The sequence below is a fragment of the Aquarana catesbeiana genome, linkage group LG05 (genome assembly GCF_042186555.1).
Source record: "Aquarana catesbeiana isolate 2022-GZ linkage group LG05, ASM4218655v1, whole genome shotgun sequence".
NCBI classification, from domain to species: domain Eukaryota; kingdom Metazoa; phylum Chordata; class Amphibia; order Anura; family Ranidae; genus Aquarana; species Aquarana catesbeiana.
The window spans coordinates 445,540,046-445,684,224 of record NC_133328.1 but is presented as its reverse complement, the minus strand read 5'-3'; positions in this window follow the sequence as shown (position 1 = coordinate 445,684,224).

Below are 144,179 nucleotides of genomic sequence, written 5' to 3'. Positions count from 1 at the left end.
CAAGTTAGTTTAGTGTGACCTCTGCACAGTGTTCAGCTAAAACTACAAGTTAGGGTAGTGCATCCTCCTCACAGTGTTCAGCTAAAGCTAAAAGTTAGTGTAGTGCGACCTTTGCACAGTGTTCAACTAAAGCTACAAGTTAGTGTAGTGTGTCCTCTGAACAGTGTTCAGCTAAAACTACAAGTTAGTGTAGTGCGACCTCTGCACAGTGTTCAGCTAAAACTACAAGTTAGGGTAGTGCATCCTCCTCACAGTGTTCAGCTAATGCTAAAAGTTAGTGTAGTGCGACCTCTGCATAGTGTTCAGCTAAAGCTACAAGTTAGTGTGGTTTTTCCTCTGAACAGTGTTCAGCTAAAACTACAAGTTAGTGTAGTGCGACCTCTGCACAGTGTTCAGCTAAAGCTACAAGTTAGTGTGGTGCGTCCTCCTCACAGTGTTCTTGTAAGTATTCATTTTTTATATGTCATTAAATCTTTATATTAATACTACACTCAGGTGGCGCTTCCTTTTCTCCACCCCCTCTTGCAATACCACAGAGCCAGCTCTCTGAGGACAGCAGCCACCTTTTCTTCTTAGTCGTATAAACTGTCCTTTTGGGATATTAATTAGCCATGGCTCATAATGACAGCTATCCACTGGTATATAGCTATTCCTTTCAACTGGTTTGAAGAAAGTTTTGGTATTAATAGAATTTTCCTTCAGCTCTATTTCTAGATCTAAGAAATGAGCTTTATCCTCACTGATTTCATATTCAAGTTTGATATTTTTCTGGTTTAGATTGGCTAATTAATATCCCAAAAGGACAGTTTATACGACTAAGAAGAAATTGTTCGGACAACAAAGAGTATCTAAAACAAGCTCAATGGATGGGAAAAAAGTTTGAAGATAAAGGTTACAGCAAAGAATTCATCGAGAATAAAATTCTAGAAGTGAATCAGGCCTCAAGAGAGATATTGATCCAAGATAAAACTAAGGAAAATAAAACCAACAATGATATACCTTTAATAATGAACTTTAGTGTCCAACATAAAAAAATGGAAAAAATTGTTAATAAATACTGGCCTCTTCTGAAAACAGACAAAACTCTGGGTAACATCTTACCAGAGAAACCTCGATTCATATATAGGCGAGTCCCAACATTAAGGGACCTAATAGCCAAAAATGTTCCGGATCCTCCCAAAAGAATAACTGATTTGTCCTTTTTTCAAGGAAAAGGCTTTTTTCCCTGCAAGAGGTGTTATGCCTGCAGAAACACCCAACAAAACGGGTTTAAGTGCCATAAGTTTACATCAACCAGCACCGGAAAAGAATTTGAGATTGAGGACTTCATATCATGCAGAACTGAAGGCGTAGTATATGTCCTACAATGTTCTTGCTCACTCCAATATATAGGCAGAACTAAAAGACCTATGTGGAAGCGAATAAGGGAACACATTTAAAATATTAAAAATGCTTACCCAAAGCATAGTGTCTCCAAACATTTTGCTATGTACCATAATAGAGATCCCAAAGACTTAAAATTCTGAGCAATACAGAGATATAAACCACACTGGAGTGGCTCTAATAAGATCAGGGAACTCAGTAAAAATTAATCAAAATGGATATTTCAGATGTGTACTCTTGTGCCTAATGGCTTGAATATTGAATTCGATCTTAATTGTTTTATATCAGATTATTAATCTTTTTATGCATATAATTTTTGAATTTTTCAATTTTTTATATATATAATTTTTTATATATATTTTTATAATTTTAATATTAATCTTTTCTCTGTGGCACACATATGCATTTTTTTATTAATCGGAATTATTAATTAATGTTATATAATGCTATAATTTTACCTATGTATATGGACCTATGATTATAATATGTAACAAGCACCTTATTAATTGATTTTATCTTGTTTCATTTCACCCCTAGCGGGGGCGTTATGTAGTGGTATAATAATGGGGGCGTAATGTGGTATTCTGATAAAGTATGTGGAATTAATCGGGCCACCGTATGATAGGTCTAAGTATTGTGTTTTGTGCTGGAGATGGTCCTTCGTGTCCGTCTCAAAGTAATTGCTAATGTGTAATACTAGTTCATACCATTGGAGGGTGTATAACAATGCTCGGACTACCCAGTGTGTATTTTTAATTTGTTGTTACTTTTTTGTAGCTTTTTTTGTAGTTTTTATAAATATTTTGTATCTTGTTACCATTAAATATTTTTAGTTATGTATGTACAACAAGTTGTGTCTAAAACAAACATATGATTACATGCAGTAAGCAGGATGATGACTCGATTGAACAACGCTGTACCCATGGTAACCGTTATGCCATTGTACTTACCCTGTTTCCCTGAAAATAAGACCTAGCATGATTGTCAGTGATGGCTGCAATATAAGCCCTACCCCCCAAATAAGCCCTACCCTGTTTCCCCGAAAATAAGCCCTACCCTGAAAATAAGACCTACAAGGACTTTAACTAGGGCTTATTTGGGGGGTAGGTCTTATATTGCAGCCATCACCGACAATCATGCTAGGTCTTATTTTTGGGGAAACAGGGTAAATACTGAGACCGTGGTATCTCGAGTTTATCCTTGAGAAAGTCACGTGACGTGGCGCAACGCATGGGAGGAGCCTAGGACGCTCTCTGCAGTCTGTCATTTGGCTTTGAACTGCAGCGATCCTTTTCTCGTCCACAGCAGCTGACTGCAACTTGCATATCCATATGTTTTCTCACAACGGGGCGCACGTGAGTGTATCTCTGAGTGCTTTGCTGGTGTCCTATATCTAGTTCATTGCGCAATGAAGTTTTTTCCTTGTTTGTCTTACATATAATTATCGGTGTTGAGAACCAGATGACCAACTGTTATAAGGCTAAAGCTGGATGGTACAATCGTTCAGGAATGACAAGTGAATACTTCAATTAAGTAATTAAGAAACTAAACTACTAGGACTGTTTTTAAACTTTCACTGGAATTATCTTCCTTTGTAAACTCTCTCCTTAATTGAACCTAGTAGTAGCATCAGAGTGGTTGTCTATTGAACTTATTTTATTTTATTTTTATCCGCATTTATATTTAGCTTATGGTATTTATATTCACTAATCAATTATAACACATTTTTTTACAACTTTTTGGTGGACGGCGGTCCCGGTTTTATATTTCACTTAATATTAATTTATTATATCCACGTATGTGCATTATTATCTCACATTGGCATAGTTATTTTAATGGATTGGAGCTTTTTGAACACTTTATTTCATTTTTAGTGTATTTTATCACAGTCTTCACACTGGTTTTGGTAATGACTTGTGGTATGCACAAATCTGCACAATAATTTCAAGTTGACTGGTCATTTAGTAAAGCGCTTAAATTTTTCTATATGTTGATTTATGTTTAAGGGATTCTGAATACCTCGTATTGATAGCAGCTCTACTTATATTTGATTAGTTTATTTGGATTGTGAGTTTTTTTATCATAATATCCATCACAGCGCTTGGTTTTTTACATTCACTATACTCAGCAAACCTATGCTGTATGGCCTCCCTGATCCTGCAAAGCCTGTGTAAGGATCCTCGTATTCGTGGTATCAAGGAGAAGGACCAATACTGGCTAGCAACCCTCCTTGATCCACGTTACAAGGGTAAGGTTGCGGACCTTATCTTGCCATCGCAGAGGGAGCAAAGGCTGAAACATCTTCGGGAGGCCTTGCAGAAAGGTCTGTGCAACGCGTTCCCAGAGACTGGGAGGTTACAAACTCCTGTTTCTGGACGTGTTGCTGAGGCTTCGGTCAGTCAAAGAAGGAGCGGTGGAGAAGGTGGCCGTTTGACTGATGCGTTCAGACAATTTTTTAGTCCGCAGCCCCAAGGTATGATCGGTTCCAGCAACCATCACCAGCGTCTGTTTTACATGGTGCAGGAATACCTAGGGCAAGATCTGACTTGGACACCTTTCCCACCGAAAATCCTCTGGGTTACTGGGTCTTGAGGATGGATCACTAGCCAGAGCTTGCACAGTATGCAATTGAGCTACTGGCCTGTCCTGCATCCAGCGTTCTTTCAGAACGCACATTCAGTGCTGCTGGAGGCTTTGTAACCGATCACAGGGTGCGTCTGTCCACCGACTCAGTCGATCGACTGACCTTCATAAAAATGTTTAACAGGGGCATGTAATTACAATTTTTGATGCAATACTTTGCAGCAGGGCTCGTTCCTGTGTTCCAACTAGAGTATCTGTGAGGGGTTGCAGTGTTGTGGCACCAGCACCAGTGCCTAAGGCCTAATTTTGCAGCCCCTGTTTAACAGGGGCGTGTAATTACAATTTTTGATGCAATATTTTGCAGCAGGGCTCGTTCCTGCGTTCCAACTAGAGTATTTGTGAGGGGTTGCAGTGTTGTGGCACCAGCACCAGTGCCTAAGGCCTAATTTTTCAGCCCCTGTTTAACAGGGGCGTGTAATTACAATTTTTGATGCAATATTTTGCAGCAGGGCTCGTTCCTGCTTTCCAACTAGAGTATCTGTGAGGGGTTTCAGTGTTGTGGCACCAGCACCAAGGCCTAAGGCCCAATTTTTCAGCCCCTGTTCAACAGGGGCATGTAATTACAATTCTTGATCTAATATTTCACAGCAGGGCCCCTTTTCTGCACCCACCAATAGCGAGTGAGGACTTACAGTGTTGTGGCACCAGCACCACTACCACCACCACCACCACCAAAGGCCCAATTTTCTGCCCCTGTTCAACAGGGGTATGTAATTACAATTCTTGATCTAATATTTCACAGCAGGGCCCTGTGAGGGCTTACAGTGTTGTGGCCACAACAACACCTAAGGCCCACATTTCTGCTGAGTATATAGGGCGGGCCCCTACTTTCAAACATCCAACTTACAAACGTCTCCTACTTGCAAATGGAAGGAGACAACAGGAAGTAAGATGAAATCTACCCCTAGGAAGGGAAATTCTCTCCTGTAAGAGTTAATATGGGAAAAACATTTCTCCTTTCCACTGATGCTTTATCACCAATCCTTGTTTCACAAAAAAACCCAAATTTTCAAAAAACATTTGTCATTGGGACAAAAAGTGAGGTGAAATCTTCTGAAGAGGAGCACAGACAGCAAAACAAATGTCACAGGGGTGATAACCCTTCCCTATGTTTTCCGAAAAGCTTAAAATAGATTTTTTGGCTGGAGCTAAACACGTTAAATATGTAGCAGTTCAAAATTACAGATTCTACTTAACAACAAACCTACAGTCCCTGTCTTGTTTGCACCACCTGTATACTGCTGTTCAGAGTACAGAGCCTGTATACTGCTGTTTCCTTTTTTAATTTGGGTGCGGGGTTCCCCTTAATATCCATACAAGACCCAAAGGGCCTGGTAATGGACTGGGGGGTACCCATGCCGTTTGTCTCCCTGATTTTCATCCATATTGCCAGGACCCGACATTATATTAAAGCCGCAAGCATTTTTAAATGACTTTTTTTACTTTAAAAATGACATTTTGTGCAGGCACTGTTCTAAGCACGGGAAACATGCAACACTTTACAGGCATACTATAGACACCCCCCAGGTACGATATATAAAGGAATATTTCACTTTTTTTTTTTTTTTTTACTTTGAGCATCATTAAAATCACTGCTTCCGAAAAAACGGTCATTTTTAAAAGGTTTTTTTGCATTGATACATGTCCCCTGGGGCAGGACCCAGGTCCCCAAACCCTTTTTAGGACAATACCATGCAAATTAGCCTTTCAAAATGAGCACTTTTGATTTTGAACGTTCGAGTCCCATAGATGTCAATGGGGTTCTAATGTTCGTGCAAATTTTTGGTCCGTTCGCAGGTTCTTGTGCGAACCGAACCGGGGGGTGTTCGGCTCATCCCTAATCCTAAATCCTTCAAGGAATGGATATCTTGAGATGTAATATACATGTACAAATTTGTAGATTCATCATCATTTATCCCTTTTCCGACTTTAAGCAAAACATACAATATACCACAATCGGAGTTGTTTAGATACCTCCAAATTAAAAAAAATTTCACACCTTAATTAACTACTGTGACCCCACTAACCCAACTGACCCCTTTTGAAACAATTTGTAGGAATAACCCACATTCTAGAGGTATAATTTCCATTTTATATTGACACTCATTGGTTCAAACCAGTACAAATGAACCACAATACATCCAGAAATGGGAAAAAGACTTGAATCGTAAATTAGATAATACTGAATGGAACCAAATATGGATTACAACAAAAACAGCATCCGCTAACATATTAGTGATTGAGACGAGTTATAAGGTGTTAACAAGATGGTACCTTCTACCAGCCAGGATAGCAAAATATGTACCGAATTATTCTGCACAGTGTTTTAGGGAATGCTCTGAATTGGGAACGTTGTTTCATATTTGGTGGTTGTGTCCAAAAGCACAAATTTTTTGGGAGGAAGTTTTTAAAATTGCTTCCAAACTATTCAATATAATAATTCCCTTCAATCCTGCAATAGTGTTAATAAATTTAAAACCTGGAAATATAACGCATGCTCATTTCAAATTGTTAGTGCAACTCTTTACAGCAGCTAAACAAACAAGCAAGAGCTTGAATATCCTCTAATTTGATCATAAATGAAGTGTTAGTTAAAATGAATAACACCATGTCCCATGCCAAAATGATAGTTATTGAAATGGGCACGATCCCCAAATTTGAGAAAACGTGGCAACCCTGGATTGACTATACTGTACCACAAACCTTTTACAACCAAGTACTACTGTCATGGTAGCTTGAATGTAGAATTATATAACATATATTAGTAAAGGTTCATGGCCTCACTTCGTGGACTTTTCCTTTCTTCCTTCCCTATTCCCTCTTTCTCCTTTCTCCTTTCCTGTATTTTTCTTAAGATTTAAATTATGATTTTGAAGCCCTCAGTTTTTCCTACTTAATAGTCCTTCTGTACTGTCAAGATTCTGATAATGTATGTTGCTTTTATTTAATACACAGATCCTTAAACCGTATTAATATATTATCATCAAGGTCTTTATTTTGTTCTTGACATTGTTTTATTATTTTTTAGGATAAGCTATTAGATTCTTTATAAAATATACTTGAGCTTCTTCTTTATGATTGTATTATTACTACAATGGGGGTCATTTACCATAGCGCCAGGAGGTACTGCTCACAATGGCAAATAATAGCCCCCATTTTAGCCAAATAAAATTTCAACAGGCGAATGTGCAAATGAAAATTAGCGCTACTAGTGAGGAACACAAATTAGTAAATTCTAAGTTGGCGCTAATCAGCGCTTCCGCGTATATGCAAATGCCAATTCCTACCAAGTTGTTATATAGTACTGCACTGTAACCATGATCCATGTATGTGAAAGAAACATTTTTATATGAGATGTGCTCTACCTCATGTGCATCTATTGATGTACCGTATGTTGCAATTAGTGTTCCTAGTTTTTTTCCTTCTTTTGCTAACGAATGCAGTTATGAACGATTATTACATAGTAATGTCTGCTATTCTGTAAAGTTACATGTTTTAAACATTTAGGTTACCTATTTTTTGTATGTTGTTTTTTATTTTTTAACCACTTCGATACCAGGCACTTAGACACCTTCCCGCCCAGAGCAATTTTCAGCTTTCAACGCTGTTGCAATTTGAATGACAATTGCGCGGTCATACAACACTGTACCTAAACAATTTTTTTTATAATTTTGTTCCCACAAATAGAGCTTTCTTTTGGTGGTATTTGATCACCTCTGCGTTTTTATTCTTTGCGCAACAAATAAAAAAAGACTGAAAATTTTGAAAAAAAACACGTTTTTCTTTGTTTCTGTTAAAAATTTTTGTAAATAAGTACGTTTTCTTCTTCAATGAGGGGCACTGATATGGCTGCACTGATGGGCACTGATACAGCGGCACTGATGGCCACCGATGAGGTGGCATCAATGAGGTGGCACTGATGAGGTGGCACTGATGGGCACTGATGATGGGCACTCATAGGTGGCACCGATGGGCACTCATAGGCGGCACCGATGGGCACTCATAGGCGGCACTGATGGGCACTCATAGGTGGCATTGATGGGTACTTATGGGTGGCACTGATGGGTACTTATGGGTGGCACTGATGGGTGGCACAGATGGGCACTGATAAGTGGGCACTGATGGGCATGGATGGTCACTGACAGGTGGCACTGATGGACACTGATGGGTGGCACTGATGACACTGATTGGTGGCACTGATGCCCCTAAGGGTGGCATTGCTGGGCATCGCTGCAATATACTGGTGCCAATCAGTGCCCATTTGTGGGCACTGATTGGCACAGATTGGGCACATTGGGCTCATGTGGATGGCCATGGGGTACATACCTGGCCATCCACATGTTGCCCCTCTCCCTGGTGATCCTAGTGGCGATCCCTGGTGGTCCAGTGTGGTCATCTGAGGGGGGCTGCACTGATAAACAATCAGCACAGACTCCCCCTGTCAGGAGAGCTGCCGATCGGCTCTCCACTACTCGCGTCTGTCAGACGCGAGTGAGGAAAAGCCGATCAATGGCTCTTCCTATTGACATTGTGATCAGCCTTGATTGGACACGGCTGATCACGTGGTAAAGAGCCTCCGCCGGACAATGGCTTAGTGGTCTGCTCAGATGTCTCCACAGCACTCATGGTACAAGTTCAAATACCATCCACCAGCTGTGTTTATTTTTTCAGTGCACAAGCGAATTAAAATAAACAAACAAAAAAATGTAATCTGCCCGTTAGCTAGTGTGTGTTGTTTGGAATTTCACACCATAATATTATTGAATGCTTACATATCATTGCATGCATTTGAAGAGTTAATAGAATAGAATCAGGCAAATTTAAAGTGCATTGGCTAAGTGGCATTCACCTATTTTCAGCATATGCTGCTTTGGCTAATTGACTAATTGGCTAATAGTCATTTGCCTTTTTTTCACCAATTCAATCTTTTAGTATCTCTCTGCGGGATTTGAACCCATGAGTTCTTCAAGGTAGAAGTGCTGACCACTAGCCTATTGGGCATAGCACAGTCATACATAGAAAATACATTCACTAGTGTTTGATGTTTCTTCTCCCCGAGCTGTCTCTCCTGCCGCCGCCATCTTCTCCCGCTGATGTGTTCTTCCGCGCAGCCAGTTAGCCACTAATAAAAAAAAAGCTGCTCTTCTTGTGGCGGTCTTCTGTGGCCATCCGATAATGTCACCCGGAGAGTCTGCTCAATGGCTATGTAAGAGACCCCACACAGCGGGTGACAACACAGCGGAGGAAGACCGCCACGCAAGAAGAGCAGCTTATTTTTATTAGCGGGTAACCAGCGGTGCGGAAGAACACAGCAGATGGAGAAGATGGCGGCAGCAGGAGAGACGGCTCTGGGAGAATACAGCTCAGGGAGAAGATGGAGGAGGGAGAGACAGTGTCTGGAGAAGATGGCTCAGGGAAAAGACAGCTCGGAGCTATTTTACAATAAAGGACTTGTCAAAACCGGCTATTGATTTTTTTTACATTTCACTGCTTTTTTTGGTGAATGGGTAGGGGTCCTACCTATTCACATAGGGGGGCAGGATCTGGGAGCCCCCTTGTTAAAGGGGGCTTCCAGATTCTGATAAACCCCCTGCCTGCAGATCGACAACCACTGACCAGGGTTGTCGGGAAGAGGCCCTTGTCCCCATCAACATGGGGAAAGGGTGCTTTGGGGCATGTGGCCTGGTAAGGTTCAGAAGGGGAGGGTGCTCACTCGTCCCCCCCATCCTGTCCTCCAGGCTGCATGCTCGGATAAGGGCATACCGCTATGCTACAGAGCTGAGCACATACCTACAGAGAAAATACATTTACTAATGTTTGATTCTATACAAAAATGTTTTGCATTTCAAGCATTAATATTATAGTAACAACCATGCTCGTGCTGATGTGGCATTGGCTAATAGGCATTGTGATTTTCAGCAATTTGAGCACAATTATAGTGAGAACATACATTTACTAGTGTTTGATGGTGGGACTACTTTATATTCTAGGTATAATAGTACTAAGCACAGTGACTTAGGCCCCTTTCACACTTGTGCAACCTGAAAGTTGCGAGATTTTGATGCGACTTTAAGCAATGCCTGTGTAATCTTGAGATCTATGGACGCAGGATTCGCAGGGAAAGGCACGCAACTTTCCAGTGATTTTGCATCAGCAATTTTGCCGCAATTCCAGGGAATGCCTGTGTAAACTTGAGGGCTATGGACCTCAACTCGCATCAAAGTCAGACCAAAGTAGTACAGGGACTACGTTGAAGTCAGTGTACTTGAAGCCGCACAGATATGAATGGTACACATTGAAAATCATGGGGTATGACTTGTCATGCGACTCTTATGTCCAAAGTCGTGTGACTTTGTGACTTTGTGAGCGATTTCAGAGACATCAGTGCACTTTCCTGCACAGATTTCTAGTGAAATCACATAGGTCCCAACTGTTTTCCTTTAAGAAGGTGTCCTATGCCTACCTACTTTTGCTAATAGGTGTCCCTTATACCCATCTCAAAAAGTTGGAAGGTAAGTAATCGCCCCTGAAGTCGCCCAAAGTAGTGCAGGAACTACTTTTGGGAATCATTGGGAATCATTGTGGTGTCACACCAATTCGGACAGTTCCATTGCCGTCATAGGTGATGATTTTTCCTGCAATTTGACATGTCAATTCAGAGCTATGTGAACATGGGTAAAGTTGCATAGATATTAGAGTTGCATGGTTCTGGCCAAAATGAGAATCACAATTCTTTTGCTTAGAATAAAAAGATCACGATTCTCGTGACGTAAAATCTTTCACATTATCCCCAAAAAATTGGGCTAACTTTTTTTTTTTTTAATTCATTAAAGTAATTTTTTCCCAAAAAAATTGCATTTGAAAGCCTGCTGCGCAAATACAGTGTGACATAAAATATTGTAACAACCACCATTTTATTCTCTAGAGTCTCTACAAAAAAATATATATATAATGTTTGGGGGTTCTAAGTAATTTACTAGCAAAAAAAATGTATTTTAACCTGAAACCAACAAATGTCAGAAAAAGGTTTAGAGCCCATTCACACAGAGACGACTTGTCAGGCGACCTAGTCGCCTGACAAGTCGCCTCCCGTTCTGTACAATGGAACCATTCTAATCGGAGCGACGCAAGTCGCTCCGACTTAGAAAAAGGTTCCTGTACGACTTTGGGGGCGACTTGGGGCGACTTGCATAGACTTCTATACAGAAGTCGTTTTGCAAGTCGCTGCGGAAGTCGTTTGCAGGTCGCCTCGCTGAGGCGACCTGCAAGCCGTGTTGCCCCTGTGTGAATGGGCTCTCAGTGTTTAAGTGGTTAAACTTTCCTCACTTACACAGAAGTCTATTTCATTGACAAATTGTTACAATGTTTCTAGTTAAGTCCACTGATAAAGAATGTTCTAATTCTTGGCAGACTGCCCGGTTTTTCTATTCCTTTCTTTTGAAGGCTGTGGCTTCAGAAGAGCAGATAGAATTCTTTGCATAGCAAGAATCGTGAAATGCTTTTTTCAAGATCGCAAAGGGGAAAAAATCACAATGACGATTAATCATGCAGCTCTAATAAATATGAATGGAAATCATGGGGGACAACTTTTCATCTGACTCTGAGGTCCAAAGCTGCATGAAAAGTCACCTAATGAAATTATTCGATAACACCTTTGAATAAGGCCCCATTTGCACTTGTGCGACCTTAAAATTGCATAGCTTTACCATGAGTTGAAGCAATGCCTGTGTAATCTTGTGGTGTATGGACCTCAAATCGCATCAAAGTCAAACCAAGGTAGTGCAGGGACGAATTTGATACACTTTCAGAATGCACAAGTGACAATAGGGCCAAATTCAAAGGTGTTATCCTTGAATCTCATTCACACTGCTGCGACCTGAAAGTCACACTATTTTGCTGCCACTTTGCCGCTGCAACTTGGCCCCAACTTCTGGGAATGCCTGTGTAATATTGTACCCAATATACCTCAAGCACATGAAAGTCACACCAAAGTAGTACAGGGACTACTTTGAAATTGATGCAAATTAAAGTAGCACAGATATGAATGGTTATCATTGAGAATTATGGGGTACAACTTGTCATGCAACTCAGAGGTCCAAATTTGCAGGAAAATTCGCCTAACTGTAAAACAAGTCATATATATATTAATAAGAGGAGCTCTCATTTATACTTGCATAGTCCTTACTGATTTACATCAGCAGAACAAATGTAGGAAGTGATGTGTGCACATGGAACGGACGCAAATGTGTGGTGATGCCAAACAAATCAATGAACCCCACTCACACCAAATCTAATTACCAGATCCACCCCCACATTGAGTAAGCACAAGTACATATCCTACACTAGGGATGAGCCGAACACCTCCCCGGGTCGCACAAACGTTAGAACCCCATTGACGTCTATGGGACTCGAACGTTCAAAATCAAAAGTGCTCATTTTAACCAGTTCCCGACCAGTGTACGTCGGCAGAATGGCACGGCTGGGCAAATGGGCGTACCTATACGTCCATTTGAATTCCCCGTCGTGCCACTGCGTGCGCGCCGGCCGGGAGCTCCATGAGTCGGTGCTCGGGTCCCGCAGACTCAATCGCCGCGGGGATACCCATGATCGCCTCACAGAGAGGACGAACGGAGAGATGCTGATGTAAACAGCATCTCCCCGTTCTGCCTAGTGACAAGTGTCACTGATCACAGCTCCCTGTCTTCGGGAGCATTGATCAGAGTAATGACACTGCTGCCCATCCCCCTACAGTTAGTAATCACTCCCCTAGGACACACTTAACCCCTCCCCGCCCCCTAGTGGTTAACCCCTTCACTGCCAGTGTCATTTACACAGTAATTAGTGCATTTTTAATTGCACTGATCGCTGTATAAATGACAATGGTCCCAAAAATGTGTCAAAAATGTCCGAAATGTCCGCCATAACATCGCAGTCAAAATAAAAATTGCTGATCGCCGCCATTACTAGTAAAAAAAAAAATTAATAAAAATGCCATAAAACTATCCCCTATTTAGTAAACGCTATAACTTTTGCGCAAACCAATCAATAAACGCTTATTGCGATTTTTTTAAACCAAAAATATGTAGAAGAATACGATCGGTCTAAACTGAGGAAAAAAAATGTTTCTTTTTATATATTTTTGGGGGATATCTATTATAGCAAAATGTAAAAAATAATGCGTTTTTTTCAAAATTGTCGCTCTTATTTTGTTTATAGCACAAAAAATAAGAATTGCAGAGGCGATCAAATACCACAAAAAGAAAGCTCTATTTGTGGGAAAAAAAGGACGTCAATTTTGTTTGGGAGCCACGTCGTACGACCGCACAATTGTCAGTTAAAGCTACGCAGTGCCGAATCGCAAAAAATGCTCTGGTCAGGAAGGGGGTAAAATCTTCCGGGGCTGAAACGGTTAAAGGCTAATTTTCATGGTATTGTCCTAAAAAGCATTTGGGGACCCGGGTCCTGCCCCAGGGGACATGTATCAATGCAAAAAAAATTTTTAAATGGACGTTTTTTCCGGAATAGTGTTTTTAATGATGCTTAAAGTAAAAAAAAAGTGAAATATTCCTTTAAATATTGTGCCTGGGGGTGTCTAAAGTATGCCTGTAAAGTGGCACGTGTTTCCCTTGCTTAGGACAGTCCCTGCACAAAATTACATTTTTAAAGGAAAAAAAGTCATTTAAAACTGCTTGCGGCTTTAATGTAATGTCGGGTCCTGGCAATATGGATGAAAATCTGTGAGACAAACGGCATGGGTACCCTCCAGTCCATTAGCAGGCCCTTTGGGTCTTGTATGGATATTAAGGTGAACCCCGCACCCAAATTAAAAAAGGAAACAGCAGTATACAGGCTCTGTACTCTGAACAGCAGTATACAGGCGATGCAAACAAGACAGGGACTGTAGGTTTGTTGTTAAGTAGAATCTGTTTGTAATTTTGAACTGGTACATTTTTAACGTGTTTAGCTCCAGCCAAAAAATCTATTTTAAGCTTTTCGGAAAACATAGGGAAGGGTTATCACCCCTGTGACATTTGTTTTGCTGTCTGTGCCCCTCTTCAGAAGATTTCACTTCACTTTTTGTCCCAATGAAAAATGTTTTTTGAAAATATACGAGGATCCTTATGCATTCTTTGCAGGATCAGGAAGGCCATGCAGCGTAGGTTTGCTGAGGCATTCGGTCCGGAGTCCTCTGGGTCACTAAGGACGACATAGTCCGCAGCCACCTCCTCCCAGCCACATACAAGTCCATGTGTTTCTTGGGACTGATCCCTTAAAGACTGATGCTGATGCTGAGTGCCAGGCTCCACCTCCATACTGACACAATCCTCCTCCTCTTCCTCCTCCTCCTCCTCCTCATCCTCTTCCTGTGTGATCGGTGGGCACGCAGGAACACTGTCTGGATAAAGGGGGCCTTGAGAGCTAAGGAAGTCCTCCTCTTCCTGCCTCTGTTCTGCCTCAAGTGCCCTGTCCATTATTCCACGCAGTGTGTGCTCCAACAGGTGGACAAGGGGGACAGTGTCACTGATGCATGCACTGTCACTGCTCACAATCCTCGTGGCCTCCTCAAATGGTGACAGGACAGTGCATGCATCCCTGATCGTGGCCCACTTGCGTGGGGAAAAAAAAACAAGCTCCCCTCACTCTGTCCTGGTGCCATAGTTGCACAGGTACTCATTGATGGCCCTCTGCTGTGTGTACAGCCGCTGTAGCATGGCCAACAGTGAGTTCCACCTGGTGGGCATGTCACAGATTAGGCGGTTCTTGGGCAGGTTAAACTCCTTTTGGAGGTCTGCCAGCCGAGCACTGGCATTATATGACCGGCGGAAATGCACACAGACTTTCCTGGCCTGCCTCAGGACATCCTGTAAGCCCGGGTACCTGCCCAAGAACCACCGCTGTTAAGGACGTGAGCCAAATAGGGCACATGGGTCAGTTGTCCCTGTCAGAGGGCGGAGAGGATGTTGGTGCCATTCTCGCAAACCACCATTCTTGCCTTAAGTTGGCGTGGTGTCAACCACCTCTGAACCTGCCCCTGCAGAGCTGACAGAACCTCTGCCCCAGTGTGGCAAGCACACCAGCTCAAGCACCGCATCGCATCTTTTGGCCTGCGTACTTGAGTAGCCCCTTGAATGCCTATGGAGCACTGCTGGTTCCGAGGACAAAGCACAGGAAGAGGCCATGGAGGAAGAAGAAGAGGAGGGGGTGGAGGAGAGAGGTGTGTCATAATCATTAGTAGTGGCATTTTGGAGGTGTGGTGACAGAACAACCTCCAGCACCTTGTCCTGCATCCTTCCCAGATGCCAGCAGAGTGACCCAATGCGCCGTGAAACTTAGGTAACGTCCCTGTCCATGCCTGCTGGACCATGAGTCAGCGGTAATATGCACCTTACCGCAGACCGCCCTTTCCAGCGAGGTCAAGACATTGCCTTCTACATGCCGGTAGAGAGCCGGAATCGCCTTCCATGAGAAAAAGTGGCGTTTGGGTACCTGCCACTGAGGAACCGCACATTCCACAAACTCACAGAAGGGGGCAGAGTCTACCAACTGAATAGGTAGCAGTTGAAGTGCTATCTATTTTGCCAAGCTAGCATTCAACCGCTGGGCATGTGGATGGCTGGGAGCGAACTTCTTTCGGCGGTGCAGCAGCTGGGGCAGGGAAATTTGCCTGGTACAATCTGATGTCGGTGTACCGAAAGCAGATTGCCCACAAGAACTTGGCTGTGACACACCTAATTCTACACCTTCATTCCTCTCAGTGCAGGTCTCAGAGAGGACTGAAGGTATAGTGGGGTTGGAGATCTCAGCTGATGAGGAGCAAGGAGAGGTCCTCTTTGTTCTTTGGTGTGGGTCTTTTAGATACGCTTGCCAACAAACTGCATGGCAGGTCAATATATGTCTGGTCAAGCATGTGGTGACCAAGCGGGAGATGTTTTGGCCACGCGAGATACGCTTGACACATATGTTGCAAATAGCAGCGGTGCGATCTGATGCACTCGTCTCAAAAAAGGCCCACACCAAAGAACTTTTTGAATAACGTGCAGAGACAGCAGCGCCCTGCACATGCGGAGCTTTGTGGTGTGATGCAGTCAGTGTGCTGCCCTTAGGCTGGCCCCTGGAGAGCATCCTGCCTCATTGGTGATGTGCCTCCTCCTCTTCCTTGTCCTTTTCCTCTCTCCTATCAGGCGCCCACGTTGAGTTAGTGACCTCATCATCCCCTCCCTCCTCATCACTGGAGCAAACTTGGCAGTATGCTGCAGCAGGGGGAGCATGACTGCCTGATTGCTGTCCTTCTTGGGCACCCCCTCTGTCCGTGCTCACGTTACTGCCTTCATCTAGCTCAGTATCATCATCAGAGCCTTCTAAATGCTGGGCATCCTCCTGGAGCATGTACCCAACACTGCAGTCAAACAGTTCAAGGGACTCCTCAGGAGGACATGGTGGGGCTAGGGAAGGAGTCACTGATGCCATTGAGCCGGGTGAAGAGGTTAGCGTTGGCAGCTGCTTTGCCAGACAAAGTACCCTGAGCATTAGTGAGAGAGGATGAGGAGGATGAGGGCGGCTTGGTCATCCACTCGACCATCTCCACGACCAGCACTGTTGCCTATAGACACAGAGCCTGCTTGCCCACTTTTATTGGCTTGTGACTGTCTGCCTCTTCTTGTTGGCCTTCCAGACATACTAATGGCCTGTAGCTGCACTAAGCTGGGATATATATATATATATATATATATATATATATATATATATATATATATATATAAAATGATACTGCAGCTAGCAAAATCAACTGCCTGCCTGTAGTATGAGAACACCACCAACCTTCTACAGGTAGCTTTAGCTGAACACTGTGCAGAGTTCGCAAAAAACTAACTTGTAGCTTATTTAGCTGCCTGCGGTAGTGATAGGATCAGGATAACACCACCAACCTTCTACAGGTAGCTTCAGCTGAACACTGTGCAGAGTTTGCAAAAAACTAACTTGTAGCTTATTTAGCTGCCTGCGGTAGTGATAGGATCAGGAAAACACCACCAACCTTCTGCAGGTAGCTTTAGCTGAATACTGTGCAGAGCTCACAAAAAACTAACTTGTAGCTTATTTAGCTGCCTGCAATGGTGATAGGATCAGGAAAACACCACCAACCTTCTACAGGTAGCTTTAGCTGAACACTGTGCAGAGCTCGCAAAAAAAATAACTTGTAGCTTATTTAGCTGCCTGCGGTAGTGATAGGGTCAGGAAAACACCACCAACCTTCTACATGTAGCTTTAGCTGAACACTGTGCAGAGCTCGCAAAAAACTAACTTGTAGCTTATTTAGCTGCCTGCGGTGGTGATAGGATCAGGAAAACACCACAAACCTTCTACAGGTAGCTTTAGCTGAACACTGTGCAGAGGCCGCACTACACTAACTTGTAGTTTTAGCTGAACACTGTGAGGAGGACGCACTACACTAACTTGTAGCTTTAGCTGGACACTGTGCAGAGGTCACACTACACTAACTTGTAGTTTTAGCTGAACACTGTGAGGAGGACGCACTACACTAACTTGTAGCTTTAGCTGAATACTGTGCAGAGCTCACAAAAAACTAACTTGTAGCTTATTTAGCTGCCTGCAGTGGTGATAGGATCAGGAAAACACCACCAACCTTCTACAGGTAGCTTTAGCTGAACACTGTGCAGAGCTCGCAAAAAAATAACTTGTAGCTTATTTAGCTGCCTGCGGTAGTGATAGGGTCAGGAAAACACCACCAACCTTCTACAGGTAGCTTTAGCTGAACACTGTGCAGAGCTCGCAAAAAACTAACTTGTAGCTTATTTAGCTGCCTGCAGTGGTGATAGGATCAGGAAAACACCACCAACCTTCTACAGGTAGCTTTAGCTGAACACTGTGCAGAGGTCGCACTACACTAACTTGTAGTTTTAGCTGAACACTGTGAGGAGGACGCACTACACTAACTTGTAGCTTTAGCTGGACACTGTGCAGAGGTCGCACTACACTAACTTGTAGTTTTAGCTGAACACTCTGAGGAGGACGCACTACACTAACTTGTAGCTTTAGCTGAACACTGTGAGGAGGACGCACTACACTAACTTGTAGCTTTAGCTGGACACTGTGAGGAGGACGCACTACACTAACTTGTAGCTTTAGCTGAATACTGTGCAGAGCTCACAAAAAACTAACTTGTAGCTTATTTAGCTGCCTGCGGTAGTGATAGGGTCAGGAAAACACCACCAACCTTCTACAGGTAGCTTTAGCTGAACACTGTGCAGAGCTCGCAAAAAACTAACTTGTAGCTTATTTAGCTGCCTGCGGTGGTGATAGGATCAGGAAAACACCACAAACCTTCTACAGGTAGCTTTAGCTGAACACTGTGCAGAGGCCGCACTACACTAACTTGTAGTTTTAGCTGAACACTGTGAGGAGGACGCACTACACTAACTTGTAGCTTTAGCTGGACACTGTGCAGAGGTCGCACTACACTAACTTGTAGTTTTAGCTGAACACTGTGAGGAGGACGCACTACACTAACTTGTAGCTTTAGCTGAATACTGTGCAGAGCTCACAAAAAACTAACTTGTAGCTTATTTAGCTGCCTGCAGTGGTGATAGGATCAGGAAAACACCACCAACCTTCTACAGGTAGCTTTAGCTGAACACTGTGCAGAGCTCGCAAAAAAATAACTTGTAGCTTATTTAGCTGCCTGCGGTAGTGATAGGGTCAGGAAAACACCACCAACCTTCTACAGGTAGCTTTAGCTGAACACTGTGCAGAGCTCACAAAAAACTAACTTGTAGCTTATTTAGCTGCCTGCAGTGGTGATAGGATCAGGAAAACACCACCAACCTTCTACAGGTAGCTTTAGCTGAACACTGTGCAGAGGTCGCACTACACTAACTTGTAGTTTTAGCTGAACACTGTGAGGAGGACGCACTACACTAACTTGTAGCTTTAGCTGGACACTGTGCAGAGGTCGCACTACACTAACTTGTAGTTTTAGCTGAACACTCTGAGGAGGATGCACTACACTAACTTGTAGCTTTAGCTGAACACTGTGAGGAGGACTCTGTCACGGAACATCCCACACTCCGCTTGAGTGCTTCCGTCAGTATACCGCTTCCTAAGTTCTGGAACATGAGTCCAATGGATCTGGCTAAGAACACCAGCAATTTTCTTCAGGTAGCTGTAAATACTGTAACAACACAAGCCTGCCTGTCAGTAGCAAGATAACAGGAATGGATCTAGCTAAACTGAATACAGTATATATATATATATATATATATATATATATATATACACACACAACACCTGGGATGCATATATATGCACAATACATTGTAAGTGCAGCTAACTCACTGACTGTCCTGTCTAATCTATCTAACTTAAATCAAATGATACTGTCTCTCTGTCCATCTATCTCTCTCTCAAGGCCGGAACACACACTACACAGGGCCGCCGTGCAGACAGCCTTATATAGTGTGGGGCATGTACTAAATCCCTGAGGCATAATTGGCCAAAGCCTCCTTGGGTTTGGCCAATTACGGCTCTCTGTTCAGACGGCGCTGTGATTGGCCAAGCATGCGGGTCATAGTGCATGCTTGGCCAATCAGCCAGCAATGCACTGCGATGCCGCAGTGAATTATGGGACATGACGAGCCACACAAATTTGCCGCGAACGGCCCATATTGTTAGCAATTCGGCGAACGGGTGAACAGACGATGTTCAAGTCAAAAATGGGTTAGACTCTAACACGAAGCTCATCCCTATCCTACACTTACCCGGCAAATGAGCAGCACCTCCTCTTTGCTAAAGAGACCTCACCGTGTCCACCTAGATGGAGATCCTGACCAGCTCAGGAACTTCTGGGCGCATACAATGAATAATTTCCGGGTCAGAAGGTGAAACCACACTCTTGATTGCAGCTGTGAATATTTGATCGCAACCACGATTAGTATTTTTTATTTTCGTTCATTTGCAGATATGCAAATCTGTATTTCTACATATATTTGAAGGTAAACTTAAGGGAGTTTGATAAGAAATGGTATCCCTGGGTTAGCAGCAGGTGAATTACAAAGACAAAAGGCCCAGTTTGAGCCCTGGTTCACACTGACAGCGAGAGGAAATCGTTCAGCTGAACTCACACAATTTCATTCCCGCATGTCAGTCCCGACTGTAGGAGCAACATCAGAGACATTGGTGCAGGTTTCTGACTGATATCAATACAAATCGCACCAATTAGAACAGTGAAATTGCCACTGATTGGACATGTCAAATCTCACTAATGTGAACCAGAGCTGACACATTCAAACACTGCCTATCCACCAGATGAATTAATTACCTGCAATTCTCCACAGCTGTTAGATATAAAGATTCCACCTCTATCACTTACTTGCAGGTTTGCTGAAGCCTAGGTTTACATTGGAGTGATTTGAGAGATCAAGTCACAGCCCATTAGCGGCAATGGCACTGTTCCAATCGATGAGACACCGATTTTGCAGCGCCGCACCAATTTGAAAAAGTAGTTCCTGCACTACTTTTGCTGATTTCAGGTGTGACTTCAATAGAAATCTGTATGAAGCCACACAGATGTCTATCAAGTAGCACCTGAAATCGCACTGACCTTGCTACTTTGAAATCGGGCTACTTCAAGTGAAATAAAACAAATTTAAAAGTAGCATCAATGTGAACCAGGGCAAAGAGACTAGCTTTTTTGGTGCACAAATACATATAGAAATTATAAGATATAAAAAGATATTGCACTACCCCAAAACCACCACCCCAAAACTAATTAAAAGAAAGAAAAAAAACACCCCAAACAAGCTCAATAATGTACTTTTATTTTGCCAGCAGAAACAAAATTATGTACATTCATTTACTAGCAAAAAAAAAAAAACAATTCTACAGGATATATGGTGCTACATTTAGCAAAACATTTAGCAATTGGATTTTAAGGGCCCTGCTCATAGGAGCTTACAATCTAAAATTTGTCTAAACCTTAGAGTGGACACAGCTTTACTTTCAGTGTATAACGGACAACACATCATTTTTATCTGCAAGATTATAGAAACATACTTAACAGTCATTCTTACAAAGCATTCCAATATAATATTAAAAAAGGCACGTATTCAATATATAACACCCACCACCAGCCCACAAGCCACACACGTACATTGGTGACCATGTTCTGCTGGAAGCTGCATTTTTGTGTACATGATTAAGTAATGAGCTCAAAGAGTAGAATGTCAGCACATACTCCCAAACCATGTTTGCATGGTCAGACAGGAACAATACACACATAACAGTGACAGCATGGCCACAAAAAGCCACTTTTGATGGAAAAAAAGCACAAGAATTTCAGCAAACAACCCTAGTTGGGCGTTTATCAATCTGCACACTATCATTCCTTCTCCCCCACAAATCACAGCAAAAAAACTGACCTTCTCAGGCCAAATGAAACCCCCCTACTGCAGCCCTTTATATAAGAGAGCTTGTATTGTTACCATACTGACACACGCCCAATAGAAGTAATCGCTCACCAGTATCTTTCAATCTGTCTCTACATGTATGTCTAAAGTGATTGCACCTGATGAGCAGGAACACATAATACTATTTGCAACTGTGTTAGCTCTTGGCTACGTGCATCAAATCTCCAACTACAGGCCAAAGATCAAAGCCTATTTGCATCCACAAAGCAACAGTTTTCTAAGCATATGTACCTGTGCAGTGTAAACCTTACAATTTTAAATGTCCAAGTCCCTGGGCATGATTAGTGCTAACAAACAATGGGGGTTATTTACGAAAGGCAAATCCACTTTGCACTACAAGTGCAAACTACAAGTGAAAAGTGCACTTGAAAATGCACTGAAAGTGCATTTGGAAGTTCTGTCGCTGTAGATGCGAGGGGGACATGGAGAAAAATAAGGAAAATAAAAAACAGCATTTTAGCTTGCACATGATTGGATGATAAAATCAGCAGAGATTTTCCCTCATTTCAGATCTTCCCCTCAGATCTACAGTGATTGCACTTCCAAGTGCACTTTCAGTGCAATTTCAAGTGCACTTTACACTTGTAGTTTGCACTTGTAGTGCAAAGTGGATTTGCCTTTCATAAATAACCCTCATTAACATCAATCCCTGGCTGCAATGAGCTTCCAATCTACAGTCCAAAATTAACTTTCTTACATTATAGACTATTTCGACAGGAGCCAAATAAAATGCCAGCATGTCTTTGGCTTGTAGTGAGAAACCCAAACAGGGAGAACATATAAACTTCAACACAAGCATTAGCGTGTTGGGGAATTGAATCGGCAAACCCAGTGCTGCTAGACAGAATTGCTACCCACTTAGACAGCAGGCAGCCTCACACTTGTTCTCTGCATCTCTGTGGTGTGAACAAGCCCTAAGTCCATAGCCATGCTCAGTGTCACAAGCAATATACAATATATTGGCCTAAGTATTGAAACGCCTGCCTTTAAATGCACATGAACTGTAATGGCATCTCAGTCTTAGTCCGTAGGGTTCAATATTGAGTTGGCCCACCCTTTGCAGCTACAACAGCTTCAACTCTTCTGGGAAGGCTGTCCACAAGGTTTAGAAGTGTGTCTATAGGAATGTTTGACAATTCTTCCAAGTGCATTTGTGAGGTCAGGCACTGATGTTGGACGAGAAGGCCTGGCTTACAGTCTCCACTCTAATTCATCCCCAAGGTGTTCTGTTGTGTTGAGGTCAGGACTTTGTCCAGGCCAGTCAAGTTCCTTCACCCCAAACTCACTCGTCCATGTCTTTATGGACCTTGGTTTGTGCACTGGTCCAAATCATTTGGTGGAGGGGGGATTATGGTGTGGGGTTGTTTTTCAAGGGTTGGGATTGGCCCCTTAGATCCAGTGAAGGGAACTCTTAAGGCATCATCATACCAAGACATTTTGGACAATTTCATGCTCCCAACTTTGTGGGAACAGCTTGGGGATGGCCCTTTCCTGTTCCAACTTGACTGCACACCAGTGCACAAAGCAAGGTCCATAAAGACATGGATCAGCAAGTTTTGGGTGGAGGAACTTGACTGGCCTGCACAGAGTCCTGACCTCAACCCGATAGAACACCTTTTGGCTGAATTAGAGTAGAGACTGCGAGCCAGGCCTTCTCATCCAACATCAGTGCCTGGCCTCACAAATGCACTTCTTTAAGAATGGTCAAACATTCCCATAGACACACTAAACCTTGTGGACAGCCTTCCCTGAAGCTGTTCTAGCTGCAAAGGGTGGGCCAAATCAAATTTTAACCCTACAGACTAAGACTGGGCTGCCATTAAAGTTCATGTTTGTGTAAAGGCAGGCGTCCCAAAATTTTTGGCTAAATAGTGTATTTGGAAAAGATTTATAATGGTGGTGGAACCCTCCTACACATAAATACTACATTTAAACATAGTTATAGGACCTGGGAGATGAGACTACTCTACATGAAGCAGCATGTTTGGGTTTTGAACCCAGATGCTCAGGGATACTGAGTAGAAGTTCTAACCTCTAAACCATGGAGCTGCCACATATGAGAACCTCCTACACATAACTACACATAAAAACACATAAATACTGCATGTCTTTGGACATACAGGTGATGGAATTACATTACTCAAGAGCGATTCTTCTTGATTTATTCTTTGATATTTGGTGTTTTTTTGTGGGTGAGAGTAGAATATTACCCTCAAATTTTGGGGAATTACATTTTGATTTCTGATGTTGGTACACATATCACATTTTTGGGGCTCAAATTATGATTTTTTGGAAATAATAAAAAGCACAACAAATTGTGATTCATTTTAAATTTGCATTAGCAATGGTATTGTTTGTGGATTGTAAAGACACCTGTGTGAGTTTGGGTAAAGATTGTTGTGAGATGGAGAGTAACAAGTGAAAGTGACAGAGAAAAATATATTTTACCAAAAAATCAAAACATTCCACATTCTAGCATTCTTAAGAACAAAATATTTTAAGCAGAAGCAACAATGTTGCAAAGGAAAATTTATTTCAGAGAAAGATACATTTCATCTCAACATTAAAAGGTTTTTTTTTGTGAAAGTTACAGTTGTTTCATTAGAATCAATGGCTGAAACTTGATTTGGACTAGAATAGAGCAAATTTTCACTTCCAAAAAAATGCTCTCTAATTAGCTCTCATTTTGGTATTTACTATAGGGCCGGATAAAAAAGACACTTGAGTTAAAATGAGACCTATTTTCAGGTCTGAGCATGCTCAGTTGTGTTGGCACCTAGTTGTCCAAAACGGGGAATTTTTCACTTTTCAGACTTTTAAAGATATTTCAGTGTAGAAATCACTTTTTTACACAGTTTAAAAGCAAATTATCTTTAAATAATATACAGCATATTTCAGTACTATTTAGGCAATTATATCATGCTCTAAACATTATTTCCATGTGCACTACTCCAGGTTGTAGCAGAGTAAGGGTTTGGGCGCTATTTGGTTTCAGGGAACTCCAGTATAGTAAATTCAATTTTGGGAGTATTTTCTCACCAGCGCTATAGCGAATACAGTTTTAGCGCTAATTAGCACTAATTAGCGCTAATTAGCGCCGCAGCTCTATAGTAAATGACCCCCAATATGTAACTTGTGCATTCTTACTACTTTACTGAACTTTGAAATAAAATATTTTGACAAGGAAAAGTTGGAACGACCATATTGCACATCTTCCTCATAATCATTCTTATCTCTTAAAGGGGCAAATCTTTTAGTTAAGGGAATTGGATTAGGATTCCCAGACCAAACTGGGATTTCCTCCATTTCAAACATTTTTCTCTGAATATATTTTGGGGTTCCACCATACCTATCAGGAAAATTGTTCACTCTTTTTGGAAAAAATTTTGCGAGCCCCCCGTCGTGCGTGTTTTTTTCTTTTTGTTCACAATTTTAACTATTTGTCACATTGGCATGTTTACTTTGGACAATGAAGTAGCTGCTAAAAGGCTACAGTGGATATGAATTTGTTTTGCATAAATTATTTATGAATCAGTCGTAGACAGGGCCGGACTGGCCTACCGGGATACTGGGAAATTTCCCGGTAGGCTGCCTGCCCTGGGGCTGCTTTGAGCGGCGATTGCAATGCTCTCCTCCCTCTGTCCTCCGGTGCTCATATATCACGGAGCTGGGTCTGTGTGCAAAGTCCCACCCCCCTACACCGGCTCATGTGATAGTTGATTGAATCAGTGTTCTGCCTATCACATTAGCCAGTCTAGGGGGCGGGACCTTGCAGACAGACCCAGCTCCATGATATATGAGTGCCAGAGGACAGAGGGAGGAGAGGAGAGCACTGTGTTATCCAGAAAAAGGTGAGGCTGAGCACAAAAGGTGAGGCTGAGCACAGAGGCTGCAAATGGTGGACAGAGGGGCTGCAATTGGTGGGCACAGAGGCTGCAGTTGGTGGGCAGAGAGGCTGCAAGTGGTGGACACAGAGGCTGCAATTGGTGGACACAGAGGCTGCTATTAGTGGGCAGAGGCACTGCAATTGGTGGGTAGAGAGGCTGCAGTTGGTGGGTAGAGAGGCTGCAATTGGTGGACACAGAGGCTGCAATTAGTGGGCACAGAGGCTGCAATTGGGGGACACAGAGGCTGCAATTGGTGGGCAGAGAGGCTGCAATTAGTGGGCAGAAAGGCTGCAATTGGTGGGCAGAGGCGCTGCAATTGGTGGGCACAGAGGCTGCAGTTGGTGTTCAGAGAGGCTGCAAATGGTGGACACAGAGACTGCAATTAGTGGGCACAGAGGCTGCAATTGGTGGGCACAGAGGCTGCAGAGAGGCTGCAATTGGTGGACACAGAGGCTGCAATTGGTGGGCACAGAGGCTGCAATTGGTGGGCAGAGAGGCTGCAATTAGTGGGCACAGAGGCTGCAATTGGTGGGCAGAGAGGCTGCAGTTGGTGGGCAGAGAGGCTGCAGTTGGTGGGCAGAGAGGCTGCAATTGGTGGGCACAGAGGCTGCAATTGGTGGGCAGAGGCACTGCAATTGGTGGGCACAGAGGCTGCAGTTGTTGGGCAGAGAGGCTGCTATTGGTGGACACAGTGACTGCAATTGGTGGGCACAGAGGCTGCAATTGGTGGGCACAGAGAGGCTGCAATTGGTGGGCACAGAGAGGCTGCATTTATGGGCACAGGGAGGCTGCATTGGTTGGCACAGAGAGACTGCATTGGTGGGCACAGTGAGACTGCATTCATGGGCACTGTAAAGCTGCATTTGATGGGCACAGTGAGGCTGCAATGGTTGGCACAGTGAGGCTGCAATGATGGGCACAGTGAGGCTACATTGGTGGGCACAGTGAAGCTGCATTGATGGGCATGGCGATGCTGCATTGCTGGGCACGGCGAGACTGCATTGATGGTCACCGCAAAGCTACATTGATGGGCAAGGCGAGGCTGCATTGATGGGAACAGTGAGGCTGCATTTGATGGGAAAGGAAGAGAATAATGACATTATGATGTTTGGCTGGTATAATAATGCTATGGGGCTGGTACGATATTTTTTCCAGGGCTGGTATTTACAATACAGCAACAGGGCATATTTTCTGCCACGGATATCAACAGTGGGGCACTATATTTCCCACTGACACTAACAATGGGGCATTATTCCTCACCCTAATATCAAAGATAGAGCGCTGTTTACTCCCACTGATGTCAGACAAAATGTATATTCCCGCTGGCCACAGTCTGACCCACTAAGGTCTGAAGCACAGTAAACTGGCCCTTTGTTTAGAAGGTTTGGAGACCTCTTCTCTATAGTGTATACTAGAATGAATCCAAAGCACCAAGTCTGGTTCTTCTGTGATCTGTGATCTCTTTGCTATCTGCATGAGTCACTGATTGAACTATAAGCCGACATCTCAGTCATCCAGAAAATGGTTCACCATCCCCCCAGCACCAGAAGGTGACCCATAGACTCAGCTATATTTTTTTTCTATGAACATGTTAGAGGGGGGTGTGTCCCTTTCCTCCAATCAGCTAACAGATTTCATGGAGCTCTGTGCTCTAGCTCTGCAATGTGTTTGACATCCCCTGCTATCTACTGCTGAGAGGTGCTGTGAAAAATATGTGTTTTAGAAGACGATAGAGAGCTACAGATAAGAAGGTACAACTTATGTAGAATGATTTGCTACATCTCTGTGTATCACCTGAGACTAGTCACTTCACTATGTATATGTAAGGGTTTAAAATCATTTTACCTGTAACTGCATTGACTTTTTTTGAGTTGTCAAAAAGGAATTGAGATGTTTACCAAACTCCTGAAAACCTGCTATTCACATATTGAAACAAGCTTGTTCCATACTTTGTAAAAATATTCATGGGGATGGCCTAAAAAAACATGAAGATCAATGCAAGAACTGACACACCTAGAGAAAGACATCTTGAAGATACAGAAAAAGGAAAACCTTACTGCACATGATATGAATTCTAACTACAACCCCTGGCAAAAACTATGGAATCACCAGTCCCTGAGGATGTTCCTTCAGTTGTTTATTTTTGTAGAAAAAAAGCAGATCACAGACATGGCCAAAAACTAAAGGTATTTCAAATGGCAACTTTCTGGCTTTAAGAAACACTAAAAGAAGTCAAGAAAAATAATTGTGGTGGCCAGTAACAGTTACATTTATAGAACAAGCACAGGGAATAAATTATGGAATCACTCAATTCTGAGGAAAAAATTATGGAATCACCCTGTAAATTTTCATTGCAAACACTAATACCTGCATCAGATTAAATCTGCTTGTTAGTATGTAGGTAAAAATGAGTGATCACACTGTGGAGAGCTGTTGCAACAAGAGGACTGACATGAAGCATGGCTCCAACACCAGAGATGTCAATTGAAAAAAAGGAGAGGATTATCAAACTCCTTAAAGAGGGTAAATCATCACGCAGTGTTGCACAAGATGTTGGTTGTTCACAGTCGGCTGTGTCTAAAACATGGACCAAATACAAACAACATGGGAAGGTGGTTAAAGGCAAGCATACTGGTAGACCAAGGAAGACATCAAAGCGTCAAGACAGAAAACTTAGACAAAAAAGAAAAAAGTTTGGGACTTTATATGAGGTGCACATAGACATGCACCTCCATCCCTGTAGCATTGCCAAAAATAGAGAAAAAGGTTTGGGACTTTAAATGAGGTGTGTTTCCAAAAATTGATACAGTGTGCAAGACCTAAGTGTGAATACATTGATCCATATACCAAAGGTGAATGCACATTTCAAAACACTTTGTTAAAACATCGTTTTACAATTGTAACCTTGTTGCAAGATATAGAAGGAATCAAAATGTTACATTAAGATCATAGCTACAGCAAATTTGCAGCAATAAAAATACAGCAATCAAATCAACAATAGTGGGTATATTAGATTGGTCATTTATTGGTCGATCAATAGAGTTGTCGCACAGTATGCTCGACGCGTTTTGTGAACCATCACTCATCAGGAGCAAGCGACAACCATCCATCTATAAGTAACATATAAGTATGTATAAGTACCAATGTATTCAAAATAGTCATAAAATAAGAATATAGCCAAAATGAGGGCAAAGATCGAAATTTGGTTGGAATTACTCACAGAATCCGCTACCCCCATGGGCGCTAGGTGCCGACACCAAAAGCGCCATCCAAAAAGTGTCCACCATGGGAGCTGAGGGGGCCACATCAATGCACACTGGATTGCAGTAATGGACCAGGAAGGGGAAACAAAGTATCCATGAAGAGTTCACTGGTGGTCCACTGATCATCCGGGAAGTTCTGTGAGTAGGTATAATATAGTAAATTTTAATTTCAAATAATTTTTATTTTGAAAAATGGATGATTTATACAAAGATATCTTAACAGTAAGTTCCAGGCATGGATCTCATACAGTTTCAAAGGTTATAATCAATGGAGTGACAAACATCTGCTTTCCCTTCCCGAAATCATTAAAGCACAAATGTGAGGTTGCGAGGCCCTTTATTCTGCGTGAGAACAAAGGGCCAGATGAGTAAACTACAAAACAGGAGAGAGGAAACAAGGCTAAAAGAAAAAATAAACGGAGATGAACCTGGGGGACTACCGCAGGACCGATAGGTTCCTACTCAGACCTCTGCCCGATGGACAGACCACCCCCATTGGAACTCGCTGTGGCCTGTCCCGAGTTCCAGGTTCCTGCGACTTTGCCCAAAAACAAAAATTGTACCATGCTAAGTTAATCGTGTTTTGCAAACAGTCTAAGGATTGTCTCTGTTCTCTGCACAAGGCGTTGTGAATGAAAACCTGCCTTGCCGCCCAATGACTTCGGGAAAGGCAACTGGGATAACAGAAAAAACATGAGATAAAGAAAATTAAAAAGTGTAACAATACCGCCCGTTCTCGGGCTTCACCTGAGAGAGCTTAGTCTTTGTTAGCCAACAAAGGAGACAAGAGAGTCTTCAGAGAAGAGAGGGAAGGAAGAAAGAGGGAGGAGGGGTAGAAAGAGAGGGGGGAGTACTCTGTAAACGGTTCTTTCTTACTCTGTATCTTGTGGTATGCCCGGAAATAGGGGTACCTTACAGTATTTGGCCCATGGTTCCCAGATAGCGAAAAATGTTTCGTTTTTGTCAATAATTTTAGCAACGATTTGTTCTTGTGCCATTATCCACGACACCTTCCTTTTAAAAACTTTTATTGAAACGCTGGGTTTCTTCCAGGACTTTGCTAGAGAAGCTTTAGCTCCTAAGAGTATAAAGAAAGTTAGCTTCTGTGAAAATTTGGAAAAAGTCCTGATCTTCCCATTAAGCAAAGCGATGGAAGGATCAGGGGAGACTTTTTGTTGTAAAACAGAGCTGATCGTGCGGAAGACCTTACCCCAGAACGATCTGATTCTGGGGCACGTCCACCATATGTGTATCATTGTTCCCTCCATCTTGCAGCCCCTGAAACACAGAGGGGAAGATCCTGGAAAGATGTTAGCTAAACGAGCCGGTACGTAGTACCATCTTGTTATGACTTTAATACTGGCTTCTATCAATGATATGTTTAGAATACCTTTGAATGATCGTTCAAACCTGGAGTACCAGTCCTCTAAAGTCCAGGAGTTGTCCAAATCCTCCTCCCAGGCCCATGCATATCTCGGTTTCTCCGCTGAAGATTTTAAGGCGGAATAGACTATGGAGATTCCTCCCCTCTGGACTTCTGAAGTGGAGCACCATTGTTCAAATGGAGTCAAAGATGACCTACCTTGATTTTGCTTCCATATGGAGTGGATGTAGTGGTGTATCTGTGAGAATCTGAAAAACTCTGATTGGGGCATGTCTAGCTCATTTCGACAGTGGTTCAGTGTGATTGGTCCCCTAGGGGAGAGGAAATGGCCTATCCTATAGAGGCCCTTGTCCGTCCACCACTTGAAGGCCCTGATTGCCATCCCCGGTGGAAAAGCTGGGTTATGGAATAAGTGTGCTAAAGGTTTGAGAGGTGAAACCAGGTTATTATGTGAAAAGAGTTTTGTGCACAAGGCCAACGAGTGGGATAGGGTAGGAGATAGTATAGCCGGTCTATCATTAGGGGAACACCAGAGAAGATAGTTGATCGTGTTCCGAGGTGCTGCTTGTCTTTCCATGGCCAGCCAACTTGGTTTCGGGCCTCGAGCAAACGCAGACGAAATTTGGGAGAGCTGAGCTGCTCGATAGTAGCCCCACAGGTCAGGGAGACCGAGGCCTCCCTGACTTTTAGGACGGGTCAACATACTGGAGGGGCATCTATACCCTTTACGGCCCCAAATAAAGCAGACGATTTCGGATTGAAATTTGAGGAGGGTTGATTTCTTAATAGGAATAGGAAGAGAGCGAAAAAGGTATAAGAGATGGGGAAGTAACGTCATCTTGACGGCGTGTATTCTGCCCAGCCAGGATAGCCCACATCTAGCCCACCTGTCGAGGTCATCCTTACATTTACAGATCATGGGGGGGAAATTAGCGTCAAACAATTTTTGGATGTCTGGAGTTAAGTGGATACCTAAATATGGGATATCTGTGGGTGCCCAGGAGAAGTTAAAGTTAGAAGAAAGCTGTTTTAGGGTATCCTGAGGGACTGTAATGTTCAGCGCGATAGACTTGGACATGTTAACCTTTAGGCCAGAAACGATGCTGAAGTCTTGGAGGATCTTATAAATCATAGGAGTGGAAATGAGAGGGGAGGTGATGTAGAGAAGCAGGTCATCCGCATATAGAGCACATTTATGCTCCTGGTCTCCACATTGGACCCCTTTGACATCTGGGTTGGTTCTAAGCGCTATAGCTAGTGATTCAATTGCTATAGCAAAGAGGAGGGGGGAGAGCGGGCATCCCTGCCTGGTTCCTCTGTTAATAGGGAATGATTCTGAATACCTTCCTAGGAGGCGGACCTGAGCAGACGGGGTCGAGTATAGGGATCTAATGTAGTTCAGAAAGAAGGGACCGAATCCCCAGCGCTGTAAGATGTCAGTTAAATAATCCCAGTTAACGGAGTCAAATGCCTTGTGTAGATCGATGGAGAGGAGGAAGCCCCGCTGCGGTGGGCCTCCATCCCAGCCCGACTTTAGAAGGGATATAATGTCTATCGTCCTACGTATTTGGTACGGCCCCTGTCTACCAGGGATGAAGCCCACCTGATCATTGTGAATATAATTGGCAATGAAGCTCGCCATTCTATTCGCTAGAATTTTTGTCAGGAGTTTGATATCGTTGTTAATTAGCGAAATGGGCCTATAGTTCCCCAATTCACTTGGGTCCTTCCCCGGCTTCGGTATCACCGAGATATATGCCGAGTTAAGGTCAGGTCCCAGGAGGGCTCCATCCCTGAGGGAATTAAAGAATTTAGCTAGGTGGGGGGCAAGGGTAGTGGCAAATTTTTTGTAATACCCAGTGGATAGGCCATCTGGACCTGGGACAGAACCCGTTTTAAGCGAGGCAATCGTATCCAATACTTCTTCCTCTGTGATCTTGTCCTCAAGCATCTCCCTATGGTCTTTGGTTAAGGCTGGTAGGGGTAAGTCCCTGAGGAAGCGGTCCCTTTGTTGCAGTGATGGAGGCTTAGAGGATTTATATAGATTAGTATAAAATATGGAGAAGGCTTCCATAATTTTAGAAGGGTTCTGCGTCAGGTCTCCTGATGTCGTTTTGATTTTAGGGAACGCTAATGTTCGGTGTTTTGGGGTGAGTTTGGCTGCTAGTTTGGAGCCCAAGCGGTCTGTTTGGTAGTAAAACTTGGCTCCTGTCCATCTCAAGTGTTTCTCCGCTGCAGAAGTTAGAGCTAGATTAAGTGCCGTCCTAGTGCGGTCAAGGGTCTCCAAGGAGTCTGATGTGGGTAGTCTCTTATGTGCTTTAGCCGCTGCCCTGTAGTCCGCTGTGAGTTTTAGGATGTCGGCTTTATGGGCTGCTTTAAGATGTGAGGATAAGCTGATTATGTGGCCCCTTATCACCGGCTTATGGGCTGCCCAAACGTTGGAAGGAGAGACCTCCCCCGTTTGGTTAATTCTAAAGTAATCTTTGATGTTTTCCACTATGCCCTGACAGTTTATGGGATCATTGAGGAGAGATTCTTGTAATCTCCAACGTGGCGGACCCTTGGAGGAACCTCCTTTCTGAGCCACTACCAAGACCATTGCGTGGTCAGACAACGGAGAGTCCATAATCTTAAAATTGAGGACAAGCGGGATTGTGCGCGATCGTGTGAAGATGTGGTCAATCCTGGCCAGGGAATTATGCGGGACTGAGAAGTGGGTGTAATCTTTTTTGTGCGGGTTAGCTTCCCTCCAAATATCCACCAAACCCTCCTCAAATAAAAGAGCTGCTATTTTAGTGCTCTGTTTTGATGGGCGTTTAGATTTAGAAGTTCCATTAGCTAGTCTGTCAAGTGCGGAGTCGAAAGCGATGTTCGAGTCTCCTCCCATAAATATTGTACCTTTAAGGTGGGGTTTTAATTTTTTGAGTAACAGATCAAAAAATGATCTTTGACCTCTGTTAGGCGCATAATATGAAACAAATGTATAAAGTTCACCCTCAATGAAACCGGATACTAGAAGGAACCGCCCCTTGGGATCGACTATCGTCTCCGGTTGTGAGACATTTAAATGCTTGGCAAAGCAGATGGCCACCCCTTTTGTTTTGTTTTCGGCTGAGGACAAGAAGAATTGTGGGTAGTGTTGGTGGAGAAATTAGGGTTTGTAGTGTACTGGGAAGTGTGTTTCCTGTAAAAGAAGGACGTCAATATGCATAGATTGGTAGGACTGAAAGGTCTTTCTGCGTTTAATTGGGGAGTTCAAGCCTTGGGCGTTGTGTGAGATGATTCTAAGGGGGATATTCCGATCTTTTAGACTAACCATGGTCCAGAGGGGAGAGAACTGTCAATATATACTGCGGCTTACCGTTACCCATGGAACGTGAAAGCTGACTCTGTTCTGTTGGTGAGGCGAGATGTCTGCTCGGGCCCGGCAAGGGGATATCAGGACCACCCCCGAGACCGGTAGAACCTACAGAGGAGTACAGGAAGGTATAGAGAGCGGATGGGGAAAGAGCAGAAGGAAGAGACAAGAGAAGAACAATTAATTTCATGTAATAAACATAAAGCATTGATAAAACTTCAATCAAGACTGATAAGTGTACTGAGGAGGTGAAAAGAAAAAAAAAAGATCACCTCGCACAGTCAAAAGGGTAGGAATAAATGTCTAACCTACCCTAAAGGCCACTCGGGCCAGGGCCTCCTGAAAACAGGGAGACCAACCAAAAAAAAACACCTCAGGGGAGCGTATGGCGTACCTGAGGGTAATTAGAGGCGCACTGGGTCCACCACAGCCCCAGTTCCTCTAAACAATTAAGCCTGAGACCGTGTTCTGGTCTATTAAGTAGAAAATTAGACAGAGCATATCAAAATATGTGAAGACATGGGGTGAACATGGAAAAGGAAATCAATATATAAAGAAAATAATAAGGGAGAAAAAAAAAAAAAAAGGGGGAGGATAATATACAATTTCCATGTTGACCCCTTTTGCCACCTATACAGTGTGGGTGTGACTATGTAGGAAACTCCCAAACAACGGGGGTAATCATGAATCCCTTACAGGATGGGTCGAGAGGCCGGGCCCATCAGTGCCCAGAAGGAGGTGTGGATCCCAGGGTCGATAACCATCATTCTTTGGATAACTAAGGGACAGCACGATCATGTGGGGAAACTTCATGTAATGCCTCTCTTCCCCTAGGCTCAGTGGGGAGGGCTCTCGAAACCCATCCTTACTCTATGTTCAAAGTATTAAAAACACATCTAAAACAAAAAAAAAAAGAAAAGGGGGGCCTAGACCAACTAAGATTAGACTCAGAGCCCATGGGCTCGGGGAAAACGGGGACTAGCCCCAACCAGTCCTACAGCAGATGCGCTGCACCCTTCAAAAAAGGCCCAGCTGGAGAAGAATCCGTTCCCCGTCTGCGAAGGTGGAGAAGCTATAGTTTCTACTCTTGTGTGAAAAATTCAGTCTCAGCGGGAACGACCACCTATAGGGGATCTCCTTCTCCTGCAGGAGTAGTAGTAAAGGTTTCAAGGCCCTTCTCTTCTGCACTGTGTAGGGGGACAGGTCCGCGAAGATCTGAATTTTGTGACCGAGAACAGAGAGGTCCTTCAAATTTCTGGCTTTTCTCATAACTTCCTCCTTTACCGCATAATGATGGGGTTTCACAATGATGTCCCGCGGGAGTCCATCCATGCGGGGGGGTTGTAGGGCTCTATGGGCCCTGTCAAGCTCAAGGCGGTGCTCTGGTATCTCCGGAATAAGATCCTTGATGAGGGTTTTGATGACAGAGTGGACCTCCTTTTCTGTTTCTGGGACCCCCCTCACCCTAAAATTATATCGTCTCGATCTGTTCTCCAAATCATCAATTTTGTTAAAAGCTAATTCAAGTTGGTCCTGCATATCTTGCAATCTCGCTGTGTTCTGATTAATCCTAGCCCCTGCTTGATCCGCTTTCTTCTCCATGTTGTCAAGCCTAAAACCAAATTGCTGCATGTCAGCGTGTATGGATGCTGTTATTTGGGCTGCGTTTTGGGCTAGGCTTTTGGATAATAGCTGAGCAAAGGCCTCCATCATGGAGGGAAAGTCTGTGGGTGTGGGGGTGGCTTCTTGTGCTTCATTGACTGATAGCAGAAGGCCTGTGTGCAGGTCCATCATAGGGGTGGAAGGGAGGCCTGCCTGCAGGCTGAAAAGGAGAGATTCTGTGGACGCTGGAGAATGGGCCGGGGGTGGAGGGGAGTACAGGGTACCTGGTGACTGAGGCTGGACACAGTCTTGGTCTGGAAAGGAGTCATCCGCAGCTGCCGCCACGCTGTGTCTCGGAGGAGCAGCGGCCATTTTGGCATAACTGAGCGGTCCGGGTGCGGCCGTCATCTGGCTCATCAGACTTCTTCTGGCAGACGCCCCCAGCATCAATCCGTTCCCGGGGGTGTCCGGAGCCCTATGGTGTCGTTTAGGGGCAGAGATGAGTGCTCTGTCAGCGCTGTGGGAACGAGCGGGGCAGTGGTGGAGCGGAGCTTCAGTGGCTAGCGGCCATCTTGGAAGCTGCCGCGCATGCACCTTCATTATATATATAGTAAATTTTAGTGTTTATACTGTATACAACCATGTCTACAAGGTATAAATGTTTTATGATGTATTGAGTCCCAAATGGATTCAAACCTAGTATATTAAAAGTATATTTATTTGTTTTTACATATGTCTTAGACCTATGCATGATATAAAGCATAGTAATTCATTTGTAAATGTTGTATATAATTATATCATAAAACCATGAATTTAAATGTATTATGATGTTGGATAGTTACACCTATATAAAAATAATAATAAATAATAAACAATAAACAATAAACTGGTAATGGTGTGTCCACCCAATGGAGAGGTGATATGGGGAGGTGTGAACAATGCGTGGATGGAGTGTTGATGTGCAATGTGTATGAAATAGTGTGGGGGTAAAAGCAACAGTGTCTGTTGGTGTTGAGGGGAACAAAACAAACAATATAAAAATATAAGATAAGTGAAATGTGAAAAATTGAAAAGAAAAACTTGAGTGTACAAAGTGGAAGTGACCCTGGTTACAGGGCACATAGTGAACCTGAACCAGGGAATGAAATGAGCGATGAGGTGAGTATAAGGAGCCATGTGGGAAACCCCCAGGATGTGTGGGTGTGTGAGGTGAAAGGGAAATGGTGAATACCACCCTCTCCAAGGCCGTTTACCTTGATATCTGTAATGTCCAGAATGGAAAAACAATAATCAGTGGGATACACAAAGTTTCAACCCAGCAGTCCTTTGCACAAGATGTTGGTTGTTCACAGTCGGCTGTGTCTAAAACATGGACCAAATACAAACAACATGGGAAAGTGGTTAAAGGCAAGCATACTGGCAGACCAAGGAAGACATCAAAGCGTCAAGACAGAAAACTTAAAGCAATATGCCTTGAAAACAGAAAATGTACAACAAAACAAATGAGGAACAAATGGGAGGAAACTGGAGTCAACATCTGTGACCGAACTGTAAGAAACCGCCTAAAGGAAATGGGATTTACATACAGAAAAGCTAAAAGAAAGCCATCTCTAACACATAAACACAAAAAAACAAGGTTACAATGGGCTAAGGAAAGGCAGTCGTGGACTGTGGATGATTTGATGAAAGTCATATTCAGTGATGAATCTCAAATCTGCATTGGGCAAGGTGATGATGCTGGAACTTTTGTTTGGTGTCGTTCTAACGAGATTTATGCAGACGACTGTCTGAAGAAAACATGCAAATTTCCACAGTCAATTATGATATGGGGCTGCATGTCAGGTAAAGGCACTGAGGAGATGGCTGTCATTAAATCTTCAATAAATGCACAGGTTTACATTGAAATTTTGGACACTTTTCTTATCCCATCTATTGAAAGCATGTTTGGGGATGATGAAATCATTTATCAAGATGATAATGCATCTTGCCATAGAGCAAAAACTGTGAAAAAATTCCTTGAAGAAAGACACATAAGGTCAATGTCAAACTGCAAACAGTCAGGATCTCAATCCAATTGAAAATCTGTGGTGGAAGTTAAAGAAAATGGTCTATGACAGGGCTCCAACCTGCAAAGATGATTTGGCAACAGCAATCAGAGAAGGCTGGAGCCAGATTGATGAAGAGTATTGTTTATCACTCATTAAGTCAATGCCTCAGAGACTGCAAGCAGTTATAAAAGCCAGAGGTGGTGCAACAAATTACTAGTGATGTGTTGGAGTGTTATTTTGTTTGTTTGTTTTTCATGATTACATAATTTTTTCCTCAGAGTTGAGTGATTCCATAATTTATTCCCTGTGCTTGTTCTATAAATCTAACTGTTACTGGCCACCACAATTATTTTTCTTGATTTCTTTTAGTGTTTCTTAAAGCCAGAAAGTTGCCATTTGAAATGCCTTTAGTTTTTGGCCATGTCTGTGATCTGCTTTTTTTCTACAACAATAAACAACTGAAGGAACATCCTCAGGGACTGGTGATTCCATAATTTTTGCCAGGGGTTGTATACACAGCCAATTTAAAGAGAAGCTGTGTAGCAGAAGTTCTTATGCCACGTACACACGGTCGGACTTACCAACGGGACAAGCTCCGTCAGCATTTCCGATGGAAAAATTTAAAGCGTGTTCTCTATCTAAATCCGTCGGAAATGCTGACCGGAAAAGTCCGATTGGGCATACACACTTCGGATTATCTGACCAGAAGCTCCCATCAGACTTTTTCTGTCAGAAATTCCGACCGTGTGTACACAGCATAAGAGGCTAAGAAACTGCATTATCAAAATCAGTTACAACATCAAAACACAGTATACATGAATATATTTGAAACATCAGTATGATTCTAGGAAATAACACACAAGATGCAGAGGATAACCTGCAATTATATTAGCAAATCTTCAGAAACAACTTATCAAAAATAGAAAAGAAAAAAAAAACAGACACCAGAGAACAGAACGCTTAACTCGATCAGGAAAAACACAGAGTAAGAGACCTGTGTTGTTAATCTCTCATCTTTCACAGCAAACATATCTGAGACGTCAGTACTTTCAAAGGGACATTCGTTCTGTCCTACAAAATGTATTGACACAATCAGACTGTGCAGCAGCATGGAAGAAACTTTCATAAAACGTTGAGAATTATTTCATATCACTGCACACTTTATTCTGTTAAAGATAATAGTGACATGGTAGTCTTAAAGAAGACACTGAAATAACCCCATGAAAAGTCAACATCAAGATAAGAAAAATAAATAGTCAAAGAGCTTAACAGCCAAATGAGACTTACCTAGACCATGTTTCAGGTAGCCACCTGCTGTTTCTCCTGTTCCCTGAATCCATAGTCATTTTGCCAATTGTAGCATTCAGATTGCTGTGCAATTCTGAATCTTGTATCCTGTTCTCTCTCTCTCTAATATATATATATATATATATATATATATATATATATATATATATATATATATATATGTCATATTGGCAGGGCCGCTGATAGAAATCATGAGACCCCTTACAGCCTACCTGACATGGCCCCCTTCAGCCTCACCCTTAACCCCTCCCTGGCTCCTCCCCAGACCCCGTCTTGAAACAATAATCCCATGTAAAAATCTGACAGGCCGGTTGTACCCAAGTCAATCTATTACTTGGGTACAATCCGCCTGCTCATAGACGTTCAAATCTTAACTGGTCCCTGCTAAACTGGGCAAGATTCTAACCATCTATGGCTGGCTTAACTGACACCAATAGTGACACTAATACAGTGATCAGCTAAAATACTGTATAGTGTACATTATATTAATGGCACTGGCTGGGTTAATATCAAGGAGTAATGAAGGGGTTAACTGTGTGCCTAACAAATGTCATGTCATGTGTGTAATATGTGCTGCTTTTACCAACAGATCTGGCCATTAGGGAGAAGACATAGCCAGATTGCTGATCTGTGTACAGAGCCCTGTGTTTGTAAACACAGGACTTTGTGCTGCAATTGGCTACAGCTGATCAGCATGTCTTGGCCATAAATTATTGGCCAGGACCTGCTGGAAAAATCCCGCTGTAGCCAATGGCAGAGTGGGTTAGCAGCGGGCACACGCATGTGCATTCCTAACCTGGAACAGGCCGGATGATGTACGTGTATGTGATCCAGCCTGTCCGTGCCACCCTGCCAAAGAAAATGTACTGAGGGCTGGTGGCAAGCAGGTAAAGAGAAAACATTAGGGGTGGGTTCACACAACAGGTTTGATCAGGTCCGCCTGACCATTTTTCAGGTGGACCTAATCTGACCCTACATTCACTACTATAGAGCAAAGGATCTAAACAGACTTGTGTGCATTTACACCCGCCTACCTCTAATCCAATCCACTAAACAAAATGGAAGGGGATCCGTTCCCCTCTGTTTAGCAGATTGGATTGGAGGGCAGTTGGGTGTAAACAGACAGCCAGTTTGTTTATGCCAGCTGCCCTTAGAACACAGTGGGCTGTGTCCGTGTCAGCTCTGCATACGTTGAGTGGACACAGTCCTGTCATCTGCCCGCTCCACTCAGTGGGAGATCAGTGGAGGGATCCCCCACTGAACAAGTGGATTCCACTGCCTGTGAAAGAAGCCTTATAACACATAGGGACGCAAGCAGGTTAAGATCATCAGCATTATAATATACAGGCAGGTGCACTATCATGGCTTGCTCTGTCACAATGTGTTACAGGACATGGCTGTTGGGTGTTGACCTTTTTAACTTATGACCAATAAGTTAACAAAATCATCACCCAACAGCCATGTTATTGACACACTGGGTGTCATTTACTATAGCGCCGGGAAGTACTGGGCGCTATTACATGTAATAGCTCCCATTTTAGGCAATTAAGGTTTCAACAGGCGAATGTTAGCGGCGGGCGCTATTAGCGGTGAACATACGTTAGTAAATTGGTAAATAAGTGCTAATTAGTGATTCCACGGACATGCAAATGACAATTTTCACTAAGGTGATATATAAAGTAGCACTGCACTGCAGCCATGATCCATGTATGTGAAAGAAACATTTTTATGTAAGATGTGCTCTACCTCGTGTGCATCTATTGATGTATATTGCAATTAGTATTCCTAGTTTTTTTTCCTTCTTTTACTAACAAATGCGGTCATGAATGGTTATTACAGAGTAATGTCTGCTATTCTTTAAAGTTACATGTATTGAACATTTAGGTTACCAATTTGTTGTATATTATTTTTTTCATGTTTTTTATTTTTTTTTATTTAGGTGACTATAAAGTGGTAATTATTGATGTTTATTCTTTAATCATACTACACTGTTATGCAGGTCTCAGTGTACTTAGCACAATGGCTTGGTGGCCTGCTCAGATGTTTCCACAGCACTCAAGGGATGGGTTCAAATCCAAGCCAACCTACCATCCACCAGCTGTGTTTATTTTTTTCAGTGCACAATTGAATTAAAATGAAAAAAGGAAATGTATACCCGTTAACTTGTGAATGATGTTTGGAATTCCACACCATAATATTATTGAATACTTACATACCATTGCATGCATTTGAAGAGTTAATATAATAGAATCAGCCAGACTAAAGTTCATTGGCTTATTGGCATCCACCATATGCTGCTTTGGCTAATTATCATTCAACTTTTTTTCACCAATGCAGTCTTTTAGTATCCCTCTGTGGGATATGAACCCATGAGTCCTTCAAGGCCTGAGCTTTTCAAGGTAGAAGCGCTGGCCACTAGCCTATTGGGATTATCACAATCATGCATAGAATATACATTTACTAGTGTTAGATGTTTCTTCTGCCCAAGCCATCTCTCCTGCCGCTGCCGTCTTCTCCCGCTGCTGTATTCTTCTGCACAGTCAGTTACCCGCTATTAAAAAAACAGCCGCTCTTCTTCTGTGGCGGTCTTCCATGGCATCCAATGACATCTCCCAGAGAGCCCGCCCCATGGCTATATAAGAGACGCCACACAGCGGGTGACAACACAGCAGAGGAAAACCACCACAGAAGAAGAGCGTCTTTTTTTATTAGGGGATAACCGGTGGTGTGGAAGAACACAATAGATGGAGAAGACAGTGGTGGCAGGAGAGATGGCTTGGGGAAATAACAGCTTGGGGAGAAGATGGCGGTGGTAGAGACAGAGGCAGGAGAAGATGGCTCAGGGAAGAAGAGGGCTCAGAGCTATCTTACAATAAAGGACTATATTTTTTCATATTTCATTGCTTTTTTTGGTAAGCGGTTAGGAGTAAAATGTACCCCATACCCATTCACATGGGGGGGCAGGATCTGGGGGCCCCCTTGTTAAAGAGGACTTCCAGATTCTGATAAGCCCCCTGCCGCAGACCCCGACAACCACTGGCCAGGGTTTCGGGAAAAGGCCCTTGTCCCCATCAACATGGGGACAAGGTGCTTTGGGTGTGGCCGGTACGGTTCAGGATGGGAGAGGGTGATCGCTCGTCCCCCCTCCAGGCTGCATGCTCAGATAAGGGTCTGGTAAGGATTTTGGGGGGTCCCACATCAATTATTTTTTACATTTTGGTGTGGTGTTCCCCTTAAAGTCCATACCTGACCCAAATGGCCTGGTATGTACTGGGAGGGGGGTGACCCTACAACATTTTTTTCCTTGATTTTTGCAATTCCACACCATAATATTATTGAATAATTACATACCATTGTATACACTTGAAGAGTTAAAGTTATGGAATAAACCAAACTAATGTGCTTTGGCCAATTATGCTGCTAAGTACAATGCACATTTTCAGGAGGTGATACCTTCGGTGGGAATCAAACTTGAACCTTTGAGGGTAGCAGGGCACATCACTATGCTACAGAGCTGAGCACAAACCTACATAGAAGATACATTTACTAATGTTTGATTCTATACAATAATGTTTTGCATTGCAGGCATTAATATTATCGTAACAACCATGCTCATGCTGATGTGGCATTGGCTAATAGGCCTCTTTTCAGCATACGCAAGCTTTCAGTAGGTGATACCATCTGTGTGATTTTCAGCCATTTGAGCACAATTATATTGAGAACATAAGTTTAATAGTGTTTGATCGTGGGACTACTTTATATTCTAGGTATAATAGTACTCAGCACAGTGACTTAGGCCCCTTTCACACTCATGCGACCTGAACGTGGCGCGATTCTGCAGCGCTTTTTGCTGCGATTTTGATGTAACTTTAAGCAATGCCTGTGTAATCTTGAGGTCTATGGATGCAGGAATCGCAGGAAAAGTTGCACAGTTTTGCTGCAATTTTCCCGTGGTTTTGCAGCAGCAATTTTGCCGTGATTTCAGGGAATGCCTGTGTAAACTTAAGGTCTATGGACCTTAACTTGCATCAAAGTCCGACCAAAGTAGTACAGGGACTACTTTGAAGTCGGTGTGACTTGAAGTCGCACAGATATGAATGGTACTCATTAAAAATCATTGGGTATGACTTGGCAACTCTGATGTCCAAAGTCACAGGAAAAGGCACGCAAGTGTGAAAGGGGCCTCAGCCCAACTTTGTGAGCGATTTCAGAGACATCAGTGCACTTTCCTGCACAGATGTCTTGTGAAATCATATAGGTCCCAACTGTCCCTCTTTCCTCCTCATTTGTCCCTCAATTTCTTCTGATCTATATAGTTGTATAGTTGCACTTTTTATCTTTCAAAAAGGGTTTCCCAGTGCTAAACCTTTCATCTAATTTCTAAATTGCTGTGTTTGTAAATTTCCAAAGCCAATCTAAAGGAATATTATTGGTAAAAAAACGCACTTGGGGGTTTAACTAATCTTTTTTTTTTTTTTTTTTTTGAATAATTCTCCTTTAAGGAGGTGTGTCCTATGCCTACATACTTTTGCTAATAGGTGTCCCTCATTTCCATCTCAAAAAGTTGGGAGGTAAGAAATCGCCCCCTGAAGTCACCCAAAGTAGTGCAGTGTCAAAACCAATTCGGACAGTTCCATTGCCGTCAATAGGCGCCGATTTGGCCTGCAATTTGACATGTCAATTCAGAGTTCTGTGAACATGGGTGAAGTTGGATAGATATGAATGGAAATCATGGGGGGCAACTTTTCATGCGACTCAGGTCCAAAGCTGCATGAAAAGTCACCCACGTGTGAAAGTAACCCAATGAGATTAATTGATTAATTTGAATTAGGCCCCATTTGCACTTGTGTGACCTTAAAATTGCACAGCTTTGCCGTGACTTGAAGCCATGCCTGTGTAATCTGGTGTTTGGACCTCAAATCGCATCAAAGTCAAACCAAGGTAGTGCAGGGACGAATTTGCCCCACTTTCAGGATACACAAGTGACAATAGGGCCAAATTCAAAGGTGTTATTCATGAATCTCATTCACACTGCTGCGACCTGAAAGTCACACTATTTTGTTGCCACTTTGTCGCTGTGACTTAGGCCCCAACTTCTGGGAATGCCTGTGTAATATAGCGACCTATGTACCTCAAGTCTAATGAAAGTCTCACATACCCCGCAAATGAGCAGCACCTCCTCTTTGCTAAAGAGGGACCTTGCAATGTCCACCTAGATGGAGATCCTGACCAGCACAGGAACTTCTGGGTGATTTCAATGACTCATTTCAGGGTTAGAAGGTGAAACCAAGCTCTTTTGATTGCAGCTGCGAATAATTAAGCACAACCAAGATTGGAATTTTTTATTTTCGTTATGCGAATCTGTATTTCTACATATAACGATATTTGAAGGGAGTTTGATAAGAAATGGTGTCCCTGGGATTACAGCAGGTGAATTACAAAGGCCCAGTTTGAGCCCTGGTTTACACTGACAGCGAGAGGAAATCGTGTGAGTTCAGCTGAACTCACACGATTTCGAACACACGTGTCAGTCCCGACTGCGGGGGGAATTTCAGAGGCATCTGTGCAGGTTTCTGCATAGATGTCAATGAAAATCACACCCGGAAGTCACTAAAAATTAGTACAGAAACTACTTTTGGAAAGCGCGGTGCAGTTGCCGACAGTTTGGCATGCGATTTGACCTGCAATTCTCTACAACTGTTATATAAAAAGACTCCATCTAAACAACTTCATCATTTACTTGCAGGTGTGCTGAACAGATGAGGTTTTTTGGTGCACAATTATATTTTATATGGGTATAAGATATTGCACTTCCTCAAAACCACTACCCCCAAAAGTAATTAAAAGAAAGAAAAGAGAAGAGAAAAACAACAAGCTCAGTTGACTTATTTTGCCAGCAGAAACCAAATTATGTACATTCATTCACTAGCATAAAAAAAAATTATATATGGAGCTATATTTATCAAAACAGTTAGCAATTGGGATTTAAAGGGCCTGCTCATAGGAGCTTACAATCTAAAATTTGTCTAGACCTTAGAGTGGAGACAGCTTTACTTACAGTGTATAACGGGCAACACATTTCATAGTAGCACTACTCACCCACATCACATTTTAACTGCATGATTATAGAAACATACTTAACAGTCATTAGTACAAAGCATTCCAACATAATGTTAAAAAAAAGACACATGTTCAAACTAACACCCACCACCACCCCACAATTCACACACATACATTGGTGCCCATGTTCTGCTGGAAGCTGCATCTCTGTGTACATGATTAAGCAAAGAGATCAAAGAGCAGAAGGTCAGCAGATGCTCCCAAACCATGAATGCATGGTCAGACAGGAACAATACACACACAACATTGACAGCATGGCCACATAAACCCCCTTTTGATGGAAAGAATGCACAAGAATTTCAGCAAACAGCTCTAGTTGGGCATTTTCCATTATGCAAAATATCATTCCTTCTCCCCCCACAAATCACAGCAAAAAAACCTGGCCTTCTCAGGCCAAATGAACACCCACTACTGCAGTCCTTTATATAAGGTTATATTGTTAGCACACTGACACACGCCCAATAGAAGTACACGCCCACCAGTATCTTTCAATCTGTCTCTTTACGTATGTCTAAAGTGATGGCACCTGATGAGCAGGAACACATAATACTATTTGCAACTGTGTTAGCCCTTGGCTATGTGAATCAAATCTCCAACTAGAGGCCAAAGATCAAAGTCCATTTGCATGCACATAAACAAAGCAACAGTTTTCTAAGCATATGTACCCATGCAGTGTAAACCCTACAATTTTAAATGTCCAAGTCCCTGGGTATGATTAGTGCTAACAAACATTAACATCAGTCCCTGGCTGCAATGAGCTTCCAATCTAAAGTCCAAAACTAACTTTCTTACATTAGAGACTATTTCGACAGGAGACAAATAAGGTGCAAGCGTGTCTTTGGATTGTAGTGAGAAACCCACACATGGAGTGCATATAAATTTCAACATGAGCATTAGCATGTTGGGGAATTGAACTAGCAACTCCAGTGCTGCTAGACGGACTTGCTATCCACTTAGCCAGCGGGCAGCCTCACACACCTAATCTGCATCTCTGTGGTGTGAACCAGCCCTAAGTCCCTAGACATTAGGAATGAGCTTCGAGTTCGAGTCAAACTCATGTTCGACTCAAACATGGGCTGTTCGCAAGTTCGCCAAACAGTGAACAATTTGGGGTGTTCGTGGCAAATTCAAATGCCGCGGAACACCCTTTAAAAGTCTATGGGAGAAATCATAAGTGCTAATTTTAAAGGCTTATATGCATGGTATTGTCATAAAAAGTGTTTGGGGACCTGGGTCCTGCCCCAGGGGACATGTATCAATGCAAAAAAAAGTTTTAAAAATGGCCGTTTTTTCGGGAGCAGTGATTTTAATAATGCTTAAAGTCAAACAATAAAAGTGTAATATCCCTTTAAATTTCCTACCTGGGGAGTGTCTATAATATGCCTGTAAAGGGGCGCATGTTTCCCGTGTTTAGAACAGTCTGACAGCAAAATTACATTTCAAAGGAAAAAAAGTTATTTAAAACTACTCGCGGCTATTAATGCATTGCCGGTCCGACAATACACATAGAAGTTCATTGATAAAAACGGCATTGGGAATTCCCCACAGGGGAACCCCGAACCAAAATTAAAACAAAAAAATGACGTGGGGTGTCCCTCTAAATTCCATACCAGGCCCTTCAAGTCTGGGATGGATATTAAGGGGAACCCCGGCAAAAAATGTTTTAAAAAAATTACGTGGGGGTCCCCCTAAATTCCATACCAGGCCCTTCAGGTCTGGTATGGATATTAAGGGGAACCCCGCGCAAAAATTAAAAAGAAAAACGTCCTGGGTTCCCCCAAAAATCCATACCAGACCCTTATCTGAGCACGCAACCTGGCAGGCCGCAGGAAAAGAGGGGGACAAGAGAGCGCCCCCCCTCCTGAACCGTACCAGGCCACATGCCCTCAACATTGGGAGGGTGCTTTGGGGTAGCCCCCCAAAACACCTTGTCCCCATAGAATAAATAAGAGGATAGAAGTGGGACTTTGCATGAGGCATGTTGGTGAGTGTGTAAGTTCAGTGATTTGTGCTGGGATGTAATGTCTAAGGTACGTCATATACACAGTTGTATCTACAAAAGATTTGCAAGATAATGATGGTGTAACGGTTTAATGGCGTGGATCGTAAGACTGGTACAATCATGAATGGAAACATCGTAGGGCACAATTAAGCATATATAAACGTATTTAAGCGGTGTATTAGCAGACATCATTCAAACATAAATTGTACAGTTGCAAAAGGGAATACATTGTACAGTAGGTTGATATGTGCATCCATAGTTATTAAAACGCGTTTCTTGGCTTATAACCAATCATCAGGAGTCCGATGTAATTTGGCTGCATTAAAACAATGAAACATCTATTAGTATACGGGCAGATATGTAGAGAAGGGGTACTATGGGAATCGAAGTTTCCATGATACTCACAAAAAGTGCATTGGTCGGTAGCGACCAATATACTGAAATGCAACATTGGTCCGGGTCTGCAAAGTCTGTGTAGACACCCACTTTCTGTGACCTGACCATCCACCCACACACACTACCAACTTCAATTTATTCTTTATCTACTATTGTATTCTACTTATCTTATTTTGTTGTTTTCCTTTAGTCAGAGATTTACTGATTCAATTCAGGGCTAAAGAATCTTTTATATATATATATTTTTTTTTTTTTTTTTGTGTCCCTTTAGTCAGACAAATACTGATTCAATTCAGGGCTAAAGTTTTCTTTTTTTTTTTTATTTTTCTATTTTTGTTTTTTATTCATTTTTTATTAAAAAAAATGTTTTATTTGCATTGCCATATTTACACTTTTTTGCACACTGAACAAACTCAGTGCACAAAGTGAGTGTTTACATTGTTACTTCTCTTGCTATACATTGATTCAATTCAAGGCAATGATGGTTTGTTTTTGTTTTTGTTTCTGCTTTTGTTTTTCTTTTTTCGTTTTCTCTCTTTTATGCATACCAATCACATATAACATATTTATATATTTTTTTTATATTTTCTTATATTTTCCTGTTTTTTTGTTGTTCCCCTTTAGTCAAACAATTTACTGATTTAATTCAGGGCTAAAGTTTTTAGACTTCACACTTTTGTGCATATTGATTAAATTCAGTGCAATGAGTGAGGGTTTATTTTATTTTATTTATTTATTTATTTATTTTGCTATATATTGATTTAATTCAAGGCAATGAATATTTATTTTGTTGTCCCTTTTCGTTTTCTCTTTTCTCTTTTTTCTTTTTTTCTCTCTTTCATCTTTCTCTCCTTCAGCAACCAGTGTTTCTCATCACTGTTTACACATCCCATTACAACTCCTGACATGCAAGTTGGTACTGGTGTCGATCGGGTCATTTCTCCGGGTTGCGATGCGCTCAGTTTTTGACCCATCACCCGTCCCATCATTTGACGGGGGCGGGCCCTGACCTCAGTGCATCAGCGTCATGTTCTCCACGCCCCACATGCAGCGCCTTCGGCTGCCGCACGGCGGGAGGTATTAGTGGTTTTCCACCCCCTGGGCCTGGACACTGCGGTGTTGGGAGGCTGCCACAATTGGACATCGTGCCTTTGCGGCCCTCCCTCCCCTGTGATGTCATCACACCCTCACATGACGTTGGCGTGAGCACGTCCCCGGTCCCGCGGCATTTAGCGGCGGCCTCTGGCCGGGTGCCCCGAAGTCTCGCTCTGGTCATGGGGCTTTTGGCTTGGCCTGGCACTCACATTACCCAGGTAACTACCCTGCACACACCCACTTACATCCATGGACACGAGCACTGGCCTTTGAACTGTACACACACTCTATTCACCTATACCTCCAACACTTCTCATTCTTTCTTCTGGCTTCTTTCAACACACACATACTTAGTCACTTTCTGGTGCTCAGTTTGTGTCAGTACCTTTCCTATTTACACACCCCTATTTACACCCTGGCTCACTATCATTTATCATTTTTCACTTCTCTCCACAGCCTTTTCATTATCATTTAGCCTCGCTGTTTGCCCCTGCCTGGCAGTCTTTTGGGGAACTTTGGTCAACCTGGTGGCTGTGGCCGACGGGTTTCCAAGTCCAGCTCTCTGCCTCAACCCCGGGGGAGACTTTGCAGACCCGGACCAATGTTGCATTTCAGTATATTGGTTGCTACCGACCAATGCACTTTTTGTGAGTATCATGGAAACTTCGATTCCCATAGTACCCCTTCTCTACATATCTGCCCGTATACTAATAGATGTTTCATTGTTTTAATGCAGCCAAATTGCATCGGACTCCTGATGATTGCTTATAAGCCAAGAAACGCGTTGAGATAATAACTATGGATGCACATATCAACCTACTGTACAATGTATTCCCTTTTGCAACTGTACAATTTATGTTTGAATGATGTCTGTTAATACACCGCTTATATACGTTTATATATGCTTAATTGTGCCCTACAATGTTTCCATTCATGATTGTACCAGTCTTACGATCCATGCCATTAAACCGTTACACCATCATTATGTTGCAAATCTTTTGTAGATACAACTGTGTATATGACGTACCTTAGACATTACATCCCAGCACAAATCACTGAACTTACACACTCACCAACATGCCTCATGCAAAGTCCCGCTTCTATCCTCTTATTTATTCTGTACTAATTGGGATGGAGGCATGTTGGTGCATCCTTCTAAAATTGTGGGGACAGGTCACAACCCCATATTTAGTTATACCTTGTCCCCATGTTGATGAGGACAAGGGCCTCATCCCCACAACCCTGGCCGGTGGTTGTGGGGGTCTGCGGGCGGGGGGCTTATCGGAATCTGGAAGCCCCCTTTAACAAGGGGGACCCCCAGATCCCGGCCCTCCCACCTGTGTGAAATGGTACCATTTCACTAAAAAACTGTCAAAAATGTTAAAAATGACAAGAGACGGTTTTTGACAATTCCTTTATTTAAATGCTTCTTCTTTCTTCTATCTTCTATCTTCCTTCATCTTCTTCTTCTTTTGGTTCTTCTGGTTCTTCCTCCGGTGTTCTCGTCCAGCATCTCTTCTGCGGCGTCTTCTTCCCTTTTTCTCTTCGGGCCGCTCTGCATCCATGACATGGAGGGAGGCTCCCGCTCTTCTCTTCCTCTTCTTCTCTTCATCTTCTTCTCCGGGCCGCTCCGCATACATGGTGGCATGAAGGGAAGCTCCCGCTGTGTGATGCTTCTCCTCTTCTGACAGTTCTTAAATAATGGGGACGGGGCCACACGGTGACCCCACCCCCCTCTGATGCACGGGGACATGACGGGACTTCCCTGTGGCATTCCCCATGACGCCACATGGAAGTTCCGTCAAGTCATTTTTTTTTTTTAATTTTGGTTCGGGGTTCCCCTGTGGGGAATTCCCATGCTGTTTTTATCAATGAACTTCTATGTGTATTGTCGGATCGGCAATGCATTAATAGCTGCAAGTAGTTTTAAATGACTTTTTTTCCTTTGAAATGTCATTTTGCTGTCAGACTGTTCTAAACACGGGAAACATGCGTCCCTTTTCAGGCATACTATAGACACCCCCAGGTACAAAATTTAAAGGAATATTACACTTTTATTGTTTCACTTTAAGCATTATTAAAATCACTGCTCCCGAAAAAACGTCCATTTTTAAAACTTTTTTTTGCATTGATCCATGTCCCCTGGGGCAGGACCCAGGTCCCCAAACACTTTTTATGACAATAACTTGCATATAAGCCTTTAAAATTAGCACTTTTGATTATTCATGTTCGTGTCCCATAGACTTTAATGGTGTTCGCTTGTTCGAACAAATTTTTTGCCTGTTCGCATGTTCTGGTGCGAACTGAACAGGGGGGTGTTCGGCTCATCCCTAATAGCCATGCTCAGTGTCACAAGCAATATACAATATATTGTCCTATGTATTGGGACGCCTCCCTTTATAAGCACATGAACTGTAATGGCATCCCACTCTTAGAAAAAATTCATTTGGCCCACCCTTTTGCCGCTATAACAGCTTCAACTCTTCTGGGAAGGCTGTCCACAAGGTTTAGGAGTGTGTGTATGGGAATGTTTGACCATTCTTCCGGAAGTGCATTTGTGAGGTCAGGCACTGATGTTGGATGAGAAGGCCTGGCTTACAGTCTCTGCTCTAATTCATCCCCAAGGTGTTCTGTTGCGTTGAGGTCAGTCAAGGTCCTCCACCCCAAACTCACTCATCCGTGTCTTAATGGACCTTGCTTTGTGCACTGGTCCAAATCATTTGGTGGAGGGGGGATTATGATGTGGGGTTGTTTTTCAGGGTTTGGGCTTGGCCTCTTAGTTCCAGTGAAGGGAACTCTTAAGGCATCAGCATACCAAGACATTTTGGACAATTTCATGCCCCCAACTTTGTGGGAACAGTTTGGGGATGGCCCCTTCCTGTTCCAACATGACTGCACACCAGTGCACAAAGCAAGGTCCATAAGGACATGGATGAGGGAATCTGGGGTGGAAAAACTTGACTGGCCTGCACAGAGTCCTGACCTCAACCCGATAGAACACCTTTTGGCTGAATTAGAGCAGAGACTGAGAGTCAGGACTTCTCATTCAACATCATTGCCTTGCCTCACAAATGTGCTTCTGAAAGAATGGTCCAACATTACCATAGACACACTAAACCTTGTGGACAGCCTTCCCAGAAGCTGTTATAGCTGTAAAGGGTGGGCCAAATCAAATTTTAACCCTACAGACTAAGACTGGGCTGCTATTTAAAGTTAATGTGTGTGTAATAGTAGGCATCCCAATGCTTTTGGCTGGATAATGTATCTGGCAAGATTTACAATGGTGGTGGAACCCTCCCTCACATAAATACTACATTTAAACATAGTTTTTTGGACCAGGAGTTAATGTTTAACAACATAGGGAGATGAGACAACTTCTCTACATGAAGTGGCATGTTTGGTATGTGATCCCAGACTCTCAAGGATGCTAAGCAGACATTTGAACCTCTAAGCCACGAAGCTGCCACATGTGGAAACCTTCTACACGTAAATACACATAAATACTGCATTTCTGTGGACATATAGGTGGTGGAATTACATTACTCAAGAGTTATTCTTCTTGATTTATTCTGTGATATTTGGTGGTTCTTGGTGGGTGAGTGTAGAATAGTGATGTTACCCTCTAATTTTTGGGAATTACATTTTGATTTCTGATATTGGTACACATATCACATTTTATGGGCTCAAATTATGATTATTTGGAAATAATAAAAAACACACAAAATTGTGTCTCATTTTAAATTTGCATAAGCAATGGTATTGTTTGTGGTTTGTAAAGACACCTGTGTGAGTTTGGATAAAGATTTTTGTGAGATGGAGAGTAACAAAGGAAAATTTATTTCAGAGAAAGATACATTTCATCCCAACATAAAAGTATTTATTTGGGAAGGTTATTATTGCACCATTAGAATCAATGGCTGAAACTTGCATTGGACTATATAGCGCCAATTTTCACTCTCAAAAACGCATTTTAGCCCAGCGCTAAGTTTAGTATTTACTATAGCGCCCTGTGAAAAAGCCATGGGGGTTAAAATGAGAATAGTTTGCAGGCCTGAGCATGCTCAGTTGTGCTGGCATCTAGTTGTACAAAAACAGGGAAATTATCTCTTCCCAGACTTTTAAATATATTAGAGTGTAGAAATCATTTTTTCACACAGTTTAAAGGTATTTTATTTTTAAACAATCTACTGCATATTTCAGTACCATTTACAGTAGGCAATTATATAATGCTCTAAACATTTTTTCCATGTGCACTACTCCAGGTTTTAGCAGAGTAAGGGTTTGTGCGCTATTTGTTTTCGGGGAGCTATAGTAAATTCGATTTAGAGTATTTTTTCACCAGCGCTATAGTGAATACCATTTTAGCTCTAATTAGCGTGATTAGCTCTAATTAGCGCTGCGGTGCTATAGTAAATGACCCCACTGGGACAGAGAACCTGCTGACTTTGGGTTATAGATGGTGGCAAAAAAATTATCTACAGTGCAGTATATCTTTTACCCACCCCCAGGTACCACTGTGCTACAGCAGCCACAATGAATTCCAGCTTCCCCCTGCTCCTGGATGCTGTCAGCTGCCTGCCACAGCCTGCCTCACAGCCTCTCGCTCTCTCCACCTCTCTCAGTCCGAGTCCAACTAGTAAGTGGGAAGCTGAGTGAAGGAAGATCACTCCGCCAGGGAACAAAAATGGGCAGCTGCAGGAACATGTATAGCGGAAGTGGAATGCACTACACATCTGCAGTTCTAGCATAAAAGGAACCACATAACTGGCTCAACCCCAATCTCTTGGTCCCACACAGAGGTTAGGGTTCCTCCATGTTTCAGGGTGCCAGAAAGGCCACAGGGGTTCAGAAACAAGCGTCTTAGCTGCCAGAGTGTACACCCTGGCTCACAGCTTGTGAACAACTCCACTCTGCCTCACTGACACAGGTGTTGATTCCACCCTGCTGTTTTTGAAGCCTCCCTTGCCTGTGGCTTAACTCCTTTGAGACCAAAGTCTTTGCACTTAGGGATTGGAGATTCTTCCCATCCAAAAGTCTTTGAAGCTCCAAAATTCTGGGTCCCTAATAAGGACTTATCAATCCAGAGAGTACTGGAAGTCAGTCCTCTCTAGCCAGACTATCCTTGAGCACCTCACCCTGCATGGGTGACAACCCTTGAGTACTCATCGATGTCTCTATAACTGTTCCCCTTACCCCTTAAAGGGACCACAACTCAAATACTGGGGAAATATATGTGCTGTCCAGGACACATTCCCGGTGTCCTGTACAATATATATATATATATATATATATATATATATATATATATATATATATATATATATATATATATATATAGACACACACACACACAGTACTGTGCAGAAATTTTAGGCAGGTGTGAGGAAATGTTGTAAAGTAAGAATGCTTTCAAAAATATATTTTTTAATTGTTTATTTTTGTCAATTTACAAAATGCAAAGCGTTCAATAGGCCGAACAGCGAACAATTTGTTTCCCGTGTTTAGAACAGTCTGACAGCAAAATTACATTTCAAAGGTAAAAAAGTCATTTAAAAGTACTCGCGGCTATATGAATTGTTGGTCCGACAATACACATAAAAGTTCATTGATAAATATGGCATGGGATTTCCCCACAGGGGAACCCCGAACCAAAATTTAAAAAAAATTGCGTGGGGGTCCCCTAAATTCCATACCAGGCCCTTCAGGTCTGGTATGGATATTAAGGGGAACCCCGCGCCAAAATTTAAAAAAATGGCGTGTGATCTCCCAAAAATCCATATCAGACCCTTATCCAAGCAAGCAACCAAGAAGCATCACACAGCGGGAGCCTCCCAAGGAAGAAGACGCCGTGGAGGAAGATGCTGGACGAGAACACCGGAGCAAGAAGCATAGGATCGGAGGAAGAAGAAGAAGAAGATTGAGGAAGAAACTGAAGGAAGATAGAAGAAAGAAGATAGAAGAAAGAAGATAGAACAAAGAAGATAGAAGATAGAAGATAGAAGATAGAAGATAGAAGAAAGAAGATGGAAAGAAGAAGCATTTAAATAAAGGAATTGTCAAAAACTGTCTCTTGTCATTTTTAACATTTTTGACACTTTTGACACTTTTTTTATCATTTCACACAGGGGGCAGGATCTGGGGGTCCCCTTGTTAAAGGGGGCTTCCAGATTCCGATAAGCCCCCCGCCCGCAGACCCCCACAATCACCGGGCAAGGGTTGTGGGGATGAAGCCCTTGTCCTCATCAACATGGAGACAAGGTGCTTTGGGGGGGACCCCAAAGCACCCTCCCAATGTTGAGGGCATGTGGCCTGGTACGGTTCATGAGGGGGGCACTCTCTCACCCCCCCTCTTTTCCTGTGGCCTGCCAGGTTGCATGCTAAGGAAAGGGTCTGGTATTGATTTTTGGGGGGACCCCATGCCATTTTTTTTTTAAATTTTGGTACGGGGTTCCCCTTAATATCCATACCAAACCTGTAGGGCCTGGTATGGAATTTAGGGGGACCCCACGCCTTTTTTTTTTTAAATTTTGGTTCGGGGTTCCCCTGTGGGGAAATCCCATGCCGTTTTTATCAATGAACTTTTATGTGTATTGTCGGACCGACAATTCATATAGCCGCGAGTATTTTTAAATTACTTTTTTTCCTTTGAAATGTCATTTTGCTGTCAGACTGTTCTAAACATGGGAAACATGCGCCCCTTTACAGGCATACTATAGACACCCCCCAGGTATGGAATTTAAAGGAATATTACCCTTTTATTGTTTCACTTTAAGCATTATTAAAATCACTGCTCCCGAGAAAACGTCCATTTTTAAAACTTTTTGCATTGATCCATGTCCCCTGGGGCAGGACCCAGGTCCTCAAACACTTTTTATGACAATAACTTGCATATAAGCCTTGGGAAGTTGGCTGTGCATTTCGCTGGGAAATGTGAAGAATTTTATACATCAAAACTTCCCCATCATATTGCCCCATCAAAATGGCCCCCATCAAATTTGCCCCATCAAGACTGCCCCATCATATTTCCCCCATCAAAACTGCCCCATCATTTGCCCCATCAAAACGGCCCCATCAAAATGGCCCCATCATATTGCCACAGTCATAACTGCCCCATCAAAACTGCCCCATCAAAACTGCCCATTCAAAATTGCCACTGTCAAAACTGCCCCATCAAAACTGCCCCCATCAAAACTGTCCCTGTCAAAACTGCCCCCATCAAAACTGTCCCCATCAAAACTGCCCCTGTCAAAATTGCCCCATCAAAATTGCTCCATCAAAATCGCCCCCATCATATTGCCACAGTCAAAACTGCCCCATCAAAACTGCCCCATCATATTGCCACCATCAAAATGGGCCCCCATCAAAACGGCCCCCATCAAAATGGCCCCATCATATTGCCACCATCATATTGCCACCATCAAAACTGCCTATCATATTGCCACCATAAAAATGGCCCCCATCAAAACTGCCCCCATCATATTGCCCCATCAAAACTTCCCCATCATATTGCCCCATCAAAACTGCCCCATCATATTGCCACCATCAAAACTGCCTCATCATATTGCCCCATCAAAACTACCCCATCATATTGCCACCATCAAAACGGCCCCCATCAAAACTGCCCCATCATATTGCCCCATCATATTGCCACCATCAAAACGGCCCCCTTCAAACTGCCCCATCATATTGCCCCATCAAAACTGCCTCGACATTGCCACCATCAAAACTGCCCCATCATATTGCCACCATCAAAACTGCCCTCATCAAACACTGCCCCATTATATTGCTCCCATCAAAACTGCCCCCATCAAATTTGCCCCATCATATTGCCACCATCAAAACTTCCCCATCATATTGCCACTGTCAAAACTGCCCCATCATATTGCCACCATCAAAACGGCCCCTATCATATCGCCCCATCAAAATTGCCCCATCAAAACTGCCCCATCATATTGCCACCATCAAAACTGCCTCATCAGAATTGCCCCATCATATTCCTCTATTAGAAATCAGTACATGGTGTGTCTGTTCCCTTCCCTGGGCTTAGTAATCAGAGCTGAGATGCTCCAGCCGCCTCCCCCACCGCCCATCACTGTGTGTATGAAGCTTTGGTAACCATGGCAACAAAAGCAGCCCAGTACACACTGTTTAATCGATAAAGTTTCCTGAAATTATCACTAAACAAACAGCTTTTTCACAAAAACTGTAAAAGATATCAAACTGAAAAGATATAGCCAGATAGCTGAATATTTTGTGAACATTTTAAAGTTTGTTTGGTGTCTGTAGGTGAAAGTATGAAGGAGCTGAAACTTTAGGGACCGGAAAAAGATTTTAAGGATTTGAAGCATGCTCTCATTGACTTCAATGTTAAAAAAAAGTGTTAAAAAGCTTAATATTTTAAAAAGTATAAATAGTAGAAAAAAATTGAAAAAGTCCCATCATCAGCTGAAAGATACGCAGAGCCAAAAAACGTATGGAATAATAAAATTGAAATTAAAATTAAAAATAAATAAAAATGAATAATAGTGGGACTGCTGAAGCAGTCCCACTAATTAATAAATAAAAAACGAATAACAATAGTGGGACTGCTGAAGCATTCCTACTAAAAATGGCATTCCCAAAAATCAGAGGGTAACATCACTATTCTACACTCACAGAATAAATCAAGAAGAATAATTCCTGACTAATGTAATTCCACCACCTATATGTCCAAAGAAATGCAGTATGTATGTGTATTTATGTGTAGGAGGGTTCCACATGTGGCAGCTCAATGGCTTAGAGGTTAGCATTTCTGTCTACCAGCACAGAATTTCTGGGTTTGCATCCCAAACCTGCCACTTCATGTAGAGAAGTTCCGTTCTTCCTATGTTAAACATAACTCCTGACTCAGGGCCTTCCCTAAATTATGTCTAAATGTAGTATTTATATGTAGGAGGGTTCCACCACTATTGCAAATTGTGTCATATGTTTTCCATGGGCAAGGACTATAATCAGCCTTAACATTTCCCCACCACCCCTAATTGCAGCCTCTTAGTGTCAGTTCACACAGGAGCGGCACGACTTGCAGGTCGCCTCACCGAGGCGACCTGCACACGACTTCGGCGGCAACTTGCAAAACGACTTCTGTATAGAAGTCAATGCAAGTCACCTGAAGTCGCCCCAAAAATACTACAGGAACCTTTTTCTAAGTCGGAGCGACTTGCGTCGCTCCTATTAGAACGGTTCCGTAGTACAGAACGGGAGGCGACTTGTCAGGCGGCTAGGTCGCCTGACAAGTCGTCCCCTGTGTGAACCGGCACTTAGAAAGCCAAAACCCACAAAATGACAGCTGTTTATCTCTCAGCATGCTGACAGTAATCAGCCATACCCAGCCTTCAATACAGATGGTATATGCAAGAAATAGGTTGTTTACTAGCTCTCTGGCCTTCCACAGTACATCTGCATAACTTCTTGCACCCCGGGACAGTTTGACACCACATAGATGCAGCCTAAAAACATGGAACAGCATGGTGGCTCACAGCCTAGAGCTTTAGCCTTTCAGCTCTGGGTTTGATTCCCAATCCTGCTAGCTGGCTAGAGGTTTATATGTTGTTGTGTTAAACTTTCTTTTTCACCAGTGCTAACATTTTTGATGGGTTTCTGTCACAGTCCCTACCATGCCATGCAGATGGCCAGGCGTGGTCACGCCTCAAGTGGCTCAAAGAGGTATTGAATCTATGACTCCCTGTTTAGTTCTCCTGTTACTTTGCCTCTGAGCCAAACCTCAGTTTCTTTCAGCCTGCTTTCCAGCTTTGCCTAGTTCTGCATGAAATACTAGGGCCATACTCTGGATCTTGTTGCAATTAGTACCTGTCACTCCTGGTTCAGCTGAGGCAGTTTATCCAATCAGCTGTGTATAAAACATTGCCTCACTCTGAGGGCTTTGTCAGTTCATTGTCTCCTGTTTTGCCTAAGGTTCCTGTGTTCCTGTGTTCCTAGACTGACTCCAGCTTCTGATCCTGGCTCTGCTTATCATTTATTCTGACTTCTGGAATGCCTGACTACGGCTTTACTTTGACTATCCTTTGGCAAATTCCTGTCAAGCTCCGTGCACAGATTCACAGCTCAAGTAGCTTATCTCTTTGTTACTATGGGCTGTGTCTATTTGCATGGGTGAGCTTACATCTCTGCGCCATGGACTCCAACCTAAGTAAGCCTTTACATAATGAACTGAACAACATGGAGTCTGCAGAGATGTACAAGATGCTCACCTCCCTTGCCTGGGTCAGACCATTTCGGAGCTGCAGCAAGAAGTTCTGTTATTTACAGGTACAGTATGCCCAGCCCCAGAACCAGCATGTCCTGAGCCTTTTGTGGTGATGCCAGAGAGGTTTGACGGTAGCCGTGCATCATTTGTGTGCTTTAAGATGGATTGTGAGCTGTTGTTTGCTCTTAAGCCTAGGGCCTATGCCACTGACTATAAAGGTACGCGCTTCCATCAACCTGCTCACTGGGCAAATCAAAACATGGGCTCATCAGCTTTTACAGGAGAGGAGTCCAGTCTTGGACAGCTGGAAAGCTTTCATGTTTGCTCTGGACTCTTATATTACAGTTTCTAAGAAAACCAGTGTTCCCAAGTCTGCTCCTAGTTCATGTGGCCTACAGGTACCCAGGGATAGGAATACCCTGTACAGATACAACTCCAAGCCATCCCAGTCTGTGCCAAGTTATGAAGCCCTAACCCCTCAAAGCCTAGACGCTCCTGAGGTTTTACCTACTCCTACCCTGGATGATGTGGAACCCATGGAGATCGGGTCCATCCGGTCCAAGCTGTCTAAGAGAGAGAGGGGAGGAGAGGCTGTGGACTTTGTATCTATTGTGGAGTAAGAGGGCACCTTATCTCTCTCTGCCCAACTCATCCACCTCTGCCAAAGTTTCAGCAAGTGGGTAGTACTAGGATCCTTCCTGCCACCCCTGAATCAGTGCCTGCTACCCAGTCTGATGTTCCAGTACCTGCTGCCCAGTCTGATGTCCGTGTGCCCATGTTCCAGATAGAAGTGTGCCTGTGTCCCCGCTTGAAGTTCCTGTGCCGGTGTCCCCGCTTGAAGTTCCTGTGTCGGTGTTACTGCTGGAAGTTCCTGTACCGGTGTCCCCGCTGGAAGTTCCTGTGCTTGTGTCCCCCACTACCTCCTGACTGTACGTATGCCTCGAATGGCACCATAGTCTGTAAGCAGGACCTGAAGATTTTTGAAAGAGCCTTGCGAGCAACGAAAGTCTCCCCAGCTGGAACTTCTAAAACAAAGAAAGCCCAAAGGAAATAGGCTGTTCCATGCTCTGAGGGCATTCCTAAGGGGAGGGAACTGTCACGGTCCCTACCGTGCCATGAAGATGGCAAGGCGTGGTCATGCCCCAAGTGGATCAAAGAGGTATTGAACCTATGACTGCCTGTTTAGTGTTCCTGTTACTTTGCCTCTGAGCCACACCTCAGTTCCTTTCAACCTGCTTTCAAGATTGGCCTAGTTCTGCATGAAATACTAGGGCTATACTCTGGATCTTATTGCAATTTGTACCTGTCACTCCTGGTTCAGCTGAGGCAGTTTATCCAATCAGCTGGGTATAAAACACTGCCTCACTCTGAGGGCTTTGGTGTCCCGAGGATCACCGCTGATCACAGTCCATAAACAGTTTATGAAACAGTGATAATCGGGGGAGAACATGTTTGAACTTGTTCTCCCGCCGATTATCTCTACACACAGAGAATCCTCATTGAATGACAGTAACGGCCAGTTTATGAAGCGGTGATCTCACCGCTTCACTGGCGATCTGAGTCAGAATTCACACTCCCAGGTTCACCAGCTCAGAGGTGGTGAATCGGGGAGTGAAGAGGAAATCTGGCGGGATCTGAGGGGGAAGGAGGAAGAATTTTAACTTCCTTATGCCTCGTTCAGACCCCCCAACACTGTTAGCATGTCCCCCTGTCATATTTATGTGTATACATATATATACATATATACATATAATGTGTATATGTATATATATATAATGTATGTGTATATACATGTATATATAATGTGTGTGTGTGTATACATATGTATATAATGTAGGGGGACTCATTATTTTATTAACATTAATCGTCGGTGTATTGAGCGGTGATAATTTATCACCGCTTAATAAACTGACATCTCTGTATTTCTGGTGCTGTAATCTCGTAAAGTCTCACGAGATTCCAGTATCAGGGGCCGTTCTCCACTGTTGAAAGCATTTGTAGATCTCTTCACTCCTCCGAAGGTGAAGCGATCTACAAAGCTTCATAAACTGGCACACAGAGGAGAAAGATCTTCACTGTGAATGCCGGAGAACGAAGCAGTGAATAGATTTCACTGCTTCATAAACGGACACCTTTGTCAGTTTATTGTCTCCTGTTTTGTTTAAGGTTCCAGTGTTCCAAGTCGGACTCCGGCGTCTGACTCTGGCTCTGCTTATTGTTTATTCTGACTTCTGGAATCCCTGACTACGGCTTTACTTCGACTATCCTTTGGCAAATTCCTGTGAAGCCCCCATGCACAGATTCACAGCCCAGGTAGCTTATCTCTTTGTTGCCATGGGCTGTGTCTATTTGCAAGGGTGAGCGTACATCTCTGCACCATGGACTCCAACCTAGGTAAGCCTTTACAGTTTCACATAATGGAAATCACAAAATCACATTATAAATCAAGCGATTGTGGGTTTGCACCAAATCTAGAACTGGGATGTTTTGGCACAGATATGAATGTATACATCTGGTGTGCTGCTGTATACATATTTTAATGTGTATGCTTATTATGAATGACAAATGTGCTTTGTCACCAATTTGTGTGAAGCACCCCTCACAAAGTTGTAATTTCCCCTTTTACCCTGCCCAGATATCAATGCTGAGGCATTTTTTTTATTTGTAAAGAGTGTGTATTCCTAATGAACAGCTGTGACCACTTGATTCTTTTTTTTTTTTTTTTTTTTTCCAAAAAAGATTTTATTAAAAGAAAAATAGTACAATATGACAGTATCACATTTTCATCATACAGCTGTACAAAAGATGGGGAATATACATAGATTCTTGCGAATGGGACAAAAGTAACCGTGAATTGACTAGTAACAGAGATTCTCTTGTTGATGGATTACGATATACTGTGTCTGCGCGGGAGGGGTTTTATGTTAAATCTGGTAGCATATTGAAATGACTATCGAGAGGTTGAAGTTTAATATTGTGGCATAAGATGTTTCTTCTTCCTTTTCTCCTCTCCCTCTCTCTCCCTCCTCCTTCAAGTCGCTGTCATGTTTCTCAGAGGAGGATTCCTAATCAATGGGTGATGGCATAGGGAACTGTATGACAATTCAATCCACGTCTAAGGTAGAGGTGTTGGTTGGGAGCTCTGATAGGAGATCCAAACCGTGTAAGGGGCTAAAAGGGGTTGTAGGTGGACTATGATAAATATTTAAAAGAAGAAAAGAAAAGGGAGGAAAGGAAGAAAAAATAAAAAGAAGATGGGGGGGTGGGAGTAAAAGAGGTGAGAAGGGGGGGGGAGGGAGGGGTGACTGAGAAACTTGAGGGGGGGGAGGGAACAAAGAGGGGGGGGGGGGGGGAGGGGGAGGAGGGGGGGGAATAAGGGGGTTAGAGGAGTGCCTGTCTCCCCGGTCTCCGCTACTTGTGGTATAGGTTCGGTTTGGTGTTGTTTTAAGGTGGAGCAGGTCAGGCTTGTTCGATCTCCACTCTTGGAAAGTGAAATTGGGCTAATTTTGACGTGTGGCCCCCCATGCTCGTCCCTTGTTTAGGGGTGGGGGGTCCATGTCAGCTGGGGGAGAAGAATAAGTATAGGAGTGGTGAGGTTAAGAGGGCTGCGCAATACATATTGAAGGTGGTGGGTGGTGAGTTTGAATGGGTGGGTCCAGGTCAACAATTACGTCATCAGTGTTAGGTATCTGTCAGTTGACCGAAAGTGGGTCCAGCATGCCCACGTCTTAGAGAATCTATCTGGGGAGTCTCGTGAGATGGAAATAAGTTCTTCCATTTCTGCTATTTTATCAACTTGTGTGAGCCATTCTTGGATGGTCGGAGAATGAGGTGTACCCCAATGTCTAGGTATACACATTTTCGCTGCATTTAGAAGGGGTAAGATCAATGTTTTACGGTAGTACGACGTGGATAAATCTGAGTGATGAAACAGGCATTGTGTTGGCGTGTGGTCTAAGTTATAGGTTGAAATTGATTCCGTGAGTTCTCGGACTTGCGTCCAGAATGATTGAATAGCTAGGCATGACCACATGATGTGTAACAGTGTGCCTGGTTCATCCCCACATCTCCAGCATTTGTTGGGGAATGAGGGGTTAATTTTATTCAAGATAGCTGGGGTTCGGTACCATCGTGTCAGGGTCTTATAGTTATTTTCCTGAATGGATACGTTCAGGGAGCCTTTATGGGCAATCGTGAATATGTGTTCCCATTGGTCTTCTTCTAGTTCTGTTTGTAATTCTCTTTCCCAGGATTTGCAGGCTTTCCCTTCTTTGGAGGAGGTTTCAGTAAATAGTATAGCGTATATACTGGAGATTAAATGTTGTTGGGGATTGGATTGAGAGCATAAGTGCTCAAAAGGAGTAAGTGTTCTGGATATAGAAGAGTCGCGGTTGGCTCCTTTTAGAAAATGTCGAATTTGAAAGTAAGTCCAGAGCGGTAGAGGGTCTCTGGTGGTGGCGGGTGTCAGTGTGAGGCGATCTAGAAAAGATCCGTCTCGGAAGAACTGGTGTGCCAGCATGTCGGGGGATTGCCATTGATTCGCTAGGAATTGGATGGACATGCCCGGAGGAAAGGCAGGGTTCTGTCTTATAGGAGTCAAAGGGCCCGGGGAGGATGAAATGTGTAGTTTACGGCATGTTTCCCTGAAACAATCTAGGGTCGGTCCAATGAGAGGGTGTTCTTTGAGAATGGAGGGGATATGTGTCGATGCCAGCCAGGGTGCGGATTTTAGTGGAAAGGGGGACAGTGATCCCTCCAGTCTGACCCAGTCTTTGAGTTGGGTGTGTAATGACCAGTCCACAATACGGGTAAGGTGGCAGGCCCAGTAATATTTTTTCAGATCTGGAAGCCCAATGCCCCCCTTTGTCTTGGGTTTTGTCAGAAGATCATGTGCGATTCTCGGAGATTTTTGTTTCCATAGAAATTCAGTACAAAGCCTTCTATAGGCTAAGAAAAATGACGGGGGGAGTTTGATGGGGATAGCTTGTAGGATATATAGAATGCGGGGGAGAATATTCATTTTAATAATCGCTGCCCGCCCGAACCAGGAAAATTGGGGTTTGTTCCAATTTTTGAGATCAGCAGAGATCGATCTGAGGATGGGAAGATAGTTTTGTGCAAAAAGGTCTGATAGGTTCGTTGTGAGGTAAATGCCAAGGTATTTAATTGCGTTTTGTCGCCATTGGAAAGGGAAGTTGGATTCACATTGCGCAACTGTTTCTTTTGGGATAGTGACATTTAGGGCGTGTGATTTGGTGAAGTTTATTTTAAAATTAGAGATGCGTTGGAAGAGGTGGAAATCTTTTAATAAGTTTGGAATAGAAATGTGGGGCTCGCTAAGGGAAAGGAGGATATCGTCGGCAAAGGCTGCTAACTTGTAAGTGCGGCCTGCTATGGGTATGCCTTTAATATCCTCATTTCTCCTGAGGCAGTTCAGGAAAGGTTCAAGGGTCAACACAAAGAGGATAGGGGAAAGTGGGCATCCTTGCCTCGTTCCGTTGGTTATGGAGAAGGCGCTTGACAGATGTCCGTTAATCCTAACTCTGGCCGTGGGTGTCGTGTATAGTGACATGATTGAGTTAAACATGCGATTATGGAGGCCTAAGTGTCGTAGCACTGCCCCCATGTAGTCCCATGCCAGTCTGTCCAAACGCCTTCTCCGCATCCAATGATAGAAAGAAACCTTTATGTTTATTAGTTGTCATCCAGTGATGGAGATTTATGGCTTTAATGGTGTTATCCCTTGCCTCTCGACCCGGAATAAAACCGACTTGGTCTCCATCTATCAGTGATGGTAACAGGGGAAGCAGGCGGTTGGCTAGGATTTTTGCATACAATTTTATGTCGACATTTAGTAGGGAGATCGGCCTATAATTACTTACTAGGGTCGTATCTTTTCCCTCCTTTGGTATAACTGTAATGTGGGCTTCAAGGAGTCTATGGAAGGGAGTGTGGAGGAGGACAGGGAGTTGAAGGCTTTGAGAAAGGGGCCTGTGAGTGTCTCTATGAAGGTCTTAAAGTATACGGCTGTGAAGCCGTCTGGGCCCGGACTCTTTCCGGCTTTTAGCTGTTTGATTGCATTTTTGAGTCAGCTTCTGAAATGGGGAGTTCTAATGGTGAGCATCTTCTCTTGTTCAATCGGTTTAGGGCAATGTTCCTTTAGAAAGCTTTTAATGAGGGATCGTCTATTCTTTGTTATTGGATGCATCGTCGGTAGTTGTGCTGAGATTGTACAGTGTGGAGTAGTACGCTTCGAATTGGGAGGCTATGTCTGGGGCTGTGACTTTCGCTCTACCTTGGGCGTCGTTGATCGTGTGGATATTGGAACGAGCTTTGTTTTTTTGAATGGCTCGGGCCAGAAACTTTCCGCTTTTATTTCCAAATTCATAGAACAATTTCTGTTGTAGGATGAATTTACGTTTTGTTTTTTGTGACAGTTCTGTGAGTAGAAGTTCTCTCCGTTTGTGTAAGTTCTCGATAAGTTTGTTGGGCCTGAGTCTGTTTGTGAGCTAGTTCTAGGGTTTAATCCTTTCTGGATCAGGTTTAGGATACTGGCCTTCGGTGGGCATTTTTTCCGCGACGTTTTGAGGGCAATAAGCTTGCCCCTTAAGACGCATTTATGGGCCTCCCACTGTGTTAGTGGAGATGTGTCTTCGTTGTCATTTTCGATAAAGAAGTTGTGTATGGTTTGTCTAATGTCTGTGATATCTCCTTCTGAGGTCCAAAAGTGTAGAGTCTAAGCGCCAGATTTTTGAAACATTCTGATGTTCAGGGAAGGTCAGTGTCATCGTGATGGGGTGGTGATCGGATAGGACCATTGGTTCAATTGTCGCCTGGGAAAGGAATGGAAGGTCTGGTTGGGAGAGGAAAAGATAGTCAATTCTGGAATATCTGTCGTGAGGGGCGGAGAAGAATGTATAGTCCCTGACATTGGGGTGGAGAGTGCGCCAGGTGTCATGTAAGAGCAGGTCGTTCAGTTGCAGTTTGATTTGGCGCAGAGTTCGGTATGGCAGTGATGTGGATCCCGAAGAGGTATCTAGAATTGGGTATAGGGCTACATTAAAGTCTTCTCCGAATATTGTTAGACCGGCAGAGAAGCCTGATAAAAGTTGGGAGATCTGTCTAAAGAAGCTGGATTGTGCAGAGTTGGGCTGTAAATATTAGCTAGAGTTACAGGACGGCCCTGTATCTTGCCTTTTAAAACGATATATCTGCCTTCCTTGTCAATAAGTGAGTCATTAAGTTCCCATGTTAAGTTTTTGGAGATCAGGATTGAAACTCCCTTAGTCTTTGCTTGTGGGTGGTAGAATGGTAGGAGTGAGGGAACCAGTGGTTTGTAAGCTTAGGAAACCTTGTCTGCACGAAAATGGGTTTCCTGGAGGAAAACTATGTTGGATTTTAGTTGTGCATCATAGACAGAACTTGGCTGCGTTTTTCTGGAATGTTGAGCCCTTTTACATTTAGGGATGTCACTTTTAGTGTGTCGTGTTTGGTGGTAGGTGGTGTGTGCGACATGCTTTAAAAGGATGTGCTCTAATGTCGGTTTAGTCAGTCTACCTCTTCGGGTATGTTAGGGGTGGATCGTGGAGTATAGATGGATCAGGGGGAGTTGCGGAGGCGAGGTGGAGGAGACGGAGACCGGGGAGGCAGTCAAGGGGGTGTGCGAGAAATGAAATGGACTTAGAAAGTTTGAGGGGGAAAGTGGGGCTGTAAGGGTAGAGGAAGGGGAGGGGAGAGGGGGAACGGGAGAAGAAGGGAAGAGATGGGGTAGAGAGAAGAGAAAAAAAAAAAAAAAAAAAAAAAAAAAAAGGGGGGGGGGGAGGGAGAGGAAGGAGAAAGGTTAGAAAAAGATCAAGAAGGATATGTGGGATTTGGGTGTACCGGAGGTAAAGAAGGGTTCAGAGACCCTTCTTATGGGATAATGTGTTATCCGGTGTAAATCAACGGGAAAGATAGGTTCCCGTTGTGTGGGGAGGTGGAGGGAGCCGGTGGTGACGGGTTAGAGATAGAGTGTAGTCCTCTGGTCCTCAGAGGGGTGTGGGAGGTTAAGATAGAGGAGTGAGCCTGTAGGTTACAGTATTAGTCTTGGGGATTATAGATCAAATGAGATGGGGGGGGGGGTCATAGATTTAAATTATCGTCATTGCCTAAGATAAAGTGTCGTGTGAGGTCTTTTAGGGCAGGTAAGTGAGACCGCCTGAGTAGGGGAAGTCGGCCCTAGCTATTGCGGGGAAGTTGGAGCGGACGTCTAGTTATGAGTCGTTTAGATAATTCGAGAGACAAGTAAGGGGTCATCTGTACCATCAATCTTATAACATTAACCAGACTGTATATTTAATAAACAATTCTAGCGTTGTTTATGCTTGCCTTATTCTCCGGGAAGGCCTCCAGCCTGTGCGATCGAGTCCCACACTGTATAAGAACAGATAATCTGAGATTTCACCATAAAGGTGGTCTGGCCCGATTTACTCATGTGTCTATACCTCAGGATGCGGAAGTATCGAGACTCATGACCAGGCGGAGTGTGGGGTCTATCACACATGCCGGAGGTCCCCCCCGGGTTCTTTTGCTTGGTTGCCAAGAGACAAACATGTCATGTTGCGTTGAACTATTAATAACGAAACGAGAGTATTAAAACAGGTAAAAAAGTAGAATGAGAAATCATAACAAGTTACGTGCCTTGGTCTTAGGCTTGCCCTATGCTGGATCGACTATACATTTGGTGATGTGTCTGTCAAGCTTCACCGTAAACCTTAGGACATTGTGTTGCAAACATTCAGATAAAGACAATAACAGTAATGAAACTAGTATCTCCTAGCTGGAACATTAGCTTCCTATGGGTTTCAACTTAGCTGAAGATAACTTAATAACTCTTTCCGGCCATATATCAACCGGATGAGCGGCTCCACACAGAGTAGTGTTGTTATTATGAGCATTGGGGAATGCCGGTTATATCTTAATCATCATCTTAGGGGATGCCTAGGTTTAGATACCCGTTAATCATTTGGGTGATCTCCTGGTTAGGTGGGGGGGGGGGGGGTACCCGAGCATATGAGATTCAGCTCTTAATGTTGGGGGTATAAGAGTAAGGGTAGGATATGTGGAGCTTGGGCGGAATTAATGGTGTTGATGAGGTTCTGTGTGGAACCGCCCCTCTAGGGAGGAATCAACATTACTGACAGACAACATCAACATCAAGCAAGTGTCAGCCTCAGTTCATTTTTCAGCAAGGGTGTCATTTAAGATAGGGGGGGGGGGGTTCTAGCCTGGGAATGTGACATATGTCTGTCACCTTAGGGAATGGTACTCGCCTGGGGAGGTTTAAAGCGACCCATTTGGGGGATGGGTTATGGGGGTGACATATTGGCGAGGTGGAGATAGAATAAGGAAAGGAGCTATTGTAATTTGGGGGGTTATATAACTGTCACAAACAAAAGTTAACTTCGTGCAGGTTTCTGTTATACTTGCGTGTCCAATGTTCCATTGCTTGAAGACTGTGTTAAATTAGCTAGGTGAGGATACTGGTACTAAGGAGGGGGATAGAGGGGTGGGGGATGTTTTCGCAGGTAGGGCCAGTCTGTGGGGCTGAACAAAAAGCGTCCATTTTGGGCTAGATGCGGGGGAGGTGAGGGATTGTGGTGGTTCTTTGAGTCTAGTCTTCTTGCTTCTGGGTTGTAGGGGGATCAATTGTGGGAAATCGGATGGTTATACTGTGGAGTGACGTCTGTCTTGCGCAGGCCTTCATAGTGTAGGGGGTAAAATGAGTTCAGGCGATCAATCGAAGATAGGGGTGGGTCAACCCATTAGTCGGCACCGTCGTGGCGAGGTCTTCTGTGGGCAGGAGACGCTGTGGGGCTGTTGTCTGTTGGGTTCCTGGGTCCTGTGGAAGTGTTGGTCCTGGGAGAGTTGGCTCTGCGTCTTCTTATGTGGAACTCGTCACGAACAGGAATGGCATCCATGGAGCTGGACCTTCTGAGTTGTGGAGGTCTGAGAGAGCGGTACCAGTCGGGCAGTTCAATGCAAGGTATGTTCAGAGTCTCACAGAATGAAGTGAGATCTTCAGGCACTCTCAAGTTAGCCGTTCTCCCTTGTGTTGACGCTGAAAGGCAGAAAGGGAACTTCCAGCGGTATTGAATTCCGTTCGTGCGTAGTATATCAAGGAGAGGGCGTAAGTCTCTTCTATTTTGTAGGGTGATAGGTGATAAATCTTGAAAGATTTTTATTTCTGAGCCTTGGCATGAAAGATTGCGGCGGTCTCTGGCCCTACGAAGGATTTCTTCTTTCAGCTTAAAGTTAACTAGGCAGCATACCACATCTCTGGGAGGGTCAGTGTCTCTACCCCGTGGCCTGAGAGCCCTGTGTAAGCGTTCACAATCAATAGGGGTCTCGGGGGGTCTGCCTAGGAGATCGTTGAAGATAGCTACGGTTGCCTGGGTAAGTTGTGTGTGATCGATCGATTCTGGCATACCTCTTACCCGTAAGTTGTGTCGTCTGCCGCGATTGTCCAGGTCTTCCATGTATCTGTGCAGGTCTCTGAGCTGGACGGAATGTGCCTGGGATGAAGCCTGGAGCCTGTGGATGGAGTTCTCGTTTTGAGCTGTTGCTTCTTCCACGGTGTCCATGCGGACCGTCATGGAGTGGATGTCTCTCCTCAGGTCTGAGATGACCGATGCAAAGGTGGCTTTGATGTCCTCTGCTACTATTCTCAGGTCCCCCATGTTCAGGGGGTGGTCTGTGTCCCCATGCTGAGCGGGCGATTGAGTCCTGTGCCTGCCAGAGGGGCTGAGGCTGGAGGAGCGCGCTGTGGCCGAGTAGGCCTGAGATGAAGCCGGGGCCTCGCGTGTCTGCGTCCGGAAGATCTCCGGAATGCTGCGGCCTGCCTGTGAGTCGGGTCTCTGCGGGGATCGGGAACGGGATGGGGACGGGTTCCCCTTAGATTTCCCCATGTTTTGGTTACCGGATGGCTCTTTGAGGCTGCTTTGAAACCCCCTGAGGACCGGAGCTCAGGGATTAGGCGTCCATTAAAGTCCGGCGCCAAGCCACGCCCCCTTGATTCTTACCTCAAGAGACAGAATCAATTACACTGGTGGGTGTGTCCTTTACTGCGTGGGTGGAGGTGAGCAAGCTTAGTTAGGTTATTTAAAGGCCAGCATTTGTGGTGGCTCTTTGGCCTATGAACAGGCCTGAAATTTTCTTTGTAGGAGCCTAAGAACAGGCCTGAATTTTCCTTACAAAAGATGGCTTCTCAGCCTCCTGACTCATGTACGGAGGGCCTAGGCTTTGGGTTAGGGGATATTCTAGGCCCCCCTCTTCTAGAGGGACCCCTGGATATACGAGAGGTCAAATAAAGGTGGAACCAATAAAGGATGTTGGGTTCGATGTGTTTGTGAACGTCTATGAGAATACAGGTGAAGCCTGAATACTGTGGTGAAATGGGTCTGGAGATGATCACTGTGGATGTTACAGAAGTTGCTGAATTTACAGGATAGCTGTCAAGTTGCATATTAGAATTGGGTGAAGACGGATCTGGGAGGGAATACGCTAACTAAGAATATGGATATCGGTTTATTGTTTGATCCTGGATTGTAGATCATGATTGTATATTGTTATGTGAAAGATATATTTGCATGATTATTAAAATTTGCTGTGTATTGTTAATTTTTTTGGTGGTCATATGATGTGGAGGAGGCAGTCACTAAATACTGACAGTATATGGGTGATGTCCATTTACTGAGACAAATCTGAAAAAAAAAAAAAAAAGTGTATATTGAGTTTACAAATAGATGTGTGGTGTGGTGTGTTTTTTTTTTTTTTTGGGGGGGGGGGGGTTTGCACAATTCTTAACCCTGCACACCCCACTGAGGCTATTTGATGATTGCTTCTAAATCTCACATGTTAGACTTACAACTGCTATGTAATGTTTGAGATAAAAAGGAATGCTCTTGCTAAATAATTCCCAGTGTGTGTGTGTGTGTGTGTGTCAATGTAGTTTGTGCTCTGCCTTTTGTATTTTGTCTTTTTTGTTTATGATAATTCTGCCATGTAACTTTTTTGGGGTTTGGGGCGAGGACTTCTGATCACAAAAAAAGGTTAGTCATGCTTGTTATTAGCTTGATTTGTATCCCTGCATTTCTAATGTGATTTGTTTAATGTGTATAATTTTTTGTGTCCTGCCCTTGTAGATTGTAAGTTCTTTTGAGCAGGGCCCTTCTAACTATTGCCAAATGCTGTAGCATCATTTACATGCCTTTTTTTGTTTGGCCCAGGTACACTAATGTAAATGTTTATATTAATGTTGAAATAAAAAGTTGATTGTTTTTTGCTTTGACTTTTGCAGACTCAAAATACATATTTTATAAGCGAAAACTAGTCATACCCCTTCAAATCTGTTTTAAATCTAGTTGCATACTAAAATATTTGGTTGTGCAAATCCTTGAGTACAAAGAACAAGAAGAAGACAAAAGACAATAGCCAGTTTTTGACAATGTCTTTATTAAAAATGTCCTCTTCCCCGCATCTTCTCCTTCTTCCTTCGGTTTTCCTCCATCTTCTCCTTCCCCGTTTCTTCCTCCGGTCTTCTCCTTCCTCCTTCGTTCTTGCTCCAGCTTCTTCTTCCAGTCTTCTGCTTCTTCCTCCGCCACCACTCCCGCCACTGACCTGCTGAACATGAAAAAAAGACCCTCCTCCGATGCTGCAGCCAGCCGATCTGTCTGCTTCCATAGTGCACATTTCATATATTCCTGGCACATTTCATATATAAGTATGGGGCATGGCCACTAGATGTTGTCATTCAAAGACCCCGCCCCTTGTGACATCACTGACCCATCATGCCCCAGGCGGTGAAGTCACAAGGTGCGGGGTCTTGGAATAACGTCATCCGCCTCATCTCAGCATTGGAGGAGGTTCGCTTTTTGAATATTCAGCAGGAGCAGTGGCGGGAGGAAGAAGAACAGAGGATGAAGCAGGGGAAGAACAAGCTGGAGGAAGAAGACCGGAGGATAAAGGAGGAAGAAGCAGGGAAGAAGACATTTTTAATAAAGGAATTGTCAAAAACAGGCTATTGTCTTTTGTCATATTACACTACTTTTTTTGGTGAATGGGTATCCCATACCTATTCACATAGTTGGCAGGATCTGGGGGGCCCCCTTGTTAAAGACCCTGAAAACCACTGGGCAACAGGAAGAGGTTCTTGTCCCATCAACATGGGGACAAGGTGCTTTGAGGGCATGTAGCCTGGTATGGTTCAGGAGGGGGGTGCTCACTGGCCCCCTTTCCTGTCCTCCAGGCTGCATGTTTGGATAAGGGTCTGGTATGGATTTTGGGGGGGACCCCATGCCAATTTTAATTTTACATTTTTTTTTCATTGACCTTTATTCTATATTGCTGGGAGCCAGCAATACATTACAGCCGCAAGCAATTTTAAACAACATTTTTTTTTTTTCCCTTTAGAAATGTCATTTTGCTGCGGCACAGTTATACACATTGGCCAGATGCGCCACTTTACAGGCAGAGTAAGGGGACCCCCCCCCCCGGGCCGATATTTTAAGGAATATTTAATTTGTATTGCTTCACTTTAAGCATTATTAAAATCACTGCTCCTGAAAAAACGGTTGTTTAAAAAAAAATCAATTGATTCAGATCCCCTGGAGCAGTATTTGGGTCCCCATACACTTTTTATGGCAAATAACTTGCATATAAGCCTTTAATGAGAACTTTGGATTTTGCAGGTTTGAGCCCCATTGACTATAACTATTCCCACATATGCGATCTGACAGGCATGGTCGCTGGCAATAGCGCAATTTCCATTTGCATGTCCGCCCAGTTTCTGAGAGTCAAAATCCTAATTGGCTTTAATTGGGCACTATTTTCATAGACTGCAGGATTGCATATTGACACTATAGTAAATTACCCCCTATGCGACACATTTGGGGACCAGTGACAACAATACAGTGATTAGTGCTAAAAAATTTGCACTGTCACTGTACTAATGACACTGGCAAGGAAGAGGATAACATTAGGGGTGATCAAAGTGTTAAATGTGTTCCTAGGGAGTGCTTTCTAACTGTGTGGGGTGGGTGCTTTAAATGTGGGAAGAAAGAGATCCTTGTTCCTGCTTAACAGAAACACAGGATCTCAGTCTTCCCTACTAACAGAACAGTGATGTGCCTTGTTTACATAGGCAGACCACCATTCTGCCTCGATCAGGAACGATCGGCGGGTCCTGACAGGCATCGGGTCCACCAGACCTGCTAATTGGCTCTTGCTGTGTCCAATCACAGCGGGAGCTGGTCGCCAGCAGCGCTCGTGCGCACCACAGATCCAAAAGTGCTAAAACACGTACCTGTATGTGATTTTGTGCAGAGGAGCCACCACACCGCAGTAAATGTGGTGTTCTGCAGTGGATTAGGTTGCACACCATAATAAGGTACTTAGGGAATGAGATATTTGTGTGTAAAAGTGTTGAATATATGCTTGGTGCACATTTTTTAAAATTGTATAGCAAGCCTTTGAAAACATGGCCTTCACCAGGGTACACTTCCAGAGATGTTGCACTTGTGTTGTGTGATGGAGAGCACATGCACAGATCCAGGGATAGAGACCTTGTCCTAACAGTATACCATGGGCCCCCCACGGGAACTATCCTACTCTCCTTTACTGGGGATGCCAGCAGTGCGATCCACCCTGGCCTAACCAGTGCCTGCTAGCAGTCCTCTGCATACCTGCTTTAGGCTTTACATTATCTCACCTCACTTTGCCCCTTAGACATAAGTTTCATTGCCAAGAACTGGCCCCAGAGGTTATGAGAAGGAGGAGACCATGCTAGGAATGCCTTTTTATCAGTTTATTTAATCAATAGAAGCAGAGATATTTGCTTGAAGTTGGCAGTACTGATCTTAAATTTTAAACAGTCCAGCTTAGTTCAGAAGTGTGGCATAGCATGAGAGATGTGAGACTTATTACTCACAGAAGGGGTGTCCTAGAGTCCAGCATCCCAAAGCAGGGAAATTTGAGTAGTCTCAAAAAAATGTATAACATTCTCACACTACCGCAGGCGGAGCTAAATTAATAATGCCCAACTGGCTTCATATTAATCTAATATAGTCCACCCAGAGAAAAAGCCAGTAATCACTCTACTCATGGCAACTAATCAAGAAAACTCTCAGCCTTTTTAATATATCTTTACCCATTGGTGCCCCTCTCCTAGCAGGGGCAGGGCTGGCACCTAACTCTAACTCCCGAGTCTTCCCTTACTCCTGACTCTAGAGCCATCTAGGGGCCAAAAAGAAAATTACAACAGCCAACTCTGTGACCTACCCTACACCGATGCAGTAGACTTCTCAAAGTGTGAATCCAAGGCTCTGTGCTGGAAAATGGCCAACAATGAGTATATATTCCAAATTGCAAAATGTCAGTCAGCCAAGAAAAGGTCCAAGGTCAGGACTGGAGGCAACAGATGTAGCCAGTAATTAGAAACAAGCAGAGTAACAACTGGGAAGTCAGTTAGAAGGGGTAGAAGGAAGCTGGAGCAAGGATATCAGGAGAAGGGCACTGGACACAGGAGGCAGGAACAAGGCACTGAAAGAAGGAATAGTGTAAAGGACAGAGATCAGATCCTGCCGACAGGGCTTGGGAATGCTAGGCACCTATTTGCTCAGACTGAAGCTGACTGGACCAGCACACTGGTAATCACATAAACATTCCTGCTAGTTATTTACAGGGATATGGAGGATTTGGCTAGCAAACTTGCAAGATTTCAAGCTAGGATAACCCAAAGGAAAAAATGCACACCGATAATGTCTTCACAGGCAAAACTTTAATCAGGCAACAGGCTTCAGCACATGGTCTTGCTCCCAGGACCAGAGCATTCTCAAGGAAAATGGAGCGCTCAATTTTCCTTGAGAATGCTGTTTGACATGGAAATGGTTGAGGCCTAGCGGATGACATCATCACGTCCGCTATGCTTGGACAGTGTAGCAGCTCTGTGCTTGTGCTACTCTATATCCATCATTCCATAGGTGTATGCCTATACAATATCAGAATAAACCTGTGTGGTGGTGTAACACTATGCTGGCACCTTTGGCTTTTTCTGAGGATAGTACTACTGTAACTTGCCATTATACTTTAGTGTCTGGTTGGAATGTTTGAAGACCGCTTTGGCTCACATGGGTGCCTCTTAGAAGCAGAAAAAACTGAATGCTTTTATTTTTTTCCCCAACAATAGATTTTTGTTTAGTTTCAAAAGTATAATCATATACAAACAGTATGTAAGAGTAGACAATGCATAGCTCTTATGAAGAAATAGATAATACACTATAAGAACAATAAAGACACAACTTGTTTCAACAGATCATGAGCATTAGATTATCCTGTACAAACAACAAAGTTAAGGAAAAGAATGTTCAAGAGATTTATACTATATTGCCGGGATGTACAGAGCTAGGTAACAATTGCAGAAAAATAACTAATGGTGTACTTTATTTTTGGTCTGTTGGTAGGAACATAGTCCCAATATTTCCATGTCGTGTCAAATTTCGTTACGGCATTAGTGATCTTTCATATGTATAGTGAAGATTAACTAGAGTTTTGAGTTCTGATACATTAGGTGCTAGATTTGTATGCCACATTTTGGTAATTAAGGATTTGGCCGCCAGAAGTACTTGAAGTACCACGTTGCAGTATTGCTTAGGGAACCTTTCAATGCCTACGTTTTAATATTGATAGGGCTGGGTCGGTTGGTGTAAGGATTCCAGTAAGTTTAGAAATGAGTTGAAATGTTTGTTGCCAAAAGATGGACAGGTTCTTACATGACCATAATATGTGTAGTATTGTGCCCACTTATAAATAAATATATGTGTATGCGCTAAAGGCTATAAATACGTGAACAAAGAATATAATAAATCTATACAATATTAAAAATTATTATAAATTATAAACAGTGTCACACACCTGTGAAGAAAGTGACTATAATCCACAATTGAATATATGAAAAATGGTAACATGCACCATGCAAAAAATGTGAGAAAAAAAAAAAAAAATCCTTTAAATGATTAAAAAAAATATATAAGTGCTACTTGATAAATAAAGCGTCCAAAATCAATTCATACAAATGAAAATATCTCAGTCCAAGCCATTCATAAGAGTATATAAATCAAAGTGCACAATAGTGTCCAAACAAATAGCAGGCAATCCTCATGCTGGTTTTTTTGAAAAAGTGCTAAATATTCCTCATGCTCTTCTTATGAGATGTGCACATTAAGGCATGCTGCAGTGCTCTCCAGTGACCCCCAATGGATAATGCGCTCACCTTAGAACGTGTGACACAGTAGCTAAACAGTGTCACACTGGGGGATCAGATGAAGGCACGTATACCCTGTGCCGAAGACGCGTAGGGGAGGGGCAGGACGGAGCTTCCTACACACAGACAGGCAGAGGATTGAACACCGCACCGCACGCCACAGGATTCATCTGTATTGCATGTTTTGGATAGGATGGTGCACTGACGCACCCAAGCATTGTGAGTACCCTCCTGGAGGGATTGTTTTTAGGGCTTTTCAAATAAATTCCTGGCGGTATTATGCTATGAGTCTCCTTTCTTTCATATATGTCACCATTTGAGAGAGATACAGATCATCACCAGCATACCCTGTGTGATCCCTGGAGTGGCTCTAATGCGTGTTTTGACACTGTTTAGCTACTGCGTCACACGCTCTAAGGTGAGCGCATTATCCATTGGGGGTCACTGGAGAGCACTGCAGCATGCCTTAATGTGCACATCTCATAAGAAGAGCATGAGGAATATTTAGCACTTTTTCAAAAAAAACAGCATGAGGATTGCCTGCTATTTGTTTGGACACTATTGTGCACTTTGATTTATATACTCTTATGAATGGCTTGGACTGAGATATATTCATTTGTATGAATTGATTTCGGACACTTTATTTATCAAGTAGCTTTTTTTTTAATCATTTAAAGGATTTTTTTTTTTTTCTCACATTTTTTTGCATGGTGCATGTTACCATTTTTCATATATTCAATTGTGGATTATAGTCACTTTCTTCACAGGTGTGTGACACTGTTTATAATTTATAATAATTTTTAATATTGTATAGATTTATTATATTCTTTGTTCACGTATTTATAGCCTTTAGCGCATACACATATATTTATTTTTGGCATATACACGGTATGGAACGTGGTTAGTGTGTGCAGCTGAATTAGGTTCATTTATTCACACTGAAGGCATTAGCCCATTTGTGGCTCACAAGATTTTAGCACTACTATTGTGCCCACTTGTCCACATTCTCGCCAACATAGGTGGGAATGGGTTGGAAAGAACTAGCCGGTACAGGGTGATATACCATCTTGTCATAATTTTTTTGAGCAAGTTCCCAGTGATTGACGCAATGCATTATAGTGTATGAGTAATGAGAAGCATGCAACCATTGGGTATCTGAGACGGAAGACTGTAGGTCTTGTTCCCATTGCACCATCGGGGGAGTTTTGTAGAAGGTGCCTTTGCACTTTAAGAGGGAGTAAAATAGCGAGAGATTCTTGGATTGAGGTTTAGAGTGTGCATAAACTTGCCAGGCCTGAGGGTGAATGTAAAAAATAGGTTTGGGGGTAGCATTTAGTAAATGTGTAATACGTGTGTGTCTTTAGGTGGAATGTTAAAATGTGAAACCAAATAATGGTTGTATATTCCAGCTGTCAGTGTGCTGCATTCAAACACTTACCAAGCTCAAAAATACTTTTCTATTATATAAGTACACTAATACCTAGTTAAAACATTTGAAAGTGTACAATGTCTGTGTAAGGAATTACCCTACTACTTTACACAGCTGAGATCACTGAAAACCCTCTTCCCAGTGTAACTGCAGCTATCCCTATAAACTAGAGCTGATTAAACCTCTTTAAGCCTTAAAGGGGTTGTAAAGGTAAAAGTTTTTTCACCTTAATGCATTCTATGCATTAAGGTGAAAAAAACATCCGACAATACCGTCCCGTGCTCGCTCCCGATATCCTCTTTGCCGCTCAGTCTGGCCGTCGATTGGCTAGAGTGGATAGATTAAAAGCAGCGCAGCCATTGGCTTGTGCTGCTGTCAATCACATCCAATGACACGGTGCGCCGGGGCGGGGCCGAGTGATACAGTGAGCGGCTATGGTCACCGGCTGTATCATGGGAGCACGCCCATAAGCACTCAACACCATGCGAGGGAACTCACCTGAAAGAGCTGAGTCCTTGCAGGGGGAGCCGAGACAGCCACCGAGGGACCCCAGAAGACTAGGTTCGGGGCCACTCTGTGCAAAACGAGCTGCACAGTGGAGGTAAGTATAACATGTATGTTATTTAAAAAAAAAATAGCTTTAGTGATCCTTTAATAATGAATGATAGCAGATCTATCTCCTAAATATATACTACATAGTAATTACAACTGTGGAGAAACAAGATTGGACTATAAACCTTCTCCTGGACATATTTAATTGGTCATAGATTATTAAAGTGGAGACATTGCTCATAAACTTTATACCCTGATATCATGTACTCTAGTCTAAATGGTAAATGCCAAAATAAAACACCAGTGTTTTAGATAGATTTCTATGTTATAACTTTAAAGTGAGAAGAACATTTACTTTAGATGAGATAAATGTAATATTTGAACAGAATAACAAGAGCTCAGCAGTCATGACTAAATCTGTGCTGTGAAAATTAAAAAAAAAACATCAGTAGGGAGAAACAGGGTGTCAGCTAATGACTTTTAATTAATTTTAATTGCTGACATTTAGAATATTAGTTTTGTGTTTTTATTCTCGCATTTTGATAAGTTTGGGATTTCTGCCAGTTTTCTTATTACTTAGACATTCTAAATGTTGTGTAAAAGGCAGAAAGAAAAAAAAATAATCTGTTTTAATGCTTGTCTAAATTAGCCTACAAAATTAAGTAAATATTGCATTTACACTGCATGATTTTATAACTGAATAGGTTAACATGAAGGAGTCGACTGCAATCTGCTCCAATACTCCCAAAAGACTTTTAAAGTGCCATCTGTACTGATAATATTTTAGGGTTTAGAGCATGTGGCAGCAGCACTAAATAATATATTAGTTATTTAGAGAATCTAGGAACATTTGTAATTATATATAAAAGAAAAAAAAAACTGAAAACAAAAAAAAGAACTTTAATAAGTGCATCAAGGCATGCCTACCCATAGGATTAGGATGTGAAAAAAAAAGGAAAACACAGATGTATGTACACATGTGCATGAATTCTATTGACATATTGCACAGATGTTTTCACATTTTAAAATAGATTCATAAGTTACATTGAAACAAGTAAACTGAGAACATAGAAATCAACTTCTTGCTTGGGATCCCTTTATTTAGAAGAATAAATATGTCCATATATTTCAAGACCCCTAGCAAGCAACAGTGGAAGCCTGATCTTGTAAGCCAAAATTTGACATACAATGTAGGCTTGTTAAATATTATAATATGTTAGGATTTGTTCATTTCACCCTCTACCTTCTTTTGCTAATGTCCTGGGCTGCAGATTAATTGTGAATAGTGTCACGATTAACATTTGAATACTGTGTTTGTCAATTGAATAAAGTGAGTGGTGATTGCGCTGTGATAAAAAGGGGAAGGGGGGAAGAGGAAGAGGAAGGGGAAGGGGCTAACTCAAATGTATAGAGAGGTGAGTGAAAAAATGAAAAAAATTTACAAAAGGTATAATGAGCATGAGGGCTAGTATCATACTAGCACATGAAAATATATTGTAGATACTGAAACAAAAGAAAAGCAAATTCTCAGTGCAAAAGGGCTAGTATCATACTAGCACATATGTGGTAACTCAGCAAATACTTATTAAAAGAAAAATCTCAGTGCAAAAGGGCTAGCATCATACTAGCACATATGTAGTAACTCAGCAAATACTTATTGATGACTCCAAGTAAATAAATAAATGGTGAACAATCCCACCACCTTGTAGTACAAAGTGCTCAAACAATGAGTCATCAGTTCCAGAAAGGCAAAATGAAAAAATTATACAAAATATAACAGTATAATGAAATGTAATAAAGTGCGATCTCATGGGACCTAAATCCGAATAGACTGAGGAAACAAAATTGCCTAAAACGTATAAAAACTGTAAAATGAGTGACAAATACAGTGTGGGTAGAAAAAAAAAAAAAAGAACCAAATAAAAATATATAAATCAAAAAAAGTTCATGTTCATGAGGGCTAGTACAAAATATTGTAAATACTGAAACAAAAAAAAAAAGATCTCAGTGCAAAAGGGCTAGTATCATACTAGCACATATGTGGTAACTCAGCAAATTCTTATTAGTGACTGCAAGTAAGGCTCGATTCACACCTATGCATGTTGCTTTTGATCGTTTTTGGAGGTTTTTTTTTCATGCTTGCCACGTTTTTGAGCAGCGTTTTTGCGGCGTTTTTGCGGCGTTTTTGCCGCGATTTGCGTTTTTTTTTTTTTGTTTTTTTTTTACAGTTTTTTTTAGTCTTAAAAAAAAAATAAAAAAAAAAAAACGGCAAAAACGCATCAAAAACGCACCAAAAACGCTGCAAAAACGCTGCACTTGCGTTTTTGATGCTTGTCCATTGAATTCTATTACATGCAAAACGCTGCATTTTGCATGAAAAAAAGTCCCTGACCCTTTCCAAAAATGCAGAGAAACAAAAAGGCATTGATGTGAACATGTTCCATAGGAACCCATGTTAAAAAATTCCCGTGCATTTCTGCAAAATGCAAAATGCATCAAAAAACACGCTAGTGTGAATGGAGCCTAAATAAATAAATGGTGAACAGTCCCATCACCTTGTAATACAAAGTGCTCAAACAATGAGTCATAAGTTCCAAAGGCAAGTCCATAAGCCACAGGAAAGGGAAACAAAGTCTTCAGTGGGGACACCTCTGTGCTCGCAAGCAGCTCACCTTACTGCTGCAAGACAACAGCTTGTAATCCAATAACAGATCGCTAGCAGGCAAGGGTCCCATCCAGTAGTTCAGGCGATTCGGGTGGTGGGTGTGCAGGATGGTATATAAAAAACATAAGCAGACAGTATATAGTATAACTCTGTGGCGGCCAGAGTGGAAAAAGGGACAGGACACAGAAGGGGGATGCACTCACTTTTGTAAAATGAGTGTGGGCGTCAATCCAACGAACGCAGAGTTCGTATACCTCAAAAGGGTGTCTTCAAACCGTCCCCATTTCCTTAATGCCCGTCACAATGGGATGAATATATGTGGAGTGTTGGAAAAGAGTGCACATAGCGTGATCCCGTATATAAATCAGTTTATTAGGTTAAAAACAACATGGTACACTTACATTTAGCAGAAGGCTATAGCAAAAAACATCTACGAGCACCGAGCTTGTATCCTATCGTCAGTCTATGACAGTTCCCGTGCTCCAATCCTGACGCGTATCATCACGTCACGTGACTTCATCAGAGGATAACACGGGGTGAAGAGTTTATGCTTTTATATGGTCTCTATGTAATGGGCGTTTGGCGGCCATTTTCTTGTAGCCCACCACTACAAAAATGGACGCCCGTCTGTCATTTTCCCGAAGCCCGCCACTGCACTGGGTGAAACCAGCACTGGACAGATCCGTCGGCCATTTTGTTGAGGTCTCACTCTTATATTAAAAGAGGCACTAGTAGTCATAATCATGCTTAATAAAAGGCAGCCAAGAGGCGCAGCAAGCCGCACACACTGCAAGGTGCATAGCAGCCAACTAATATATGTAATCCTGGGAAAAAAATATAAATAAACTGGGAAACGTCTAGCAAACTAAAAAAGTGTATAAAAAGGGGCAAGTATACAGTAAAAACGAGAATACAAAAGTCAGCAAAATTATAAAAAAAAAAAAAAAAAAAAAAAAAAAAAAAACACTAGTGGTTAGTCCAGCGGGAGAGAGGACATCCAATAAATGTCAAAAGTAATGGATAATATAAAAAATTGTTTAAAAAATATATGGAATAAACAGAGATAACAAAAAGATACTGGAGCTCGGGGAATATCACAGGCTCACTGAAAGGGAACGCATAAGGTAAATACACTAGGATTAAAATATGTACATATGACAGTGATAACAATATAGCAAAACAAAAAGATAAAAAATATATAAATAAAACTGATCAGGAGAGTATATAAGAAAATCAGTAAAGAATTAGAAAAGGAGAGGATATGGGACCCGGTGTACATAATCGCATGGGGTGCAGAAGATTAATAGTCGCTAAGAAAGCAATTCAGGTCACACTCGATGTTAAGCCCTTTGGGTACAAGAGTGTCCATAGAAAAGATCCATTGGGACTCGAGTTGACTTAAAATCCTCCCCAAAATCTCAGATGGCTAGGGTCTCTATTGTGACATTTATCAAAATGCCTAGAGACATTGTGTTTGTCATACCCCCTTTTGAATGTTTTGAACATGTTCCTTGATATGAATTCTCAATAGCCTTTTGGTACGGCCAATGTATTGGAGGCCACAGCTGCACTCCAATACATAGACCGCTCCCTCAGAATTACACCCAATAAACTCGTTGATCTCATATTTTGTGCCATTGCTGTTTGATTGGAAAGAAAACACTTTTTGATTCGGACGTTTAGTACGGGTACAGGCATAAATTCGTTTACAAGGGTAAAATCCCTTGCCTGTGAAGAAAGAAAATTGTTTCTTTGGAGGATCAATCACGCTTTTAACTAACCAATCTCTTAGTGTGGGTGCCCTTTTGTAGATAAATTTAGGTTTATCTGGTAGCACCTCCCTGAGCCCTCTATCAGATTTCAAAATATGCCAGTGTCGTGATACGATACTTTCGATCTTCTTATATTGAAAGTTATACTCAAGGACTAGGGGCACCTGATCCTGTTGACATGTTGGTCTTTTGTCTTCGAGCAATACTGGTCTTTGCATTTGTCCTACTTCTTCGATTTTTTTTTTTTTTTTTTTTCTCTTATAAACCCTTGACTGTAGCCTTTATTTATGAATCTCTCTCCAATCAGACTGGCCTGCATATAGAAGTATTTTTCAAGAGTGCAATTACGTCTTAGTCGCATGATCTGGCCTTTAGGGATGTTAAATAGCCAGTTTCTGTGATGGCAACTTCGCAGAGAGCTGCAGATTAATTGTGAATAGTGTCACGATTAACATTTGAATACTGTATTTGTCAATTAGTCTTATGTTTTCAGTCAGTAATGTTGGGTATAAGAAAATACTTATGTTTATGCCTAATATCTGTGGCTAAACTATTATCTCAAAGTACTAAACTGTATTTCGGTGTGATTGTTCTTGAACCCTATACTTTTTTTAAGGCATATCACAATTCTTTGTAATGGAATAAAATAAATGCAAGTGTCCACAGGCAGTTGCCTACAACTGCCTAACACTGAGTATTTTACTAACCTTAGAATTATTTCCTTCCTTTCTAAAATCCCTCTGCCTAAATGTACGCAGCACACCAAGGCTTGGCAATTATTCAAACCAATGAAAAAGGGTATCTCCTTTTTCTAGAATATGTTGTGCAACAAATTCATATTTAGCAAATCATTTCTCTCCTTAACCACTTCAGCCCCGGAGGATTTGGCACTCAACGACCAGTGCACTTTTTACAATTTGGTACGGCGCTGATTTAACTGGTAATTGTGTGGTCATGCAATGCTGTACCCAAACAATATTTGCGTTTTTTTCCCCACAAATAGGGCTTTCTTTTGATGATATTTGATTGCCTCTGCCATTTTTATTTTTTGCGATATAAATGGAAAAACCTAAAATTTTGAAAAAAAAATATTTTCTACTTTTTGTTATAAAAAAAAAAACAAAAAAAAAAAAAAGTAGAAAGTAGACACCCCAAGCTATTTGCTGATAGGCATGTTGAGTCTATGGAATATTTTATATTTTGCCACAAGTTTTGTGAAAATTAGTTTTCTTTTTTACACAACATTGTCACTAAATGATATATTGTTCAAATATGGCATGGTTATATGTGGGATTACACACCAAAATACATTCTGCTGCTTCTCCTGAGTGTGGGAATACCACATGTGTGGAACTTTTTGGCAGTCTGACCGCGTACAGGCCCCCGAAACCCAATCACCGCCTTCAGGCTTTCTAAGGGCGTACTTTTTTGATTTCACTCCTCACTGCCTATCACAGTTTTGGAGACCATGAAACGCCCAAATACCACAAAACCCCCCCAAATGACCCCATTTTGGAAAGTAGACACCCCAAGCTATCTGCTGAGAGGCATGCTGAGTATTTTGCAGATCTCACTTTTTGTCACAAAGTTTTGAAATTTGAAAAAAGAAAAAAAAAAAATTTTTCTTTTTTTTCTTCATTTTCTAAAATAAATGAGATCTACAAAATACTCACCATGCCTCTTAGCAAATACCTTGGGGTGTCTACTTTCCAAAATGGGGTCATTTGGGGGGGGGCTTTGTGCTATCTGGACATTTCAGGGCCTCCGTAACTGTGACAGGTAGTGAGGAGTAAAATCACAATTTTACGCCTTTAGAAATCCTGAAGGCGGTGATTGGTTTTTGGGGTCCTGTACGTGGCTAGGCTCCCAAAAGTCCCACACATGTGACATCCCCATACACAGGAGAAGCAGAAGAATGTATTTTAGGGTTCAATTCCACATATAACCATGCCATGTTTGAACAAAATATAATTTAGTGACAACTTTGTGTAAAAAAAAAAAAAAAAATATATATATATATATATATATATATATATATATATATATATATATTCCCGCAACTTGTGGCAAAATATAAAATATTCCATGGACTCAACATGCCTCTCATCAAATAGCTTGGGGTGTCTACTTTCCAAAAAGGGGTCATTTTGGGGGGTTTTGAACTGTCCTGGCATTTTATGCACAACATTTAGAAGCTTGTATCACACATCACCCACTCTAACCACTGGAAGACAAAGCTATTTCTGATACTTTTTGTTTACATGAAAAAATATTTTTTTTTTTGCAAGAAAATTACTTTGAACCCCCAAAAATTATATATTTTTTAAAGCAAATGCCCTACAGATTAAAATGCTGGGTGTTGCAATTTTTTTTTTTTTCACACAGTATTTGCGCAGCGATTTTTTTTTCAAACACAATTTTTTGGGAAAAAACACTTTTTTTTTAAATTTTAATGCACAAAAAAACACTATATTGCCCAAATGTTTGATGAAATAAAAAAGATGATCTTATGCTGAGTACATGGACACCAAACACGACATGCTTTAAAATTGCGCACAAACGTGCAGCGGCGACAAACTACATACATTTTTAAAGCCTTTAAAAGCCTTTTCAGGTTACCATTTTAGATTTACAGAGGAGGTTTACTGCTAAAATTACTTCCCTTGATCTGACCTTCACGGTGATACCTCACATGCATGGTGCAATCGCTGTTTACATATGACAGACCGGCACTTATGTTCGCCTTTGCATGTGAGCACGGGGGGGAAAGGGGTGCGCTTTTTTTTTTATTTTGCATTTTTATTATATTTTTAAACTGTTCCTTTCATTTTTTTTCTTCTTCATTTTTATTGTTATCTCAGGGAAAGTAAATATCCCCTATGATAGCAATAGGTAGTGACAAGTACTCTTTTTTTTTTTTTTTAAATTGGGGTCTATTAGACCCTAGATCTCTCCTCTGCCCTCAAAGCATCTGACCACACCAAGATTGGTGTGATAAAATGCTTTGCCAATTTCCCAATGGCACTGTTTATATCTGGTGAAACCTAACTCAGGAAATCCTTGTAGCTTCTGGTTTCTTAGGCCATAGAGATGATTTGAGCCATTCTGGTCTCTGATCAGCTCTATGGTCAGCTGACGGAACCACCGGCTGCATTCTCATGTTCCCTGTTGGGACAGGAGAGCCCGAGAAAACCATGGAAGACGGTGGGGGGGACATTCCCTCCCACTGCTTATAAAAGCAGTCTAGAGGCTTTGTATAGCACAAAAGCATTCAAAGCCAATTGAAATAAATATACAAACACTTTTTTTGTACTAGCGTCTGGCCTTATAGGCAATTAGGTACGGTGCCAACAACTGGTCATTGAGGTCCACCCCTCCCATGTTAAGGTTATATTCGTGGACACAGAGGGGTTTCTCCACAACACCAGTTGCCGTAGGAATTTGGACCGTCATGTCTGCGTGAAGGGAGGACAGAACAAAAACACTCTTATTATCCCTTCACTTCACAGCAAGCAAATTATTACATCTCAAGCAGGCTCCTTCCCCCAGCCTAAGACGGGAATCTACAAGCCACTGGGAAGAGCCTCAGCGATTAGATCACACGGTGCCACATGCGCCAATTTGATGACAAAACAAGTGAATAAAAAGTGGCACGCTTGTGTAATAATTGTCCACATACAAGTGGTACCTCTTTCCGAATAAGGGTGACACCAAGTCCCACACAATCTTACCAGTGCTCCCTGTGTAGTTTGGGCAGTTCTCCGGCTCTACGTGACTATCTCTTCCCTCGTAAACCATAAAACTATATGTATAGCCTGTGGCCCTGTCACAGAGTTTATACATCTTGACCCCATATCTGGCACGCTTGCTGGGAAGATGCTGTTTGAATGACAAGCGACCAGAAAAACTAATCAGGGACTCATTAACACAGACAACTTGATGGGGAGTAAACAAGGCTGCAAAACGTTGGTTGAAGTGGTTTATGAGGGGCCGAATTTTGTAGAGCCGATCAAATTCAGGGTCAACCCGAGGACAACAGAGTTCATTATCGTTGAAATGCATGAACCGCAAGATCTGCTCGTATGGTGTCCTGGTCATGGAGGCAGAGAACATGGGCATATGGTGAATTGGGTCAGTGGACCAATGTGACCGCAACTCATCCTTTTTGGTTATGCCCATGAGGGATAGGCCAAAGAAGGTCTTAAATTCGGAAACCATAATTGGTTTCCATTCTCTGGAAAGGGTCAGCTGGGGATTAGTGGTGATGAATTGACCAGCATATAAATCCCTTTGGTCCGCAAGAGATCTATAGAAATCTTCGGTGAAAAACAGCAAATAAAAATCAAGTGACGTAAAATCAACTGTTTCCACCTGAATTCCAGGTTGGCCAGTGAATGGGGGAAGTACGGGTGCTGCAGAAAGGGTGAGTTCCCAATTAGGATTGGCAAATGCAGCAGGAATGGCACTATGGGCTCGACAGGCCTGTCTTTGTCTTCTTCTTGGTGGCAGTGGGACACTACTCGTGCTTGCCACCTTGCCAGCTTGAACTGCACTTATGGGACTCACCACGTCACCAAGTGTTACTGCAGTGCTGGATGTATGGCCAGGATGTACTAGGCTGCTGCTGCTTGCCAGTTCACCAGAGGGATGAGCGGCGCTAGTACTGGCTCTCTGCTCCATACGAGGGACCTGCAGTTCTTGCACGTCAATGACAGCAGAAGAATGGGGCCTGGTACGCCTGACCTTAGCTCTGACAGAGTTGTGGTCCTTGTCATCTGTCAGGGTGCCACTGCTGTCTACAGGTTTGTATTCTGAGCCTGAATCTGACAGATGAGTGACTTTCTCTTCACTATCTGTCATGCTCAGAAACGTGTAGGCCTCTTCACTACTGTACCTTTGATTTGACATTTTAGTCTCTAAATTTACTGGTACAGTAGTGAGACTCACAAGAAAAAAGTACCTGACTGTCAGCAACTGATTCAAACACTACCAAAAAAACTGTTAGCGTTCGCAGGGATCAGGCCTGACTCTGCGATCGCTGCAGTTATGTGTGTTGTGTTTTGTAAGTGACAGTGATCAAGTGATACTACACTTGGGTGGGCCAAGCTGGGCTGGGCAGAGGGGCTAAACGCAGGTGCTAGCAGGTATCTGGGCTGATCCCGCTAACACTGCATTTTTGGGAACCCTAAACTGCTGGAGATGCTAATATAGTTCTGATCAGATATCAATCCGTTCAGACACTATATTACTAAGGGAGGTGTTTGGTGCGTGCCTGGGTGTTAGCACTACTGGCACTAATCTGACGCTGCCTGGGGCGACACAGACCCTATCTGACGCTAAAACCTAACTTTGATCACCCACTGGGTGATAAGAGGGTTAAACCTTTATTGGGTAAAATATGGCGGGTGCCCTGACGTTATAAAAAATAAACTAGCTAAACTGCGTCACCCGTGACACTTATACAGTGATCACAGGTGACGGGGTAATCAAGGGGTTAAACCTTTGTTGGGGGGTCCCTAGACCTATCTGGGCCTAAGACTAATTACCCTGATGCTGTTTTTTGTCACTAATGACACCAGTACAGCAATAAAAAAATCTGAATGCTGTACTGGGTGACACAGTGACAGGTGATGAAGGGGTTAACTGGGGGGTGACCGGGGGTGAATTGTGTGTCTACGTCACCTGGTGTCAGTGTAGTGTTGGTGCAACTCACTTTTAGATGTTATCTCTCCTTGGTCTGGAATAGAAAAGACCGACACGAGGAGAGATGACATCACTTCCCCTGTCAGTGTTTACAGTTACACGACAGGGGAAGGACCTCATTCGCTAAGTCTGATCACCAGGTCTAGACCAGATTTCATTAGCCTGGGCCTGGAGATTGATCAGTTCAGATCAGAATCCGATCATCGCTGCCCGATGTAACATAACGCGATTCACCTGCTCGTGCCATTCTGCCGCAGTACAACTGCGGCGGCTGGTGGGGAACAGGTTAAAATGGGAGTCAAATATGACTCAAACTTTATCTATCTCTCAATGGTTGTGAGCACTCCAATCCATATATTGATCTTTGCACTGTGTCAACCATTAGGCATTGTCCCAGAAAATGACACGATAGTGGTACTATACCCCACTCAAACTGGCACATTTTTTTTCCCTCCAACTCCTCTCTGTGCTGGCATGGTTGTGGTCGAAAAGGCAACTTAATACATATGTTATGGGCGTGTAAACATTTAACTAGTTACTGGCATAAAATATTTCAACTTATATCAGACCTCTCAGGTTTTCTAGTGTTTCCTAATCTGCCCACGGCAATCCTTTACTCGGATAGCTAATTTCCCCACAGATTATTGCACCATAGTTACACATGTATTTCTAGCCACTAGAATCACCTTATTGAGACACTGTAAGCCAGAAAGCTCCTAACCCAAAACCATCTTTATATTGAAAACACACTACTCTTTTGAAAGTTGTCTTTCAATCTAATGCCTCAATCCCCTTTGACTAACTCTGTTAAACTGATCACTCTAGGTTTTCCAATCTATAACTATTGTCTTGGATATGACATGTACATCTCTCCCCTATGTGAGCTATGCAGAACTTGTTTCTCTTGTAACTGTCTGGTTCTTTTATAGATGCTTGTTATTTGTGAACTTCTACAACGCTGCTGGGATAGATTCTCTTTATGAATCCCCATTATTTCTTAAAACTCAAATACAATTCTATTAGAATTAAAAAAAAACTGAGCAAATAAACATGGGAAAAAAAAATGAAGGGGGGGAATTCTACTAAGTGGTCTGATTAGGGGGCAGGGACAGTGGGGGTAGGGCTACGTGGTATAGTTAAAGAAGGTTGATTGAGTAAGTAGATGAGGTTGAAGTTGCCAGAGCTGGAGGGTGCCTGAGAAAATAGGCAGAGTTGAACTGGAGAGCAGTTGCTTGTATTCCTCCAGTAAAACTACAGTAGGTGGTTCAGATTTTGGAGTCTGAACTCTGGGGGGAACAGATCAGGCCTTTTTCAAGTTTAATTCCTTCAACGTGGCTAAGATATTGGTGGATGGAATTAGGGAATGAAATCTTGCAATTCAGGAACACTCTGATAATTGTTGCAGTTTAATCTCTACATTAATGAACTAATTACTCTGACTAGCCAATGCAGTATTTTAACAGATTTCCTTAAGGCTACTTTCACACTGAGGCGCTTTACAGGCTAAAAATAGCACCTGTAAAGAGCCTCTCTGGTGTCTCCAGTGTGAAACCCCTCAGGCTTTCACACTGGAGTGGTGCTCTTGCAGGACAGGAAAAGTCCTGCAAGCCACATCTTTGCAGCGCTATAGGAGCGGTGTATTCACCGCTCCTAAAGCGCCCCTTCCCATAGAAAACAATAGGGCAGCGCCGCAAACCCGCTGGCAAAGTGGCGCTGCACCCTTTTTTGGCCGCTAGCGGGGGTTAAAACCTCCCCACTCGCGTCCAAATAGTGCCGTTAAAACAACGGTAAAGCGGCGCGCTACCGCCGACGCCCACAACGTCACAGTCTGAAAGTAGCCTTACAAGTATACATTTTTAACTAACTTATTTTTCAGGACAGGATTTTTTCAGGACAGAACTTTCTTTTGGTACCATGCTCAGCAATGCATAACATATTTTTGGTATTTAATTAAAAGGTGAAATCGAAGGACGTGGCTTGGCAGTGGATGTAGCTGGATGCACGGGCTGCAAGCTCTGCCGAACATCCATACAGATATCCTGAGGGAGCAATTTCCGTACCTTCTACTGAGCTACAAACGGCACCATGAGCATTCTCAGACACTGGACTAGGTGTAGACACCTCTATCCGCCTGTTCCGACATGTCTAAGCATGGCACTGGCACCTGGCCAGCCCCGGGCCCAGCTGGCCAAGATGGCGGCCAGGAGAAATACAACGAGGCGGCCTCTAAGTTCTTTACTAAGTCTGCTGCAAAGGACTCACCTGCATAGCCTAAACTTACAGGGGACAGTGGTCATAGCCATCCGGATGCAGATGAAACAGCACCATTGGAAGATCTGAATGTCGCTCTCCTGGTTTGGGACACCGTGAGTAACCCTGCAATTACTGCTGCCGCATGGCCTGCTGAGGTCTCTGACCCGGATGGGCCAGAACCCAGCCTGAGAGACATACCTTTAGCTGTCACCTCTTGTAAATTCTCCATTACTGAACTTACATCAGAGATCAAAGGGGTCATAACTGAAATCTCCTTTACTTGCCATGACATGCAAAAACTGCGTGATCGTACAGTCGCTCTGGAGGGGCGCCTGAGAACTTTGGAGGATGAGTGGACGCTATTACAATGCGATGTGCATTTTCAACAATCCTTGTCTGCTAAACCTGCCGCCTGGCTGGATGACATGGAGGACCGCCTATGCATAAACAATATAAGAGCCATTGGTGTCCCAGAGAAATTGAAGGGAAGAATCCTGTCACCTTCATTGAAAACTAGGCTGCTTACCATATTTGGGAAAGATACCGGCTCACCCATGTTTTCAGTGGTAAGGGCACACAGGGTGCCTCCTCGTCCCTTACCACCAGGAGCTCCCCCTAGGCCATTTTTATTCAAGATGGTGAATTATAAAGATTGAGACATGATTCTATTCAAAGCAAGGTCTTTGGGGGGCCCTAGTGATCGACAACTCCAAAGTTTCGCTGTGCCCAGACTTTTCTGCGGCGTTCAAAAAGCAAAGATCCCAGTTTACAGAAGCGAAGAAACGTCTCCATTCTCTCGATCTTCAGCGTGCCTATGTGGTGGCCAAGGATGAGGTCCAGTTCTTTTAAAAGTCCTCATTGGTGTCACAATGGTTGGATAGAGAAGAGTGTTCTCTTCGAGAGGAAGCAACTAAACGCCAACAGATGACCTGATACCACATAGACCTACTTACCTTGTTTTGCATTATGTACTGCTGTACTTGCCCACGTTTACCTTGGTAAAGCGGATGTCCCTGAGTGCCTAGCACTTTTAAGTTTCTTGTTAAACTCATGCTTCTAGTGACAGCACCGCACAGGCAGGCCTGCCTGTGCAAGCCAATTTTTTGCAGCCCCCCCCCCCCCGGTTGCTAGTCCCAAGTGGACACTTTCTTCCTGATTTAATTGAATAGTGAGCCTTGTTGGTTCACATACTATTTCCTATTTGTCCCATTTGTCCCTCTGTTTATGAGACTTTGGTCACTAATAAGTTGTTATCCCATGGAGAATTGAGCCTCTTCAGGGTCACATATTGCAGATAATGACTGGACCTTAAGTGATTCATTCCATGGCCTGGATCCTTTGGGTGCTAGGCAATGGAACTGTGTGCAGCTACATCACCTATCGTTTTATTTACTTTTGCCTTTATGATGCCTAAATTGTATGTGATATTTAGCTGGAACCTGAGAGGTTTGAGTGTTGGAGCAAATCGGTTGGCGGTTATGCACGCGGCAAAATGAGTGGGTTCCTCTATTTTGTCTGCAGGTAATTCATTCCACACTTTTTCCCATAAGTCTTTTTATCCATCAGTTTCGCTCCACATACTCGTCCTACTCTAGGGGAGTGAGTACCTTAGTCTCTGGCACTGCTCCATTTTTATGTACAATATCTGTCATTAACCCACATGGTCATTATATTTTTTCTGCTCTGCAATTTGGAGGGTTTATAATGCATTATAGCTAACCTATACATCCCTCCTCCCTTCTCTGCAGAAGCCCTCAAGATCTTTGCCAATTTTTTGGCTCATCATCTAAATACCCCTGCAATTGTCATAGGGGATTTTAATCTCCTTAAGATTGATAAACATCTCACCACCCCCCCAAAATCAGTCAACTTCAGGAGCCACTCCAGAGAGTCACTCCTTTCACCAGACTTCTGGTGGAGATGGGCCTACGGGATATATAGTGAAGTAGGAACCCACAGGCCAGGGCATATTCTTGTTATTTGGCCGCAAACAGAAGCCTCTCAAAGATAGATCTGGGTCTATGTAACAAGGAGATGCTTCCCCTAGTCTTTTCAACTCAATATGAGCCGAGGGGTATTTTTCAGACCACTCTCCCCCTTGGGTACAGATTATGACCTCAGGCATCTCTAAAAAAATCCCACTGGAAAATTAACCCATTCTGGTTGTCCCTATTCCTGTACCCTGACCCCATTAACACTACACTGCCCAGCTTTATAAGTATTAATGGGGATACAGCAGATTATGGTATTTTATGGTATGCCTTAAAAGCTTTTTTGAGAGGCCAATTTATTACTACCATCTCCACCATAAAAACAAATCTTGGGAAAACCTGGTGTTGCAGGAGACTAAGAAGGCAGAGGCTGCTTATATTGATTCCCCCTTTTGAACATTCTGAAAAGGCATGGTTTGAGAAACAGAGTGTAGTTAAGCAATTGATGTAAACAAAAGCTGAGGATAAGAGATTCTTTCTTCAGCAAAATTTTTCGAGGAGGGTGAAAATACAGGTCATATGCTGGCTATGCTGACGAAGTCCCAGAGAGGCTCCTCATACATATCAGCAGTTACAATGACTTTTGGGGATATAGTTTGCACACATTCTGATATACTCCTAACTTTGTGACTTTTTTTATAGACTTGTATTCCCCTAAGGTAACACCTTCTACTGATGATATTCACGCTTTTTTTGAACACGCGTGACTTGGAATCAATAGGGAATAAGTACAGCGCTGCTCCGATGGTGTTATAAAGATGGTTACACAATAAGCAGCTAACACACCTCTAAGACACAGGTAGAAGTAAATTAACAAAAAATATATACAGTGTAGCGCTGTGTGTGTAAATGGTAAAGGGTATAAAAACAGTGGGCTAGGCTCGAGCCATCTCTTAATGGCTAGCAAATAGACAGAAAATACTTCAAAATTAAATAAAAGTGACTCAATACAATCAAAAGTGCACTATATGTTATAAAATGACATGTAAATTATAATAATTACAACAAACCAGTGATTAATGGTGAACAAGAACAAATTATATATAGATAAAAGTTCAGCCAAAAGAGTCCATAAATATTAGAAAATGTGTTCCTGATAAAAATCAAAAACCACCACTGAAAGGTCTCTGAGGGTCAACTGGTGAAAACAACGATGGAAAGCTTCTGGTAGATGAAAAGGTAGAGCACCAAAATGAAATGAGACGTCTAAATATAAGACAGGACCATCACCAGAGTATCTGAGGAGGCTTACCGGAAGCAGGGGACTTGAAAAGACATACGTCTTACAAGTCTCAGAAAGCTTAATGAGCCGCCAGGGCTGGCAAGATGGATCATCGGGTGTCCACAACTTCAAATGGGGGGGAAAGGAAAATCCTTGCACAGCCGGCAAATCAGCAGCACCTCCTCTTTGCTAAGAAGAGACCTGAGTCTTATATTTAGACGTCTCATTTCATTTTGGTGCTCTACCTTTTCATCTACCAGAAGTTTTCCATCGTTGTTTTCACCAGTTGACCCTCAGAGACCTTTCGGTGGTGGTTTTTGATTTTTATCAGGAACACATTTTCTAATATTTATGGACTCTTTTGGCTGAACTTTTATCTATATATAATTTGTTCTTGTTCACCAATAATCACTGGTTTGTTGTAATTATTATAATTTACATGTCATTTTATAACATATAGTGCACTTTTGATTGTATTGAGTCACTTTTATTTAATTTTGAAGTATTTTCTGTCTATTTGCTGGCCATTAAGAGATGGCTCGAGCCTAGAACACGCGTGACTTACCTAAACTAACAATATCTAAAAGGGTTATGTAGAACGCCCCTCTTACAAGCAATAAAGTTACTGGAGGTATTGGCCCTTTCCCCCCCAGGGAAATCTCCAGGGGCAGATGGGTTGCCTGTGGAGGTTTACAAGAGATATGCTGACCATCCTTTACCCAGGGGGTAATTTACTATAGCGCTGAAGTGCTAATTACCTCAAATTAGTGCTAAAACGGTATTCACTAAAGCGCTGGTAAAAAAATACTCCCAAAATCGAATTTACTATAGTTCCCTCAAAACAAATAGCGCCCAAACCCTTACTCTGCTAAAACCTGGAGTAGTGCACAGGAAAATAATGTTTAGTGCATGATATAATTGCCCAAATGGTACTGAAATATGCGGTATATTATTTAACCGATTCCTGACCAGCGCACGCCAATGTACGTCGGCAGAATGGCACGGCTGGGCAAATGGGTGTACCTGTACGTCCATTTGAATTCCCCGCCGGGCCATTGCGTGAGCGCTGCCGGCGGCATGCGTGCCAGGAGCTCCGTGAGCCGGGTCGTGGGTCCCACGGACTCTATCGCCGTGGGGATACCCGCGATCGCCTCACAGAGAGGTTGAACGGGGAGATGCTGATCTAAACAGCATCTCCCCGTTCTGCCTAGTGACATGTCATCCCCCTGTCATCGGGAGCTGTGATCAGAGTAATGACACTGCTAGCCCATCCCCCTACAGTTAGTAATCACTCCCCTAGGACACACTTAACCCCTCCCCGCCCCCTAGTGGTTAACCCCTTCACTGCCAGTGTCATTTACACAGTAATCAGTGCACTTTTAATCGCACTGATCGCTGTATAAATGACAATGGTCCAAAAAATGTGTCAAAAATGTCAGACATGTCCGCCATAACGTCGCAGTCACAATAAAAATCACTGATCGCTGCCATTACTAGTAAAAAAAAAAATATTAATAAAAATGCCATAAAACTATCCCCTATTTAGTAAACGCTATAACTTTTGCGCAAATCAATCAATTTTTTTTTTTTTTTTTTTTACAAAAAATATGTAGAAGAATACGATCGCTCTAAACTGAGGAAAAAAATGTTTTTTTTTTATATATTTTTGGGGGATATTTATTATAGCAAAATATAAAAAATTCATTTTTTTCAAAATTGTCGTTCTTATTTTGTTTATAGCGCAAAAAATAAAAATCGCAGAGGCGATCAAATACCACCAAAAGAAAGCTCTATTTGTGGGGAAAAAAGGTCATCAATTTTGTTTAGGAGCCACGTCGTACGACCGCGCAATTGTCAGTTAAAGCGACGCAGTGCCAAATCACAAAAAACGCTCTGGTCAGGAAGGGGGTAAAATCTTCCGGGGCTGAAGCGGTTAAAGATAATCTGCTTTTAAACTGTGTGAAAAAGTGATTTCTACACTGAAATATCTTTAAAAGTCTGAGAACAGATAAATTCCTTGTTTTTGTACAACTAGGTGCCAACACAACTGAGCATGCTCAGACTTGCAAATAGCTCTCATTTTAACTCCAATGTCTTTTTTACAAAGCGCTATAGTAAATACCAGAATGAGCACTGTGTTAAAGAGCATTTTTTGGGAGTGAAAATCGGTGCTATTATAGTCCAATGCAAGTTTTAGCCATTCTAATGGTACAACTTCCCCTCATAATTTTTATTTATTTATTTCAATAGATTTTTATTGAAAATGTTTTGGTGATAACAAAGAAATTACGTCAATGTCATAGAAGTGAACAATGTATTCCCAGTCGCATCTTTACATTTGACTATTGTTCAGATCATATATGATCACATGGTAACATAAAACATTAAGACATAGCTTAGTTATTTTTTATGCTTATCGTAGTGATTCTCCGCTAGGGATGAGCTTCGAGTTTGAGTCAAAATCATGTTGAACTCGAACATCGGCTGTTCGACAGTTCGCTGAACAGCGAACAATTTGGGGTGTTCGCGGCAAATTCGAAAGCCGCGGAACACCCTTTAAAAGTCTATGGGAGAAATCAAAAGTGCTAATTTTAAAGGCTTATATGCATGGTATTGTCATAAAAAGTGTTTGGGGACCTGGGTCCTGCCCCAGGGGACATGGATCAATGCAAAAAAAGTTTTAAAAATGGCCGTTTTTTCGGGAGCAGTGATTTTAATAATGCTTAAAGTGAAACAATAAAAGTGTAATATCCCTTTAAATTTTATACCAGGGGTGTCTATAGTATGCCTGTAAAGGGGCACATGTTTCCCGTGTTTAGAACAGTCTGACAGCAAAATGACATTTCAAAGGAAAAAAAGTCATTTAAAACTACTCGCGGCTATTAATGAATTGCCGGTCCATCAATACACATAAAAGTTCATTGATAAAAACAGCATGGGAATTCCCCACAGGGGAACCCCGAACCAAAATTTAAAAAAAAAATGACGTGGGGGTCCCTTTAAATTCCATACCAGGCCCTTCAGGTCTGGTATGGATATTAAGGGGAACCCCAGCCAAAATTTTAAAAAAATGGCATGGGGTCCCCCTCAAAATTTATACCAGACCCTTCAGGTCTGGTATGGATTTTAAGAGGAACCCCATGCCAAATTTAAAAAAAGAAATGGAGTGGGGTTCCCCCAAAAATCCATACCAGACCCCTATCCGAGCACGCAACCTGGCAGGCTGCAGGAAAAGAGGGGGGACGAGAGCGGTACAAAATACCCCCTTACCATTTCACACAGGGGGGAGGGCCGGGATCTGGGGGTCCCCTTGTTAAAGGGGGCTTTCAGATTCCGATAAGCCCCCCACCCACAGACCCCTACAACCACCGGGCAAGGGTGTGGGGATGAGGCCCTTGTCCCCATCAACATGGGGACAAGGTGTTTTGGGGGGGCTACCCCAAATCACCCTCCCAATGTTGAGGGCATGTGGCCTGGTACGGTTCAGGAGGGGGGATGCTCTCTCGTCCCCCCTCTTTTCCTGCAGCCTGCCAGGTTGCGTGCTCAGATAAGGGGGGACTTCCAATGCCGTTTTTATCAACAAACTTTTATGTGTATTGTTGGACCGGCAATTCATTTATAGCTGCAAGTAGTTTTAAATGACTTTTTTTCCTTTTGAAATGTAATTTTGCTGTCAGACTGTTCTAAACACGGGAAACCCTTTACAGGCATACTATAGACACCCCCCAGGTACAACATTTAAAGGAATATTACACTTTTATTGTTTCACTTTAAGCATTATTAAAATCACTGCTCCTGAAAAAACGGCCATTTTTAAAACTTTTTTTGCATTGATCCATGTCCCCTGGGGCATAGACTTTAATGGTGATTGCGCATTCAAACAAATTTTTTGCCTATTTGCAAGTTCTGGTGCGAACCGAACAGGGGGGTGTTTGGCTCATCTCTATTCTCCACCCTCCGGATGCCCCAAGGGGAACACACTGCATCTCGGAGGGTGGGGTCACAAGGCTTCTGCCCATATCCTTTAGAATGGTACAACATTGTGATCCATGCAAGGCATATCAGACAATTTAGGATTATCTCATTTCAATTGTTCACATTTAGGCATGACTCTTGATAAAAAGAGGGAGTAAACGTAAAAAAACTAACTAAGAAAAAATTGGATGTGACGTTAACATCGTGAGGTATGTGCAAATCTTTTGTATTTCAGTACTCTATGGGCCTAAATTGGGCATTGTTATATAGTTTTATTAATTCTATACCAGTCTATCCAAGGTTTCCAGACCGGGTATCTGGAGTTGAAACTGCCTTGGGAGGCAGCAAACATAACTTCATATATGATTTGTAGGTTGGTGGTTGGGATGAGCCGAACACCCCCTGTTCGGTTCACACCAGAACATGCGAACAGTCAAAAAATTTGTTTGAACATGCGAACACCGGTAAAGTCTATGGGACACGAACATGAATAATCAAAAGTGCTAATTTTAAAGGCTTATATGTAAGTTATTGTCATAAAAAATGTTTGGGGACCTGGGTCCTGTTTTTCAGGAGCAGTGATTTCACTAATGCTTAAAGTGAAACAATAAAAGTGTAATATTCCTTTAAATTTTGTACCTGGGGGGTGTCTATTGTATGCCTGTAAAGGGGCGCATGTTTCCCATGTTTAAAACAGTCTGACAGCAAAATGACATTTCAAAGGAAAAAAAGTCATTTAAAACTACTTGCGGCTATTAATGAATTGCCGGTCCGACAATACACATAAAAGTTCATTGATAAAAAGAGGCATGGAATTTCCACACAGGGGAACCCCAAACCAAAATTTCTAAAAAAATGATGTGGGGTCCCCCTAAATTCCATGCCAGGCCCTTCAGGTCTGGTATGGATATTAAGGGGAACCCCAGCCAAATTAAAAAAAAAAAAAATGGCTTGGGGTCCCCCTCAAAATCTATACCAGACCCTTCAGGTCTGGTATGGATTTTAAGGGGAACCCCATGCCAAAATTTTTTAAAAAAATGGCGTGGGGTCTCCCAAAAATCCATACCAGACCCTTATCCGAGCACGCAACCTGGCAGGCTGCAGGAAAAGAGGGGGGATGAGAGCGCCCCCCCTGAACCGTACCAGGCCACATGCCCTCAACATTGGGAAGGTGCTTTGGGGTAGCCCCCCAAAACACCTTTTCTCCATGTTGACGGGGCAAGGGCCTCATCCCTACAACCCTTGCTCGGTGGTTGTGGGGGTCTGCGGGTGGGGGGCTTATCAGAATCTGGAAGCCCCCTTTAACAAGGGGACCCCCAAAACCCGGCCCTCCCACCTGTGTGAAATGGTAAGGGGGTATTTTGTACCGCTCTCTCGCCCCCCCCTCTTTTCCTGCAGCCTGCCAGGTTGCATGCTCGAATAAGGGTCTGGTATGGATTTTTGGGGGGACCCCACGCCATTTTTAAAAAAAATTTACCAAATTGTACCCCCTTACCATTTCACACAGGGGGAGCGCTGGGATCTGGGGGTCCCCTTGTTAAAGGGACTTCCAGATTCCGATAAGCCCCCCGCCCGTAGACCCCCACAACCACCGGGCAAGGGTTGTGGGGATGAGGCCCTTGTCCCCATCAACATGGGGACAAGGTGTTTTGGGGGGCTACCCCAAAGCACCCTCCCAATATTGAGGGCATGTAGTCTGGTATGGTTCAGGAGGGGGGGCACTCTCTCGTCCCCCCTCTTTTCCTGTGGCCTGCCAGGTTGCGTGCTCGGATAAGGGTCTGGAATGGATTTTAGGGGAGACCCCATGCCATTTTTTTTTTAATTTTGGCGTGGGGTTCCCCTTAAAATCCATACCATACCTGCCATACCATTTGGTTCGGGGTTCCCCTGTGGGGAATTCCCATGCCATTTTTATCAATGAACTTTTATGTGTATTGTCGGACCAGCAATTCATTAATAGCTGTGAGTAGTTTTAAATTACTTTTTCCTTTGAAATGTCATTTTGCTGTCAGACTGTTCTAAACACGGGAAACATGTGCCCCTTTACAGGCATACTATAGACACCCCCGGTATAAAATTTAAAGGGATATTACACTTTTATTGTTTCACTTTAAGCATTATAAAATCACTGCTCCCAAAAAAAGTCCGTTTTTAAAACTTTTTTTGCATTGATCCATGTCCCCTGGGGCAGGACCCAGGTCCCCAAACACTTTTTATGATAATAACTTGCATATAAGTCTTTAAATTGGCACTTTTGATTTCCTCCATAGACTTTTAAAGGGTGTTCCGCGGCTTTCGAATTTGCCTCAAACACCCCAAATTGTTCGCTGTTCAGCGAACTGGCAAACAGCCGATGTTCGAGTCAAACAGGAGTTCCACTCGAACTCTAAGCTCATCCCGATTGGTGGTTCTGACTACTTCTGCAAGGGTAGGAAGCGCAGTTCTTTTCCAACGCCTCACTAATTCTAGTCATCCACTTATGAGAATGTTAGAGACAACGCTTCTTAAAGGATGAGGGGTAGTATCCTTCCCAAGGAAAGGATAGCCATTCTTGGGTTGTTTGGGATTTGAGAGTTAGCTATGCGTCCTATGAGACTGAAGGTATCAGACCAATAGGTTCGTAGGAGTGGACAAGTCCAGAATATATGTATCATTGAGCCTCTTTGGCCACATAGCAGGGACAATTGGGGATTAAAACCTGCTAGTCTTGTAGGAGTTAAGTACCACCTTAGAAGTATTTTTTGTTATAGTTCCCACAGGGTGACACTCTTGATAGCTTTATATGTAGATGTGATTGCATATCTCCATTGGTCAGGTGTATAAGATGCTTTCAAGTCTATTACCCAGGTTCTCATAGAGGGGGTTTTGGTGAATATAGATTTTTGGTGTAGAAAGTTGTAGAACAAAGATATGCCTTTGATTGAGGTGTTAGGGTTTGTGAAGTCCAGAAACATCCTCCATGAAATGACGGTGGATTTATCTGTAATAGAGGACAGTAGGTGTGAGATTTGAATATACGTATAATGATCTTTGGGTTCTAGGCCATATTGGAGCTGAGTTGCTCTAAAAGTTTTAAGCGTGGGACCTATTTGGATGTCCGCGATAGATATGATACCCTTATGCCGCGTACACACGGTCGGACTTTTCGTCTACAAAAGTCCAACGGACGCTGACGGACTAAAGCTGGCTGGTAATCCGATCGTGTGTGGGCTTCTCCGGACTTTCAACGGACTTTTTTAGCCTCAAATCCGACGGACTTTAGATTTGAAACATGCTTCAAATCTTTACGTCGTAAGTACGACGGACCCCGAAATCCGCTCGTCTGTGTGCTAGTCCGACGGACAAAAACCCATGCTAGGGCAGCTATTGGCTACTGGCTATGAACTTCCTTATTTTAGTCCGGTGTACGTCATCACGTACGAATCCGTCGGACTTTTGTGTGGTCGTGTGTAGGCAAGTCCGTTCGTAAGAAAGTCTGCCGCAAGTCCGCCGAAGGTACGTCGGAAGTCTGTCGGACAGGCTGTCGGACTTTTGTAGACGAAAAGTCCGACCGTGTGTACGCGGCATTAGATGTCTAATTTTTAAATTTGGAATTAGCAGTTGTAAGATAGTGATAGGAAGAGGAAGGAATTTAGAAGTTGTGTCAACTATGGGGGTGTTTAGAAGTAACTTCCAGGCTTGGAGAGAAGCTCTCATAGTAGGTGATATATTTGGGGGGAAAGGAGGCATAAATCTGCTGGTTAATAACAGGTCATATAGTTTGAAATTGGAACATTGGTATGATTCTAGATCTTGCCATCTTTGAAGTATGGTTTTGTGGAAACCAATGTTTCAATTGGGCCAGAATTGCTGCTGTATAGTAGTCCTTAGGAAGAATATGTCCCACTCTTCCAGCTGTCCTAGATTTAATTACCTCTTGGAAGGTGCATCTAGCTTTCTTTCCTTGCCAGAGGAATTTATTAATCATTGACTGCGCTCTAGAGAAGAAACTTTCTGGGACCGGGATAGGGAGGGTCCTAAATAGGTATATAAATTGGGGTAGTAACATCATTTTGAAGGCCACAATATGACCAGACCAGGTCGATTCTGATCTATTTATATCTTGCAGTTTTGGGTTAAGTTTGTGAAGAAAGGAGGTAGATGCTAATTATATCAGTAGATCTACATTTGCCGCCAATGTAATGCCTAAATACTTTATTCCTTCTGTAGTCCAAGTATAAGGATATTGCATTCTAAGCCTATTACTCGTAGAGGTATCAATCCCTAGTGCAGCGAAAGAGGAGTCCACCTCTGTCATGACCATGATAATATCATCGGCAAAGAGACTGATCGAATGCATATTGTTACCTATTGGAAAACCCTTTATGTTTGGATGATTTCTAATATAGATAGCTAATGGCTCCATCAGGAGTTAAATATTAGGGGTGACAATGGGCACCCTTGCCTCGTTCCGTTGGATATAGTGAATGGAGCTGAAAGAATACCAAACATATAGACTTTGGCTGACGGTTTAGAATATAGGGACAGGATGGCAGATAAAATAGTACTGTTGAAGCCAAATGATTCCAACACTTTGGCTATATACAGCCAGTGTATACAGTCAAAGGCCTTCTCTGCATCCAAAGTTAGGACCAGAGAAGGCCTTTGATGCATTTGTGCCATATGTATGATATTAACCAGTCGTGGGGTAGCATCCGAGGGATCTTTTTTTTTTCGTGAAACCCGTTTGGTCAGAGTGTATGAGCGTGGGTAAAATGTTAACGAGGCGTAAGGCTATAAGTTTGGCGTAAAGTTTTAGATCAAATTTCAGACCAATATCTTTATTAAACATCGAAGGAGAGGTGAGCTCCTTCCCCAGCTTAGGCAAGGTTACAATTAGAGCTTCAAGCATTTCTGGCGGAAAAGAGGCAGAGGCAGCTGCAGAGTGGAATATTTGTAGTAGGTAAGGGGATAGCAAGGTCTTAAATTCTTTGTAGTATTCCCCACTGAAAACTTCACGACTCAGTGATTTATTCAGAGGAAGAGACTCTATAGCTTTATGTGGCTGGACTGGTGATAATTTAGGTATGGATAATTTCTAATAGAATTGGTTAATAGTCTCGGGGGTTGGTTGGAAAGTGGAAGGATCATCTTTTAGGTTGTACAAAGTTCCATAGTAGTAGCTAAAGGCATCTGCTATTTTTGGGGGATGATATTCTTTTTGTTTGGTTCTAGAGTGAACTGTATATGGTATTTTAGATTTGTATCTATGGCCTTTAAGGTTTTGCTCTAAAAGTTTCCCTGCTCTGTTTCCATTAACATAATATGTCATGTTAAGTCTCTTGGTTGTTTTTTCAAATTTTTCCAGTAGATGAAGTCTAAGGTCAGATCTGAGCTGCATAAATTTTAGGGAGAGGGATAGAGAGGATTTATGTTTATTTTGGGTTTCCAAGTCCATGTCTTTTATCAGTTCATCAAGACGCCGCTGCCTTTGCCTCTTAAATCTTGCCCCCATTTGTATGAAAATACCCCCTAGGAATGCTTTACGGGCGTTCCATAACACAAATGGGCTTTGTACTGAGCCCGCATTGTCAAAGAAATCAGTTAAATGGTTATGGATCTTTTCCCTCATCTCCCGCTGCTGTAGCAAATAGGTGTTGAAAACGGAAAATTGTATACACACCTTTCCGTAATTTTCTTTTCCTGGTGCATCTTCATGGCAGCATACATATGGGGTTGTGACTCCACCCCCACAACCTGATAGGACTGGTTAACTATAAATCAAAGACAGACCCCGGCTCACAGCATTCTCTGTAACTCTCACCATTTGGGTGGGCATCTGTATGCTGCCATGAAGATGCACCAGGAAAGGAAAATTACGGAAAGGTGAGTATATAATTTTCTGTTTTCCTGGTGAATCATGGCAGCATACATATGGGGACTAACTCACCATACGGGAGGGTGCAAGAAAAATTTTGTAATCATCAGTAACGCAAGTATGCACCATGAATTTTTCCAAATTTTACTAATATTTTAGAGGGCAAGGACAGTTAACCCTTAGCACCGCATCCCTATTAAATAAATTGCAAGGAAAAAAGGGGGGTTGGGGTATAAATACCCCTGAGGATTTTTATGGTGCTTTTCAAAATTTCAATAGATCAATATAGAAAAATAGATCAAAAAACAAAAAGAGAAGAAAACACTGTATGCAAATTGTCAAACTGACTGTAAATAATCATTTGATTCAAAATCTTTAATAGTTTAAGAATATTACAAAACATCATCTAAAAATAAGCACAATCTTGAACAATCATAGTCAGTCAATGAAATATTTTAAAATTAGAAACCACTTTGCGATACCAATCTCAACATGTTTCGCTCAACACATGAGCTTCATCAGGAGTTTTTTGGTACAGATGTGGCATACTATAAGTAAAAGAAAGAGAAAGAAAAAAAAAAAAAAACAAAATATAATATAAATCAGATGCTTGCAAAAACGCTTAAAGATATAGTTTTCAAAAACGAAGAATACATTAAGTAGTACTGAAAAAACAACTGGTGTATATATATTTGCATACAAGCAATGTGTATGGGTGAAACTCTCACGTTTCTACAGGTCTATGATAACGACAAACTAAAACAATATAGACAAAAGGTTATAATTATTATATAATGTGTACTTTAGTTTCCAGGTCCACAAAAGGAAAGTACACCAATGTGGACATAGGAAAAACATGGAAAACATGAAAAAGTGGGATTTGCTTACCAAGCTAAAACAGGTTCAAAGATGAATAGTAGACAACATAGATTGTGATCGTATATAAAGTTCCGTGGCTCAAATGCCAATCAAATGCATGCGTCTCACCCGTCTAAGACCTCCCAAAACCATTTTTTGGTCCACAGAGGGGCCCAAGTGTAGAGTAACTGAAAATTAAATATTAATTGATCATTAAATATTACAAGGGAGTCATGAATTGCTTCTAGATTAAACTAATACGGGGGGACAGGGCAGTTGGTAAAGGGAGCAGTAAAAAGTTTGAAAATTACCTTCCAGGTTGAATCAAGGGTAAATGTTCAGGGCTAAAATAGCCGTATGAACAAAAACATAAAGGAGAGCAACGCTCCAGTTTCACCACAAAGTGGCACTCCAAATTGACAACCCTTAAAAGTCAGATCGCGAGATCCAAATATACACTGCCCCAGTAAACTACAAGAAACAATACAATAAAACAGCCAATTACTCCAAGGGAACTTATCCATTAGCAGTGTCATTGATTCGGTCATCAACAAGAGATAACCCTTCTTTGATGAACCGCTTCGCTTACCTGAGAGGTGGGGTGGATGTGTACGGAGGGGGAGAGCGGCATATACCTCCCCCTACAGCCTCAGAGCCACTGTCAGGAGATAGCGGCTAATAAGCCGTACTATATAGACCCCTCCATCACGGTGGCGTCTGACGTCACCATCGGGATGCGGACGTATCGTGAGGCCCTCCCTCAGATTACATGTGGCCAATGGGTAGCAAGAGGGCGGAGCCGGATGCCATCCAGGCTCTTTCCCTCCTAGTCGGACGTACGTGCTTCCGGCACTCGTTCCGACGATATAGGTAGGCGCATGCGCAGGCCGGGAGCGAACGTCATTCGAGCCCCCTTGCCGCGCAGGCACGCTACAAACAGGAAGAGATGCTGAACGGCAACAGCCTTCAATGTTAAACATTACCTGTCAGAGACAGAGCAGGAAAACGGGCCAAACACTGGGTACATGTCAGCCATATTAACTGAGGGAAAAAGGATGGGAAAAAGAGTGTATTATTATGGAAAGAAACATTTAAAAGTGATAAATGTTTCACAAATACTGAGCAGTTACTCAAACCTGTCTGATATTCTATTCCAATGATTTGCCACAGATGGATATGGGTGCCCCGACTTGCAGGATTAAAATAAAAATAAAAATAAATATAAAATTTGGGGTAAAGAATAAAAATTGAATAAGTTATATTGGAATAGACAGGGAGTAACTTGCTGGTTTGGCCACCGGACACATGCATCTTGAAAGGGAGTTTAATACCTCTAGGGCCCCCAAGGGAGGGTGATTGATTACTCACTCCACACCCTAAGTGCCCATGGCGTCCGTGCGGACCAAAGCAAGAAAAAAGGCAAAGAGAGGACCTCCATTGGCGGGGAGACGATAAATATTTACATCGTTTTATCAAAAAAATGAATTTGTTTTAAAAAAATAATAAAACTAAATCAATATTGGCTTGGAAAGGAGACCCCACTATTTATGAAAACAACCCGGAAATAACCACATAGAATAGACATAGAGTACATGGAATATACAAAAAGTGTGTACTGGAATTGTGTATCATACAATCTTGACAAGTTTAAATAAAATAAACAAAACCAAACAAAATAAATTAAATAAATAGACAAAGGCAGGTACATCTAATGGACTAAAGGAATGGTTTGAAACTCAAAGCATCATTGAGGCCTGGAGGTTTTAAGGCGGACAAGGTGTGTATCCATCGGGTCTCACGTTGCAAGAGTATTTTATCATAGTCACCCCCACGCTCCCCTGGGGGGACATGTTCCAATGCAAAAAAATGCATTTTGTTACTGTCAAAATCATGTTGCAGGCCCATATGTCGGCTAATAGGCGTCTCCATTTTCTTTTTTTGAACCAGGGATACATGGTCCCTGATCCTGCAGAAAAAGGGGCGCTTAGTTTTGCCTATGTAAAATCCATGGCATTCACACATCATAATGTATACAATTCCAATGGATTGACAAGTAACGGAGAAATTTGGTTTAAAGTGGCGGCCATTGGGAAGCATAATGCCTCTCGCAGAATGAATAAATCTACAGAAGGGGCATTTGTGGCAAGGTCTACACCCCTTGCGGGATTCTGTTGTTGATTGTACACCAATGTCGTGATGGCTGTGTACCAAGGTATCCCTCAGAGATCTAGATCTTCTAAATGTGATCTCCGGGTAAGATTTTAAATGCTTGGATACTTTCTCGTCTCCCAATAGGAGGTACCAGTGTTTTTGGATGATCTCACGTACTTGCTTTTGTTGGCCTGAAAATCTGGTAATTAGTCTGACACTGGAATCTGCCTTATTAGGTCTAGTTTGATGTATAAGTAGGGATCTCTTTTGGCTCTTGGCTTTTAGATAGGCCCTTTTCAAACACTTTTTGCTATAGCCTCGTTGGCTCAAACGAGACTGCAATAGTTTCGCTTGGTATTCAAAATCTGATTCAGTGCTGCAATTGCGTCTTATCCTAAGATATTGCCCATAAGGTAAATTATTGATCAGGGGGGCAGGATGTGAGCTTGTGGCATGTAGTACCGAATTACCCGCCGAGGGTTTTCGGTACAAAGTGGTTCCAATGTTGCCTTCATCGTCTACTAGTACTTGAACGTCTAAAAAGGTCAACTGATGTTGGTTCATTTCAAAAGTAAATTTCAAATTATATTTGTTGACCTTAAGACTTTCAAGGAAGGCAAGAAGGTTGGATTTGCTACCCTGCCAGATAAAGAAAACGTCATCGATGAATCGCTTCCATGTCAGGACATGCTCAAAAAATGCCTGCATGTCCTCCCTGAGGAACAATTCACGCTCCCACCCCCCCAGATACAGGTTGGCATAGGCTGGGGCACATTTAGTCCCCATAGCCACTCCCTGTATCTGGAGGTAGTGGGAGCCCCCGAACAAAAAAACATTGTTGGACAAAATAAAAAACAAAAGATCCAAGATGAATCGGTTGTAGCTCACCAAGGCATCCGGATCTTCAGATAGGAAGCCCCCCACAACTTTCACCCCCAATTCATGAGGGATAGAGTTGTAGAGGGCTTCCACATCTAGAGCCACTAGCCAAGAGCCAGGAGGTATGGCGACCCCTACAACTCTATCCCTCATGAATTGGGGGTGAAAGTTGTGGGGGGCTTCCTATCGGAAGATCCGGATGCCTCGGTGAGCTACAACCGATTCATCTTGGATCTTTTGTTTTTTATTTTGTCCAACAATGTTTTTTTGTTCGGGGGCTCCCACTACCGCCAGATACAGGGAGTGGCTATGGGGACTAAATGTGCCCCAGCCTATGCCAACCTGTATCTGGGGGGGTGGGAGCGTGAATTGTTCCTCAGGGAGGACATGCAGGCATTTTTTGAGCATGTCCTGACATGGAAGCGATTCATCGATGACGTTTTCTTTATCTGGCAGGGTAGCAAATCCAACCTTCTTGCCTTCCTTGAAAGTCTTAAGGTCAACAAATATAATTTGAAATTTACTTTTGAAATGAACCAACATCAGTTGACCTTTTTAGATGTTCAAGTACTAGTAGACGATGAAGGCAACATTGGAACCACTTTGTACCGAAAACCCTCGGCGGGTAATTCGGTACTACATGCCACAAGCTCACATCCTGCCCCCCTGATCAATAATTTACCTTATGGGCAATATCTTAGGATAAGACGCAATTGCAGCACTGAATCAGATTTTGAATACCAAGCGAAACTATTGCAGTCTCGTTTGAGCCAACGAGGCTATAGCAAAAAGTGTTTGAAAAGGGCCTATCTAAAAGCCAAGAGCCAAAAGAGATCCCTACTTATACATCAAACTAGACCTAATAAGGCAGATTCCAGTGTCAGACTAATTACCAGATTTTCAGGCCAACAAAAGCAAGTACGTGAGATCATCCAAAAACACTGGTACCTCCTATTGGGAGACGAGAAAGTATCCAAGCATTTAAAATCTTACCCGGAGATCACATTTAGAAGATCTAGATCTCTGAGGGATACCTTGGTACACAGCCATCATGACATTGGTGTACAATCAACAACAGAATCCCGCAAGGGGTGTAGACCTTGCCACAAATGCCCCTTCTGTAGATTTATTCATTCTGCGAGAGGCATTATGTTTCCCAATGGCCGCCACTTTAAACCAAATTTCTCCGTTACTTGTCAGTCCATTGGAATTGTATACATTATGATGTGTGAATGCCATGGATTTTACATAGGCAAAACTAAGCGCCCCTTTTTCTGCAGGATCAGGGACCATGTATCCCTGGTTCAAAAAAAGAAAATGGAGACGCCTATTAGCCGACATATGGGCCTGCAACATGATTTTGACAGTAACAAAATGCATTTTTTTGCATTGGAACATGTCCCCCCAGGGGAGCGTGGGGGTGACTATGATAAAATACTCTTGCAACGTGAGACCCGATGGATACACACCTTGTCCGCCTTAAAACCTCCAGGCCTCAATGATGCTTTGAGTTTCAAACCATTCCTTTAGTCCATTAGATGTACCTGCCTTTGTCTATTTATTTAATTTATTTTGTTTGGTTTTGTTTATTTTATTTAAACTTGTCAAGATTGTATGATACACAATTCCAGTACACACTTTTTGTATATTCCATGTACTCTATGTCTATTCTATGTGGTTATTTCCGGGTTGTTTTCATAAATAGTGGGGTCTCCTTTCCAAGCCAATATTGATTTAGTTTTATTATTTTTTTAAAACAAATTCATTTTTTTGATAAAACGATGTAAATATTTATCGTCTCCCCGCCAATGGAGGTCCTCTCTTTGCCCTTTTTCTTGCTTTGGTCTGCACGGACGCCATGGGCACTTAGGGTGTGGAGTGAGTAATCAATCACCCTCCCTTGGGGGCCCTAGAGGTATTAAACTCCCTTTCAAGATGCATGTGTCCGGTGGCCAAACCAGCAAGTTACTCCCTGTCTATTCCAATATAACTCATTCAATTTTTATTCTTTACCCCAAATTTTATATTTATTTTTATTTTTATTTTAATCCTGCAAGTCGGGGCACCCATATCCATCTGTGGCAAATCATTGGAATAGAATATCAGACAGGTTTGAGTAACTGCTCAGTATTTGTGAAACATTTATCACTTTTAAATGTTTCTTTCCATAATAATACACTCTTTTTCCCATCCTTTTTCCCTCAGTTAATATGGCTGACATGTACCCAGTGTTTGGCCCGTTTTCCTGCTCTGTCTCTGACAGGTAATGTTTAACATTGAAGGCTGTTGCCGTTCAGCATCTCTTCCTGTTTGTAGCGTGCCTGCGCGGCAAGGGGGCTCGAATGACGTTCACTCCCGGCCTGTGCATGCGCCTACCTATATCGTCGGAACGAGTGCCGGAAGCACGTACGTCCGACTAGGAGGGAAAGAGCCTGGATGGCATCCGGCTCCGCCCTCTTGCTACCCATTGGCCACATGTAATCTGAGGGAGGGCCTCACGATACGTCCGCATCCCGATGGTGACGTCAGACGCCACCGTGATGGAGGGGTCTATATAGTACGGCTTATTAGCCGCTATCTCCTGACAGTGGCTCTGAGGCTGTAGGGGGAGGTATATGCCGCTCTCCCCCTCCGTACACATCCACCCCACCTCTCAGGTAAGCGAAGCGGTTCATCAAAGAAGGGTTATCTCTTGTTGATGACCGAATCAATGACACTGCTAATGGATAAGTTCCCTTGGAGTAATTGGCTGTTTTATTGTATTGTTTCTTGTAGTTTACTGGGGCAGTGTATATTTGGATCTCGCGATCTGACTTTTAAGGGTTGTCAATTTGGAGTGCCACTTTGTGGTGAAACTGGAGCGTTGCTCTCCTTTATGTTTTTGTTCATACGGCTATCTTAGCCCTGAACATTTACCCTTGATTCAACCTGGAAGGTAATTTTCAAACTTTTTACTGCTCCCTTTACCAACTGCCCTGTCCCCCCGTATTAGTTTAATCTAGAAGCAATTCATGACTCCCTTGTAATATTTAATGATCAATTAATATTTAATTTTCAGTTACTCTACACTTGGGCCCCTCTGTGGACCAAAAAATGGTTTTGGGAGGTCTTAGACGGGTGAGACGCATGCATTTGATTGGCATTTGAGCCACGGAACTTTATATACGATCACAATCTATGTTGTCTACTATTCATCTTTGAACCTGTTTTGGCTTGGTAAGCAAATCCCACTTTTTCATGTTTTCCATGTTTTTCCTATGTCCACATTGGTGTACTTTCCTTTTGTGGACCTGGAAACTAAAGTACACATTATATAATAATTATAACCTTTTGTCTATATTGTTTTAGTTTGTCGTTATCATAGACCTGTAGAAACGTGAGAGTTTCACCCATACACATTGCTTGTATGCAAATATATATACACCAGTTGTTTTTTCAGTACTACTTAATGTATTCTTCGTTTTTGAAAACTATATCTTTAAGCGTTTTTGCAAGCATCTGATTTATATTATATTTTGTTTTTTTTTTTTTTTCTTTCTCTTTCTTTTACTTATAGTATGCCACATCTGTACCAAAAAACTCCTGATGAAGCTCATGTGTTGAGCGAAACATGTTGAGATTGGTATCGCAAAGTGGTTTCTAATTTTAAAATATTTCATTGACTGACTATGATTGTTCAAGATTGTGCTTATTTTTAGATGATGTTTTGTAATATTCTTAAACTATTAAAGATTTTGAATCAAATGATTATTTACAGTCAGTTTGACAATTTGCATACAGTGTTTTCTTCTCTTTTTGTTTTTTGATCTATTTTTCTATATTGATCTATTGAAATTTTGAAAAGCACCATAAAAATCCTCAGGGGTATTTATACCCCAACCCCCTTTTTTCCTTCCAAATTTTACTGTCGCGAGCCGGGTTCATCTATAAAAGTGTAATGAAGGTGTCCTGGGAGGACCATATTGCTGACTTGCAAATAACCTCAGGAGACACTCAGCGCTGAGCTGTCCACAGAGCTAGCACTGCACTAGTTAAATGTGCTCTTAAGACCTCCAAAACAGGAAGGCCTTGAAGAGTAGTCTCTTTTAATTGTCTTAACAATCTAGGAGGTGACTGAACGTGCTGATGCTGACTGACCTTGCCCTAAGCCATGCTGGAACCAAATACATATTTCAGCTTTCCTGAATGAAAGGGTAGCTGTCAAGCAGGTCACCAGTGTTAGCTCAACCTAAAGGGGATGTGGTTCCCTCACTCATCCAAGAAGGATGGGAAATTGACTTCCTGGTTAAATTGGAAGGAGAAAGACACCCCATGGATAAAAGCAGTCTGGAGTTTTAGGACTATTCTGTTCTGTCCGGGTATAATGTTAAGTGAGGCTCCTTGAGTGCAAAGCCTGCAGTTCTGACATCCTTCTTCACAGAGGTTGTAGCAACCAGAAATACAGTCTTTAGGGTTTGCAGAGTGTAGTCAATTCTGTAGGATAGAACTGAGTCTTTGATAGAAATGGGGACCATAAGCAAGTTCCACATAGGGAACAATGGTTTCCTGGGAGGCCTATAACTTCATGCAAGCCTTTTAAGAATTGCATCACTATGGGTTAAGGACTCCTTAAACCCCTGCAAGTGCAGACAAAGCTGAACTTTGAGCTTTAAACATATTTGAACCTAAGCCCCTGTTCAGCCCCAATTGTAAGAACTGTGGAACCTTGGCTGGTTTAGGTGATAAAGGACTCCAGGTTTTTGCTGTGTGAGATCTGCTTCATTTTCCCATATTCTTAGGTAAATCTTAATCATCTCTGTTTGACACAAGCTAGGCACTACCTGCACTGAGCATACTTGACTTGGTAGCCACTGCCTCTCAACTTCCATGCCATCAAAAGTAGTCTCTTGGAGCTGGATGGCAAAACTGTCCATGAGATAGCGAATCCGTCATCGCTGCAAGGGGCAGTGGTGATTCAATGCTTAAGAGTAGGAGAGAGAGAGAGAGAGAGAGAGAGACACTAGAGCCTCCTAATGCCGCGTACACACGAGCTGACTTTTCGATGCACTAGGTCTGGCGGACCGGACTCCGTCGGACAATTCGACCATGTGTGGGCTCCAGCGGACTTTTTTTCCCAAAAGTCCGACGGCCTTAGAAATAAAACATGTTTCAAATCTTTCCGACGGACTCGAGTCCGGTTGAAAAGTCCGCTCGTCTGTATGCTTGTCCAACGGACAAAAACCAAAGCTAGGGCAGCTATTGGCTACTGGCTATGAACTTCCTTATTTTAGTCCGGTCGTACGTCATCACGTACAAATCCGTTGGACTTTGGTTGATCATGTGTAGGCAAGTCAATTCATTCGAAAGTCCAACGGAAAGTCTGTCAAAGTCCGTCAAAGTCTGCCCGTGTGCACGCGGCATAAGCCAAAATGGTACATTTGCAATTATTGATACAGGAAGCTCCACTGACAGCCCAATAATTCTACCCTTCCACTGCTGCCTAGGCACAGTACAAATCTTGCTCCTCTTGCTAAAAGGAGTGAATGACAGAAGTGCTTTGAACACTACTCGGTTCAAGAAATTCAATACTATTCCTCATAAGCCTAACATCCCATGACCTTAAGCAGCCTGGTCTTTGAAATGAGTCCTCCAACCTTTCTAGCTGGGGTCTGATAATGTTCCATCTGAGAATAATTGGTCAGTTACGAAGAGCCAAGGATACTCCGGCACTGATCTGCTGGAAGAGACTTCACTCCCAAAGTACCTTTGACTTTCTTTATCAGAGGATGGAAATTCCCTTGTGTAAGTTCTACTAAATTTTTTCTGTCGCTATTGCAGACAGTAAGACCTTTGTGAATGCCCTGGGAGAGATGTACAGACCGAAGGCGAGGAACTCAACTGGTAGAGAAATTGAGGCTGAATTGGAACAAGTAGGTGTCTAATAAACCTACAGGAGAATCCAGTCTTGCAGATTTATGAATAATATAATTGGAAGTTTTTCATCTTGCACAATTTTTTTTTTACTTTTAAACTTTAGCACTGAGCTGGGCACAGATTACCTGGTTTTCATTTTTTATTTTTGCTAGGAACAGAGGTGAACCCTCTGGGTAACTAGAACCTTCACGATTGCTCTTCTTTTTTTTTTTCTATCCAGCTACAAACTGGAACAGAATTTTTTACTTTCCCATCAACTCTGGTAGCCTGGCTGACTGGAAGAAATTGAAAGGTGGACTACCCACCTGTCAATGTTATATGATTGGTATGCTCATTGAATTATGCCCCTGCATGGGTGAGTTTGTCATGTTATACTTTTTCAATAAAAATTATTTTACCAGAAAGGCGTACCTCCCTTAAACTTCTGCCAATGTCACGCCAATATAGCTGATATGGCCCACTGATCCTGAAGGTTTTCCCTCTAGGTGTGTGCGTAAAGCTTTGCACAGGCACCCCCTGGATTAGTGCACCCTTAAAAGGGACTTCCGCTGTTCTCCTAAGACAAGAGCCTTAGAGCTTTAAGGCTTCAATAATGAAGATTGGATACTTCTCCAGTTCATTTACCAATCTTTTTCCCGGTCTGTACGATTTTGTCTCCTGGTGTCTACTTGGGAGTCGCCACCTGTATGCTGGACCTTTGAATTTTCTGTTTTTTGTCAGATGATGTCAGATGATCGCCCTGACCTGCTAATGGTCACCCTTGAGGTGGCTGTATCCTGTCTACTCCCAAATAGATTGGATCTGTGTTCTGGTGTCTTGCACCATTTTTTTTTTTTTTTGGCGGGATCCACCAATCATGGCTTCAGCCATAATGCACTCCTTGCCATGACCACGGGGAACGCTCTTGAAAAACATCAATTAATGTCTGACACATCCACAACAGAGTATGCCACCAATTTCAGCTCTTACAAAGCTGTTACCACCTTGTCTCTTCACTTCTTCCAGACGGGCTTATTTACACCGCTTTTTTTTTTTTTTTTTTTTATTCAGGGCTGCAGTTTTCTGTAAAATGCAATAAAACATGACCATCTGGAGGTGCTCTGCATACATTTTTGCTTACAGATGGGGCTACCCAACCAAAGGGCATTTTTCTCTGACCCCTTCAATTCTTCCAACTGTGTCCTTAGCTTTCCTTGCAAAAAAAGTCTCTATTGGGCAATCTTCAAAGCTTGTGCAAGCTTTCCTATTTGGACACCACGTACTGAGTTCGGTTGGAAGTGCTAGGCAATTTATGCACTGTAGCTTGTCAAGCAATGACTTTCCACCACAAATGCAGCAACCATTAGGGCTGATAATCTGTGATGTTCTTAAACGGGGAGCAAACTAAATGAGAGGTGAGAAGATGACATTGATCAATGTTGCCTATATGTCTGCACTTTGAACGGTGACTGTTCTGGCTTTTAGCAGGCTCTCTTCACCTTGAGGTCCTTGCAGGGCTGTATAGTGCTTGCTCCAGGAAGATTTGACATACTAGCTTGGCAGGGAATTACCTTCCACAACAAATGCAGCGACTATTAGGGCTGGTAACTTGTGATGTTTGTAAACGGGGAGCAATGATAATGAGGGGTGAGATGATGAGCTTAATCAACATTGCCTCGATGTCTGCTTTTAGATGGTGACTTTGTCTTGACCATCAGAAGGCTCCCTCCATCTTGTAGTCCTTAGAGGACTGTAGATAGTGGCTCTCTTTTTCTCAATCTTCATTACTTACCTAATCCCTATAACTTAAAAGTAATGGGTGGTCTGACTGGACAGCGTTTCCCATAGAAACAGAGCAAAGCAGAAGACTGAAATGAAAAAACAGCATAAGCTAAGTCTCCACTATTGCGACCTGAAAGTCGCAAGATTTTGATGAGACTTAAAGCAATGCTTGCATATTCTTAACGTCTATGAACACAGATATGAATGGTACTCATTGGAAATCATGGGGTACGTCTTGACATGTGACTTTGCATTGACAAGTCGCACTAGTAGAAACTGAGCCCAACACAGTAATCCCAGAGGAAGCATAGAAACAGGATTAGGAAGAGCCCAGGTGAATGCCATAAAGAGCACAATGATCCTAGAGCAACACTGAGAAGGAGATAGGAAAAACACAGGTGAATGCCATAAAAAGGGAAAACATACCTGCAAACAATGACCACATAAGCATCCAGCATGCATGAATAGAGAGCTCCATCATTTGTTGCCCAAAAATGCCATAAAACCATTTAGAACTCACATTTGCCATTAGCGATGATATCAGTGCCTGAGCCTGATCAGATCACCATCCTGGAAAAGCTCTAGCCAGGAAACAGAGACCGCATCACTTCCTGCCACTCATGCTCAGAGTGTACTTGCACTGCTGCAGCCATCTTGGAAATGGCAAATGCCCATAACACAGAGAAAAGAAGTAAAAAGCATATGGAAAGCAAAAGCTTGTTTAAAGCTTTCTTTCAATAGCCTGCACCACCAGAATGGGGCTCCAACCATATAGCTCATTTAGAGGCTGTACAGGAAGGACTTCCACCCAGGAAAGGCTGAAATATGCCCCCAGACCACCAGAATGGGGCTCCAACCATATAGCTTCATTTAGAAGAGGCTGAACCTGGCTGGGGCGACAAGCGGTAAGGGATACCTCGTGACTCCAGTCTTGATTAGGTGAGGAAAAAGGAGAAGGCTGTGAGCCGGGTCTGTCTTTGATTTATAGTTAACCAGTCCTATCAGGTTGTGGGGGCGGAATCACAACCCCATATGTATGCTGCCATGATGCACCAGGAAACAGAGTCTGCTATGGATAGAACTATTGAGGCGTGGTCTGACCATGTTATGGAATTTATAGCAACCGATTTAGTTTGTAGCAAAACTTGCTGGTCCACCAGAAAGAGATCTATTCTGATCACCTGATGAGGCGAAGAAAAAAAGGTGAAAAGCAATCTGTTGCTGTCACCTCTCAATATGAGATCCAAAGAGCTGTCACTATCAGTGAAGCAAGCCATCATTAGGCTGAAAAAACAAACCCATCAGAGAGATAGCAAAAACATTAGGTGTAGCCAAATCAACTGTTTGGAACATCCTTAAAAAGAGAGAACGCACCGGTGAGCTCAGCACCACCAAAAGACCTGAAAGACCACGGTAAACAACTGTGGTGGATGACCAAAGAATTCTTTCCCTGGTGAAGAAAACACCATTTACAACAGTTGGCCAGATCAAGAACACTCTCCAGGAGGTAGGTGTATGTGTGTCAAAGTCAACAATCAAGAGAAGACTTCACCAGAGTGAATACAGAGGGTTCACCACAAGATGTAAACCATTGGCGAGCCTCAAAAACAGGAAGGCCAGATTAGAGTTTGCCAAACAACATCTAAAAAAGCCTTCACAGTTCTGGAAAAACATCCCATGGACAGATGAGACCAAGATCAACTTGTACCAGAGTGATGGGAAGAGAAGAGTATGGAGAAGGAAAGGAACTGATCCAAAGCATACCACCTCATTAGTGAAGCATGGGGGCAGTAGTGTCATGGCGTGGGCATGTATGGCTGCCAATGGAACTGGTTCTCTTGTATTTATTGATGATGTGACTACTGACAAAAGCAGCAGGATGAATTCTGAATGGTTTCGGGTAATATTATCTGCACAAGCAAGCGAAAGCAACCAAAGAGTTTTTTAAGGGAAAGAAGTAGAATGTTATGCAATAGGCAAGTCAATCACCTGACCTGAATCCGATTGAGCACGCCGCATTTCACTTGCTGAAGACAAAACTGAAGGGAAAATGCCCCAAGAACAAGCAGGAACTGAAGACAGTTGCAGTAGAGGCCTAGCAGAGCATCACCAGGGATGAAACCCAGCGTCTGGTGATGTCTATGCGTTCCAGACTTCAGGCTGTAATTGACTGCAAAGGAATTGCAACCAAGTATTAAAAAGTGAAAGTTTGGATAATTGTTAATCTGTCCCATTACTTTTGGTCCCTTAAAAAGTGGGAGGCACATATACAAACTGTTGTAATTCCTACACCGTTCTCCTGATTTGGATGCACATACCCTTGAATTAAAGCTAAAAGTCTGCAGTTAAAGCAAATCTTGTTTGTTTCATTTCAAATCCATTGTGGTGGTGTATAGAGCCAAAAAAGTTTAGAATTGTTTCAATGTCCCAATATTTATGAAGCTGACTGTATATTGTATATTACTTGTGACACGGCTATGGTCTTAGGATTGGTTCACACCACAGACAACAGATGCAGAGAACATGTGTGAGGCTGCCCGCTGGCTACATGGGTAGCAATTCCATCTAGCAACACTGGGATTGCTGGTTCAATTCCCCAACATCCTAATGCTCGTGTTGAAGTTTATATGTTCTCCCTGTGTGGGTTTTCTCACCACAATCCAAAGACATGCTGGTATCTTATTTGTCTCTTGTCGAAATAGTCTCTAATGTAAGAAAGTTAGTTTTGGACTTTAGATTGGAAGCTCAATGCAGCCAGGAGCTGATGTTAATGTTTGTTAGCACTAATCATGCCCAGGGACTTGACTAAAATTGTAGGGTTTACACTGCACAGGTACATATGCTTAGAAAACTGTTGCTTTGTTTATGTGCATGCAAATGAACTTCAATCTTTGGCCTGTAGTTGTAGATTTGATGCACATAGCCAAGGGCTAACACAGTAGCAAATAGTATTGTGTTCCTGCTCATCGGGTGCAATCACTTTAGACATACATGAAGAGACAGATTGAAAGATACTGGTGGGCGTGTACTTCCATTGGGCATGTGTCAGTATGCTAACTATACAACCTGTCTTATATATTTGTGGGGGAGAAGCAAAGATATTGTGCATATTGACAAATGCCCAACTAGGGCTGTTTTTTTTGCTGAAATTCTTGTGCATTTTTTCTATCAAATGTTGTTGTCAATGTTGTGTGTGTGTATTGTTCCTGTCTGAGCATGCATTCATGGTTTAGGAGCATCTGCTGACCTTCTACTCTTTGATCTCATTGCATAATCATGTACACAGAAATGCAGCTTCCAGCAGAACATGGTCACCAATGTATGTGTGTGGATTGTGGGCTGGTGGTGGGTGTTATATTTTGAATACATGCCTTTTTTTAATATTATGTTGGAATGCTTATTAAGAATGACTGTTAAGTATGTTTCTATATTGTTGCAGATAAAAATGATGTGGGCTGGTGGGTGAGTAGTATGAAATGTTACCACATTATACATTGAAAGTAAAGCTGTGTCCACTCTAAGGTTTAGACAAATTTTAGATTGTAAGCTCCTATGAGCAGGACCCTTAATATCCAATTGCTAACTGTTTTGCTAAATGTAGCACCATGTATCCTGTAGATTTTTTTTTTTTAAGCTAGTAAATGAATGTACATAATTTTGTTTCTGCTGGCAAAATAAAAGTACATTATTGAGCTTGTTGCATGTTTTTTTTTTCTTTTTTCTTTATTCTTTAATTCGTTTTGGGGGTGGTGGTTTTGGTGAAGTGCAATATATATTTCTTTTATACCATTTTCTATATGTATTTGTGCACTAAAAAACAAATCTTTTCAGCACACCTGCAAGTAAATGATAAAGGTGGAACCTTTTATCTATAACAGCTGTGGAGAATTACAGGTAATGAATACAGGTGGTGGATAGGCAGTATTGTGTCAGCCCTGGTTCACTTTGGTGCAATTTGACATGCAATTTGACATGTCAAATTGGCAGAAATTGCATCACACGCTGCAATTTCCAAAAGAAGTTTCTGTACTACTTTTTGGTGACTTCAAGGTGCAATTTTTTTTTTTTATTGACATCAGTGCAGAAACCTGCACAGACATCTCTGAAATTCCCCTCGCAGTTGGGAACGACATGCGGGAATGAAATTGTGAGTTCAGCTGAACTCACACGATTTCCTCCTGCTGTCAGTGTGAACCATTGCTCAAACTGGGCCTCTGTCTTTGTAATTCACCTGCTGCTATCCCAGGGACACCATTTCTTATCGAACTCCCTTAAGTTTACCTTCCAATATCATATGTAGAAATACAGATTCCCATATCTGCAATTGAACTAAAAGAAAACAATTCTAATCGTGGTTGCAATCAAATAGTCGCAGCTGTGATCAAAAGAGCATGGTTTCACCTTCTGACCCTGAAATGAGTCATTGTAATCACCTGGAAGTTCCTGTGCTGGTAAGGATATCCATCTAGGTGGACACGGCGAGGTCTTTCTTTAGCAAAGAGGAGGTGCTGCTCATTTTCCGGGTAAGTTTTTTTTGGATATCTACTTGTACTTAATGTGGGGGTGGATGTGGTAGTTAGATTTGGTGTGGGTGGGGTTCATTGATTTGTTTGGCATCACCACACATTTTCTTCTGGCCCATGTGCACACATCACTTCCTGCATTTGTTCTGCTGATGTAAATCAGTAAGGACTATGCAAATATAAATGAGAGCTCCTTTTATTAAAATTTATATATGGCTTGTTTCACACTTGGGCGACTTTTCCAGCAAATGTGGACCTTCGAGTTGTATGACAAGTTGTACCCCATGATTCTCAATGATAACCATTCATATCTGTGCTACTTCAAGTTGCAACAACTTCAAAGTAGTCCCTGTACTACTTTGGTGTGACTTTCATGTGACTTGAGGTAAATAGGGTGCAATATTACACAGGCATTCCCAGAAGTTGGGGCCAAGTTGCAGCAGCAAAATAGTATGACTTTCAGGTTGCAGCAGTGTGAATGAGATTCATGGATAATACCTTTTGAATTAGGCACTATTCTCACTTGTGCATCCTGCAAATGGATCTTATTCGTCCTTGCACTACTTTGTTTTCACTTTGATACGACTTGAGGCCCATATACCAGAAGATTGCACAGGCATTGGTCGCACAAGTGCAAATGGGGCCCAATTCAAAGGTGTTATCAATGAATCTCATTAGGTTCCTTTCACACTTGGCCGACTTTTCATACAACTTGAGGTCCATAAGGCCCCTTTCACACTTGTGCGACCTGAAAGTTCTGTGATTTTTGCTGCGATTTTTGCCGCAAATTTGATGTGATTTGAAGCAATACCAGTGTAATCTTTAAGGTCTATGGACGCAGAAGTCACAGGACAAGTCGCACAAGTGTGAAAGGGGCCTTAGGGTCGGTTCACACTGCAATGCTGTCCAACATCAGATGTGATTTACCCCGCACTGAAAATCACTTACAATGTCTGTGTGATGCAAACTCAGCCATACAGATTGTATGGTTGAATTTTCATGGCATTCAGACCAAACTCGCACAGGACCCTTTTTTTGGTCCGCAGCAGAATCTGATTGCATGGGTGTTGTCTGAATTTGCAGTTTGCGCTGTGATATGCAAACTGATTTGGGGGTGTCATTAGCTTTCTACTGACACTCTCAGCAGTTTGCATATGGCAGTGTGAACTGCTTGCGAGTTGTATGAGATGCTGGAACCCGCACTGGATTTACAGGGTTCCCACATCGCTCCAGTGTGAACTGGCCCTGAACCTAGGTCCAAACCTATGCATTTTTTTTTGGTGCGTTTTGCAGTTTGCAGAAACACTCTACAGTCCATTTAACATGGTTTCCTATGGTACTAGTTCAAATCTGTGTTTTGCAGCCAGTGCATTTTTAGAAAAGATCAGGGACTTTTTTCATGCGATTTGCAGGTAATAGATTTCAATGGAACCGCACCAGGAATGCAACTGTTGAGTTTGTGATGTGATTTTTGATGTGTTTTGCAGTTCTTATTTTAACACTGTATATAGCTGGTTGCTAACTGGGGGGCCGGGAAGCCAGCCCCCGCGTCCTTAACAACCAATGAGTCATCAGCTGTCAGCAGGTTCCCTACTGAAAGTAAAAAAAAAATGCCAGTCAGCAAAAATTGCAAAAAAACTGCATGGGGTCTCCCCCAGGTCTATACCAGACTCTTCGGGTCTAGTTTGGACCTGGAGGGTACCCCCCACGACAAAAGTAAAAAATGGCATGGGGGTCCCCACAAAATCCATACCATACCATTATCCGAGCACGCAACCTGGTAGGCCGCAAGAAAAGAGGGGGGACGATAGAGCGTCCCCCCTCCTGAACCGTACCAGGCCACATGCCCTCAACATGGATAGAGTGCTTTGGGGTCCTCCCCAAAACACCTTGTCCCCAAGTTGGGGACAAGGGCCTCATCCCCACAACCCTTGCCGGTGGTTGTGGTGGCCTGCGGGCGGGGGGCTTATCGAAATCTGGAAGCCCCCTTTAACAAGGAGGCCCCCAGTTCCTGCCCCCCACCTATGTGAATGGGTATCGGGTACATTGTACCTCTACCCATTCACCAAAAAAAAGCAGTGAAATGTGACATAAAACAATAGCCATTTTTTGACAATTTCTTTATTGTAAAATAGCTCTGAGTGGTCTTCTTCTCCCCTGAGCCGTGTCTCCTGCCGTCATCTTCTCCTGGTGCGGTCTCTCTTGCCATCATCCTCTGTTGCCGTCTCTCCTGCCACTGCCTACTTCTCCTGCTGCTGTGTTCTTCCTCGCCGCCGTCTTCCTCTGTTGAGTTGTCACCCGCTGTCACCTGCATCTCTTACACAGCCTTGGGACATGACCATCCGTTGATGTCACGCGGAAAGCCCGCCCCCTTTATTTTTTGGAAAAAAGGGGATGGGCTTTCGTGTGACATCAATGGATAGTCACACCCAATAGCTGTATAAAAGATGCCAGGCAGCAGGTGACAACACAATGGAGAAAGACAGCGACGAGGAAGAACACAGCGGCAGGAGAAGTAGGAAGTGGAGGTAGAGATAATGACAGAAGACAGCAACAGAAGATGGCAGAAACAGAGACTGCACCAGGAGAAAATGATGGCAGGAGACACGGCACAGGGGAGAAGACCACTCAGAGCTATTTTACAGTAAAGGAATTGTCAAAAACCAGACAGACAGTGTCCGGACAGACAGTGTCGGTGGTGGTGTGTCTCCTCTGTGTTCACTCCAGATGTCACACATTTGATATGTTCCTCACATGAAGTCACCGAAATCATATTGACCACTTTATGAGTCCTATATGTATGGAGGACTTCTCTTCTAGTTTTTTTCCTTGATACCATTTAACATTGGTTGGACATTGTTTTTACGTTGGACTTTTAGCTCTACACATATTTTCTGTTTTATCACTATATGCCTTTATCATATTGGTCGTGTTATCTGCTTACCCCCCTTTTTTTTTGGCAGCGCAGAATTATCTGTTACCTTTTCGAAGGACCTGGTATGGACTGGTGGGGGGAACCTACGCAGTTTTTTATTTGATTTTGACTCTGTATTGCCGGGAACCGGCAATTCATTACAGCCGTGAGCAATTTTAAATGACATTTTTTCCTTTAGAATTGTAATTTTGCTGCATGTTTGCCAACAATAGTGCTGCTTTCAATTTGCATTAGCACCCAGTTTCTGAGAGTTGAAGTCTTAATTGGCCTTAATTAGGTGCTATTTTCCAGGACTGCCGGATCATTTATTGGCGCTATAGTAAATGACCCCCCCGTTTGAAGATGGTTTTTAATGATGAAATGGAGCAGCGAGGCTTGCCGCCCTCGATGAACAAGGCAGTGATTGTCCTTCTACTTAAACCTGGTAAGGATGATCGACTCCCCTGATTTATATAGGCCCATTTCATTGCTGACCTCAGATGTCAAGCTCTTGGCTAGAGTTTTGGCCACATGTTTGGCAAAAGTCATCTCCAAAATTATATATAGAAATCAATGAGGATTTATTCCTGCTAGGTCTACAGCATTGAACATTAGATGTTTATTTTTAAATCTACACGTCCCCATAGACAATCCTGGAAAAAGAGCAATGTTATCTCTTGATGCTGCCAAGGCCTTTGACAGCATCGAATGACCCTATCTTTGGGAGGTATTGAGGTATTTTGGCCTTGACATTGGCATCCGCTTTATCAAATGGGTACAGTTACTGTACTCAGCTCCTACAGCTAGTTTAAGAATCAATGGGGACCTAACTAATCCCTTTCCCCTTTATAGAGGCACCAGGCAGGGGTGCCCCTTGTCACCCCTGCTAATTGCCTTAGCTCTGGAACCTCTGGCAGCCAATATTAGAAATTCCACACTGATTTTAGGCTTCGTTAGAGGACTTAGAGAGGATAAAGTTTCATTAAATGCAGACGATACCTTACTGTATCTGGGTGATACTGAGGTTTTTCTAACTAATGCAATGTCCCTTATAAAACAGTTTGGCACTCTCTCCAGTTTCTCCATAAATTGGAGCAAATCAGTTTTACTTCCCTTGGATGAGTTGCAAGGTCCGCTGCCAGAATGTGCCTATCACTGAACTTGGTAATCCAATTTAAATATTTAGGGGTCCTGATCTCTCCAGACCCCTCCAAATATTTGGAACTCAACCTGCTTCTGTCCAAGCCAAATGCACAGCATGGTGCAAACTCCTCTTATCAGTTATTGGGATGGTCAATTTAATAAAAAATAGTTTGGTCCCCTCAGTTGCTCTATATCCTCCACAATGCACCTCATGAGATTCCTTGTCGCTGGTTTGTACGCATCAAAACTCTCTTCATACTTCTTATTTGGAGGAGAAAAGTAGCTAGGTGTGTCTTTCAATGCTACAGTATGGTAAAGATCAGAGGGGCCTGGTGGTCCCATCCCTAAACTCTATTTTTTAGCACTTGGATGGGTGGGGTCTTCCAGAACCCTCCAATCTGATACGCAACATATTGCTCACCAACAGCTCCAACTATACATATTTTTCCTGCCTAGAAACAGGGTTTTCCAATTTTCCAATATGATATCCACTGGACCTATAATTTTTCTCTTAAAGAAACTATTGTCAGCTGTTAAAGCTAGTTTGAGAGTCTCTGGCTTTCAGAGACACCTCTATGGTGAAACCCTATGTATGCTGAATTAAGCAAACTAGAGAGCTTATGGATGTGGGAGATGGCAGGCGTACAAAACTAATTTGCCTTATTGAGACAACAATTTTATAAATATTTACAACTGTGATATGCTCTTTCAACGCAGGCACTTCAATCTACCTTGGTGCTGTCCGACCACCCTCTTATACGGGAAGTTTTTACCGTATCCCATAAGAAGTGTATGATCTCACAAATTTACTCTACCCTTCTTCCATATAGAACTCATCTACAGTCCTGTGTAGGAGGGAATGGGAGGGTGACTTGGGAAGTATTGATGAGGAGGCATGGGAGATGTGCCTTCAATCTGTGCCTCTGGTTTCAGTGTCACCCTCACACAAACTCTCACAGATCTTTATATTACACAGAGCATATAGAACACCCTTGCAGCTTTATTGGTGGGGGAGAAGAGACTCTGCTAAATGTCCCAAATGTAACATAGAGGAGAGAACTCTCATTCACTTACTTTGGTGATGCCCTAAGCTGTTTCACTATTGGAAGGCTGTTACCGAAACAATCTCTGCAGTATATATGGTCAGGGTCCCTTTGGATCCCTTGGTCTGTACATTGGGAGCTCTAGATGAGGTGATTTTTGTTCACCCAGGTAATATAGCTATACATAGGCTTCTGTATTTAGCACGAAAACAAATAGCTCGGTTTTTGGTTGTCTCCCCACGTTCCCACTAGCAAACAGCGGACAGAACATGTAAACAGTCTACTAATCAGAGAACTATTGACATACCAACATAGCAAATGGCATTCGAAAGTTAACATTTTTTTGGCAGGCATGGTTGGATAATCCTGGGCTGACCCCCCCCCCCCTCAGTTGATTATGTTCAGGTTACTACAGGTGTAATTCAAGTTATGTATTATTTTTCTGTATTTTCTAACTATGTGCCCCTTGTCAAAATAATTGCTCTTTCATGTTTTCCTGGGGCGACAAAAGAGTAATTTACATGCAGCCTGTTCATTGATTGTACAGATCTCAGTCTGGAGGAAAGTACTTTTATTTTAGTTCAATTGTTATATTTCAAATATTGGGTTTTTCCCTTTTACATGTACCAATATGCCTCTGTGTTCTTATCACATTTTACTTTATTTTTTCATTACAGCCACAAGCAATTTTAAATGACATTTTTCCTTTAGAAATGTAATTTTGCTGCATGTTTGCCCCCAATAGCGCTGCTTTCAATTTGCATTAGCGCCCAGTTTCTGAGAGTTGAAGTCTTAATTGGCCTTAATTGGGTGCTATTTTCCGGGACTGCCGGATCATTTATCGGCACTATAGTTAATGACCCCCCCCTGTTTGAAGATGGTTTTTAATGATGCAATGGAGCAGCGAGGCTTGCCGCCCTCGATGAACAAGGCAGTAATTGTCCTTCTACTTAAACCTGGTAAGGATGATCGACTCCCTGATTCATATAGGCCCATTTCAGATGTCAAGCTCTTGGCTAGAGTTTTGGCCACACGTTTGGCAAAAGTCATCTCCAAAATTATACATAGGGATCAATTGGGATTTATTCCTGCTAGGTCTACAGCATTGAACATTAGATGTTTATTTCTAAATCTACACGTCCCCATGGAAAAAGAGCAATGTTATCTCCTGACACTGCCAAAGCCTTTGACAGAGTTGAATGGCCCTATCTTTGGGAGGTATTGAGGTGTTTTGGCCTTGGCATCTGCTTTATCAAATGGGTAAAGTTACTGTACTCAGCTCCTACAGCTAGGTTAAGAATCAATGGGGACCTAACTGATCCATTTCCCCTTTATAGAGGCACCAGGCAGGGATGCCACTTGTCACCCCTGCTATTTGCCTTAGCTCTGGAACCTCTGGCAGCCAATATTAGAAAAAAAAATATTTGAAAAAAAATTCTAGCAGGTTTATTTTGTACTATTGCAACCTGTGCCTTATGGTTGTTTTTTCTGTATGACTTACTGTATTTTATGTATATTGCTCATTTGCACAATAAACATATTCCCGACGGGAAATGTTCGATGTGAGCTTGTTGTCGGAAAGTCAGACCGTGTGTATGCTCCATCGAACATTTGCTGTCGGAATTTCCGCACACAAATGTTTGAGAGCAGATTCTCAAATTTTCCAACATTAAAGGAAAGTCTAATCGTGTGTACACATGTCCGATGCACAAAATTCCACGCATGCTCGGAATCAATTATGAGACGGAAGCGCTTGGTCTTGTAAAACTAGTGTTCATAATGGAGATAGCACATTTGTCATGCTGCAAATTTTGAAATCTTTCAATGCAGCACATTTTCTTCTTTATAATGCTAGAATAATGAAGTTGCTTTTCTGCTGATATTCACACACAGTTCTGACAAACGGATTTCTTATTATTTCTCATGAGCTCCTGAATAAGGGTTGTTTTGTTTGTTTGTTTTTTTCTCAAGATCTCCAGAATAATCTTTATTTTTTTTTATAGTGCTCTACTTTTTATTTTTTTATTTTTCTCTCAAGATCTCCAGAAATTTTTTTTATAGTGATCTCCATAATAATTTTGTCAAGTTACCACAACACCATTATTATTGTATTTTTTTAACCTCAGAGGTTGGTTGGTGTTGATGTCCCTTGTTAATTTGACATTGTATTTTTGAAATGTACCTGCCTACTCACAAACAAACTGTCCTTTTTGAAGTAAAACACATAGCCAAGTATTTCTCAAAACAAAAATTAAAAATTTAATAGGGGCCCTAACAAAATAAAGAGGAAGGCAACACTGGATAAACAGTTGGAATTGGTGAAGCTTTTGTACCCCAAGGCAGACCTCAATTATTTGACAGGCAAAATTGGTAGCCCGAGGAACCCATTTAATAGGGAGCACAATATGGTCCAGGACTCTGAGAGATCGGGAGAAGCAGCACATGACATATATGTCCCCAGGCTGTGGTCTTACAACAGCCTGCGTCTTTTGCCAGACCACAGCAAACCCAGGCCATCACTCTCAAGACTTCCTTGCACGCTTCCTTCCAGGCTGTGGCTGTGTTGTTGGAGGTCGTCAAAAAACCATCACAAATGCTCAATCCCGTGTGCCAGTCAGACATCCGGCAAGAACGAGTGAGCCCCGGACCAGGCACGCAGCCCTCTTACGAACGAGTGCGCGTCAGCGCGGGCACGTTCGCACGCCAACAAATCATGGCGCAAGGGGCCCTATTTAAAGGATCAGCATACTAGTGTCAGTGCTGGATTGTCTCAGCTCGTCCCTGTATCCTTGCTGCTGCCTTGTTGATTGAACCTTGATCCTGAACCCCTGGCTTTCCTGACTACTCTTTTGGATTACCCCTGCATCTCTGCCTGCCTCTGCTTCCTGTACCGAACCCGGCTTGAACTTCTGACTACGACTCTGTCTCCTGATCTTGTACTTTTCTGCCAGCTTGTTGCCAACCACCGCCAGTCCTTGACTATGAACCTTCCTGCCGATTGTGTACCTTTCTACCAGCACGTTGCCAACTCCTGCCTGTCCCCGACCCTGCGAATATTCCTGCTGGACTTTTCCTGAACCAATCCAGGAACGGCATCCCACCTGCTCCACTAAGGCTCCGGTGTTCCTGATCCTGCCAGCAGGCACCTGCACCCTTCCGCTGCCCTAGCAGCCCTGTCTCAACCTCCAGGGATGCTAGGACTGGAACCGTGCAAGAGGCCACCCTCGTCATTTTGGACTCCGCTGTAAGGTACGTGACAGAGGTGTTGCTGGAGGTGGTGGAGGAGTCATATGGTCCAACTCACAGACGTGGCTTTTATTGGTGAGTTGGCCCCTCATCCACTTATTTAGGGCCTGAAATATTACCTCCTCACAGATGAGGCATTGGCTCTCCTCCATTCCTTGCATCATACTGGCCGTCATACACACAAAGGTCTCGTGGACACTAGGGGTGGTTGTGAAGACCGCAGTGGCCTGCCGAATCAAAGTCAGTAGCCTGTCGAATCAAAGTAGTCGCTGACTCCTCCATGTTTCTCACCTTCCTGGGCCTTGTTGTTGGAGGGTGGAGGGGAGGAACCTGGTATTCGGTCAGGTTAATAGGCAAGTCCACCTCCTGGCTGCCACTTTCCATGGCCACCTCCTGGCTGCCACTTTCCATGGCCACCTCCTGGCTGCCACTTTCCATGGCCACCTCCTGGCTGCCACTTTCCATGGCCACCTCCTGGCTGCCACTTTCCATGGCCACCTCCTGGCTGCCACTTTCCATGGCCACCTCCTGGCTGCCACTTTCTATGGCCACCTCCTGGCTGCCACTTTCTATGGCCACCTCCTGGCTGCCACTTTCCATGGCCACCTCCTGGCTGCCACTTTCCATGGCCACCTCCTGGCTACCACTTTCCACGGCCTCCTCCTGGCTGAGACTTTCTACAGCCTCCTCCTGGCTGAGACTTTCCTGTGTATGAAAATGGCACATAGTTTTAGGATTTTGGTCATCAATCACACACAATTTTGAGCTCATGACTGTTGCAAATTGAATGTTAACAAATAGAAAAGACTATCCTTCTAACCCCCAGCATTTTTCCTTTTTGTCCCAATCATTTTTGGCTACTACTGTCTATTGATATGTAAACCACTTTGTTAAATCAGAAATTAGTGATCAATAATATCTAGTTAACATCATTAATTTTTTGACAAGGAAGGCCAAAGTTGTACATTGGAAGCCTCATCTGATGTGGAAGGAAGTGTAGATAGTGATGGCCTGGGTTCATTCTGGGCTGACAAAAACCACAGTCTGTCGTAGTACCACAGCCTGGGGAAATAAATGTCATCTGCTGCTGCTCCTGATCTCATGGAATCCTGGACCTTTTTGCACTCCCTATTATATGTGCTCCTCAGGCCACCAATTTTGGCCTTCAAATAATTGATGTCTGCCGTGGGAATCACCGGCTTCACCAATTCCAATAGTTGATCCAGCGCTGCCTTCCTCTTTAGTTTGTTGTTATAATATTGGTGTTTTACTTGCCACAGACAGGTCAGCTATCTGTACTTATCAATAAAGTTTGGCAAGAAATCTGGATCTGTAAATTTATCCATTTTCTCTGCAAGACACAACACAAGACAAACCCTAATGTCAGGCAAAACTCTCCTAATCTTGTCCCAATATAGGTCTCAATCTATAAGCAGTATAGGCCACTAACCGCACACGTTATGCTTTATATACACTGCGCATGCGTGAAACTCTGCCCCTGACCTTCTTTCTAGTGTATTCCCCACCCCTTCTCTTTCTGCGCAGTGGGAGAGCACATGGCGGAGAGACAACAGGTGTGTGAGAATAGCAGCAACGACGACGAAAGCCCAGAGCCAAAAACGTCCCGATCCAGGAGGAGATTTAAGGCCTCAAATATGTCCTTTGTAGAGATGGTGGACATCATGAAGAGGGCTGACTATAATGGGAAGTATGGACCGTACAGAAACCCAAAGGTATTTTGGGGTACGACGATCCAAGGAGCAATCGAGGAAACGCTGGTCGGACCTTAAATTGGAGGAGCACGATAAGTACAGAAGGATCAGTAAAATGCTTCCAAAAAGTAAATATTTGTCATGTGTTCCTATTATTATTATTATTATTATTATTTGCATGCTGCTCCACGTGCTTTTCTTTACTGTTGTTGTCAGGGATCTGTCAGCACCAGACCGGGACATATGCATGCGCGCATGTGCCAGTGCGTCCCTGTTCAGACTATGCAGCAATCCCCAGCTATTGCTGTGCGTCAGCGCGTCCTTCGGCACGCGCGGGTGAGCGACGGGTGTGTGCGCGCATTAACATTTGGCGCCAATGAGCGCATAAAGGTCTTCCTGCTGCACTGGCGCGCTGCTGTTTCATCTTCAGCTTCTGTGAACTTGTTACCCGCACCTGATTGATCTGTCTATGATACTGACCCGGCTTGTCTGACCATCCCTCTCTCTCCAATCTGACCCAGCTTGCCTGACCCTGCTGCTGTCTCTGAAGTACCCGTTGCCGACCTCTGCCTGCTTAACGACTCTGCCTTTTGCCTGCCATTATCACCTGCCTTGTGTTGCCTGCCAACCCGGACTGTCTGACCCTGCTTGTGCCTGCCGTTAGCTGTTTGTGCTGCTGCACCTTCAGCTCCAGCTCCAGTGATCTCTGCACCTGCATCTTCCAGTGCTTCAGCCTGCTGTTCTCCGCTGACCACCTTCACCTGCAGTCCAGCCATCCCTGGAGGGATCTCTACCCTGCTCCAGCACCAGAGACTTCTACCTCATGAGGCACTCCTACCCCGCTGTGCTCACAAGATCACTGTCCCAACTCCAGTGGCTCCTAAACCAGCGTTGTATGAGAGGTCTTCTCCTACAAGTCAGGCACCTAACAGTTGTACAGTTTAAAATGGCAAGTTTCAGGTTTGTGGGCACAGTAACCGTTCATAGTAAACATTGTTTGTTCTCCCACTAATACAATGTTTTTGGTAGAAGCAGGTTAACTACATTTGTTCATGCCTATTTGTATTAAAAGAAGCTGAGTACATTGTTGTCTAGATGGGTTTGTAACTAGAATGAAATGCAAACTAGATTCAGTGTAAGGAGAGGACACTCAGCAGCTATTTACACATCTGGACGCAGGAGCACTAGTGTGGGACACCAGAACACCCTTTTTAGGGTGTCCCACACAGGTGCTCCAGTGGATACTAGGTCTCTCCATGTGTGAAACTTTAACAAAAAAGATAAGTATTCTAGCTTTAAGAAAGGTAAAGAATCATGTCTTCAGCTTGGAACTCGGCCAAAACAGACAATTGTATGTCACTTCCAAGCAATGTTTCATATTCCATATTTCTTGCCTCAAATATCTGTGTGCTAAGTATATCTTTTTTGCATTCACATAGGGGAGAAAAGTATCAGGACATCTGAGGACACCAGGAACCCCACACTCCTGAAGAAAGGGAAATACACACACACCCTGAAGAAGATGTGGAGGGAGAGGTTCATGAATTGGGCAAATTGTGACCACAACAGGTCAGTGTCTGAGACCACAGCTTCAGGTAATAGATGTATGCCTGCATATTTATAATACATGGTGTGTTTTTTTATTTTTAGGTGATGTGGATGTTGTGAAAGAAGAAACTCATTTCAACAGTGCAAGTGCACAGATCCTCATCGGGGAGATAATGGTGTGCAATTGGGATTTAGAGAAGGTCAAGGAAAACATCAATGATGTACAACAAAAAATGAAGAACATCATTGATGTTTTAGGCAGAATCTAAAACACTCAAAAATTGAATAGTTTGTCGTTGTATTTTTTATTTTAACTAAAGTTTTAAAGTAATTTGAAAGCCAAATTTTGAAGATGCACACAGTGTGTCAACATGTGCTATCTCCCATCATGAGATATCAATGTTCACGTTTTGTGGGTGCAACCCCTTCCTCGCAACTAAAGTAGATGAGAGGAAGAGGTTGCACCCCCAAAACACGTCCATTGATCCTCCATGATGGGAGCTAGCACATGTTGACATTAGGCATGGGATCATGATGGAAATCCACATTTTCACTCCCAATTTGTGTGCATCTTCAAAATTTGGCTTTTACAGGGGTGACATCACTCCATCTGATGAAGGCAAAATCAACACAGTTTTGACATACAAATGTGTCATATGGCCTTCACTTTATCAAAGTTGAACTTTGTAAGTTCCTGAGTTGTGTATTTTATGGTTTTAAACATGCCTGTTTAACCAAAAAAAGGCTATTTCTACTGTCAAACATAAATGTTATACACCAAAGATGTTGGTTTGTTAAAAAACCCTTTTCTAACGCACATGTGAATGTGCACGGAGTAAAATGTTTTATACTCAATAATGTGTGGCTTCTTCTTTCAATGTTCAATGCCAGTTTTTGGAGTACGTTGGTGTAGTTACAGTGAAAATGGGGGTATTTACTAAAGGCAAATCCACTTTGCACTACAAGTGCAGTTTCAATGCACTGTCAAGTGCACTTATAGTGCAAAGTGGATTTACCTTTAGTAAATAACCCCCACAGTGCACTAAACTTTGCCCCATTCAGGCCATTTTAGAGACTCAAAGCAATTAATTCATGGAGCTGAAAAGGATGATTATTTTTATCATTAATGTATTATATACATTAACAACAAACAATGTATGTGTGTAGCAGACCCACAACATAATAGTTAGCTGAAGAAGAGATTGTCACCTCATGTATCAAATAAATTACGTTTGCACTATTGAAGAAAATGGCCAAAAATAAAAGGCCATTGGAGAACCTAGGAGACAGCTAAAAGAAACACAAGCAGTATGTCAAATGAAATGAGTTCAGTTTATTAAAAAAAAATATTTCCAACACGTTTTAGACATTGTCTGGCATATCAATGGCCCCCTACCCGCAAAGTACTCTACACACTTTTGGCGAACTTCGCGGGCGCTTTGGGGGGGCAAGCCAGGACGGACAGCTTCAAGAGCCAACTGAGGCCACATAGTTTGATGCATCCTGTAGTATGTAGTATGCAGCATGCAAGAACAATATGATTTATTTTATATTCCGCCATGTTGATCGCTGTGAGGAATAGGCGGAACTGGCTGGCCATTATTCCAAAGGCATTTTCCACCACTCTCTGGCTTTGGCCAGCCGGTAATTAAAAACCCTCTGGTCTGGGGTGAGGGTCCTCAGCTGGAAAGGCCGCATCAGATGGTCACCCAGCCCAAAAGCTTCATCTGCGACAAAGACAAATGGGAGTCCTGCCACGTTGTCCTCCGGAGGTGGCAAGCCCAAGCCACCATTCTGCAGCCATCTGTAAAACTCTGTCTGGACGAGAACTCCACCATCTGACATCCAGCCTTTTTTCCCCATGTCCACATACAGGAACTCGAACGTCACCAACACTACCGCCAACAACACAATATTAATAAACCCCTTATAATTGTAAAAGTATGACCCCGAGTTGGGGGGTGGGACTATGCAGACATGCTTGCCATCTATTGCCCCTCCGCAGTTGGGAAAGTCCCACTGCTGGGCAAACTGGGAGGCCACAGTGTATCATTCCTGTGGGTTTGAAGGAAACTGTGGAGTCAAACAAGAAAAATAAAAATTAGTACTTTTGCATATAACATTGCAAGCAGATTAGACACAAACATTCTTGGCCAACATAAGTATAACTTTATTTATTTTAAGGAGTATTTAAAGACAAAAGTATAAGGTCCACTTATCAGATCCCCCCCCCCCCGATGGCCCATTGTAAAAATTTTAGTGGGGGAGATGTTTTGGACAAGTAACCCTCTCCACTTCATTGAGAGCTGAATGCATAAATGTGTGTTACTTTGGCCAGCCCCACCTTACTCACACAATTGGCAGCCCAATGGACAGGTAAGAGGTGTCATAATACAAAAATATGAATACACACTGTACAAATTGAAGCACATTTTTACAATCTGCAATTACCTATTGCACTCTGCCTGAATTTAAGGGCAACAATAACATTTTGACACATTTTACTGGGTGTTTAGGGTAAGCCCTACAATGGAGCTGACAAAATTCATTGTTAAGTGACTAGACTAGGTGTGTATGGACCCAGGATAGCATGTTGGGGAGGTTAGTGAAGGCAAAAATGCATGAAGAAAAAAAAAGAATAGTAAAAACATTCAGCATGCATGAGGACAAAGAGGACATTCACAGCATATTACAATCATAGTAATTGGGGAATGATGAAATAAATACAATACATTAGCAAACATTAAATACATAGAATGTCATGTTAAAGGATAAAACATACCTTAATATAGTTTTTCTGCAGGACCTGCATAATGGCAGAACAGGTCTCTGGAATAATGATTCCCAGAGCCTGCAGGGAGATTCCAGTCGTAAACTTGATATCCTGGAGACTTCTCCTCATCGCCAAGTACCGCAAGGTGGCGATGAGCCTCTCCTCAGGAGTGATGGCTGGCCACATGCAGGTGTCCTGCTTTGTAATATAAGGGGACAGCAAAGCCAACAGATGGTGAAAAAACGGGGTCCGTCATCCGGAGATAATTCCTGAAATCATCAGGATTATTCTCCCGGATCTCCCGCAGCAAAGGCATGTGCGAGAATTGGTCATGCTGGAGCAACCAATTCTTCATTCATGAACTCCTCCTCGCTCTGTTCATGGACTGGACTTGGATCAACGCAAGAACTCCAACCCCAAGCACAGCACAGACTCTACGATGAGTACGTACCTGCAACATGACTAAAAAATGGTTGGCTGGTCAGAACAAACTAACAGAATGCACTGAAAATCAGAAAGAACATGAGAAGAACGATCTGAAAATCAGAAACGAGCATACAAGGACGCACTGGAAAACAGATACAAACTATTAAATAGAACGCACTGAAAGACAGGAACGAACTGACAACACACACTGAAGAACAGATACAAACCCACAAGCACAAACTAACAAGCAGTAACGAACTGAAAAGCACAAGGCTGAAAAGCCTGAATCCTCTCTCACCAAACTTCTACTAACACGAGATAAACATGAGATTAGCAGAAGGAACCCAAAGGGTGGCGCACTGGCTATTGAACTTCCTTTTTATAGTCCCGTCGTACGTGTTGTACGTCACCGCGTTCTTTTCGTTCTGAATTGTCGACAACATTTGTGTGACTGCGTGTATGCAGGACAAGTTTGAGCCAACATCCTTCGGAAAAAAAATCCTAGGTTTTGTTGTCAGAAAATCTGATCTTGTGTACGCGGCATTAGACAAGAATAAAAACATTTATATAGGTGAATGTGATTTAAAAATGTCTCAGTGACCAATCAACCAGAGTTCAAAAATTGACCCTGCATGGACTGGGTTGGTAGGTTGACAAAAAGTTCTATTGGCTAGGCAATGGAATCCCTAAAGAATAACATATATACATATGGAGCTATATCATTATTATCACTATTAGGGTGTAGGAGGAAAAACAGAATAACTATATTTGCCTAGAGACAAAAAGGCATATCTTTTCATTAGAGACATGACAACAAACATAAAACATATATTTGGCATGACATCAAGCCAATATTGATAAAATTATTTGTTTACTTACGTCTATATAAAGAAGAAAAGGTATACGTTTATCACTGAGGTAAAGCAAGCAGGTAACGCAGGAAAAATGCAGGGCACGCCCAGTCACTATAGAGCAACTAGAGGGACATGGTAACATTAGTGAGATCGTAGGGTGCATGAATGATAAAGTATACTACAGTTCATAAAGGTAAAGGAGTATGTGTGTGTGTGTATGTATGTATGTATATAAATATATATATATATATATATATATATATATATATATATATAATATAATCTATACACACACACACACACACACACACATACTCCTTTACTTTTATGAACTGTAGTATACTTTATCATATATATATATTGTCATGTCCATAAATATCGGGACATCGACACAATTCTAATCTTTTTGGCTCTATACACCACCACAATGGATTTGAAATGAAACAAACAAGGTGTGCCTTAACTACATACTTTCAGCTTTAATTTGAGGGTATTTACATCCAAATCAGGTGAACGCTGTAGGAATTGCAACAGTTTGTATATGTGCCTCCCACTTTTTAAGGGACCAAAAGTAGTGGGACAGATTAACAATCATCCATCCAACTTTCACTTTTTAATACTTGGTTGCAAATCCTTTGCAGTGAATTACAGCCTGAAGTCTGCAATGCATAGACATCACCAGACGCTGGGTTTCATTCTTGGTGATGCTCTGCCAGGCCTCTACTGCAACTGTCTTCAGTTCCTGCTTGTTCTTGGGGCATTTTCCCGTCAGTTTTGTCTTCAGCAAGTGAAATGCATGCTCAATTGGATTCAGGTCAGGTGATTGACTTGGCCATTGCATAACATTCCACTTCTTTCCCTTAAAAAACTCTTTGGTTGCTTTTGCAGTATGCTTCGGGTCATTGTCCATCTGCACTGTGAAGCACTGTCCAATGAGTTCTGAAGCATTTTGCTGAATATGAGCAGATAATATTGCCCGAAACACTTCAGAAATCACCCTGCTGCTTTTGTCAGCAGTCACATCAATAAATACAAGAGGGGGGCGTGGCCGACCGGAGCTGTAGATGGACGCCTGATACCACAGCTCGTCTCACAGGGGAGATATACCAGCTACTCAGGCCGCACAGCCAACCTAATCCAGTGCCATCCTTGCACCTGAGACACCGGGGAACATGGCCAACAGGTCCAGAAAGAGAAACCCGGAGTACAAACCCAAAAAACTCACCAAGTTCTCCTACAAGCCGGCGGAGCAGGTCAGTGACATCCAAGATGGCGCCGGCCAGGCCGCGCCGCAGGACTCATACATGGATCTACCGGACGAATTCCCAGTAGATACCACACCATCCGACCCCCCAACTTTACCCCCACACCCCCTGGAAGGTGACCACCTCCTAAATAGCCCTGCCAAGGCTAAAATGAGGCTCGATGCGCCGCCGCAGCGGCCACCCACAGCACAAATCGAGGCCCAGGCTTTTAACCCCCTTCTCAGCAACCAGGCCCTGCATTCATCTATGGCATCCTTCCCCACCTCGGGACAGCCTGTGATGGACACCACATTAAAGGACATGCTACTGTCACTGCAGACCTCCCTCATGACAGATCTCTCCTCACTATTTGCTAAAATCTCCTCAGACATACACTCAATAGATGAAAGAGTGACATGCATTGAAAAGAATGAGTGACTGCACTTCCACAGTTAATGAAGTCATAGATGTGTGTGAAGATGTGAGAGAGGAACAAACATGGATTCGCGCCAAGCTGGCCGATTTAGAGGACAGATCTCGCAGGAACAATATCAAGCTGCTCGGAGTCCCCGAATCCATAATGCCTGCAGACCTGCCACGATACGCGAAAGAAATGATGCACATCATTGTCCCAGAAGCATCCCCCAGGGACATAATCATAGACAGAATACACAGAATAGCCAAGCCATCCCACCTTGCTGCCTACATTCCCAGAGATGTTTTAATGAGGGTCCACTTCTTTCACATCAAAGAGAAACTCTTGCTGAGGGTCAAAAATAAATCACCACTGCCTGCTCCATACACAGGAATCCAGTTTTTCCCGGATCTCTCTAAATATACTCTCCAACTAAGAAGAAACCTGAACCCGATCACCAAAGGGCTTCAAAACCATAAAATACCATACAAATGGTGCCATCCAGCGACAATCCTGGTCACTAGAAATGGTCAATCACACACCATACATGACCTAAACAAAGGCCTGCACCTCCTCCACAACTGGGGAATAATTATTGAACCTCCCAAGACCCCACCAATGCGCAACGGCCCCTCTCACGCCCGCAGCCATATGGATCACCACCCCAACTGAGGAGACCCCACAGTTAATACCACAGTAGGCCTAACTACTACTTCTCACATCCCCTGGAGCTCGACAAATTGTTCCATTGATTGTTCAGCTCCCTTCCTTACTGTTTATACCCCCAAATAGAGGTTGAAGCGGTGTTTACACCTCCTCTAAGTATTTCTTTTCAACATAACACAGTTGCCTTATCGGCGGTTTACTCATTGGGTTCGTACTGTCAAGTGTGATTAACATTTTGCTCTATCTGCAGCTCTATTATCCAACCAATTTTGAATCCGTGGACCGAACTCCTTCTACCAACCGACACAGATCCTAGGACCCTCCGACTCTTAGACCGGGAAGACTAACCGTAAGTGTTCTCCCACATGAGCCTATTTCCATTTCCCATCACCATGCCACTAAACATATTATCGCTAAATGCCAAGGGCCTGAATCATCCGGCTAAACGCCACTCTTTATGGAAAACCGCCAAAGCTTTCCAGAGCGACATTCTCTGTATTCAAGAGACACATCTGATAAACTCAGACTCATCACTATGCACCAACCGCCAGTTTGCACACATCTTTCAAGCCTGCCACTCTACCAAATCCAAAGGAGTCATGATAGCAATCAAAGACACAGTGGACTTCCACCTATCCAACCTACTGATTGACCCTGAAGGTCGCTACTTAATCTTAGTGTGCACCATAAACAAAATTTTTTACACCCTAACCAACATATATGCACCGAATACTCACCAGATGAAATTCCTGCACAAGGTTGTACGTTTAACCAATCAGTTAAAAAAAGGTCATTTAATTCTTTGCGGGGATTTCAACATTGTTCCTGACATCAACATGGACACAACGTCGCCAGCGAAGAGGCGAGTATCGCCATTGAAACATTTTTTGATGTGTGGCGCTGCCACCATGGATCAGAAAAGGACTTTACCTACTATTCTCACATGCATAATTCATATTCACGAATTGATTTATTTGCTACTGATAAATGGCTCCTCCAGAATGTATGTAAATCTGAAATCCACACCACAACATGGTCAGACCACGCCCCAATATCTATTTCTATTTCAGACTCCACTCCAGATCCCATAATTGCAAGGTATGTGTGTCCACCTTATGATGAACTTTCAGTATGGCGGTATTGTGTTGTGCCGCTGTATTTTCTACTCTCTGTACTCTCCCAGCTATGGCCTGAATTTCGTGACGGAGGTCTGTTATGGCCGCGAACAGTGTATCCTTTATATCCGCTGCTACTGCTCTTAGATCGTTCAGGCTCGGTTGTTGGATTAAGGCTGGGTTGTTTTCCACTGGAGCTGGAGGTTGGTCTGTCGGAGTCACTGTAATCCCAGCGGGGCTCTGAGCAGTCGATGAGGTGGGAGCGGGAGCCGCCATATTGGTTCTCTGGGTTCTGAATATCTCCGGTATATTCTGGCTTATACGTCCGCTGAATTCTCTTGGTGAGCGGGATCTGGTTGCAGAGGGTCCACGGGAAGAAGTCCCCATGATGGGTGACCGTTTGTCAGTTGTATTCCCCGGTTGTGGGTTTAGCATAGGCTATGGTCCGACGGAGCTCGAGGGTTAAGCAGCCATCTTCTCTCAAGGCAAACCACACCCCCCGGCTTTCATTCTTATCTGAAACAAGTAGGCAGATAAGGAGTTGAAACATTACTATGAATTCACCTGATGCATACTTTTATTCAGATGATCAGCAAGAAGCCAGGAAAATAACATTTTCAGATGGAGACTAGCAATGGCAGCCTAGTTTTTCTGTCTTGACAGCAGTGACGGCCCATCCATTAGAGGCGCAGGAGTGCTTCAAAAAAGGGGAGGATCACGGCACAGAGCACTGCGCCCTGAGCCCACCGAGTTGTGTGACAATAGTAAATTAATATTCGCTATTGTCTTCCTGCTTCTCCTCCTGGCCAATCAGGAAGCAGGTCAAACCGATTGGCCGAGAGGAGAAGCGATCATATTGGCTGCCGAGGGAAGCCACCGAGGATGAAGATGCCACCACGGAGGAGGAAACACAAGAAGGAGCCAAAGCTGTTGGATATGGTAAGTGCGGGGCTGGCGGGGAGCGGACGAGTAACCGACTGACTGATCGACTGCAGCCTTTCGACGAGTGTCTTGTTTGTCGCTCCCCCACATATACAGCACCAGCCACCACTGCTTGACATGTTTAGAAAAAAGAAAGCTGCTATATTCTAACTCTCCTTTTGAAAATGCTAGTTATCTGGCAGTCTATATGATCAAGCATCTGATAAAGTAGCTTTAGTTCTTTGAATCACTTACTTAAAGCAAGCATACAAATACAAAGTTACATCTTCACTCTAAAGGTAGGTTCACACTTATTCATTTGAATGGGCTACAAAATGCATTGGAACATGGAAAAATGAGTGCAAGCGCTAATGTTTCAGAATGCAGCTCTCACAAGGGAAGCATGTTCAGCTGCATTGTGGATCAATTGTTCACAGAGTATTTAAGACAGAGGATAGGCATTATTGACAGACATTATTTTCAGAAAAAGGTATGCAATGACATCCTCCATGTTTCTTTTTAGCATATGTTCCTTTTAATATGATTACATAAATTGGCTCTCATGAGTATTCATTTGAAACTATATAAGTCCCTAGTCCTTTTCTTAGGCAGTATGCTTGTCTACCATTTGGTGCAAGCCAAATCTATCTCTTCAGGACCCAGGAGAATATTTCCACTTACTACTAACTTCCTTTCATGTATTTCTATTCTTATATTTTAGACATCAGAACCTCCTATATGTAGTCATGGATTATCTTTATACTGCAGGTAAGATGAAAGTTAAAATCTGCCATTTTCTGTCAATTCAACTAAGATTACTCCAAACCAGAACTGCCCCGCTTTGCATGATGTCCATGTAAATCATATATTTATTAAATTCAACATAAGAAAACATAACACCCTAACCCCTAAAAACAATTAAAAACCCATGTAATTCATGCATTCCTTGCATTTAGCCCTCAGTGTATAAACCAACAAGCACATTAAAATAAGAGTAATTTTATCCCAGTTACAATAACAATATAAGCTGACTGCCCTTGTAAACCCCAAAGGGTATTCTATAATTTTAACAAATATGCATATAAAAGAAATAGTGTTTACCGGATAAACAAACTCAAATGTTGATAAAGTTAGTACTAAACACAACAATGAACATCCTAACCAATATTATGCAATTGTTGCAACTAATAGTATATCAAACAAAACTGGGAAAGTCTTCAACCAATTTACTGCAAACCTATAATATTAGCACAAAAGCAATAAGTACTGGCATTACAAAAACAAAACAAAACAAAAAAAACGAATAAGATTCCATACCCATATAATGGTGGAATAGGGTATCGAGGGCATCCACAGAAGTTAACTAACAGAATATAATAGGAATGGCATAAATTAGAACAGATGTATTAAATGTTGTGGTTCTATGACCTGAACTTTCAGTACATATAGTTGTTTCTGACATACAGACATGTATGGAGAATTGTATGTTTACACATCAAAGTGATATTATAGATCCATTAGCACAGCCCTTGAGTACAACAGTGCTGTTACCTTTCAATCTAGAACATTTTATATGTCCCAAACAAGTGACTAGAAGACTAGAAGTCATAACTCTGTCTTGTATGTGAACATTCTCATTCATCCATGTCATGGCATAGCTCACATTCAGTTGGACTTGTGCTGTAATGCTGAAGATGTTTTTACAGCTTATCAAAAATATTTCTTCAGTTATAAGTGTCAGAAACATGCTCCAGCATTTGTATTCACACAGGTAGCACTTAATCCAATTACCCTAAATGTGTGAAGGCAGATTCTGAGCCAGAAGGGACAATGATGTCTTAATCCTCGTACACACAATCAGATTTTCTGCCGGGAATTGTGTGATGACAGCCTGTTGGCTGAAAATCTGACCATTCATATGCTCCATTGGACAATTGTTGTCGGATTTTCTACGGACAAATGTTGGATGGCAGGCTTATAAATTTTCCACAGACAAATGTCTGTCAGATTTTTTTTTTTTTGGGCAAGTTACCACAACACCATTATCCCGTAGTTTTTAAGATCAATGATACAACTATGTTGGTGTCCCTTGTTAATTTTACATTGTATTTTTTTAAATGTAACTGCCTACTCCCAAACTATCATTTGAAGTAAAACACATAGCCAAGTATTATTCTCCACAATTTTTTAATTGTACATTAAAAAAATAAAAATAAAATTAGACATGCTATCTGCCAATAGAACTTAACCAAAAAGTGCATTCTATGCATCCAAAAATATAGAAAATATACCAAATCAAATCAAAAAGATAGAGGGTTGCCTGGTCAGAGAGGACACCACATCCCATTTTTTTATGAAGAATACATGAAAAAAACAGCCAACTGTGGGACTTTTAAGGTGTCAAAAAATGAAAAAGATAGTATTTTTTAATTCTAAAAAATATTTTATTAATATCAATAAACATTTTCATTAAAAAATCCCTTATTTGCATGTCAAGTTCAAATCATGTATTTATACAGACACTAACGCTCTACATGTTTCATTTCAAGCGAGCTTCTTCAGGAGTTCTAGAGTGCTGTATGAAATGATTACTAAAAAAGTAAAACAACAACAAAATTGGGATTAATTACTACAAAATACATAATTTATAGTTTATCAAAAAAATAAAGGTGCACAAAAATACACACTTATGGGGGCGTGGCGTACGAGCCCATAGATGGCCGCTTAGCGTCTGAGCTCCGCCACCTCGCCGGGGAAATCCGTCTCCATCAGAGCATCTGGACGAATTATACTCCTCCATCCGCCACACTGGAGCTCAATACACCTCCAGTGATGCCGCGGAGAAGAAAAGAACCGCCGCCACAGCTCCGCAAGCTGCCGGGGTTCTTCACCTCAGCGCGGCCTAGCCAAAATGGCGCCCAGACGAAGCGCGGATCGAAACAGGCCGCATCCACGGCCTATTCTCCTGGTCTGAGCGGCACCGATCCAGGACATCCACACAGCGGATCGTCCTCAGCGGCGTCCACACCGACTACCAGAAGCCCTGCTAAATCTAGACAGAGGACATCCTCTCCTCAGGATACTAGGCCGCTGCATGACATGGAGGTAAGCACTCACACTACCTCACAGCCACAGGCCTCAGCAGCCCCTGATTCCATAGAGGGTTTTCCTACATCTGGGCAGCCAGTCTCAGACACTATCCTCAAGGAGATGCTAATGTCACTGAGATCATCTCTGCATCAGGACATGCTGCAAACAGTGCAAAAATGTCAGGCAGAAGTGCATTCACTAGGTGAAAGGGTAAATCAGATTGAGATTACTCTAGATTCACATGCATCCTCTTTCAATGCAATGGTGGATGCTCATGCTACCCAGTCAGATGAAGTCTCCTGGATCAAAGACAAATTATCTGACCTCGAGGACAGATCCAGAAGGAATAACCTAAAAGTAAGAGGCATTCCTGAATCCGTCCCTGCACTACAACTACCACAATATGTCCAAGAGTTATTCACGGCACTGCTCCCTGCAATGTCTGCGTTGGAGCTCACAGTGGATAGGGTGCACAGAATACCTAAACCATCCTTTTTACCAGATGATGTACCCAGGGATGTTCTATTAAGGCTCCACTTTTATAAAGCAAAAGAAGCCATATTGGCCTCCTTCCGCAACCCTGATCAGCGCCCACCTAAATATGCCACTCTTCAGCTACTCCCTGATCTGTCTAGACATACCCTTCAAAAACGCCGCAATCTAGCTACCATTACTAAAGCGCTACGCAACCATCACATACTTCACAGATGGAAGTATCCAGCTGCGCTCTCAATCACTCATAACGGTGTGACCACCACGGTCTCCACTATGGAGGAAGGCCTGCACATCCTCAGACAGTGGGGCATACTGTCAGAGACCTGTCCGTCTCCCATACCAGTCGACCCTCCTTCACACATACAGGCAGACTGGCAGGTGGTGAAACGAAAGAAGAGTGATAAAAAACCGGCTCCAATACCGGATTGCTCCTAAGTGACCCACTCAATTCTTATACCCGCAATCCCCCGGCGAAGGCATACTTGGAAATATTTCCAATACCCCTCAAACCTACTGAACAGTGCTTATGGATCACGAATCCCCCTGCGGATTCTCCTATCACCCTGTAACTTTTCTTTTTTCTCCTTTTCGTTTGTTCTGTTGCTTGTTTTGCATAGTTTTTATGGATCAACCACCATCTACAGAGCTGTACCCATGTATGCTCTTATGGAAAGGATCATACCAACCCTGCGACCCGCCTATCCATCCTGAAGGACACTTCAGACGCAAAGCCATCCTGGTAAAGAAATCATCTATCAAGCGTGAGTACTACTCCACTTCGTCATACAGCATACCCTCCTATATACACGATGCCAGTTAAAATACTATCCATCAATGCCCATGGTTTAAATCACCCAGCCAAGAGAGCATCTCTTTGGAAAGACGCTGACTCCCAATGCGATATTCTGTGCGTTCAAGAAACACACTTCCATCACGCAACACCACAAAAATGCTCTCACAGAAATTTTCAACACTACTTTTTCTCCAATATGAATGCGAAAAAAAGAGGGGTCATGGTGGCTATCAAAGACTCTATATCATTTCACCTTCATTCCGAAATATCCGATATAGCAGGCAGATACCTTATTCTTATCTGTGATATTAATTCTATCCGCTATACTCTTGTGAATGTATATGTTCCCAATACCAAACAAATTTATTTCCTGAACAGGTTGATGAAGAAACTGAAAAAAATCCAACAAGGTTCCCTTATATTTTGTGGAGACTTTAACATTACTCCTGATCCCAGCATGGATTCTACCTCGACTCACTCAAAAAAACCTCCTTCTCTGAATTTTTTCCTCAGATCGCATGATCTATTCGATAGCTGGCGCTGTAAACATGCTAACGAACGGGACTTCACATTTTACTCTCACAGGCATTGCACTTATTCGAGGATCGATCTGGTCCTAATGGACAAATGGTTGCTTCAAAAAGTGATCGATATTAAAATAATAATTTTTTTAAATATTACTTGGTCAGATCACGCTTCTATCCTCTTAACACTAGGAGACAATTATCCTACTAATGGGGCATTCATATGGCGCGCAAGCCCTCAA